This window comes from Pituophis catenifer, unplaced genomic scaffold (assembly GCF_029215685.1).
Source record: "Pituophis catenifer annectens isolate HBS135680 unplaced genomic scaffold, rPitCat1.0.hap2 SCAF_1, whole genome shotgun sequence".
NCBI classification, from domain to species: domain Eukaryota; kingdom Metazoa; phylum Chordata; class Lepidosauria; order Squamata; family Colubridae; genus Pituophis; species Pituophis catenifer.
Genome location: NW_027256881.1, coordinates 292,703,442 through 292,847,620, shown reverse-complemented (window position 1 = coordinate 292,847,620; position 144,179 = coordinate 292,703,442). Strand labels below are relative to the sequence as shown.

Below are 144,179 nucleotides of genomic sequence, written 5' to 3'. Positions count from 1 at the left end.
CTGAAGACTTTTCTATTTCAGCAAGCCAGGCTGGCTTAAAATTTTTAACTGGTCAATTTTATGGGTAAGGGGTTTTAAATTGGGGAAGCCAAATTATTATTATTTTTTTTTTTTAATTTTGATTTATATGCCGCCCTTCTCCGGAGACTCAGGGCGGCTTACAATGTGTTAAGCAATTTAATAATGTTTTAAATTATTTTAATTTTCATATTGTATGTATTTTAATTTTGGCTGTTCACCTCCCTGAGTCCTTCAGGAGAAGGGCGGTATAAAAATTTAATAAATAAATAAATAAATAAATAAATAAATAAATAAATAAATAAATAAATAAATAAATAAATAAATATGTTTTCAATTCAGAGGACAGGAAGGTTGTCTCTTCTGTTGAAAGGGTCAAAATACTTCTATTATCAGTGTGGGAATAACTTCTCATAGGCGAAACACATGATCTATAATCCATACCACACTGGGCTGTGTAAAAAATAAGCCTGGTAGCATCACAGTTTTCTAATGTAGTGTGATGGTTAATATTTTGGAAACTCAAGTACATCTTCAGACTTTGTCTGAAGTCTGTTGGGTGGCTTTGGGTAAATTACTGTCCTTTTTCTGAACTCTCATAGAGAGGTTATGGAGAAAAATCAAACAAGGAAGTACTCCACCTTGAACTTTTGACAGAAATGATGGATAAAATCTAAACAAACAACAGTCTACAAGCGATCTATGCTACAATGGCTTCTTGTTGCACGATTTTAAGAGATTTTAATCATTAAGTTTCAAGAATTATTAATACTTCTAAAATGCCAGCGAGGCACCCCGAGATTAAATGCTGAAATTAAAATATGTCATTTCCATTCTTAAATATATTTATTATATATTTATTCAGGTGCCCTTTTTCATTCAGCCAGTAAATGCTGACATCACACAGCAACATTCCTGTGTGCCTTCATGAGTGGCTTTCACATAGAGAACAGGAGATGCTTTAAAGAATGGAGTTGGCTTGCAGCTTGCTATTTAATGAAGAGGTTTATCATCAACTGGGTGAATTTCAGAAAGCAGAATTTGCTTTGGAATGGCTGAGGTTTTTGGAAAAACTTTTACCAGCAACTAATCAGGTAAAAATGATACAACTAGAACAGAAGATATTTTTGTTTCCTGTGGTCTTCCTTTTCTTCCTAGGAGTGGGTATCATTTAGGGAGCTGACTAGCGACTGGAAATGGAAATTGAATACTATTTTGAGCCAGGCTTCACTTGAATGAGTCTGAACCCAACTGAAAGTGGTTTGAAGCTTTTCAGATAGTTCAGAGTTTGAATGTTAACCATGTATTCTATATTTCCAGGCTGATATAAAAGAAAAACAGAACAAACTTGTTGAGCAACTGATATCTTTATTAACCAATTCACCAGGACCTCCTGCTAGACAACTCATTGCCAAGAACCTCGCTATATTGTATAGCACAGGAGATGTTTTTTCTGTTCACCAAACAATTGACAAATGCAATGAGCTTATTCTCAGTAAAGATGATTCACCAAGCTATCTACCTACTAAACTGTAAGTTTAAAAGTCCACCATGGTCATAATAAAATATTATTTTTTTCCTCATAGAACCTATAGAGTCTTAAATAAAAATAACAAAATTGCATACAATGTGAGTGTGAGTTTTGAAAATTAGAATAGGACTGCATCCAATTTTTTGTTGGCCTGGTAACAGAGCCATAGTTCCCTATGTTTTCCCATGCACTGCCCATTTGCACAACACAAAGGCAATTTCTTTCTTTTTAGCTCCTGTTCTTTTTATTTGTATTCTTGTCCAGGACTGAGTCTATAGTTGGATGATGGGAACAGAATAATCAAAACAATTTAGTTTAGAAAAAGAGACTGTGGTGAAAACACAGCAATTGGAGGAATGCCTAGAAATGTTGGATTGGCATTTATATGTTGAAGTGGATAACCAGACGGGCATTTAAACATAGGCACTCAAGAATTACAGTCAAATAAACAGCTCCAATCTGGCACCAATAATGCTCCATCCTTTCGCAAGTGAGCTACTAGCAGATAGAAGTTCCTAGCATAAAAATATAGCCTTTACATTGGCCTACAATATTCTTGAGATTAAGTTATAGCTAGAGTTTATGAGTATTGCGTAAGATTTTTCAAAGGAATAGGAAGTATACATGACCTAAAAATAGGCTTTAACAGTTGAACAACATTTAACCACAAGTAAATGCAAGTTCCAGGATATAACATCATTGATTCTTCAGTAATGGGTGTTCCTTTTCTGGATACAGATGGAAGAAATGCTTTAATTTTAATAATGTTTATATGTTTGAAACACAATCTCATTCTTTAAAAAGGGCATAAAATTTGTTGTAAACAACAGTTCATATATGGAATTTCTCTTAATATAAACATTTTTGCAAATGCTTTCTTCTAACATATGCCCATTGCATTATCTTTTATAAATTTATACTAAAGAAAATAATTGCTCCCTCATATCAGTTATTTTATGAAAGACTAGTTACATTGGGTGGTTCCTATTTACTTGCTTCAAGTTGAGGAAACAATTCAGATAAGCTGAGAGAGAGGATAATAGATTAAGACATATTGGTTGCTCCTGTTTCATCTTGCAACTTGAGTGTGTCTGTTCATAGCATGTAGCTCCCAGTTGTTGACATGTGGACAATAATAGAAATGCAAGATATCTTTAGATTAGAAATTGTAGCTTCAATAAAATATCATGAATATACTTGGAAAAATTTGAATTTTGCTCGAGCTTGTGGCATACTGTCCAAAATATGGCAGAACTTCATTGAATTATGTGAGTATTATTATGAGTGATAGCCTGATTGGTTCCTCTGTATTATTAAAAAAGCATCATGTGAAGGTTAAATTGGCCAAAGGCATGATAAGGAATGGAAGTTATAAACTCATCTGGTTATGACCATGGCGTATGATAAATTATGACTTTGAATGTAGATGGTGTAGATGGTAATGAGCATGAATGAAAGAATGAAAGAAAAAGCAGATAAACAGAAATGTAATGTCTGATCTTGAATAGATGAGTTGACGAGTACATGGATGTGAAAGTTTCATTATGAATAAGTGAGTTTGATGAAAATAAATGTTGCCTGAAGATGGGTAAAAGGGACTAAACAAGGAGCCTCCAACAGAGTCAATAGAACTTTAAATAAAAATATGAAATACTTTGGAATGTAACTGAAATGGGATATGTATGTATGTATGTATGTATGTTATTTATTTATGCTAGAAACCATATTAGAGACATTTGCATGGGAATGTTGAATATCAAAGAATGGAAGTACTTGTGTCTGACAGTTAGGAGAATGCTATTATTCCTCCTTTATATAAAAGGAAAGATATTCTGTAGGAATTTCTTAGAAGTGCAGAATAGCATGTTGATTTTTAATCAATCTCAGAAAATGACAGAAAAGCAGATTCAAATAAAAACAAAATAAAGGAATCTCTTATCACAGTTCATCAGGTGCAGGATAGTGCCAGCCAAAAATAAATAAATAAAAGATTGTTCAAAAGATTGCACCACAAAACTAGTTGTTCAACCTCCCGTCTGTATACAGATTCATCCCTAACCCTAACAAACTACACTTCTTTGCAAACTGTATAGTCTACTTGGAGGAAATCGTGGCTTACAGTATAGTATCCTGCAATCATTTGACCACGATTTACAATATTGTTGTCAAAAACTAACATTTGCTTCTAGTTTCTAGCAAAAACCACTCATAACAAACAATGGGTTCACTTAGCAACTCTGGTGTTGGCTTAGCAACTATCACAAAAAAATTGTTAAAATGGGTGGGTCACATGATGACCTGCTTTATGACCATCACATAATTACCAGGCTCAATTATGGTTGTAAACCGAGGACTACTTGTAAGTAATAAATTCAGTTGCAAAGGCAAATCCAAGATGTTTCTTTGTACCAGGTTGTGAATCAGTTTAGTTTAGTTTTTTTTTAAAGTGATACTGAAATGTATATCTTAAACCTACCTTATACAGTTGGTTGTGTTTCAGTTTTGTTGTGCAGAATTACCAGTCAACATACTGCTGGAGATGGCAACCTAATACCTAGAAACTATAGGTTAAGAAAATTTTCTTAAATAATTTAATATTTAAAAGCTTTTTATTTATTAATAGCTATTGATTATTAAGAATTTCATCTGTTTATAATAAAATGCAGTATAGCATAATATTAATAACGTTACCTGACTACATTCTTTTCTTTTCTGTTTTAAAAGCGCTGCAGTGGTTTGTTTGGGCTATTTATACAAAAAACTGGGAAGAATTTTGGGCAACAGCTTTGTGAATACTGTGGGAAATATTCTCAAAGCAATGAAGAATGCAGAGGTAAATGAGCAGGTGTTCAAAGTTGAAATAAAATATTGATTTAAAGTCTAGTGAAGAAAACAATTTTAATGAAAGTCTAATGCATATGGGATTTTGACATTTGATGATGATATGCCAGATAGAAATTACATTTCTGCAGAACTTCTTTGAATCATAAATAGGCTAATTGCAAAGTATGATTAGTCTTTGTTAAGACTTTTCTTCTCTTTTTAATCTTTATCGAAACTAACATTAAAAATGAACATTTGATGCCATGATTTAATTTTTTTCTTCCATTCCCTCTGCTTCCTGTTTTTATTCTTACTGATATTTTATATTTTTATTGAGGTGTGTCTATTGGAAATCTTTAGTATTGGTTTGTTTTATTTATAGTAATCATGTTAAAGATGATGGCATAGACTTTTTGGCTGAACAATATGATGAAAATGCTTTAAGTGAAATAATTGGCTTGCCTAAAACTGATGAGTATTGTTAATTTAAGTAGTCACACTTGGACCTTCATCAATGCAGAAGTGGTCTACAAGTGTCTCTTTGTACTCTTTGTAAAATGAACTCAGTTAGGTTTTCAATAACTCAGTAATAAAGAGCTGAAACTTGTTAGAGACAGTCAGCTTCCAGTACTGTGCCATGACTTTTCTGCCATGAATTTAACAGTGGGACCTTTGGCAAAATTTTTGATCTAATTCACCTAACATGATTATGATGTTACTAAAGTTTTGCTTGTTGAAGAGTAGCAAAATAAAAATGCAAAAATAGAAAACAAACCTGGTACCTTTGTCCTACATTAAGATGATTTCTTTTTGGTCTTGTCAGTCTCAAGGACGATACGAGATCATGCTAAGTTTGCAGAACATACTGAAAGGGCTGGGAGCTGTTGCTGTTCCTTGTCACAGAGATATCTACAAAGCTGCTCGTACATGTTTGACAGATAGATCAATGGCAGTTCGTTGTGCTGCTGCAAAGGTAAAATATTATTCTTTTTTTTTTAATTAATCTCCTTGTATACCATTTCATAAGTTACACAAAGAATAAAACAGCATCCATTGCAATCACTGTTTTGTATTACCAGAAAGATTTTGGCATATATAAGTATGGAATATAACATACTTTTGTTAGGATTTTTCCCTCACAGATAAATTCAGTATATTAATTTATGTCTATTAAAATGGTATACATTTTGCCATCTGACCTTATGTCTCTATAAAGATTCACTGACAACAGCAGTATGTATCCTTATTACAGAAAGACAGTTTGATGTAATGATTAAGGGACCAGGCTAGAAACGAGGACACTGAATGCTAGTTTCACTTTAGACACAAAGCCAGATGGATGACCTTGGTTCAGTCAGTCTCTCTAAGACGGGGGTCTCCAACCTTGGCAACTTTAAGACTTGTGGACTTCAACTCTCATAATTGGGAGTTCTGGCAGTTGAAGTCCACAAGTCTTAAAGTTGCCAAGGTTGAAGTCCCCTGCTCTAAGCTGTAGGAAAAAAAGCAGTGGCAAACTACTTCTGAAATCTTGCCAAGAAAATTGCAGGGACTAATTCAGGGAGTCACCAGAAGTCAACAATAACTTGGAGGCACTGCCCCCCCTCAAAAAAAATGGGTTTACAAGTCACATCAACGAACTTTGTTTACCCATATACATTTTTCTTAGGGTATTGAATTTGTGTCATTTGAAGTAAATATTCCCCTATTTGGCAATTAACATTGGCATTTTAGCTCTGTAAGTGTTTTATTTTTTTTGTTCCTAAATGGATCTCATGGTCATTGGGGAATAGTTATTCAGTACAACCAGCAATATATGATCCTTTCTAGAATGACATAAACAAAGTTTGAGCAAGGTACCAGTGTATATTTAAAGCCCCTCCCCCTCCAATGGAAGAATGATTGAAATATTTTATTTCCTTCTTCAAAAGAGCTGAACATTTGTAAAGTTTAATTGTCTTAGGTTTATATGCTTTTCTTTCCTCTTATATCCTTATATCTATAATTAACAACGCATAAATATTTTTGATATTAGTCTAGGTTTGAGATTTTTTGAGATTTTTTTTAATCCTGCCTTCATTATTTTTTTATAAATAATTCAAGGCAGCATATGTGCATAATGCTTCTTTCTCTTCCTATTTTCTCACAATAACCCTGTGAGGTGAATTGTGCTGAGAAAGAGTGAGGCCCAAGAGGTGTGTGTGTATGTGTGTGTACATATATGTGTGTGTGTGTATCTGTAAAAATAAATAAAAAGTCCACTAATGAGTTTTCCCCCCAGATAAATTGATACTATTCAAAGTCCTAATAATAATGTCTACATTCTAGAACAAAGTTTTCCTTTCTTCTTGGTTGATCTTATGTGTTTCTGGGTCAGGTTTAGGAAACCCTGGATCAGAGAAGAGAAGATGAATTTATGTTGTAGATTTTATTTTCCTGCCTGACAAACATTGCTGGATGCAACCCATTTTTTTAGGTATTTTTTAAGCTACACAATATTTGTGCACAGATTATTTCATTTGTTTATTTTGCTTGTCTTCCTTCTCTCCCCGCCCTGCCTTTTTTTTTTAAATATAGTGTCTTCTTGAACTTCAGATTGAAGCAACTTTTATGTGGAGTACAGACATAGATAGTGTAGTAACTCTATGTTTTAAATCCTTTGAAGGATCCAACTATGAAGTGCGAATGGCCGTTTCTAAGCTTTTAGGCTATGTATTGATTAGTGCTGTAACATCAAAACAAGCCACAGGTGAGTTGATTTATTTTTTCATCCTTAATTTGGCTCAGGAAATTTTAAGCACTACCGGTAATAAAGACCCTTCAGAATCTGTCACTGAAGGATTTTAACATATGACAATAGTTAATATATTAATATGTTAACATAACATATCAACTAGCATACATACACACACACACACATATACAAAGACACATATATACACACATGTATATGAATATTTTGCCTAAACTATGTCAGACCATTATTGTATTTAAGAAAATATATGGTCATTAGTGAGTGCTATATCAGAATAAAAATAGTGACCGAAAATATTTCCAATTTCTGTAGTGGTAAAGTGGGGAAAAATTAAAGGGGGAAACAAGTCAACTAAATGGCAATTAAACTTAAAAGTACCCAGATCAAAGGGGAAATAGCATATGAGGAAACACTGTAAATAGTAATTACTTAAATTATCTAGAGGTAGATGTTGAAATGTCCATCCAGTACTTTAGTTGCCTCAATTCAGCTCAATTTGAATCTTAACAATCTGCAGTACAGAAGTGACTCCCAAAGTCTCATTGATGTACCTCTATGGATTATTTGATGTGTCCTATCTCCATTTTGACGACAATGAAAATATTTCATAACGTTGAAAGAATTAGACTTACCAATTTAATTACTATTAATAATAGCAAATTTACTCTAGCCTTTCTTTTTCTCTCTCATAAAGAAAAGGTAGTCTACTTAAATAATTACAGTATTTTCAATTATATTATGTAATTTAATGAGAATAACTCTAACATGGCTTCATTTGGATAACATGATGTAAACTAGTTGTATTAAGTTGCATGCATGGTTACGCTGATATGGCATGGTTATTTTATTAATGATATTTCTGAATTTAGAGTAATATTTGACCATTGCCAAAGCATTGCCCTACATCAATGTTTTGGACTATTGACCCATTTAATTTCCTGTTTCCATGACAGCTTAATCTCTAATGTTGTTTGTCAAACACGTTGTTCTAGACAGTAAACCAGACCTCTCAATTCTTGCCTGTAACCATGACTTGATTTAGCTTAACTAACCAGTATGTAGACTGAGTTCAGACTGTTTTATAGATAAATATGAAGTACAAGAATGGTTGCAAACCAGAATCTCCTTGCAGCAACCTTTCTGTTGCTCATATTTTATTTTCACTTAGTCCAATGTGATTTAGTTTCATATGATAGTTGTCTTTTAAAAAAGAAAAGATAAGGATCTTGCTGGTTATGGAAAGACTTTTCCATAAAATGACATGTAGTTTGGCACAGATTTTAATATTTTATCTATGATTGTTTCTTTAGTTGTTTGCTTGCCATATTTAGAGGCTGTTCAATTGTTCAACAACTCTGGTTGGCTTCACAAACTAAAAGCACAATACAAATCATCCTTGGTTAACAACATTATTTAGCAACCTTTCAGCCCTACAATAGAAGATGAAAGTAAATGAAAGACTATGGTGTGTATATATGGGGGTATGATTATATGTATTTTTTTCTATTGAAAAAGCATCCGCTAGACAACATGCTCACAAAATCTCATTTACGGAAGCTTTGGAACTGCTAGGGACAGGTTTTCTCCGTGGAAGTTCTGGATTTCTACGAACCAGTGGTGATATTTTGAAAGGAACCAGCTCAGTCAGCAGGGATGTCAGAGTTGGAGTTACTCAGGTTTGAGTTATATTATTATATATAATTAAATTATACTTAATTTAATTTAGTTATACTAAATTATGTTAAAAGATAATATAGTATATGTTAAAATATGTTGTGTTTTAACTTTTTAAAAATTTGTATGACTAATTTGTTACTGTACTATATACTAGTTCCTAGATTTCCTCCCCCTATTTTCCTCCCCAAAAACTAAGCTGTGTCTTATACTCTGGTGCGTCTTATACTCCAGAAAATACAGTATATTTATTTTATATATTTAGTAAACAAATTTTTATGGCTGCCCAGATCACACATAGGTGGCTGAGTGGCTTACAAATATGAAAGATCAACATCAAACTACTTGTTTTTAGTACGTAGGACAGTATTTTATAAGCTCACTATACTGAGATTGCTTTTATTGATTGGCATGTAATCTTTCAAGCTGCTCACTGCCTTTATGTTCTGGTTTCCATTGTTGTAAAACCAATTTAGAAAATAGGAGACTATTTCGATAATTTCTAAGAAGTCATTCAAATTTGTAGGGGTAAGAATGGCAGTTTTAACTGAATTGTTCTTGAAATTCAATCTTACCTAAATATAAATTTATATATAAAATTCTACTGATATCATTGTTCTTATTTTTCACTGAAATATTAAGTTTGCAGTTAATCTTAACTTGGTATTTATTGGTATTTTGATTCAGAGAAAGAATTTTTCAGCATTCGGCTTAATTTGATGAAGTTTATTTTTCAAATGACTACTGCCAAATCTTTTCACTCTGATTCACTTAAAGAAGCTATAAGTGTAAATAAATACATTAAATAAATACGTTAAAATGGTTTAATGTTTTTGTAATGTGTGACATATTATTTGTAAGTTGAAATTGATTTTAATATTTTTTTTAATCAATTGTTTTCCAGGCATATGTGGTATTCATTTCCACATTAGGAGGAGAATGGCTTGAAAGAAATTTTTGTGCTTTGCTTTCCCACATTCTCGATCTGGTCTCTCAGTCTCACCCTAAGGCTATTCAGACACAAATGGACAGTATTTGTAGCCGCCGTTGTATTTCATTTATTCTCCGAGCTACAGTAGGAGGCCTTCTCGGGGAAAAAGCTCGAATTGCAACTGCCAAGGAGATTTGTCAAGCCATCTGGAAACTGAACAAAGTTATGGGTATGGGACTAACAAGATTATTTGCTAACCCTCCCTCCGTCACCGTCCGTTCCAGTAATGCTTTAATTATTTCCTAATCTAGTCATACACTAATTTAATCTCCCACACAAACCAAATATCACTGTGGCTTTTTAAAATCATTTTTAAACTTAAAATGTCGTGAATTTTTCTCATGATTCAGGTTTAGATAAATGTGTGGAAAGTAGATATAGTAGCTGACTATAGGCTTGACAGCACAATTTTATATTACACCCCACTAACATGTATATCTGATGATGGAATCACAAGCACAACATTCTCACTAATTGCAAGCTTTCCTGTTCCATTTAGCAAGTCACGCTGAAATAAATGATCCCATTCATCTTACCCAGTTTGAAGGTTTGCTGAAATCTAGATGATGTAACCAGGAAAGTTTGCTGAATCTGAGCAGACTGCGTCTAGGTTTTCTTTAATGTAGCTTATTCAGGCAGCATAAGAAGGTCAAAAAAGATTAATTTATGGAAACTGCTCATTATTGCAGCCAGATTCTAGAATCACGATTTCTGTAGTGGCTATTGTTAGACAGCTATTAGTACCCTGATCATAAAGCTTAGCTTTTTAAAAGTAACTTGTTGCTGTCTTATTTATTATCTTAATCAATTTTGCAGATGGTAGAGGGAAATTACAATTATTATGCAATAATTTATCTAGTCCAAAGTGTAGCTTCATTTTACTTTTAATATGTGTCAGCCCCCCTATCCCTTGCTTTTATTCGTTTCTTTTATTAACATAACATTTTCTGTTGTCAGATGCTGCAGTGAGTAACTGTAATGTCGAAACCCATATTGGTACAACAGAAGTAATAGCAAGCCAGCATATGTTAATATGTGCTCTAGAAGAGCTTGGAAACCTCATACATGGCTTAGGTACTACTGCTGCACCTGTTCTGCAAGATTCTAGTACAGGTAATACTCTCATAGAGTCTTAAGCTATAGGATAAATAACACAAAAATGAGTGGTGGTACCACAAATTGCTTCAGAATGTATTCTACAGAAAGAGAGTGTTCAGAGAGTTCCAGTAGTCTTTCTTTTAATGAATTAAAATATTGTGTATAGATTCTGAATCATCACATATCATTATAGGGAATCTATTGTGAACATGTTGTCAGGATCAGTTCTTAGTTTAGCGATGAGAGGGAAGACTGCATTTTTATATCATTTTGAGATTTCAGAGTGTTTCACAGAGCTATATAAGGACTCTGTCACAATGAGACAGCAGTTAGCCTAACTTGGATAATTTTATTAAAAAGCCAAGAATGTCGCACCCGGTTAGTAATGGGAGACAAGCAAGAAATCCCAGACTAGGTGGATTAAGAAGTTGAATAATCCCCTGAGAGAAAGCTTTAATAAACCATTTTTTTATAATCTTGCCAAGAAAACAATATAAATGTCTCTGGGTAATTACCAAGAAATGGCTCAAATAAAAGGAGGCTTTACAAACAAAGCCACAGTTCTATATGATCCTAATTCATTTACTGCACAATTCTTGGGAACAGTTTTAAAGAGATGTTTGTATAAAATTGCAGTTTTGCTGCTGAAGTGGGATTTATCCTCCTTTTTGCAACACATGCCACAAATACACTCTAAGGCTGATGAGGAGCTAGTCAGGGACAAGAATCTGCCTAGCTTTTCTTGGCAGGCCTGTCACTTGTCACTGTCCCCAAGTGTCCCCACTTGGGACACTTGGGGGCAGTGGTCACCTGGTTTGCACTGAGTAGCTTCTTCTTTTTTTATCAGTCTCCCAGAAAATTCAGAAAATTCTGCAAGTCTTTTTATTTTAGCTTACAGTGGACATATAAGGGCAAAAAAGTGGAAGCTCTGTTGATTTACTGTCCCAGTAAGCATTCTCATATGTGTTTTAATCTTGTAATATGTTCGATTTTCCAGGAGTCCTGGATGCAGTAATCTCCATTATCCTTCATCCCTGCATTTCAGTTCAGCTAGCAGCAGCATGGTGCTTACGATGTATTGCTGTAGCATTACCCTGCTATCTCTCTCCACTTCTGGATAGCTGTATTGAGCGCCTGACAGCAATGAAATCCTCCCCAGAAGCAGTGACTGGGTATAGTTTTGCCATTGCTGCTTTGTTAGGAGCTGTCAGAGAATGTCCTTTAGGAATTCCTCACGGCAAAGGGAAGGTAATTATTAGAACAGTTTGTCTGGTATTGCAGTGTCAAATTCTACAGGGAAAACCTGTCCATGATAAAGGTTCTGTATTCAGAAACGTGTAACATTTCACAGACTGTAGCTCAATAGGTTCAGTTTAACAAATTGTGCTTTACAGCGTGCATCAACCAGTCATAAATACTTTAATAATGAAATTCTTATTGCTGTTTAGTTATTCCATCTGTCTATTAGACATGTGCAAACATTTGCAAGAGGTGATTTGTAGAACGTGTCAGAGTGAAATAACCCTCTCGGGGGCCCCGCACCCATTTTGCCTGGCAGAGTGCTCCAGGAGGCTGTCCAGTCCAAAAACGGGGCATGGGGGGGCTCACACAACCCCCCTTCTCCCGTGCCCTGTTTTGGCTGCCAGAGGCACCGCAGCCCAGTCCTTTGCTATTTCCAGGCCGGCCCCTTGGGCCAGATTTAAGCACTCGAGTTTGACACCCCTGGTCTAGTTCATAAAAAGCTATGCCACGCAACATATTATCATCTTCAGTTTCGTGCTCAAAAGGAATAGCTTATTCCATGTAGTTACATGAGAAAGTTAATTTGTGGGTCATGACATTTTTTTTTTAATTTGATTTATATGCCGCCCTTCTCCGGAGACTCAGGGCGGCTTACAATGCGTTAAGCAATAGCCTTCATACTTTTGTATATTTATACAAAGTCAGCTTATTGTCCCCATAAACTGGGTCCTCAATTTACCCACCTTAGAAAGGATGGAAGGCTGAGTCGACCTTGAGCCTGGTGAGAATTGAACTCGCAGTAATTGCAGGCAGCTGGATGTTAAATGCTGCCTTAGGAGGCATTAGCCTTCTACACCACTCAGGCTCCTCAGGCACATATGGAGAAGTAGTGTATTTGCATCCCTTCATAAGAATTTAATTTTGTATTTCAGCTCTTGAAATAGTGAAGATTTTTTTTTTCATATAGGTTGTCATGATGGTAGCTGAGGATCTTTTGCGTTCGGCTTCTCAGAATAGTCGGATTTCAGTACAAAGAATGCAGTCAGGTTGGCTTTTGATAGCTGCTTTAATGACATTAGGTAAGATTATTCACCTATATATCTTCATTTCTTCATCATAAAAGTTGACCACTTCTGTACTTCTTGTTTGGTGTCACTGTTTCAATATATATATATATATATATATATGAACAAGTTCTAATTGTCTCATAGCTGTAGAAATATAGTTAACTTAAATTATTACTTCCTTGTCATAGGCCATAGGGAATTTTCCAGTATAACAAATACACAAACTATATCAATAACATTTATGTTATATATGAATCATAAGCAAACAACCACACTTTCAAGGGTGAAGCAAACAGTTTTAAAAAGAAATATGAATATGTGGATTAAAGATCATTTTGGTTTTCTCTCCAGCCCCTGCAAAACATTTGTGTAACATGGGGCTGTAAAGTATTGTTTTCCATAATGTCCACTGTATAGCTTATGGGAAGAACATGAGAACAATGCAGAGGAGAATTTTAGTCTTGATTGGGATGTTACGGTAGTTTTCCCGAACTCCAGTGAAAGGGCAATGGAAGAATAACCAATTATCTTTATTTACTTCTTGTATTGCTAACACAGATAGTCTTTATAGCCACTCATTCAGAAACTGTTCAAAGCTATAACAGTGTTGAACGAGGAGGACTTACAACTGGTCCTTAGAGTTCCAGCTGTCCCCATTGTCACATGATTGCAATCCAGGCACTCAGTGCATGGCTTGTGAATATGTGAGCATAATTACATCTTAGCTGCTGGCTTCGTACATGAAAAGTCAATGGTGGATGGGGAAGTCAACAGGATGTCAGAAGTCATTCCCACCATTTTTTGTTATAGCAACAGCCCATGTTGTCCCTACCTCCCTGCAGTATCTGTGCATCTGCCTCGGTACCTTAGCATCTGCCTTTGGCACCCTTACAAACCCCCAGACTTTTGCCTTAACAACTCACAATACTGTCTTAGGGTTACGGTGGCAATCAGGACTGCCAAGATTGCTATCGACAAGCAATGCAGTCACACGATGTTCCGCTTTACGACTGCATTGCTTAGTGATGGAAATTCCGGTCCCAATTGCTGTCATAACCATGGATTGTCTGACTACAATGATTCAGAATAGGTGAAAGCAATGTTGAGTAAAATAAAATATTTTCACACATCCGAACATTTCCACTTCAATTTCTCATACCCATCAAAGTTTGCTTCAAAAGGTCTCTTCCCTTTTCAGAGTATTTTGCAAGGAGCTTCAGGATGAAGGGGGAATAAAATACTTTCATTAAAGAAAATGTTTCAATCAATACTACCTACAAAAAAAACATTTCCAATCTTAAAAATAATAGGTCCAGCCGTGGTCCAGCATCATCTTCCTAGAGTGCTGTTATTATGGAAATGTGCATTTCCGGTATGTCCTAAAGACTTAGAAACCGAGAAGAAACGTGGTGATTCATTTACATGGCAAGTTACACTGGAAAGCCGAGCAGGTGCTCTCTGTGGTGGGTAAAAATCATGGTTCTTTATACTTTTACTTTTTTTGAACTTTCAGTAGCAATAAAAGTAAAGAATGGTCTTCCTTTTTCTCCATTGATTTCCAATTCCAGATCTTTACATAACACTTAAATATCTAGACTATGAGGTAATTGTAGCTTATTTGGTTGCAAGTATAAAATTTTATTTATTGCTATATTACATGCGGACATTTGGTGAATAAGAGAGGTACTAACTACTAATCAATACTAACCTTGCAGATTAATTTTCAATTTAATGCTCTGATATATTAATTAGACCATCAGACTGTTTATTCATTATTCAAGCATTGGAGATAATCTATCTCTTTCACTACTTCTGGCTGAAAAGTAGTGAACATCTGACTACATATTTAAGTATGTAGAATAGCTACCTTTTATATTCCATAGTACAACAGTATTATTTGTTGTTTCATAATTGCATGTATTTATATACCATCCATCTCTCAAGACTGTGTCCCAGATATATTAATTTGGTATAATTTATTATAGCATTCTTATCTTATTATTTTTTCTACTTCTTTCTATAAGAAGATTGTATTATGATTTGTGTATATAGACTGATATGCAATCAATATGCTTTATTCTCAGCTATCAAAAGCTTTATTCTCTATTGTGGAGGACTCCTTACAGATGAAGTGATTCAAAGACTGCTTCCTCCTGTCCCATGTACTGTTGATTTACTGACACAGTAAGTAATAATATTTTTATGTTCATCCTCAATCAACATAAAGTAGCATTCAGTGAGAAAATTACAGCCATCCCATTGTGATAGTATAGTCTACATAATATGATAACTAAGATTTAAGATTTAATCTACTAAAGGAAACTATAAAACCATGATATTATTAAGATTGTAAGATTCATATTATGAAGAGAAGAATGAGTACAATATAGTATAATTTATATAATTTGGTTTTTAATGTATACAGGTAGTTCTTGACTTACGACCACAATTGAGCCTAAAATAAAAGCGAGACATTTATTAAGTGAGTTTTGTCCCATTTTACAACCTTTTTTGCCATCGTTGTTAAGTGAATCACTGCAGTTGATAAGTTAGTAACCTGGTTGTTAAGTGAATCTGGCTTTCCCATTGTCTTTGCTTGTCAGAAGGTCGCAAAAAGTGATCATGTGATCTTGGGACACAGCAATGGTCATAAGTGTGAACCAGTTGCCAAGCATCTGAATTTTGATCACGTGATCATAGGGATGCTTCAAAGGTCGTAACTGTGAAAAACGGTCATAAGTCACTTTTTTCAGTGCTGTTGTAACTGAACGGTCACTGTGTGAACTGTTGAAAGTTGAGGACTACCGGTATTTAGTGCTGAAAAAGGAATCTTGCAACCAGTCCTCAAATTTGCACCTGTCACAGCATCCTCATGGTTATGGCATTGTGATTTTGGCACATATTTATGATGATCACAGTATCCCACAATCACTTGATTGATACTTGTGACATTCACAGCTGGCTTCTGACAGGCAAAATCAGTGGGGATGCCAGCAGAAAGTCACAAGTCATGATCAGGTGACATGATTAGTGCTTAGTAACCTGCAGTGATTCACTTATGACTGCAATAAGAACTGACAAACTGAGGTAAGTCTGGCATAATCACATGATTTTTACTCTACGACTGTATTGTTGAATGATGGAGTTGCCAGTCGCAGTTGTGACTGATAAGTGAGTGCTCTCTGTAATCACTTTAGTTTTAAAGACAGTGGTTATTTGCATGTTTGTTTATCAGGATGAGGCAGTGAACTAGATTGAAAAGGGAAAAAGCACAGTGAATAAAGAAGATGGCCTTGAAGGACTAAGGCAGCTATCAATAAATGAAACTCGATCCCAGCTCAAAAATGTAATTTGAGAAAATGCCCCCTGCAGCCCCCTGCCCTTCTCTGAAAATAAAAGAGGCAGGAAAGGTTGCATGAGCAAGATTCTGTTATTATAACTGTTCTAATAAAAGTATTTTTAGATCTATATCTTAATCATTATAGGACTGATAAAAGGTGATCTAGGGTGTATATGGAGTATACATTATATCTGTTGGCACAGTGGTTAAATGTAAAATGTGTTACTACAGGTTTTGTGGGCATGGCTTGGTGGGGGGTAATGTGACTGGGTGGGCATGGCCAACTTTTTTTTTTTACTTTTAAAACCATTTTTTCTACAACCTCTTCAGCCAAAGAGGTTGTAAAAAAAATGCTTTTAAAAGCCTCTGACGATTTCAGCTGACTTGCCTGATCGTCAGAGACTTTTTTTTCTTTTAAAAACATTTTTTCTACAACCTCTTCGACCGAAAAATTTGTAGAAAAAATGCTTTTAAAAGCCTCTGACGATCCCAGCTGAGCTGTGCAATCGTCAGAGGCTTTTTTTTTTACTTTTAAAAGCATTTTTTTGGCCGAAGATAGAAAAAATGCTTTTAAAAATAAAATAAAAAAAGCCTCTGATGATTACGCGGCTCAGCTGGGCATGGGGGGGGGGGGACAGGGATTTTTGCTACCAGTTCTCCGAACCACCTGCCGCCATCGCTACTGGATCAGGTGATCCGGTCCGAACCAGGAGCATTTCACCCCTGTGTTGGCACCACCTTAAATCATGAGTGTTTTCTTGGATCAGGTGCTAGCTATGGCTGAACAAGCAAAGGAAAGGCTATAATTTCTTTAAGGGAATTGTCTTCCTTGCTCTGAATCACCTTTTTCCCTTTCAGTTCAGATAGCTGTTCATAGATATGAAATCAATAGCATATTTATTCATTTATTTATTATATAGGCTGCCCATTTTACATACATGACTCAATTAATTGAACAGCTTTTGTTGTAACAGTAAGATTTTTTTTTAACCTTTAAAGGCTTCCTTCACTAAATAAAATGTATGGCAGTGCTTTAAAACTATCATCAGTGACATATAGGAAAAGACTTTATGAACTGCTTGCTTTGTTGCCTCCCAAGAGTTATGAAGGTATGTATACTTCTTCCCAAAATATTTCTTGTCTTCTTTTAGTAACAAAAGAAGTAAAGCATTGCAATACAGAATATAATTATATGTAAGAAAAAGCCTTAACACAGAATGATATTTGAAAAACCTGTACCAAATGAATTCCATGCATAATACTAGTAAAAAAGAAATAGAGACCGAGAAAGCATAATTAGAATAAAGGTTAAGCTTTTAAAAAACAGTGTATTGTATTCAAGAACGGATAAAAATGCTGCCTTGGTAGCCTTTATAAATTCAGGCATGACAGCAGAGCATAGAGTACATTGTGTGCATTATGATTCAGAATCTAAATAATCATGTGAACTTTTTGCTCTATGGGTCTTCCTCTGCTTTTTGTTTTCAGTATTTTTACTTGGCACATAGAGACTGTAGATGTATCCCTTTGTGCAGTGAAATTCAGAAATAGAGGCATTGCTGTAACGCTGAGTAACAGACATTAGACCACACAGCAGTTCAACTTTTTAAACCTTAAACTGTCACACAAAATCAATTTAAACCGCAGGGTAAATAATTAAAAATATACAACTATCCTGTCTTACTGTAATGACCGTTTTCTGTTTTTCATAGCTGATTTGTAGTTTTGTCCTAGGGCATGATGTATTATAAGGCATTGTAATGGAAATAGTATATTACAAGCTAACATATTTCTTTTTTGTTTCTATTATAATCCCTTCACTAATAAATGCTACATGTTTAGAAACATGAGCTGTATTTTCCTATTTTAATTTCAGATAGACTACCCAGTCACTGAAAATGAAAAGAAATTCTAGCTATAAAAACACTTCTCTTGATATTTATAATATTGAATCTGGTGCTTCACCAGAGTATCAATTTTTCAATATCAGATTTATTTCAAAAGTTACTTGATGTTTGGTACTGCCAAATCTGTTTTCAAATAATACCTAAAAAAGAAAATACTTCTTCATTAAGTTATATTTGTGTTCAAAAGAATTTTTGCTGCACTGCAATAATTCTGGAGGAAATAAATGCTTCAGTTTTTCTTTCTAACAGTTGATTATGATATATTTACATTCTTGTTTTAGAAAGCCTTTCATTTTTTGGCATAGAATATTTCATATGAGATTGTTCAGGTTTATGACCCACAAATCCACACATTTATCAGAAATCATATTTCTCGTCCTTAAAATACTGTGGCAGTAGTGTATTTGAGTACCAGTTATGCATAAAATAATTTATTTCTTTCACTTCTAAAATTACAGGAAGTTTCTCTGCTGTTCTTAAAGAACTAGTGCAAGACTTGACGCAACTCGATAATCAGGCAGCTGCCTCTGCTGCATATCTTCCGCCCTTTTCCCACCACTGCGAACTTCCCTTATTTGATCCCTTCCTGCAGGAGACAGAACACAGATTTATTGAAGAGCAGGTATCATATTTCAGTGACTATGCACATAAAGGAGAAAAACCATGTCCTGTAATGACAGTTGCATTTCTTCTGTCTTTGCAGTTATTCTTAGTTAACAACACAGCTGTGGGAAGCTTGGAGTTTGACCCATTTGCAATCTATGAGAAGGCTGTGCATGGAGATTCAGTGCCTAAACCTTTGTCTCCAACTTCATCCATTGTCAGTGCAGCAACCCGTCTCTTTGGAGTGATATTTTCACAAGCCACAGAGACCCAAAGGTAAAGAGAGTACAGATGAGACTTCAGTTTCAGATTAGTTACTCATGGGAAATACATTATTTTTCAAAAACATGCATTATATCTAAACATTCTTTTTTGCCTTATGAAGTAAACTATAATAGGAATTGTCTATCTTAATTTATATACTATACATATGTATGTATGTATGTATGTATATGTATGTATACACATATTACAGGGCCAAGGGTTTCCCTCTGATAAGTATAGCAGTGTGTTGAGTGTTAGGTGACAATAATAATGCTACTAAGCAAACTGATTGGACTGTCAGTACTCGAGTTGTATAAAACAATGTCATAAACCTGCACTTTTTATATGAATTGATTTTATCATATTATATTTGCAAAGTTTAGAATATGAATCTGAAAAGCACTGTATTGTGTTTATTGCTAGAACTTCTTAAGAACTCTGAATTTACTTATTATTCTCATATGGTAGATGAAAGTGTTGGAAAAACTTTGTTTATATTCCACATAAATATGATTTGAAATAAATTGTGGATGCAACTTTATCAACGTGTGTGTGTGTGTTTTAAATTAGAAAGTTCTTACATATTTCACGGGTTTTTCTAAGTTTCCTCGAGCCATAAATCCCTGAATTAGGGATATAAGAAACACACTGAAATATACTGTATATATGCCACAGTAGTGGTTTGGATGCTTTTGAGAGGCAGGTATAACCTTGACAAAGATATATAGACAAATATTAAGAGAGAATTTAGAAATTAATATTGAGAAATAAACATCTTGTTGAGCCATATTATGTAGACTTTACAGTGTATGAAACAGGAGTCTCTACAGTATATGAAATGGGAGAAATCCATTTCCTCTTGATTTTGTATGTGTTTAAGGCTGCAAGTGCTGGAACAGTTATTGGCATCCGTAAAACAAACCAAAGGATCACGGCAGCAGATAATACAGCAAAATATTATATCAGCAATTTGCAGTGCCCTAAAGGTAAGAATTGCCCTTCTGTTTATTATGAAAGTCAGTGATATCAATCATAATCATTTAAGGGGAATCTGAAACAAGTTTGCTGTCTTGTTTTCTTTGAAATTACTACTGAATCTTGTCTCTTTTATCTATTATTGAAAAAATAATAATTTAAAAAACAAATAGATGAATTAAACTGCTATTATATCTTTGTTGTGCTTCTAAAGTTGAATTGATTGAATGCCATCTATAGCTAGATGATACCTGTTTCATTTTGCAAAGTATTTACTTCCAACATAACACCAATTGCTTGTTTGCTTTTTAAATAAAAGGTGAACCACCCTGTATGGCTTAGCCTTATAGATGAATTTAGCCTTGGTTTAATATTATAACATGCATAAAACTCATTGTGTGAAGAGTTAATGCATTTTCTTCTTCCCTAAAAACTTCATTATAATTTTAAGGTCATCTGAGAGAAGTTCTAAGTGTTATTTCAACAGACTACTATATATTAAATAACTTGAACTTGCCTTGCTTTGATGTTAAACAAAGTCTTCATAATGTATTGCTTTATAGTAATAAAGTATTATTACTTTTCATTAATGACACAAACCTCTGAAAACCTTTCAACTACAGGAGGGAATCCATGTTCACAGATTCACTCTGGCTCTCTCATGCTCAAGATTTTATGCTGAACAATAATTTAGTATAGCATTCAAACCAGTTGCTGTATATCATCTCTCTTTAATAATTCTTGGCTTGCAGTTCTATTTTCTCTTATTATATAATATACATTATTATTATATATTATATAGTATTAGCAGAATTATGTGGACCTTGGATCCTGAGGATAAAGGGTGATCGTACATTTCAATAAATACAGTAATACTGATGTATTTGTTGAATTATAACGGAAAAAATCTGAGCTAAAAGAGGATATCACTTTGTTTTATGCTTTGGAAAGCCTAAAAAAGGCAACATTCATGTATCTGTAGATATTTTAGATTGAGAACATAATTTTGCATCTAGAATCAACATAATTTGGCATCTAGAATCAAGGGGAAATTATAGCCTGCGTATAATTTTATCTTCCCAGAGATAACTGAGGAATTAATTTCCCTTTAGCCTTAAAATATTTGTGCACCTATTTTTAGTTATTAGGGATCTAATTTAGTAGAGAAGAACAGCAGAATAATAATAAGTAGAGTTTATATTCCTCTAGAGTTCTGTAGAAAACAGTAGTAGTTTTAGATGTTCTTTTAAAATCTTCCCAAGACAGATTTTACTTTGAATCTATTATGTAACTTATACTGATTTGTTTAAAAGGTTATTATGGCTTTTTGTAATGCTTATGCTTTTAAACTTTATGTTGTGAGCTGCTCTAAGAGGATTTGTTCTTGGGCAGGATACAAATATAACAAGTAATATTGATTTTCATTTCCTCTCCTATTTGCATGTCTCTTTAAAGAAGGAAAATAATTACTGTTCAGTAATGTGGTATTATTTATACTCGTCTTTATATCTAGCACTTGGCTAGCCATAAGGGAAATTTAGGTTATGAAGAAATCCAAAGCTGCACCTTGAGCTTGATCCTAAGTGCCTTGGAAAGTAGCAGTCCACTTCTAAGATGTTCTGCTGTTGAAGCCCTAGCCAGACTCGCACAGGTGGTAGCTGATAATTCCTTCACTGCTGGATTGGCACAAATTAGCTTTGACAAGTAAGCAATTTCTCATAATATGGTTTTGTTGCATTGTTTCAAAAAATAGGCATATATTTAGCCCCTTTGGGCCTATGCCTGCCTGCCGTGAACTTGACCAGATTTCAATTCTGAACAGATTTTTTTAATCTATAAAAAGGAAAGTATTTAAGGAGTGGAGGCACAAAAGCAAATACCTTGGCAACTTTGAGATGTGTAGACTTCATCTCCCAGAATTCCCCAGCCAGCATCATTCTTTCACACACCTTGTTCTATCCTGTTGTTTTCCTCTTCTGCCCCTCTATTCATTTCTGCCAGAAATGTTCATTCCATATTTACATAGATTGCCTGTCAACTGAGAATCACTGCTTTTTTCCTTCATTAGCACTTTACACCAAACATTTACAGATGTCAATTTAGTAAATATAAAGTTCTTCAGAATTCATGTCAGAAAACTATACAGCAATCATTTAGCAGTTGAATTTAAATTTGTTTGAAATTTTCTGAAATGAAAAATATATATCACACAATAAAATCCACAAAGTATAATTACAACTACTGTAGTCTATATTAGATATATATTATTTTCACATCACTTTTAAGAAATAAAACATTTCTGGTATATCTCTGAATAATATATTTTCCCCTTTGCTTTCCTGGACAAAAAAAAATGCATCAGGGAATTGTTCAAGCAGCCATTAAAATTGCATCAGAAAGGGTGGTTTGTTTTTCCTGGCAGAAAAATATTATGTCTGCAATAATTCTGAACACATTTATTGGGGATTACTTAGAAGATCTTATAATGGGATTTGCTATTGCTTAACGCATTGTAAGCAGCCCTGAGTCTCCGGAGAAGGGCGGCATAGAAATCAAATTTAAAAAAAAAAAAAATATGAATAAGAGCTCAGTATAATTTTACTCATATACATTTCAGTCATTGAAATTTAACTAATGACATATTCATGACGGGGGTTTACATTTTTTAAAATTGGTAATTTGTGTAGAAACTATACAAAAATATTGAAGTATTATGGAGTTCAGTTCGGATATTGGCAGCCCTGTTAGGTAGACTAGATCAAAAAATTAACTCCACAAGTTGACTAAAACTACTTTCATTGAGATTAACTATAATAACAAAATCTTGCAAATACAATTCTGTTGTACTTTCTGCCCTTCTTATGCTTCAGTAAATTAGGAAGTTTCCATTTGAGCTGCTTATAAATGTTGTTTGTTGTGGGCTTGAAATATTTTTTTACTATTGGACCGTGCATATTTTATCATCCTCACTCTATAGATATCCTGGCTGTATAAACCAAGGCAGTCATAAGAACTCTAGCTGCCAAAATTCAGCTATCCTCTTCTTGAGAACTTCAGTGTTATTACATTTTTATGATTGTCACTGATGGTGATGATGATATAAATATGGTCCCATTGTTCTCCTGTTCTTCTCCCTTTCCTTCTTTAAAGCCTAAAAATTAGTGATTCTGCAACACCTTTCTAAGGCTGGTGTCTTCAGGAATATGTTAGCACTACAGTTCTTAGCATCGTGTTAATCTTCATAATTTTAAGACATTTAAAGGGCATCAGATGTGAGAAAAAGGCTGGTTAATAAGTTTTCTGTAGACTTAATACTAGACTTCATAATTACAATTATTTTACAATTATTTTATTTTAATCCATTTTTCTTACAATTCTTAGGCTAAAATCTGCAAGAGATGTGATATCAAGAACAGGACATTCTTTGGCTCTGGGCTCTCTTTATAAGTACACAGGAGGAATTAGTTCCACTCATCATCTTACTGCATGTGTTGGAATACTTTCTACCTTATCTCAAGATAACACTTCACCTGAAGTACAGGTATGTATTGCAGATGATGACGATAATGATGATGATGATAAATAAGCAAAAAGAAGCCCTACACACATACACAACACACACAAGCTCTATTAATTTCCTGTTTTATGGAATGAAAATTACCATTTATGTTGTCTTATTAAAAAAATACATTTTAAAATATTATTTGAACTTTTAACATATTTTTGTTGTTCTGAAACTTTTTGGTGGCATAAAGCCTAATTATGAGTGATAGCAGAATTGATAGCAGAAAGACTAATCATCTGGCACCTGTTCAAAGTTTCTGGTGAACTATCCTAAAAATGACTGTTTTCCTTCTTTTTATTCACCTCTTCCATAACAGGGAAAGAAGAAATACTACACATGCTAGAAATTTGAATCTCAGATAATTAAGAATTAAACTAATTCCCTTAGTTTATAGTGATACAATTGATACTGTGACAGACACATCCATTCTCTTATCTCCCACATCTATACTGCTGCCAATTTAGGCAGGTGTGAGTACACTGAAGGAAGATGATACATGCAGAGCAGAGCCCCCAAAAGATTGGACAACCATGGTCTAGATTGCTTTATTCTGTATATGTATTTTACACGTTATATTGTACTGTGTTCTTGGCATAGTATTCCTCACCATTTCATTTAAATGCTTTTATTTTACACAGAACTTTGGTTTTTATCATTCTTAGCAAATTATTTCATATTTGTTTTCATGCCCATTACACACGTTTTGTGTCTGTGCCTGTGTGTGACACTACTACATTTTTGGTATTTTACAGACGTGGGCACTACATTCTCTGTCACTGATCATTGATTCTGCTGGTCCTTTGTATCATGTGCATGTGGAACCTACCCTCTCTCTTGTTCTTATGTTGTTGTTGACTGTGCCTCCTGCTTATACTGAAGTCCATCAAAGCCTTGGTCGCTGTTTAAATGCACTTATAGCCACTTTGGGTCCTGAGTTGCAAGGTATGCATACATTCGTGACAAATGATAGTTAGGAGTCAAGATAATAATCATTGAGTTAATTTGCTACCAAAATAAGCATGGAAAACCATGGCAAAAGCTTTAGAGTATTTGTATTTTTACAAAGTCATGCACAATCTTATTTGTCTTCTACTTGAGGTGTGATTTACACACACTTTTATCTGAGATCTTCAAATAATGAAATGCTCTTTTTCTCCCTCTTCATAGAGAAATTTCTAGTAGCCAATACTTATTGACAAATTATAGTTATAAGTGGAGAATAAAAATGATATTTCTCAGGTTAGACAGAGAAGAACTCTGATCAAAGTAATTGTCCTTGTGTTCAAGGCAAAGGTATCTTCTGAGCATGTTTGCATGCACACACATCCATAAAGACTAGATTACTAGATTATTTTGTGTAATTATAACTAAGTTGTCTACAAGAAACACTAGAATTCTCTCACTGCTCATAAAATATTTTTCTACATGTGGAGTCCTTGTTGCTCTCTGAGCTTGGTTGTTTGCCTGCAGGTAACAACATCAGTTTTAGTCAATATGGCGTTTACTCCTTGTTTAAATACAATAGCTTTTGCCCAGCCATGTTGGTGAGGTTATGGGTTTTCTCCTCGGTAGTTCCTTGATTAGGATATTGTTTTTTGCTTCTTTGTCTGATGTTAACCCCTGCTTATCTGGGTGCTGAATGCTGGAGGCATGTGTTCTGGTCTTTTTGTTTCGTTCTTAGCTTTTTTATTGTCTCTTTTGAGTGCTGTGTAAATGTGGTTTATCTTTATGTGCCTAATGATGACTGATTTGTCTGAGTGCCAAGTTTCCAGGAATTCCCTAGCATTTTTGGACCTAGGATGCTCTCAGTATCCCAATTGAAACTATGTTCATTCTGCCAATGTGCTGTGAATTTAAGGAGTTAATGTCACATGTTTTGCCTGCTAATTGGCATTCATGGATGTAATCTGGTTTACTTAAGAGCTATTCACTAGCACTGACGATATTACCTACTTGGGTAATGAAGTGTCTGCAAGCAAACAACCAAGTTCAGGGAGCACTAGGGAGCCCACAGTTCAATCCTTAACTACATATATTCTCTTCTTTTGATATCCTTCTATATAATAGAAGTGCTGTGGAAAGAAATGTATATTTTTAGTAAAGCATGACCTAAGTAGATTTTAAAAACATGTTAATAATTTGAGGAACGTGTTTATTGTAGTTTGGTTTTTATTTGTTTTGAAATGTTATTTGACTAATGAAGAAAGTGATAAAAGGAGCAACATATTTTTTCCCCTTTATTTGCCTTATGTGTAGGCAGCAGTGCTGCGGCCTTAAGGGCATCCTGTCTCCTTGGCTGCGCAGTGATGCAGGATAATCCTGACTGCCTCGTCCAGGCTCAAGCTATCTCTTGCCTTCAGCAGCTTCACATGTTTGCTCCTCATCATGTAAACCTGTCTAGTCTTGTCAAGTGCCTTTGTGTAAGTATATAATCACACAGCTATACGATTATGTAGTTATATAGGTATGTTACAAATCTTTTTTCAGTATTATTTGCAACTTTAGAATTAGTGTTCAAATTAGTGGTTCAAAGAAAAGCAGTTTGTGTACCAAATTCAGCAGAATATTTTGAAATAATACAATCCATTGCTTTCAGAAATGTGAATATAAGCTTTATATTAGCCAAGTCTTATGATTGATTTTAGTACAATATCACAAAATGACCCTCTCCTTTACAGGTGTCTACAGTGTGGTTTGTGTGTGTGTGTGTGTGTGTGTGTGTGTGTGTGTGTGTGTGTGTGTGCACGCGCATGTGCGCGTGCATCAGTGGTGGGTTCCTCCCGGTTCGGCCCGGTTCTCCCGAGCCGGTAGCGGTGACAATATGACATCACCGAACCGGTTCTGCCCCCACGCCCCCCTACCCCCCACTTCCTCCCCCGTGTTATTCTTACCTTTTATTTGGCCCCACTCCCAATCTATTGCTGCCTCCTGAGTCCCGGCTGATGGCTAGAGGGAAAAAAATCTGTTTAAACTCTTGCCACGGGCTTCAAAGGGCCGCCCTACAGCTGATCAGTGTTAAAAGAAAACAAATGAGTAGATCAGTGCCTGCAAAAAATAAATGGGTAGATTGGTACAGCTCTGCAAGCAGTTAAAAGCCTGGTAGACCAGTACCTCTCCTAAATCCTAAATAATTGTCACATGACCATCAAGCCACACCCACAAAATAAGCCACGCCCACAGAACCGGTAGTAAAAAAAATTAGAACCCACCCCTGGTATGCATGTAAAACATAAAGAGTCTTGTTTTCTAGTTTAATGAACCAAATGAGTTCAGAGCATTGAGGAGAAAGGTAGGGGGAGTGTGGAAAGTATTTTGAGAGAGAAGGTATATAATTCCTTATGATATTCCATATGAAAATGACTGTTTCCTGTTTGCCTAAGGACAAGGGTAGGCTTATAACAGGTCAGTTAGTTTTGGTAGGAGTAGAACAAATGGAAGAAAATGTGCCTAGCAGGATTATTTTTCTCTGCTGGTTAAAAAGTGGGAAGTTAATTACTTGATTGATCTGCTAACTGACCATTAACTTCTATGTTGTTTCCTTCTCCTCCTCTCTCTCTCTCTCTCACACACACACATATACACACAAACACACACATACATAAACACACTGCACACATATACAATCATACCAGTGGTGGGTTCCTCCCGGTTCGGTCCGGTTCTCCTGAGCTAGTAGCGGTGACGATATGACGTCACTGAACCTGTTCTGCCCCCCCATGTCCCCAAACCACTCCCGTGCCCACCCACCCACCCCCCATGTTATTCTTACCTTTTATTTGGCCCCACCCCCAATCTATTGCTGTCTCCTGAGTCCCAGCTGATGGCTAGAGGGAAAAAAACTGTTTAAACTCTTGCCGCAGGGCTTCAAAGGGCCGCCCTACAGCTGATCAGTGTTAAAAGAAAACAAATGAGTAGACCAGTGCCTGCAAAAATACATGAGTAGATCAGTGCCTGCAAAAATAAATGGGTAGCCCAGTGCCTGCAAAAAATAAATGGGTAGATCGGTACACTCTGCAAGCAGTTAAAAGCCTGGTAGACCAGTACCTCTGCTAAATCCTAAATAATTGTGATATGACCATCAAGCCATGCCCACAAAATAAGCCACGCCCACAGAACTGGTAGTAAAAAAATTTACTGAATCATACACATATGTATAAGTGCAGTGGGAAGAAGAGAAAGCCACTTTTCAGTGCCTCATTACGAACTCTTTTAAGCAGTTCCTCTCCACCAAGCAGTTTGTGAATTTTCACTTAAGCACCTCTTAAAGTTGGTGAAATGCTTTTTTTTTTTCAGTTCCACTTCTTCAATTAATTTACCAATTGGTGAAGGACATTTTGTATCAGCCTCCTGAATAGAGAGAGAGAATATATATAAAGGGTAGAAGCGACGTTTCGACAGAATCTCATCTGCCATCATCAGGCTTATGTGAAGGGTTACAGCAAAAGACCCTTCATATATATCAAGAATTCTGTCTTTTTCACTGAAGTTCAGATATCTCTAAGAAAATATATTTTCTAAATAGAAATTGCCAGACATGGAATATTTTTATGTTTTAATTTATTATTATTTTTATTTGTATCTTGCCTCCATTATTTTTTACAAATAACTCCAGGAGGTGAACATATCCACACACCTTCCTCCTTCTATTTTCCCCATAACAACCCTGTGAGGTGGGTTGGGCTGAAAGACAGTGACTGGCCCAGAGTCACCCAGCTAGCTTTCATGGCTAAGGCAAGATTTGAAGTCTCTTGCTTTAAAGGCCTGATGCCTTTAACCATTAGACCAAAGCATCTTAATACCTGTTAAATTCAGACTTCTGATTATGATAAAAATTAATTCCGTGAAATTGAGTAGTTATAATTCAGCAAATTCATACAACAGCCTCCCTGTGAAGTTTTTGGGGGAGGTGGCAGGGGTTAGGTATGGTGAAATATAAATTATTAACAGTTTTAAGTCTGGGAGACAAAACATTCACTCATTCATTTCTTTAAAAGGGTGTTTTGATATCTAGTATATGTTTGTTTTTTGTATAAAAATTTGGCCTGTATGCATAGCAGAAGGAAAATGTTATCAAGTGTTAATATATCTGTATAATCCTATGGGGGAATACAAGGGAGTGGATGATCTTCAAAGAGGTTGGAAAATAATACAGGTAGCCCTTGACCTATGACCACAATTGAGCCCAAAATTTCTGTTGCTAAGCAGGACAGCTATTAAGTGAGTTTTGCCCCATTTTATGATCTTTCTTCCACTGTTGTTAAGTGAATCACTGCTGTTAGTAACACAGTTGTTAAGTGAATCTGGTTTTCCCATTGACTTTGCTTGTCAAAAGATTGCAAAAAGAGATCACATTACCTGGGAACGCTGCAACCGTCATAAATATGAGTCATTTGCCAAGTGGGAATGTAGGAATTTTGATCATGTGACTATGGGATGCTGCAAGAGTCATCAGTGTGAAAAATGCTCATAAATCACTTTTTCATTGCTGTTGTAACTTTGAACGGTCACTAAACAAATGGTCATAAGTGGAGGACTACCTGTATTGCCTATGCTAGCATGGAGCCTAATAGTGAATACTTTTGCCATCTTTGCCATTTAAAACATTGATATTTTGAAATTAGTGCTTCTTGAGCTATGAACTAATTCTGAAGTTAAATAATATTAAAGAGAAAAAAAAATCTATTAGTGATTTTAAAATAAGCCTTTGGAAAGGTAATCATCATACTTTTCTACTAAACCTCATGATGACGAGGCTATTTGTTTAGCTCTGGTTTTGATTGTGAAAAGGTATAACAGTCAACATTAAATACTTTTGAATGTATTATCCAATATTACAGATATAAATTACAGTAAATTATTTCCACCTGGCTCAAAATCTGCCACTGCTGATGCGAAATTGGCCCTTTTAGATCTGAGGCCAATGAATTTTCATCATAGGGAGATTTACATTTTTAATATTAAAAAAAAAAGTACATATAGCTACGGTAGTTTCCAGTATGGTTTCAAATTAGTACTTACCATAATATTTGGCTTTGAACAACTATTATAATAACATTCTTAATTTTAAATAAAATATTAAGTAATAAAGCAATAATAAAGAAATATTTTATTACTGCATTATTGTAATAAAGTGATGCAGTAAATTTATTTTGTATTGTCGAAGTAAGGATCACTGGATTCTCATATCTAGCTTTTATCATGACTGGATTATCATTTGTTTTTGTGCAGGAGATCTTGTTGGAAAATTCTGTGTTGGTAGGTCTTTGTGCATTGTTAACACATCAGCAATTTTCAGTCTCTGTGTGTGTGTATATATTTTAATTTCTTCCTTTATTTCTAAAGTTAACCATTAATGAAAAATAAAATATTTTTAGCATGTTGGGTGATGTGTTGTTTGAGCTGAACTAAATTCTCTCTTAACATCTTTTTACTGTAACTGGCATTCAAACTTTGTGTGTAATTTATTTTTGCATTATTTTAGCATTAGCATATTAAGTGCAAAAGGAGTGAGTTTCAATTGTCTGTCTGTGTGTATAATTTGTCTGTATTGCTTGCTTTTTCTGTGTTGTTTTTTTGCTTTTTTTCCTTATCTTTTTAAAATATGAAGAATGAAATAAATTGGAAATGTGCATTTTGCATTGTCTTGCAGTTGAGCTTTATTTGTTCTGGCTTTTTCATGTGAAAGCAGAAGAACCTTTTTAAAAAGCATGCCTAAATCTCAACACAGTGAAACATCAGCTTGAATATATATATATAAAATATTTATCTGTGTATTTAAATTGTTAATGTTGTATATTTCAGTTTTTTAGAAATGTGAGAACATATTTTTGTATCTATTACAATAATTTCTTTAGAGTGCATGTAACAGAATATGGAAAATTAAATCACAATTCATTTGGTTATCAAATTGCAATTCTGCCTTACCTTCTCTTAGGGCCTGCTTTTAATTTCTTTTGCCTCTCTTTCACGCTAATGATTTTTCAATAACTGACACTGGTTATTGCCTATTGTCCAACCTTTGCATGAGACAACTCACCTTAAAGTTACTCTTCATTAGTTGTTTCCTCCATTATCATTTTCAGCACCTAGATTCAATCCTGAAAAGTGGTCATTTGATATTGTTTAGATAGAAAATGGAGTTCCACAAGTGTTCCTGAGGATTTATTACATAATTGTCATAAGGTCCTACCCAGGTAGGGCAGACAAGGGGGCAGTTCTCAGTAGCAGTCCTTGTTATAGAATACACTAACTCTTCCCCCCCCCCCCAAATGGTATACCTGGCCCCTTCTTTTCTGGAATTTCAAAAATAGTTGAAAACTGGTATTACATCAGAGCTCTGGCCCATTATGAGGACTTGTGGGGGAGTCCTCTAATGTTATATATTGTAATGACCTGGTACGCCACTTAGAGCATTTTAAATTCAAGTGATATATAAATGTTATTGAGGAAATAAAGAAAATAAGAATAGCATTAGCACATTTAAATTAATTAAATAAAACAATTCATTTTGATAAATTATTTGTTAAATTAATAAATGTTGAAAGTAATGTTAACACAGCACCATTAGACAACCTATTCGTAGCAGTGTTTTTGTTGTCCTGCGATGTATTTTGATAGGAGCCTGTAGTACAGTGGACTAAAGCACTGTTATTAACATCTGCTGCTTGCAATTACTGCAAGTTCAAATCTCACCAGGCTCAAGGTTCACTCAGCCTTCCATCCTTTCAAAGGTAGGTGAAATGAGGACCCAGATTGTGGGGGCAATAAGCTGACTTTGTATAAATATACAGAAGTATGAAGGCTATTGCTTAACGCATTGTAAGCCACCCTGAGTCTCCGGAGAAGGGCGGCATATAAATTAAAGCAAAACAAAAAACAAAAACATGCTGTATCCTTTGTTAGGGTTTTTTTTATTTTTGACACCAATTATAAATGTAGTAATTTTCATTAACTGCGTATTAAAGTAAAACTTGTTTAACAGAGGGTGTCTATTAAATTTGAACATTCATTAGCTCAAAATTTTACCATATGAGGGCAAAACACACACACTCATACATGAAAAAAGCCAACTTCAATTAATGTTACTTATTTAAGCATTTAGTAGTACATGAGAAAACTAACTACATCGTGCTTAGCTTTATTTTTAGCACATGAGAAACGTATAACATTTATTGGAAGAAAGGAACCTTTTCAATTTTAATTTATTCTTAGAGGCACGTTGCTTCTCTGTGATTATCTCCTAATGAGTGTGTGAATTGGGGTAATGAGATGGAACTTCAAATTCAGAGGAGGAATTAGTAAAAGATAGCATTAAAACAAGCCCTAAAAACCAATAAAGTAACCTAGTTTGATGGTTCTGTCTCCCCAGGTACAAAACTCTTCCTTTTTTGCCAGCCATGGCTTCTGCTGCTCTCTTGCTCTTTATCATCATCTAGATTCTATAGTTGCCTTCAGTCACTCTTGACCACTGCAAGACATCATTTTCTGCTGCTTGCTTTCCATTAGTTTTCTGTATTTGGTAATCACTAATTTCAGATTCAGAATCTTCAGTTCTGCATCCATACAGTAAAGCAGGGGTTTTTTTTCCCTCAACTGTTTGCAAATGTAATGTCAACTTTTTTTCTAAGCTGTAGTTGAAGGTTGATGACTTTAAATACCCTGTTTCCCCGAAAATAAGACATCCCCTGATAATAAGCCCAATTGGGCTTTTGAGCACATGCACTAAAATAAGCCTCCCCCGAAAATAAGCCCTCCTCAAAAATATTTAAACAAACACAGAGCTGGAAATCAGGTAAGACAGCAAGAGGAGCCCCATCTTGCTCCATGCACCCCAAAATAATAAGACCTCCCCAAAAATAAGGCCAAGTGCTTATTTTGGGGTTAAAAAAAATATAAGACAGTCTTATTTTGGGGAAAACACGGTATTAGTTTTTAAGATTTGGGTAGCTTTCATGTGTCCTTGTATAACCTTCATGTGTCTTTATCACTTTCATGCTCTTAACACCACCTTTTCCAAAAATCTCTTCCTATTCATTACTCTGGAATGATTAATTATTTGAGAGCAAAAATATCCAATTTTATTTTTCAGCTGTTGTGCATATTTTTAATGCATAAGTAGGAATGTTATCAAAAAGGCTCTGATGATCACGTGGCTCAGCTGGGCATGGGGGGTGGGGGCAGGGATTTTTGCTACCGGTTCCCCAAACTGCCTGCCACCATCGCTATCTACTCGCCCGAGCCGGTCCAAACAGGGAGCATTTCACCCCTGGTAAAATCCCACCTCTGCCTATCATCTACAGCTGGATGTGGGGCGGGGGGGAACAGGACAAAAGCCACTTTACATTAATACTATTGTTGTTATCTAAACCACCAGCAAGTAAATTGCCTGATCTTTTTATTGGCTGAGTTTACATAGTGTAATTCAGTTCAGACCTTGAATCAGCTGTTGCCATTTCAGGCTATCTATAGCTATTTGTACCTATTAAAAATTACTTCTCAACATAAGGCTTTGCTTGCATGTTATCCATAAACTTTAAGCTGCTCAATCAACTCTGTAAGGACCAACTACATTATGCTAACGCCTCTTACAAGTGTCTGTCTTCTGCTGAAACGCACATCTGGCTTTCATCCATTTTTCTTCTTGGTACGCAATGATCCAAGACCAGCTGATGTGGTTTCTTCTCAGCCAATCCTGTGGACTTCTGTCATAGTTTCTAGGCACAATTAAACTATTTTCCAGAATCCCTTAATCACCTTGGAATGTCTACCCCACCTTGTATTTTGGGTGCTTTTGCCCTTCCTTCCTCTGGGAGGAAGGCAGAATGTATTTTGGACTCTCAGCATAGGACAGACCACCTGAAATCATTTACTTCATTAGAAGATCCATACAAACATATCACACTCTTTGAAGGCAGGAAATAATACCCATGCGCCTTTGGTGTTTAGTCATGCCGGCCACATGACCATGGAGAGGTCTTCGGACAGCATTGGCTCTTCAGCTTTGAAATGGAGATAAGCACTGCCCCCTAGAATCGGGAACGACTAGCACCTATGTGCGAAGGGAACATTTACCTTTACCTTTACCTTAAGAGAAACAAAAGATTCCCGAGGATGAGAAAAAGTGTTCTGAAATGGGAAGGTTCCTGATTTTAAAAAACCATGGAAATACCCCTACTTTCTTATCTTCTTTGTTAAAAATAAATACTTTTGAGTTACTTCTTTAAGACATTGTACTTCTACGCATTGAAGGTTATAGAATATAGGTAGTCTTTGAATTACAACCACAATTGAGTCCCAAATTTTCATTGCTAAGCAAGGCAGTTGTCAAATGAGTTCTGCCCCATTTTACAACCTTTTTTTGCCACAATTGTTAAAAGGATCATTGAAGTTGGTAAGCGAATCATGTAGTTGTTAAGCAAAACTGGCTTTCCCCATTGATTTTGGTTGTCCTGGGTTCATTTGGTTGTACAAATGATCCCAGTACAGCACAACTGTCATAAATGCATTGCCCTAGGCGCTTAAATTTTGATCACATGACTATGGGAATGCTGTAATAGTCATAAGTGCGAAAAGTGGTCATAAGTTATTTTTTTCAGTGGCATTGTAACAGTAGGGCAAACTGTCACTAAATGAATGAAAGTTGAGAGCTACCTATAGCAGGGAATCTTCTATGAAGTCTAACCAAGAGCTAATTCAAAGTTAGAAATCCAAACAGTTATTGTTGAGTGTGCCTCTGAATGCCAATAATAAGGATACCATCTGGTTTATTAAATTTGTTTCTTGTGTATACTTTTCAGGTGAATCTCTCTAGTTCGTATCTATTATTGAGACGTGCAGTTCTAGCTTGTTTGCATCAGCTTGTGCAGAGAGAGGCAGTTGAAGTATCTGAACATGCAGTGGCCCTTGCGAAAGACGGTAGAGAAGACTTTACTCCAGGTAATATTAAGCTCTTTATCTTTAGGATACAATTTTTTTTTTTTCAGATAGGCCATTGCAGTATTTGTATTTTTCACTCCGTATACTGAGGAACACACTTCAGACCTGCTCCAAGCAAACAGTCTATAGCAGTGTTTCTTAATCTCAGCAACTTTAGGTTATATGACTTCATGCTAGCTGGGCAATTCTGGGAGTTTACGTCCACATAGTTTAAAGTTGCTGAGGTTGAAAAACACTGACACATAGAATCGAATCCATTTGTCACACAAGCTGAAATCCACTTGGCAACAATCTTTCTTATTTTCCTTCTCATTTCCACATTTCACTTTCCTACTAGGCTTTCCTTAGGGAATCACTCAACCCGATGGTGAAATCCCTGGTTTGCTACCGGTTCGCTGCTTGTGCATGTGTGCTGCACAGCAAATGCATGCTGTGTATGTGCATGCACAGTGCACGCAAAACACATGCGCATGCATGCACAGTGCGCACAAAACACGTGTGCACGCATGTGCAGTAGGTGTCAAATGCGCATTTTGCATGGAAAAAGGAGGCTTGGGGAGGTAAGTAGAACAGCAAGGGAGGGAAATAGCTGTGCTGCGTGATTTAGATTCACTAGAAAGCAGGATTTCCTGCTTTCTAGCGATTTTAAATCGTGCGGCACAGCTGATCGTTGGAAATATCGGTTCGGTGGAACCAGTAGCTTTTTTATACTACCGCTTCACCCAAACCGGTAGTTTTTATCACTACCGGTTCACTTGAACCGGTGCGAACCAGTAGGATTTCACTGCTGACTCAACCCCAAGAATAAGTTTTGTGGCTTTCTGACGCCCTGCAAAGAAAAAAAAGAGAATTGCCTGTTCCATTGATATAAAAGGTTTCATCAATAGAACCTATTGGGTTTTACCCATAGGTTAAAATATGGGTTTTACCCATCATATAACAAACCTTTAGCACTGCAGGAATGGTGATATGATTTCTGCACAGCATCAGAAACCCTTTCTTAATATATAACAATTATTTTTTTTAACTTACTGCTCCTGTGTATGGTTTGCCAGTTGCACAGTGGCAGATAGAACAGCACTCCAGAGAGTTAACATCATTGCCCAGAGGATCATTGGTTGCTCTCTCCCCTCTTTGGAAGAGCTTTATAGCTCCCGCTGCCTTAAGAAAGTTCAAAACATTCTTAAAGATCCATCTCATCCTGGGCACCCTTTTTTTTTTTTAACTATTACCATCTGGCAGACGGTACAGGATAATAAAAAGAAGGACAAATAGGCTGAAAAACAGATTCTATCCCAGGGCAGTAACTATATTGAATTCTACTGGTTAGTGCCATATTAATGCAATATCGGGTTTTTAATTCAATTGTATAGAATGTGAAGAATGTGTGTTTGTGTTTTATTTTTATAGTTATAATGTACACTGAACATGACATTTAATTTTCGTTGTTAGGGGTTGAAATTTATAATAAAGTAAACTAAACTAAACTAAATATTTCAAGAAGAAATATGTGAATTACTCATTTCCCCTATAACCCTAGTTCCATCATAGATATGATTCTGGGGCATTTTTCTTTACTAGTTTGAAATATAGGGGCTATGTTATATATGAGGAAGTCAAACCTCTAATTTTTATCTATATTTTCAAAAAAAATCAGAAACAAGGTATTACCAATTTGTAAATTTTGCCAATTTAAATTACGGTGTAACAAATGCATAATTTGTGTTTGACTGGAATCTTTCAGTCTGCATGTTTTCCTGCAAAGTATTGACTGATTATGTGATATCATCAATGTCAACCTTTAGCAACCATTCTGGCCCTTCAGATTTTCTAAAGGTGCACCCATCATCGATGTAATCAAGTCCACCACCACTTGCTTATGATCATACTTTTCTCCTTCAGCCCAGTGTGATGAACTTCTCAAGGGAGCTGTATCTTCACAATAGATAGCCATTTATGTGAAGTGGTGTAGGGTAGTCTGCCTAAGCAGGGGGTTGGACTAGAAGACCCAGAGTTGGTCCCTTCCAACTCTATTATTCTATTCTGTTCTGTTCTGTTCTGTTCTGTTCTGTTCTGTTCTGTTCTGTTCAAAATTTGATAATTTGGGTTTGCTTATCTGCAAAGTGTGCTTTGAGTGTCTGCGGGAGATACAGCATGTAAGTAAGAAAATGAATGAGTATTTAAAAGAATGTAAGAGTAATCCCCATATTATATCATCAAACAAAGGAATGACTTGCAGGAATATATTTCTCACTTCAAGCTGCAGCCTGGGCTGAAACTCTCATGATTTGTTGAAACAGCAATTTTATCCATGACTAAATTTCTGCTACAAAATAAATCAAAATAGTGGAGTAACTATAGGAATGGGGAGTTACTGGAAATAAACCACAGTAGCAATAACAAGGATATATGCAACAATGCTTCATTTGGAATATGTCAGCAGTATTAGTGCTGATTTATGGCCTGATGTTTTGGTAAATAGATTTGCATAATCCTATGATTATTTTTCTGAATATGTGCTTTATGTCTGTTGTGATTATCTGTGTATAGATCTCATCTAGATGCTGAAAGAAAGATAATGTATAGAACTGGCACTAATCAAGAAAACACAACCAAATAGCCTCAAACAATTAAATATGTCAATTTAAGACATTGTGGTATTTCTAAACATAGCTGAGCTTTTTTGATGGTACAGAGCCACATTTTTAAAGGATTTTTTTAACAGTACTAGGAAAAATTGGAGTAATACATTAGCCATGTAAGTAGGTAAGGTTCTGCAATTCTTGAGCTGCTTTTTCCAACTGGACTTTCTTGGTTTTTTCCTTTCACTTTTCATCTAAGAAGTTTCTTCAGTTTATCCCAAAGGTGCTTTTTCAAGAGGCAACTGGACTTTCTGGTTTTTTTCTTTGAAAACATTTCGCTTCTCATTTAAGAAGCTTCTTGATGAGAAGCGAAACGTCTTCAAAGAAAAAACCAGAAAGTCCAGTTGCCTCTTGAAAAAGCACCTTTGGGACAACAATGACCTGGATGACTGAGAATCTCCATAGACTTTCTTCAGTTTGAAGAAGCTTCTTGGATGAGAAGAAAAAGGTTTTCAAAGAGGAAAAAAAGATAAAAAGCTCAGTTGCCTTTTGGAAAAAGCACCTTTTGGACAACCCTGAGAATCTTCATAGACATTAAATCAGCAGCTATCTTCTAAAACACTATCAAAATCATTTCATTGCAGTATGTAATTTTGAAAGCTTTCAATTGCAATAATTCATTATTTGATTTGAATTGAAAGGTGCTGATCATGTTCAATTTTTTTTATCTAAAAAACGCAGGTGTTAATATAGGTGAAATAGGCCTTGAAGGAGCTTTGCTGAGCTTGTTGGACAAAGAATTGGACCCAAAACTGTGCCAAGATATCAGAGAAACCCTGACCCATATGCTTATATCGATGACGGTTGGAAAACTCTCTTTTTGGCTGAAACTCTGCAAAGATGTTCTGGCTGCTTCTGCTGGTATGCTAATACCTTCTGCCTAGATAGGCATCACAGTATTTTCATCAGGGAAGAGAATAATGCAACCATAGAAAGATAGAGTTAGCAGAGATCTCAGTAGTCACCTATTCCAATATCCTCCTTGGTGGAGGCTTTCAGACGTCTCTCAACTTATTTTGGATATAATTAAACAATATGATTCATAAAATCACCTAATGTGGAGGATTATGGAAAGGAAGAAAGAAGCCCTAATTTTTTGGCCACTAGACATTTGAAATAATGTCTGGCTTTTGCAGCCTGTATGGATGCCAAGATCATTATCAACCCCCCCACCCCACCCCTTTACACGTTCCTGGTCTTATCACGAAGACAGTCGAATGATTCTTTTTGGTATTGATATCTAAATATTGTTATTTTTTTAATCTTAAGGCTTCCTAGTACTTTTTAGCATCAGAAGAAACAGTTACATTGTAGGATAGCATAGCTGCATAGCTGCATAGCAGCTTAAATATCTTTTCCTTTCCCATTCATTTGCCTCTCCATTTCCTGCTTCCTTCCACATGTGGTTGGTTATTCACTCTGACCTTTCATGGTTATGACTTCATCATCACCTTGCTATTTTAACCATGTTAGCAAGCTCCGCAAACAGTTTGCTTTCCACTTTGTGTCTTAATGCAGATTTTACAAGTGTAGCTTCAGTGGATACAAGCCAAGAAGAAGAGGGTACTCAAATAGATGATGAATTGGCATTCACTTTGGCAAAGAAGGATAAATCACATCCATTCCCACATCCCCGATGGTCTACTAGAGTGTTTGCTGCAGAATGTGTCTGTAAAATTATCACCCAGTGTGAGAATGCGGGCAGTGCTCATTTTGACATAGCTCTAGCACAGGAAATGAAACAAAGGGACTCAAGAGGTATGTGCTGATTTGACTTAAATATCAACTGGAAAATGTCATGGAATTCAAAGCATAGATAAATTTAATTTTGATGAATAACCACTTTCATTATCATTTTTATCACAATTGACAAGAAGTCTGTGTGCTTTTAGACATAAATTACTACTTTTTGACTCAGTGAAACAATTCTGTTAAATGTTAACTGTTGTACCACTTCTAAAGACAAAGGATGGACTGCCCACTTATTTTATTAAAGATTATAATATTTACATTTCATGACACACTGTTTATTATTTGTATGTGTCTCTATCTTTGGATATATATGACAGCTCTGAGCATTAGACAAATGTGAACCATATTCCCCAGAATTTTATTCCACAATAAACTGTTCATCTATACTACGCTGAATGTAATCTTAACATAAAAGTCACAGATGTATATTCTCTACACAAAAGTTTGACAATCTACAGTTGTAATTTTTGATTTACTGGCACAACCAATTCTAACTTTCAGCATAAATGGTAAGAAAATACTTTACATTGCTGGTAAGCCTTTTATACCAATATACAACTATATACTTTCAGAAAATACAAAAATGGAAAATCATCCACTTGCTTTCTAAGTGGTGCTATTTAAAAATACCATTCTTAGGAATGCTAGTCCCTGATCTTCCCACTTAAATATTATCAATTTCCTTTTAGTTTTTAAATATGATTCTATATATTTTTATCATGTCTCCCCTTTCTCCCCTTTGCTCTGAGCTTAAAAATCCCAGACTTTCCTTCTAGGGAACCTGATTAAGACTCCTAATTATTTTGGTTGGCTTGTTTTTGCATTTTTCCCCCAGCTCCACACTAGCTCTTTGTTTTTATCAGAACAATGTGCAGTATACCAAGGAGAATTGCATTATAAATTTTTGTTGGGAGTGTTGCATTTTTATTTCCTTTGAAAATGATTCAAAGCATGTCTCTTCTAGCCTGACCAACACTGCTTCTTACTGCGTTGACCATTGAATCATGTCTCCAAAATCCCTTTTAGCTCAATCCCATTTTAGCTCAAGGCCCATTAATATATAAAGTTGGAATTTTTATGTCAATGTACATCACCATGCCTACTGTGTTTCCCTGAAAATAAGACCCTGTCTTATATTTTTTTGAACCCTGAAATAAATGCTTGGCCTTATTGCCATGTGCTCAAAAGCCCGATTGGGCTTATTATCAGAGGATTTCTTATTTTGGGGGAAACGGTATATTTACAGGAATTGCATACACTTTTTTTGAAGCATTCACCCAGTTATATAGGCATACTTTGTAGCACTTAGGAATCCTATTTTAATTGCATTGAAATACCCTGAACATATTAGTATGATCAATATACTTTATCCATATCTCCAGTTTATAAATTAAAAAAAAATGATCCTATACTAATCTCAAGAAACTTCACCTTGAATATCTCTTCATTTTGAAAATTCTCCATTTAGTCCTACTCTTCTTTTCTTATTATAAGAAAGGAATAGGTAATGGGCATAAATATTTTAAAGTACCAGAGTTTAAGTTCATGTTATCTAAACTGCATTTCCTTTTTATCACATACAGATGATTTCTTGGTATTATATTTAGCTGACTTAATTCGTATGGCTTTTATGGCTGCTACTGATCACAGCAACCAACTTCGTCTTTCCGGACTTCAGATGTTGTTAATTCTTATTCGAAAATTTGCTGCTGTAGTAGAGCCAGAATTCCCAGGTCATGTAATACTAGAGCAATACCAAGCCATTGTAAGTAAATCTTCAGAAGAGTTTGCCAAAAAAATAGAAAGACCAAGTTGCATATTATTGCTTTTTAGTATTTAAGGTCACAGAAAATAACATTTCTAGTGTTTTAGAATTGGCTGTTTGATTATGTGCCATAAAATGCATGACTTTAATAAATCTAAATGTGTTTTCTTTGGATATGTGCTGATAATACTATAACACAACAAATGGATGGATATTTAATCATTGTTATTATTCAACAGTCTCAAATAACTACTTTAAGATTAGCTTCCTTAAACAACAGTTATTCAGATGTTAGACTGTATATCATTTTATCAAATCTTTTTTTTAGGTTGGTGCTGCTCTTAGACCAGCCTTTACCCCAGAAACACCACCTGATGTAACAGCAAAAGCATGTCAGGCAAGTTGCTTTTTTTCTCCTCACAGCTTCTACTGACCCTCCTCCTCCTCCCTCCTCCTGTCCTTAAAATGTAAGTGTCAAACTCTTGGCCAATCACAGATAAAAAATAATAATGGCGATATTATTTGTCCATAAGAACTAGGATCATCACATCAGAGATAGAGGATTGTTTAGGCTACATATTCATATGTTTTTCATTGTACTTATTGCTATTCATTTTTAGAATTATTTCTAAAATAACTCCTTCCGTCAGTTCATTTGTAGAAATTATTAGTTTAATTTTCTTAAAGGAATGATAATTATATTTTTATTTTTAATTATTTATTTATCATATTTAAGAACCGCCCATCTCCGTCATGAAGGGATTATATATTGGAAAACTTTATAGTAAATAAATAAATTGAAATGTCTAAACATAGGATAATTTTATATGCATGCTCTGTAGCATTGCACTAGGAATAACAAGAAGCAATCAGAGCAATCGGATCAGAGCAAATAACCCATCTAATCCAGCATTTTATAGGCATGGTAACCAACTAGACCCCAACAAATAGGACATAAGACAAGAGGATAGCACCACCCATATTTCAGTAACTAATATAAAGGAGTTTATTGCACTAGAGAAAAAGTAACCACATCATTTGATGTTATAGGTTTGCAGTGCTTGGATAGCAAGTGGTGTAGTAAATGATCTTAATGACCTTCAAAGAGTTCATCATTTGCTTGTGACATCCTTGACAAAAGTACAGGCCGGAAAAGAAGCACAAAATCAACTATACAATGAAGGGACATCTACTATGGAAATACTCGCTGTACTAAAAGCCTGGGCAGAGGTATTTTTTAACAAAGATGATTTCATCAGTGCTTTGGAATTAATAGTTATGGAAAAGAACTGTGAGTTTAAAAACTGAAATTAGAGGTTGATTTATTTTCAAACTAGGCCTTTTACAATAACTTTCTTAGCTAGAAATTAATCTTAACATAATAACTTTAGGAATTAAAGAGCTTTTTTCAAGTGAAATATGCTATCTACTATTTGTTCTCAAGTTGAGATAATAAATGCATGCTATTTTTAATAGGGTCAGATGTATATAAATTATCTATTGTGTGCAATGAAATGTTGTTTTGACATTAAACGTATGCAATATAAATTAAAGCCTTTTATTGGAAACACAATTCCCTTGCCTTTTGTCCAATAGTGTACTGTGTACAACAAAAGAAGAAGCATTGTTATTGCTTACAGAAATCCTATTCCTACTAACAGAGAAAACAATATCCTGGATCTTTTCCAACTTGTTTATTCCGGCATTACTTGTATCAGTTTTCATTCTTTAATGATGGGCAAATTCAATCTGTCTCAGAAAAAAAATAAGAAAAATGGCTGGATTTGTTATATTTTGCTTTGTATGTGTGCCTTCAAGTCAGTGTTGACTCCTGACGACTGCCTGGACATTAGTTCCTGCAGTTTTCTTGGCAAGTTTTCAGATGTGGCTCACCATTGCCTGCTTTCTAGAGCTTAGAGAGAGTGACTGGCCCAAAGTCATTCAGCTGGCTCTTTGCTGAATGAAATCAGGACTAGAACTCACAGTCTCTCTTATTTCGAGCCAGCTGCCATTACACAAAACCGGCTTCTTGCTCTCTCTAGCAAGTTCAAAACAATAATTCAGTTCCTGTGAGCATGAATTAATTCTTTTATTTTTATTAATATTAGACATGTATGATAATAGATTTTTGCAGCTGGCTATACTATCAGAATATTACAAACAAATCATGACTTCATGAAAACCAATAAACAGCTTGAAAACAGTAACCTTTCTCTACTGTTGCTGGTAATCTTTTCGGGCACCATAACTAGTTTCAGTTTTTCCTATCCAAATTTTCTATTTGGTAAGAACTTTAAAGTTCCATTTGCTCTCCTTATTTCAAACAGGTTTATATAGTTGCCTTACAAAGACAGAAGAAACAAAATGACATCAATAGTCCACTTTTGGTTAAAAACATTTCAGAGGAAAGTTTCCGGGATCCATCCTCTTCAGTGGATGAACTTCTGGATTTAGTCCAAGTGGATCTAGGGAATCTGAGCAAACTCTGGCTTGCTGCACTTCAGGATTTTGCTCTCTTAACTTTGCCTTCAGAATTTGCTTCTCAACTTCCCTCTGAAGGTAAGAAGTCAGATAAAGCAAATATTTTTATTGAATCCATTTGGTAGGTATAGATTCTGCAGAAATCGAGCTTCATTTCCTAACATGAAGCACTGTTGCTACCAAACAGAACAAAAATAAAATACAAACTTTTAGAGTAATAAAAGATATATCAACAGAAGCTACTAGCAAGCTTGCAGAATGAAAGCAAGGATGTTTACCGAAAGCTTATTTAATAAGTTTTCTTTGTTTTTCGAATGATAGGAATCATGTCTCTGACTCTTCTCATCACTTTGTTACAAACAATAAAAATATGTGGAGGGATTTGAAGCAAATTGAATATGTATTGTTTTATTTGTAGGTGGTGCTTTCTATACTGCAGAAACAATTGAAAATTCAAGACCGCATTATCAAAATGCCTGGGCTCAGATTCTTCATGCTACTGCATTATGGCTTACTAGCACTGGTTTTCTGGTTGGTGATTCAGATGAAGGTCTAACTAATCTTTCACGACCTGTTACTCCAACTAGTATGTGTCAAGATTCAACCTCTAGGGCTACGGTAAAATCACCTGAAGATGTGAATACTGATAGATTTCATCTTGTTCTGGGTTAGTAAGTATGTAAACTTTTCTTTACTGTATTTTTCAAAGACTGTTTTTGCCAGGTTCACTGAAATTTGCTATGAACTGTTACACTTAAATCAAGAATGACTACAGACCACAATGAATAAAACTGCCTTTCTGCATGGAATTAGTTCAGAAGATCCATTCTGCTGAGTCAGACACATGACTTATGAGCACATAGAACACATGTTTGTAATTGAATTTCTGCTATTGTGTCTTATTTTTGTTTATGAAAGTTTGTATACATAGTTAAACATTATTATTTTGACTGAATGAAGTGCAATAAAATGAGGCTAAATCCTGGCAAGATAGAGGGGCAGAATTAGTAATTCTCTGATTTGTGAATTAGGAGCATTAATGTTTCTGAGTTGGGCAGCTTTTAAATGAAATAGATAAATAGCCAGCTTCTTGCAAATGTGCATTTCATCTGACAAATCAGGTGCATAATCTGGGCTCTTCACAACAATTTCTTTAAATAGATTACAATTTTATTTACAATTACTGTAAATAGAATGACTTTTCCTTATATCACAAGTCTTACCATGTTTAAAATCTGGATATCTTACAAAGTACCTTTTTTTTCTTATTCTATCCTCTAAAGTATTAAGAAAGCCACATTGGCTAAGCAGTTTCGGTAGGCCGCATAAGAAAGGCCAATTTAGATACAGGATACAAGATTCAAAATCTTGAATTTCCTGCCAACTAATGTGCCACGCCATTAATTCAACTTCATGCTACCTCTTTTCTATTCATTATTCTGATTGTTCTGACTGCACTGTGGGCATTTTTAGAGACTGTCATTGACAGTGACTTCATTGTAAATTGTTTTAATTAGTGGTATCACCGTTTGCTTTCTCAATTAAAAGTAAAATATAAATTTTATATTTCTAAACTTCATATTTAATTCATCTAATATTCCCTGACGCAATTTTCTTTAGGAATTAGTGTGGAATTTCTCTGTTCTCCCCGGTCAGATGAAGCGATGGAGAACATTACTGCTTGTCTAGATGCCTTGCAGGTCCTGCTTGAAGTTCCCTGGCCAAGATCAAAGATTGGAAGTGATCAGGTAACATTCAAAACTTCTGAGTTAGTTCAGCTGGATATTATGAATGCTTTTGCCAAATGTCTGTAGAAACTATGCCTTCCCTTATGTCTCTCTTACCTTATGATATGGGCATAATGTGACAGCTGTTTGAATAGTCTCTGTGACAAAGTAATTTATGTAGGAATTACTGTATCCCGCATACAGAGTCACTTTCAACTGTATTTTTTCCCTCTGTGATCAGTAGGGGAATCGATAATTTTAAATGTGGGCAGAGTATAATTAATTAATTACTAATGTAATCATTATTATAATTAATAAACTCACCTGGGACATTTACTATTAAGAAGGCACTTATACATGGATCCATGACATCTGTATCAAGAACAGCAGTTTTTATTCATTAGTCATTCAAAGAACACTACACTATTCATTGTTGTTGTTAGTTACAAAGTCATGTCCAACCCATCATGACCCCATGAACAATGTTCCTCCAGGCCTTCCTGTCCTCTACCATCTTCTGGAGTCCATTTAAGCTCACGCCTACTGCTTCAGTGACTAACACTACACTATGCATTTCATTTTGTTATGAAATATATAGTTGCATGGCTTACAATTTTTTTTTTTAATTTTACTACTGTTATAACTTCAACAGATACATATTAAAGTGTTATTGTTCTGTCTTAAAATAATTCTCTGGGACATTGTGAAAAGAGAAGTATAAGTTACTTTTGGACTATGGGAAGAGAAATAAAATATTTCCTATTCAGGAACAGGAAAGCCATTAGCCCAAGTGTGGACAACCTACAGTATTGAGTCCCTTTTATTCTAATGGTTTTTGTCTCTCTCCAATATCATGAAGCTGAAATCTGCAATAAACAATAAAATCAATAATGGCACAGAATCCTGCAACCTTCCTCTTAAAAATTAAAGAAAGAAAAAGCACAGGCTAAAAACTTTGCCTTTGTTTTTCCTTCAGACAGTTCTTCCTTGTATTCCCACTGAATCCACTACAAAGATGAAAATTATTTTTAAAAGCTGTGCCTATGGAAAGGCATGAAAAATCTCTTAACACAACATGTATCCTAGTTATGATATTTTATAGGGTTTGACCCTGAAAATGTGAACTTTTCAGGTTTGAATCGAAACAAGTATTCTGGAGCAATTCTCTTCCACTCATTCTAATCTATCTTAATTGTATTAAATATATGATATTAAAACTTAAGTGAACAGTCTGCTGTATTTCCCATATATAGGAACTGAGTGTGGAGTTGTTGAATGTTTTACATCGACTTCTATTGACCAGAGAGTCCCCAGACATTCAACTAGCTGCTCTAGAAGTTGTCCAGCAGGTTCTTTTCGCAGCACAGGAGCATGTCAAGGAAAAACGGAGAAGTGCAGAAGGTAGAGTCATATAATAGACTTGATCAAACTTCTTACAGCAGTTGCTTCATTTACTCACAGTAGTATATTTTGAATTCTTGATTTTGAATAATTTCTGTATATCTTCTCAGATTAAAATTGAGGGTAGGATGGGGAGGGATAATTTTAGCAAAGAATAGTTTAACAAATTCCATTTTTTACTTTCATAATTGTCTTACCTTTTACGTATAGTAAGGTACCGTATTTTCCGGCGTATAAGACGACCGTTTAACACATGAAAATCTTCTTAAAAGTCGGGTGTCTTATACGCCGGGTATCGTTCTCCTGTAACCAGGCAGACCAGCCCGAAAGGCTCTGACGAGCCTTAAATGGCTCTGGCGATCCAAGCTCTGACGATCCCAGCTGAGTTGCCTGCTAATCAGGCAACGCAGCTGGAATCGCCAGAGCCATGTAAAAGGAAAAAAGTTTTCCCCCTCCAGCTTGCTTACCTTAGCTGCTAGTCGCAACGCTTGCCTTGCTTCGCTTGCCTGAATCCATTCCATCAGGAAGCCACTCCCTGCCTGCAATCAAGCAGGCAAGGAGTTGTGGACTTCAACTCCCAGAATTTCTCAGCCAGCAAAACAAAGCTGGCTGAGGAATTCTGGGAGTTTAAGTCTACAAGTCTTAAAGTTGCCAAGGTTGGAGACCCCTGTTCTATTGGGTAAGTTTTTTTCCTCTTTGGGAGCTTTAAAAAAAATAGTTAATTGGGTTTTTTTTTTAGTTGTTCTTTTTTAGACCTAGCCATTTAAAGTTTAGGAAGTTTTAAATTTAGTTTTCATATAAAAATAAAAATAAAATAAAATAAAATAATATAATATTTGTGCAGCTTTGTGAGATTTAGTGTGTTTCTGTAGTGTTTCACTCTAACTACACAAATACACAAAATCTCACAAAGCTGTATGAGGAATTTTGTGTGTGTAAAGTGTGAAAGTTGTTTTTTGGGGCTTTTTGTGGCTGTGTGAGGTTCCTCCTTGTTGCAGGGGCCATTTTGGGTCTAGCACAGCTGCTTTTACATTGTAGGTGAGCCAGTTGATGTTTTTTAATTTTTATTTGGTGTGCGTTGGAAGAGGGATAGTCTTATACGGCAAGTATAGCCCAAACCCTATATTTTAACAGGAAAAGTCGGGGGTCGTCTTATACGCCCAGTCGTCTTATACGCCAGAAAATACGGTATTCTATTTTATTCTCCAGTCCCAAACAAATAAAATGATGTGGCTTCTCTTATGAGTAACTGTGGACATTGTAATTTTTCAAGGAACTTTAATTTGCTCAACAAAGAATTCTCAGCATCTTTACAAAATTAATTTCTAGCATTCAGGATAGATGAGAATTCACTTCTTTGTAAAACACTATGTACATAAAAGGGGTACTTTAAATAATGACAAATTTTGCATTGTCTTGTAAACGAGATAGAAAAATCTGTCATCCATGCTATCAAATATTTTTCTGCAGCAGATTTCAGCTCTGCAGGTAATCCTCAGTTAACCACTACTCATTCAGCAACTGTTCAAATTTACGTTGGCACTGGACAAGTGGTACCTATGACTGGTCTTTAAAGTTCTGGTTGTGCCAGCACCCCAGCGGTCATGTGCTGATGATCTGGGTGCTTGGTGCACTTATGATTGCAACATCCCATAGTAACATGATCACCATTTCTGACCTCTGCTAATTTCACATAAACAAAGCTGATAGGGAAGGCTACAAGTTGGCCAGTTAAGTCTGTGCCTGGCAGCAGTCACCACAAGACTCAGAGCCCTTATGCCGTATTGGCCCCTTGTGCACCCTCCCCTCCCCCACAGCAGCCATTTATCTGGCTTTCCAAGCTCTTATTAAAATCCTCTGGTAATGGTGCACTCACAACTTCTGGCAGCAAGCAGTTCCACTGATTAATTGTCCTCACTGACAGGAAATTTCTTCTTAGTTCTAGGTTGGATCTCTCTTTGCTAAGCTTTTCCATCCATTATTTCTTGTCTTGCCCTCAGGTGCTTTCAATTGGTTGATCCCATCCTCTCTATGACAGTCCCTCAAATATTGGAAACTGCTATCATGTTACTCCTAGTCCTTCTTTTCATTGGTCTAGACCAGTGATGGCTAACCTTTTTGCCATCGTGTGCCAGGAGGGAGGGGGGTGGGGGAGGGTCGCGCATGCATGTGCCCACACCTATAATTCTATGTGCCCCGCCCTGCGCATGCAGGCGCAACTCCCCCTCTCCCCCCCCCCGCTCCTGTCATGCGATGGCCTGGTAGGCCCATTTTTCTTTCTTACCTGATTCCAGATCGTCTCTATTTATCTGGGAAGGGCGAAAACAGTCTTTCCCACTCCCTCGGAGGCCCTCCAAAGGCCTGAAACAGCCCATTTCTCAACTCCCGGTGGGACAGAAAGTGACGTTTTTTTCTGTCCCCAGCCTCTCTAGGAGTCTCTGGAGGCTGGGGACAGCAAAAAAGTCACTTCCTGTCCCACCAGGAGTTGGGAAATGGGCCGTTTCAGGCCTTCAGAGGGCCTCCGAGGGAGTGAGAAAGACTGTTTTCGCCCTTCCCACATAAATAGAGAGGATCTGGAGCCAGGTAAGAAAGAAAAACGGGCCTTCCCCACCCCCCAGCCCCCAGTTCCTCCGGAGGCAGGAAACAGCCTGTTTACCTACTTTTGGTGGGCCCAGAAGGCCCCAAAATCAGCTGGCCGGCACGCGCATGTGCGCCAGAGCTCAGCTGGCATGCCCACTGATATGGCTACGCATGCCACCTGTGGCACGCGTGCCATAGGCTCGCCATCATGGGTCTAGACATTCCCAGATCCTGCAACAGGATCCTGCAATCCTGTTTTACTCTTCAGTCTCCTAATCATCTCTACACTCTTTCTAGAATCTCAACATCTTTTTTGTATGATGGTGACCAAAACTAGATGCAGTATTCCAAGTTCTTCTGATAGCATAGATTATTTATATAGTAGATCAATGGCTTGTCCATGCCGCATCAGTGGTTATAGGGGATGTATTCTATCCAAAAAATAAGAGCACTTCAAACCGAAGCTATTTAGGAAGCTTCAAAGAGGATTTTTTTGTCAATAAAACATAACATTTACCCTTTATTTCACTATAGTTGATGACGGGGCTGAAGAAAAGGAGACATTACCAGAGTTTGGAGAAGGCAAAGATACTGGAGGACTTATACCTGGAAAGTCTTTAGTCTTTGCAACACTAGAAATGTGTGTGTGTATTCTTGTAAGGCAGCTACCTCAGCTAAACCTGAAGATAACAGGTAGCCCTGGAATTACAGCTGGAAAACCTCAGTTGTTATCAGCAGACGGAAACAGACTGGTAGCAGCAGCTCTGGGAATCCTCTCTGGTGTTCCTGCAGTCTGTTCACCAGAAGGTAGGATGAAATTCCGCTATACATTGCAGAATTTTTATTTATTTTTATTTCTTTTGCCTTAATTTATTTTCCTCATTTTGTGAATTGAAAGTAATTTACTTAAATAGTGCAAGGCAGTAAATTCACATAACTTCAAGCAATTGGTCTGTGCTTTAAAAAAAAAATCAATAAAAGGTTTTCATAAATAAAACATCTTTTGCAATTCTCACTTAGTCATCTCATACAAAAGCATTCTTATGGAAGTCAACTCTTAACATATCAGAATTATTAATTAAAATGCTATTTACAATTCTCTTTTTGTGTGCTTATTAGAATATAACAATTTGAATGAAACATAATATAATAGTTCTATATACTAATAAAGGAGAACATTTGTAGCTCAGGGCTGAAATGGGAAGTCTTTGGTGTTCTCTGAGCTTGGTTGTTTCCTTGCAGACATTTAATTACCCAAACTAGGTTAACATATTAACACTGATGATGCTATCTAGTTTGGGTAATGAAACATCTGCAAGAAAATAACCAAACTCAGAGAGCACCAAGGACCCCTCAGCTCAGCATACTACCGTATCTAGCTGCAGATTCCAGCTCTAGCTGCCATAAGCATTCCATAATAGTGAACATTAGTGAATTTTACAAAACAAATAAAATAATATACTATACTCTCAAGTTTTAAACAAGCAACACACACAAAAGAGACAAAGCAAAATCCTTAAAGTGTGACGTTCCCTTTGGTCTCCTTCACATCAGATGCTGTAGGAGTAACAAAATTATTATTATATCAGGTACACTAAGTGAAATCACAGTTTATGATGATGTGGGTTTACCATTTTTATACAGATTAATTGTAGGAGCTATCTATTGATCTGTTGTCATTATTTTTACGAGTTCCTAATTATTCAGGGCTGATGCAGATGGATGGAGCTGATTACTACATGCTTCTTTCAGTACTATATTTTAATTTACATATTTGAAGGTATTTGTGCAGTGAAGGAGCACCTCTGAATAAATTTAAGCCAGGGTTGTCAAACTCGCGGCCCACGGGCCAGATGTGTCATGCACTGGCCACGCCCTCCCCCAGTTTAGCAAAGGGGGAAAAAGTTGTGATACATCACATGACGACGTGTTATCGCGAGTTTGACAACCCTGGTTTAAGCCAACAATGGGAAGCTGTGCTCTCCAGAAATGGAAATGTATTTTCCACCATCCTTTAGCTTGGGGCCTTGGGCCATTCTGAGTGAAGTAACAGCAGTAACCTAAGGCATACACAGAAAAAATGGTGCTTTGAAAATTATTTTTAAAAAAGAAGAGTCTTTTTTCATCAAATTAGAAGAGAAATATTATTCTTTGCCAGCACGTGACATCTGTGTCAATTTTGTTAATCAATATTAATTCCAAATATTTCATACTGATCAGTGGTTGAATAAATATCAGTAAGGTTTCCCTATGTTATATGTTAGTTGCAGAGTGATTATTTTTCCTAAATTAATCTCATCTCAAATATTTGTGTTAGCATTAAATTGAAGCTTAATTTAGAAGTGACAATTCTTATTAAATATAACACTGAGCTCGAAATAAAGGAGTACTAATAAATGCATGATGGAATTCATGTTTTGTTCGGTACATGCTGCAAGATTTTCAACCATCATATTTATACCATGCATTTGCTATATCCTTCAGGAAGCATTGCTGTTCTTCCTACGATCTTATATCTGATTATTGGAGTCCTCAGGGAAACTGCTGTGAAGTTACCCAGTGGCCACTTACCCATGACTGTTGCTGCATCACTTCAAGCTCTTAAAGGAGTCCTGTCATCACCCATGGCTCGGGCAGAGAAGAGCCAAATGGCTTGGAATGAATTGCTCCGTAGTGCTCTGGTCACCATTCTTAATTTTTGGGATCAAGGTACAGTATAAATGGGAAGAAAAAGGGTTGCTCAGATACATGATATAAGTATCATATATAGAGTATAAGAAATAATTTCACACTCAGACTAGTAATATGCTACTGGGGCACAAAATAATTAAAAACTGCTTAAAAACAACCCTAGTTACTTGGAGGGTGCAAGTTTCCTCTTTTCAGTAAACCTGCTTTTTGCTCCTTTCTATCCTCATAACCTCTGTTTTGTTCCTTTCCTAATGGAGTTCACTTCTTGCAGTCCCCTATAGTATTATTTTTCTGTGAATCTTAGCTTGCACAAACTGTACCACAAATATTTCTTTTCCATTTTCTTTTTCTAACCTTGGCATAATCACTAGTTCTAAATTGCCTACCCTAATTGGGCTAGGTATTCACTTTATTGGGATCTATTATCTCTTGCAATGTTGAGTGTAGCAGGTTCATAACTGTATAGAAAAGCACAGAATTGGAATTGAGAAGTCCACAAATTTGGAGAGATCCTCCCTAAATTTGTGGACTTCTCACCATTCAACATTGCAAGAAATAATAGCCCCCAATAAAGTACAGTAAATAAACATTTCTCAAAGTTAAGATACCCAGCAACCTTTAATCTCTTTCACATACCGAAAATCTTTAGAAGCTTTAAGGTGTGAATCTAGAATTTGTTTACTTATTTATTTATTAGCAGAAAAACGTAGAAAAAATATATTTGTGATTTAAATCTGAGTATCTCAGTAATGCAAATGTTGGTTTTCTTATTACTGTACATGGCATTCTGATTTTGTTGGATAGATTGCATGCACGAAACAATCTGAAGGATTTTAAGCCCATTATTTTGCCAACTGAAGTTGTCTTGATAGAGATGCTACGCTGTTAAGATTGTTGGAATTCCAACAGCAGTAGAAATGGTAAATGTTGGAGGCTGAAATGTGTGAGTGTTTCTGAGAGTAGAAAGCAATTATTTAGGAAAGAGATTTGCTAGAACAGAAAGGAAATTATGTACAGGGAGTAGATCATAATAATAGGTAAAGCCTGGCACCTGGCTAGCCATATCCTACCAGAGAATCAAAGAGTACCTGCTCAGTTTACCAGAGAAAGAAGGTAGAAAGAACTAAGGAGAAATTTCTTTACAGTGAGAACAATCAACCAGTGGAATGCTTGCCTCCAGAAGTTGTGGATATTGTATCATTTTAAAGAAGAGATTGAAGAGCCACTTGTCTGGAATGGTATAGGATTTCCTGCTTGAGCAGGGGGTTGGACTAGAAGACCTCAGAGGTCCCTTCCAACTCTATTACTTTGAACTCTATAGGTCATGGAGATTTGCAATCTATTGGACAAAAGGAACAGGAAGTAAATCTTTAATTCTCCACTTACACGCCACTGCCCCCATGTGGTTAGTATATAGCGTGTTACTGGAATTATACCATTTTAAAATGTTTTTGCAGTTACAGCTTTAATACAAGATTAAAATATAAGCAGTTTATTTAAAAAAAATCTTATTGCCTGATATTAAATATTTCAGTAGTACTTTACCTTTAGTCCTTGCTTAACCCCTATTGGAATAAGCAACTCTGTCACTCAGCAACATGGTAATGAAGCAAGAAATCGCGTGACCACAACTTGCGGTTTTACTGCCAGCTTATCCACTGACTCTGTTTGTCAGAAATTGGATATGAAGCATGCAAATGGTGATCGCATGACTGTGAGATGCTGCAATGGTCAGAAATTCCCACCGGTTGCGAAGCATCCTCAGCTTGAACCGATGACCACAGGGACATTGCAAAAGTCGTAAATGAAACAACTGATCATGAAGTTATTTTTTCAGCATTATGGTAACTTCGAACAGTTGTTAAAACAGAACAATTGTTAAGCAAAGACTACCTGTACAAGTATGTATTAGACATAATAGATACAGGTAGTCATAGTCATTTAGTGACCATTAGAAGTTACAATGACACTGAAAAAAGTGACTTATGACAATTTTTCACACTTATGACAGTTGCAGCATCCCCATGATCACTTGATCAAAATTTGGACACTTGGCAACTGGTACATATTTGTGACAATTGCATTGTCCTAGGATCATGTGATCACTATTTATAACCTTCCCAACTGGCTTCTGACAAGCAAAGTCAATGGGAAAACCAGATTCGTTTAACAACTGCATGATTCACTTAACAGCTGCAGTGATTTGCTGAACAACTATGGCAAACATCCTAAAATGGGGCGTAACTCGCTTAACAGTTGTCTTGCGTAGCAACAGAAATGTTGGGCTCAATTATGGTTGTAAGTCAAGAATTACCTTGAATGCTTAATAATATCTTTTACAGTTTGGTTCAAATCCATATCAGAACTTGACTTTAATATTTTGACATTATAATTAGTCCCATTTCAGATATTTTAAAATGTCTTATTATTGGTAGATGATGCTGGTCAAGAATTGGATGAAAGTAGTCTGCTGACTGCGATCACTGTATTTATTTTGTCTGCAAGTCCAGAAGTTAGCACCATGGAATGTCTTCAAAGACAGTGCATTGAGAAGTTTAAATCAGCTATGGAATCTAAAGATCCCATTGTAAGTACGACTTAAACTCGGTTTGAGACTTGCTACCGTTGCTCTATGTGCTTGTTTAGCCCTAATGGAATAGGGCAGGGGTGTTAAATTGGATTTCTTCGAGGGCCAGAACAACACTGTAGTTCTCCTGGGCGGGCCGCCTGGGCGGGGGAGGGAGAGACAGGACCGATGTCTCCTGCAGCACCCTGCTGGCCAAAACAGGGCATGGGGGGCATGTGTGGCCCCATGCCCCATTTTGGCTGTCAGAGGCACTACAGGCCGGTCCTTTGCTATTTCCAGGCCAGCCCTGTGGGCCAGATTTAAGCACTCTGCGGGCCAGTTTCAGCCACGGGCCTTTAATCTGACACCCGTGGAATAGGGTTTCCTTCCTGAGCAGGGGGTTGAAGACCTCCAAGGTCCCTTCCAATTCTGTTATTCTGTAGCTCTTTTCACTGAATAAACATGTGCCTCCCACCATTGAAAGTGAGATGGGTGACCATAGAGTAAATGATCCTCTATGATTCCATCCTGTTATAAGCCCACAGCTTTGTTAATGAAAACAACCACCTGAATCATCCCATTTAGAATTTGATTCTACTTTATATAGTCAATATGTGCTAAAATTGCATCAATCCTGACAAATTATTTAGGAAATCTGAAATGTCTGATCAAGAGAAGTTGGGATCTTCACAGAAGTTGACATTTTTACTTCAACTTTTTGAATTTTTGGAGTGAAAAGTATGACTTGATTTCTAACATTAGGAAGTTTACAAATGGAAATTTTTCCCAGACTTTTCCCCACCTAGCAACTCCAATTGCTTCATCCCATATTGTTCAGGAATGACTCCCAGGTTTTGGGGAAAATGCAAATGGTTACAAGGCAGGAAGCTTTCCTTATATAAACTTCCTTAAATATGCTTATCTTGGGCTCCAAGGCTATTTATTCTTCCTCTTGCTGTGAAAGCATTTATACAAATCACAACTTTGGTGCTTTTATTGAGGATGTATGGTGTCCTTAAGTAAATAGTCTTTCCTAAATTTACTGAGTTAGGAAAAAAAGTGTTGGGGGGAGATAGATCCTGGTGTTAGCCTATATTGGTACCTGACAATACCACCATTACTTCTTTCATCTGCTGTTTTCTCTATTTTTATATATATATATATATATATCTAAAGGGAGACTGTGCAATTAACTCTCGAAGTTAACTTCAGGATTTTAACATTAGCTAAATTAGCTTTAAAAAAACTTGTAGAAACTTGTAGTACTTAGTACATAAAATAATTATACAAATAACAGTTCACAATGGCAGGTTTAACTTGTTTTTTTACATTTGGATGGACTACCTTTTTAAACAGTTCTTTCTTTTTAGGTACAACTTAAATGCTACCAGCTGCTCCTTTCCATTTTCCAGTGTCCCAATCAAACTCTATCATATCCTTACATTCATTCATTAATATCTTCAGTAGTGGCCAAACTACAAGAAACAGAAAAAATTAAACCAGAGAATTCTGCCGAACTTCAAGTTGTTCAAGAAGGAATAAAGGTAGTGGCTGCTGTTATAGCCCTCGCTGAGGAAGAGCATCGTAAGTGTTCTTTGCATATCCTTTCAATTGTCCTGCCTATAAAACATTGTAACAGTATCTGATGATTTCTAGTTAGTGACATTATTCTAGCCTTTCTGCTATGCCGTTACCATCTACAATCGTGATGGTGAACTTATGGCATGTGTGCCACAGGTGGCACATGAAGCCATATTTGTGGAAACGTGAGTGTTTATTTTATTTATTTTATTTTATTTTTAATTTGTATACCGCCCTTCTCCCTGAGGACTCAGGGCGGTGAACAGCCAAGTAAAAACATCAAGTACAAATATTAAAATACAGTTAAAAATATACATATATAAATTTGGCCCCGTTAATTAAAAACAATAAACAAAACACTTAAAAACACTTAAAAAATTAGGCCAGCCCGGCTTGCTGGAAAAGAAAGGTTTTAAGGGCACGGCGGAAGGCACTGAGGTCTTGGATTCTCCTTATCTCTGGAGGCAGTTGATTCCAGAGGGTAGGTGCCCCCACAGAGAAGGCCCTCCCCCTGGGGGTCACCAGCCTACACTGTTTGGCTGATGGCACCCCGAGGAGGCCCTCTCTGTGGGAGTGCACAGGTCGATGGGAGGTCGTCGGTGGCAGCAGGCAGTCTCGAAGATAGCTAGGCCCTATGCCATGGAGCGCTTTAAAGGTGATAATCAACACCTTGAAGCGCACCCGGAAGACCACTGGGAGCCAGAGTGTTGCCCTAGGTGAGCTCCAGCACACATGCACACGCTGGCCAGCTGATTTTCAGGCCTTCTGGGCCTACCAGAAGTTGGCAAATGGGATGTTTCCTGCCTCTGGGGGGGGTAGGGAAGGCTGTTTTCACCATTCCCAGGCTCCTAGAAAGCCTCTGGAGTCTGGGGAGGGTGAAAAACGGGCCCACCGGGCCATCACATGGGGAGAGCACAGGGGGGGTCATGCATGCATGCGTGGGGGGGCAGGTTGCATAGAATTATGGGTGTGGGCACGCATGTGCGCAATCACCCCACACTCCCCCTGCTTTTGGCATGCAATGGTAAAAAGGTTAGCCATCACTGCTCTAGAAGATCAGCGTTTGAAGGCATTTTAGGAGAAAATAATGAACCTTGCAGGTTGCAGAGGTTTAACAATCTTATGTTAAAACTGCTTTGCCAAGAACCTATGTGTGATTTTGCTGAGGAGTACTGTGACCGAGTGATATGGGGGGCCTCGGGTTTTTTTCCCTTCCTCAGAATTATTATTCTGAGAAGCATAGCTTAATTTTGCCTATGTTTATTGATTTTAAATAGATCGGTTTTATGTCACTGAAACAGTTTGCATCAAACATGAGAGTAAGTGGCTGCAGACTACAGCCAGAATCAAATATTTTTAATGCATCAATTTAGATTTTAAACTGTTTCCATCACTTTTGTGAATTTATCTATACCAGGACTACTAGATTCTATAACAGCTTTGTTCCTAATGCCATCCATCTTGTAAACTCGCAGGGTTTTTTTCCACCATGTATATGTATACGCCAGAACTAGACGGTGATGTTTCTCTGTCTCATATATATGTGTGTAAGTGGGTATATGCATAATGGTTATCTTTTGAGAGCTGAATGCAATGAAATTTCATTTCAGTGTATGATGATTAGTGTACATTAAAAAGTGACAAAGTTTTTATTCTGTTCTAAGTTGGAAAAAAAACATTTTCTTGACATAAAAATACTCTTTGGAAATGTGTGCATGTGTTTGGTCTGTTCATAATATCATGAAGAAATGGTAGTAAGATAGTCAGAATAAGAATACAGACCCGAAGCAGGGATAAATTATGGGTTTTCATCATTGCAAAATCTCTTGCTTGCTTCTTGCTAAGTTTTTGTTTTACAGCTAGAAGACAGAACAGCATAATATCCTAAATAGCAAGTTAAAGCAATGCTAATTATTTACAATTAATTAATTAAACAAGCAAGCATGTTTATTGAAAAGTACATTCTACTGTATCAAATGATACTGAGTTTCCGGTACAAATGTTTTAAGAGTTAAATTTAAAAATGGGTAATTATGGAACTATTTATCATTGCTGAATAAATTGTTCTTTTCAATTTTCACAGGAAGTCAGCTAGTGGCTTGTTTTATTCCCATCCTCATATCTTTTCTTTTGGATGAAAACGCCCTAGGATCAGTTTCAAGTTCAGCAAAATATCTTCATGAGTTTGCTTTGCATTATCTGATGCAGATTGGTCCACAGTATACGTCAGCCTTTAAAAAATCAATGGCTTCTTGCCCATCAATGAAAGCAAGACTTGAGTCAGCAGTGAAAGGAAATCAAGAAAGCATCAAGGATAAGTCAACATCTAAGCCTCCAAAGAATCCTGGGAAAGGCTCAAGTATTCAACTAAAGACTAACTTTCTATGAAAAGGACTTCTAAATCTTAAGCACCCTGGTTATATTGAAAAGTGGGTTTCCCCCCCACCCCCAAGTACTATCATGGAGATTTTTGTTTTCAGTTCTATTATGCATTATTTAATTTTGTATAATGCTCCAGTTCCAGAGAAGTGCATTCATGCACCCATCTATCTTTCAGCTGACTGACTCAGTACCTGCTACGCCTTTTACTGCTAAAGCTACTGAACTAAAGCTATAGTACGAGTTACCATATCTGTTTGCAAATACAATTCCCAATAAGAGGATGGCCATTCAGTTGTTAAAATGTATATTTACACTACTTTTTTAAAAAGTTGCAATTTTCTTAATTTTATTTGCAACATATAACACTCCTGAATCAAATATATTGAAGACTTAAGCAAATGTGTTAACATCTTGATACACTTATATTAATAAAGCTACATTTATTTCAGCCTTGAATCTTGGCACAAACGCCAGCCTAGGGAAGCTCCTATGCATTGCTATACAGGTATTCCTCGATTAAAAACCACAATTGGGACTGGAATTTTCATCGCTAAGTGATGATGATGTTAAATGAATCACACCTAATTTTACAACATTTTTGCTTTGGTCATTAAGTAAATCATCACAGTTGTTAAGCAAACCTGGGCCCCCCCGCCGCCCCCCCCCTCCCCCGGGTTGATTTTGCTTGTTGGAAGTCCCTGGGAAGGTCATAAATGGAAATCATATGAGCCAAAAATGCAACCACTGTAAATGCATGCCCATTGTCAAGCACCCAATTTTTGATCACTGGGGACGCTGTGATGGTCGTACGTGGGACGATCAGTCATAAATCACTTTCAGCACTGTTGTAACTTTGAATGGTTACTAAACAATAGCAATAGCACTTAGACTTATATACCGCTGCATAGTGCTTTACAGCCTCTCTAAGTTGTTTACAGAGTCAGCATATTGCCCCCAACAATCTGAGTCCTCATTTTACCGACCTCGGAAAGATGGAAGGCAGAGTCAACCTTGAGCCAGTCAGGACTGAACTCCTTGCGGTAAGCTGTCAGCCTCCAATACTGCATTCTAACCACTGCGCCACCACGATTTACAGCTTTAAGTCAAGGACTAACTGTAATGATTTTTTTGTGTGTTGTAATTTGCTAGTATGAAATTTTAAACAAAAACCCAAAGGAACTACTTAGTGTATATTCACTTTTGGCTCCATGAAGTGCATTGCCTGTACATTTTAGATGATAAGTAGGGAAAATTACCTCTAATGCTAGAATTAATGACACAAAGTACATGGCTAGCTCTTTTAAACTGACTAGTTTGTTAAAAATTGTTAAATTGTTAATTTTTCTGTCCCATTTTAATTGTAAATTTAATCCCAAAATTCTTTACAGTTCTATACAATAATGTTATGCTAATTTAGTCACGACCTAATTAAGTAAAAAGACTATTCTTGAAACCTACAGAAACATAAAATTAGTGTTGAATAACGAAAATCCACTTTTTAATATTGATAGCTTTACCAATGAATTGTGGAGCAATTACACATTTTATGATACGAATTCACTCATAAATTCTGTAGTTTTGAATATTTTTATATCCAAAGTTAAGCACATCTGGTTATGATTATATCAATGGGGCTTTTTACTACCAATACATTTTATTTGATTTTAATTGTATCCTGCCAAGCAGATCATTGAGGCTTACATATCTTTTTAGAGTATGAAAATGATTTGAGGCAGTACCATCATATATGAGGCATTACATTATTTATTGTAATCATTTTATAGTCTTGAAACATTGATGTACAATCATGCATTTAAATATCAAAGACTCCAATGGGAATGGATTACTTTTTCAAAAGTGAGTTTTATCTGAACTGAACTGCAGTTTGAATTATAAGAATAAAAATCTGTTAACAAAATATTTGCAAGCAACAACCAAGTTCAAAGAGCATCAAGGATTTCATTTATAAGCAATCACAATTACCCAACAATGGAACCTATTTTATATAGAAATCTGCAACCATTATAGTATTTTTTTAAATTATGCTGGCAACTATTGTCCTTTAATTCAATATTAAGTGAAGTAAAGCAAATGTTCAGATGAGTATGGTATTCCCATTTATTAATTTGTGGAAAATAAAAACATCTGTAAAATCAATACTCAGGAAGTGATTGTATTTTATTATACATTTTGTACATAAAATTGTAAATTGTACAGATCTAACCACTTGACCAAACTCATGTCATTTTTCTAATTTACATAAAAGCTAATATTCTTCAATTAAATCTGTGTCTTTTCTTGTTAAATGATTCTGCATATGTAATGTATATTGTATATCATATCGTGTATGACTTTTATAACTTTTCTCCAGTATTATGAAATGGGATTCTGGGCAATTTACAAATAAAAGTATAAAAACACAATACATACCAAGTTCAGTAAAATAGAAGGCAAGTTAAAAAAAAAAAGATTAAAAAAAGCTAAAAATAAAGGCAGCAGGAGTGTCTTCAAGATGCTAAACCATGCCTAGGATTGCCCCACGTGAGTTGGGACAATCAGGTCTTCATGCTTTTCCTAAAGGCCAGGAGAGTGGGGGCCCATCTTGCCTCTCAGGGAAAGATGTTCCATACGGTGAAGGCAACGGCAGAGAAGGTTTCCTTCCTGGACCCACCAGTCAAAATTCTTTAACTGACAAGGTCTCTTAACATCCCTTCCCTGCCTGCCTGGATGGGATGGATTAAGGTGAGGAGGGTAGGATGGTTCCTCAGATAACTTGACCCCATGTCATGTAGGGCTTTAATGGTAATAATCAACATCTTCAGTTGGACCCAGAAGCAAATCGGCACTCAATGCAGCTCACATAGCAAACGTGTTATATGCCCCATCCTTGAAGAGCCCAAAATTGCCCAGATGGCCACATTCTACACCAGCTATTGGTTCAAGGACAGCCCCATGTACAGCACATTACAACAGTTCAGATGGGAGATGAACAAGGCATGAGTGACCAAGACAAGGCTTCACAATCTAGGAAGGAGCATAACTGAAGCACAGCAAAGAGTTGAGCAAAGGTCTGCCTAGCCACAAGTGCCACCTGCTCCTTAAGCAGAGGCTGGGTGCAGGATGACTGCACTCTCATCCTGGACTCCATTGTGCACTGTGTCTGTCCAGTGCAACCCCATCTAAGACCAAATATGATAAAGCTCTGGATACAGAGAACCCCCCCCCCACCCATAGCCACTCCATCTTACCAGGGTTCAGCTGAAACCTATCCCATCCAGACCCCCACAACCTCCAGGCAGGTTGCCACAATGATTTTAAGTACAAGGACCAAGTCACTGAATAGCAGAAAAGATATTAGTCATCCCTGAAGAAGATGGGACAAATGTTTCATGTGAGCAACATTTTTAAAAAATGTATGGAATTCTATTCCTATTCCTGATTGGCTGGGATCAAAAACTGAGTCTTCCTCATTACTCTGCTCTGAGCTGTGCACACAAGCCAGATATTTCAGCAGAGTATTCACTTCCTGTCTGATGGACTTACGGGACTGAAGAAGCCACATACATATGTAGTTCATTTGGTTCATTTGTAGATCCTACATAAGGCAAAGCAAGCTGACTAAATCCTACTAACTGTTTATAAAGCTAAATGTGGAACAATAAAAGCCCACAAATTCCTATTTCAATGTCATTTAAAGAGAACTGACTAAGTTATAGCAATTGATATAATGGCTTTACTATCCACAGTCATAACATTCTTTCAATATTCAAAGTATTTTTAAAAATATATATATAGTATACTTTCATACTTGCCCTACACAAAAATCCTAAAATACAATCCCACAGCAACATGACTAAGCAAAACATTGAAAGAAGGTGGTAAGCAACCTTTAGCATGTTCCTTGTTGCAGCACATTGCACAACCCGATGAATAGTAAACATAAGCTATATTTTACAGATGACGTGGAGTTGTACTTGTGACTGCCAGGATCCAAGATTATACTCAGCAACACAAAGTGGAAGCCAAGAAGTTGAATCTTATGTTTATATCCCAAGGGTCATACTACCCAAACTGAAAGACAAATGTTATAATGTAAATATGCAGCTAAATCAGAAACATTTTTCATAAAACAAAATTAAAATATTTGGGGGTTCTTTGCTGGGAAATTTTTGAAAGAAGACATCTGAAAAGTCGGATAACCAGCTAATCCTTTATAACTTTATCCACGAGCAAACCAATTAAGTATCTAATCTTGACTGTCCCATTAACTGTAACTAGAGAATAATCTTAAACAGAAAACAAGGCAGGGAAAATATGCAGAGCATGGCTGTAGAATTCTTTCCATCCCTTGAATAGCAGTTTCACTCAACAGGGAGAGGGGCTTAAGAATGGAGGAGTCAACAGCATTCCAAGCCACTACCCAGCCATTTTTTCTGGTTCTACTCCCACCACCCCCAGCAGACCCTACCAGAAGAGATCCATTTTCAAATTCAATTTTTGGGAGGGGGATGGACTTCTCCCATCACATCTGGAGAGATAACCTCTTAATAGATAAGTGAACAAAATCTCATGTTATACAATTTATTTTCAATATTCTGTTGGGTTAGCAAGCATAAAAAATAAGCACATAATACAGACTGAAATGTCAGTTGGGCTATTAATATTTTCTGCATTCTGCACAAGTTGGAAAATACAGTTATATGGAATATTATTATTAAGTGCTATTTTGACTTCAGGTATTGTATAGGTTTTGCTCTACTTGTATCTAAAAAGCAATGTCATTCCATATAATTAAAATAAAGGAATCATTCAGAATCATACTTGGATTTTGATACTCTAAAGTGGTACATATTCAAAGTAAAATTGTTTTGCAATAAAACTAGATGTAGTGATTAAGGCACTAAGCTAGAAACCAGGAGACTGTGAGTTCTATGTCTGCCTTAGGCACAAAACCAACTGATTGATTTTAGGCCACTCATTCCCTAGCTGTCCTAGGAATAAGCCACTCATCCAAAACCTTGCCAAGAAAATCGGAAACAGTTGCCAAGACTGACTTGAAGGCACCAAAAAAAAGCCTTTTCAAACCCCTAATTTTATACTTTCATCTATTATAACCAAACACTATTTTTATAAATTGGAAAAAGCCTATCTTAATTGAATGATAATTTTTTTTTTAGACTAGAGGGTCAGGAAGATTACAAAACAAACATAAATCTACTTTATGTATCACATTAATATATTTAAATCACAAATGATTCAAGACATCAAGACAAATTCATTGCCTCGCACAACACTGCCCAGAAGTAATTTCATCAATAAATAACAGCCATGAATATCTAGATTCTAAATTTAAACTCAGCTATTGAATCAGTTATAATTGATTGGGTTTGCGCACAAATCCACAATCCAGTTTTGTGTGGTATGTGAATCTGGCCTTAATATCAATACTTTCCAGATTTGTCCTCTATAACAGGGGTCCCCAATCCCTGCAGCCCACTACTGGGCCCTGAGCCCTTCAGAACTGGACCACAGAAGTGGCAGGTGTGTGCGTCTGCAACTTGCTTGAGCAGCAGGCAAGTGTGAGTGCACGTGCTCCATTTGCATGAGCAGAGGTTATGCATGCCCACTTCTTACACAAATGGAGCTGCGCATGTATGCTTGCCCACCACTCATGCAGAACATTCCCCTCCACCCCCAAGCTGGTCTGCAAAGCTGGAAAGGTTGGGAAACTCTGCCCTATAAATATGTAAAATACTGGTGCTGGATTCAGGCAAGATGTTTAAATGCTTCAGTGAGCATTCTTACTCCTTAAAATCAACAATCTAAAAAATCTTTTTGATTCAACTAGCTGTTTTATAGTTCCTTAATACAAATTGTTCAAATCAATATCCCTTGATTGACAATATAAAATACTCTCAAAGTATCTTCTTCAAGCATTGTAACACTAATATACAAGTCTTACAAATTAGCTCCATCTGTGGACATATAGCTCAGAGGTTTACCTAAAGCAAACTGTAATTAGAAGTCAGAGGAATCACCATCCTTAGTTGTAATAATAAAAATTGGAAAGAAAGGTTTACTAATTGGAGATGGAGTAACTAAACCAATATTTGTCTTTATTAGAAGCACAGGACTCTAATAAAACTTAAGTTTCAGAGCAAAAAATATCAAACATGAAAAACAGATTGAATTTACAGACTATAATGTGTGGGTTAAAAAGAGCATTTGAGCTCACCTAGAGGAGCTCTTTGCCCAGAGAGCCACTTATTTTAGTTTATTATAAGTTGAAAAGTTTGTGTAAAACAGAGAAAATTGATTCTGAAGAATATGCAACAAACAATGTATGTGTAATATTTGCTTGTACCATGAAGTAACAAGCAATACTTTGCCTTTTTAACCATTAGCTGACAAAGCCTGAAGAGTGTTAGAAATATGACAATGATCATATTAGAATTCTCTAAATCAGAGGTGTCAAACTCGTGGCGTCACGTTGTTGCCACATGACATATCACAATTTTTCCCTTCACTAAACTAGGGGTGGGAAAGGCCAGCGCATGACGCATCTGGCCCGCGGGTCACAAGTTTGACACCCCTGCTCTAAATAATAAGAACTTTTATTATCTGACTGCAAATTTCCATTCAATGATTAAAATATGATTAAAAGATAGTATATAATTATTGTAAATTTACATTAATACAGTATTACATCACATGAAGCCAGAGTAACTTTCCCTAGTGTCTTTCTAGTGTCTTCCAGTCAATGACGTGTGACGGGCTATCTTTGTGTGAAGATCATATTTATGTCTTCTGTATACATCCAATTTTCTAGGGCCCAACAAAAAGATCTCCCAAGTAACCACCCATAATGTTTAAATATACTATAATTTTAAAATAATTGTCATTAGTTCTTTGTGACTAAGAAATGCATTTACCAAAATGTCACTCAGCTCCACTAATTATGGGATAACTATGGTTGTCAAAACATGGAGATATTGATTCTCAACTTTTAACTCATGGCAAAATTGCAGAGAATTACATATAGAATGAGTAAATAGTTCATACTTAATGACACATCAGAGAACTATATATTATAGTTTTATTATAAAAGCTACTTACAATATTGAGCTTTATATAAGAGCTCTATATTTTTAGTTCTTTACAGCTTTAGTTCTTAGTTCTTTACAGCTGAGATAAATCCCATAGTGGAATATGACTGTTCCACTATGCCCTAAACATAGTACTTGCAGAGAATGTCTCACTAATTTTATTTTACCTATTTTTCACATAATACATGTTCAGAATTTCAACATGAAGGTCCCACCATTAGGAACATAGAAGTGGGGGGGGGTGTTTAACAAAAAAATGAGGGCCGAAAGCATAATATAAATTCTTCATACCAAATAAAGTTATAATTGCAAAATCCAATGTCTAGAAATTGCAACAATTTCTTTGGAAAGGAGGCATATTGTATATACATATTAGTAAGTGACTGTCTCTTAACTGGAATTAAAAGGGCTATGATAGCTCCAATTGTGCAGAAAAGCTAGTTACTATATGGAAGCACAAAAAACCAATCACTCAAAAGTTGCAATAGGCTTACTTCATTTCAGTACTAAGACTGTGGTGACATCAAGTAACTTTCTGCTGATTATGCATTAAAGCACTAAATGAAGATCATACATCCTATTAAAAACCTGTCCCATATTCAAAATATAGACATCTAAGCTCTATAAAACCTGGGGCGTACAAGATACACATTTCCACAACTTGCTCCAATATGTTTGGTAGGAATTACTATCGCTATTCCAAGTTCTGATGGGAAAACACCCCTGAAGGTCTCTTGATCCATCCATGGATAACTGAGAATCCTTCAGACACCTGTGAGAAGGCTAACCCCGATAGGCAGTAAACCAACGTCAGTAAATATGTATTTTAACCAACCCTTTCAATACCTGTCCCCTACAAAGTTGTAATGAAAGCTCCATTGTTCGTTCTCAAACCTAAGAATAACAAGAGTTGGAAGGGACCTTGTTAGTCATCTAGTCCACCCCCACCTCAAGTAGGAGACCCCCCCACACACACACCATTTCTGACAGATGGCAGTCCAGTTCTCTTCTTGAAAGCTTCCATTGATGAAAGTCCCCCAGACAGAGCACAGCCCAATGTATTTATTTATTTTTAAAAAAGATTTTTTTTTTTTTAAAGATCGCCTAGGTGGGTGGTGAGTTCGAATGACATCTCTATTCTTCCTCAAAGAACCAACGCCAAAACCAGCGAACCGGGAAAAAGGTTCGCCCCATCCGAGGACCGAGTGAGGTCACGTAACCTCCGGCTTCGAGTTATAATGGGCAGAAAGAGGAAGCCCGGAATCACTCGTGACGCGAGAAGGGAAGGAGAAAAAAGGCCGGAACGGCGTTCTCGCAGCGCCTCCTCCGGCCGCGTTGTGTCGTTCGGCTCCGGAGTCCGCTTCGGCCTGACTGTGGAGCCCGACGGACTCCTCCTCCTCCTCCTCTCGTGTGAGTGTGAGTGTGTCTGTGTGTGGCGCTCCGTCTTAATCCTCCCCCCCCCCACCCCCTCAGCTTCTGCCGGGAGGATCAAGATGGACGGGGTGCGACGCTGTCTGGCGGCCGACTGAGGAAAGGCCTCCGAAAACTGAGGAGGAGACGACGACGGCGACGACGACGACGGCCGCGGGGGAAACCCGGGCGCCGAGGTGAGCGAGTCTCTGGGTCGGCGGAAGAGAGGAGCCCCGCGCTGACGGCCTGACGGCGGTGTTTCCTGAACCACCTGGCCGCGATGCCCTGCGAGGCCTTGCGGCTGGCGGAGAACGCGAGTGCCGCGGCGTGACGGTGTAAGGGAGCTCCGGGGGGGGGGGGGGGGGAAGAATTTGGGTTTTTGTGGGACGGCGTGGCTCGATGAGGGAGATGGTTGTAGTAGGGATTCCGCAGAGCCTCAGCTATAGGCGGTGGTTGGTAGGCCCGGAAAAAAAACTGAGCTTGGTCTTTACGGAAGGGAAGGGAAGGGACCGAGTTGACTTGCTGGGCCCAGAACGAGGAGGTCCTGTCCCTAAAGAAAGGGGGTTGTTGGGCCTGCTCTTGTCCGGGCTTTCTCGGGTCGGTGGGGAAGAGTCACAGGGGCTTCTCGGCCCTCTGCTTTGGGACTTTAAGGGGTGAGAAACAGTTTCCCCTTAAGACCTGGAGAGGGGTCCCGGACGCTGCTTCCGGCTCGTCTTCTTTTATATATGGGCGGGGGGGGGGGCGGGGGGGGCAAACAAATATCTATAGGTTAGCCTATGTATTTGTTGGACCGCCACACTCTTGTTGTAAGAAGGTTTGTATAAATGGGTTCTGTGAACGTATGAAAAACTTCCTCCTGGGTGTGTGAAGTCATCAGTCAGTGCATGTAGTTATCCTCCGGCAATGGTGTCTTTGGGAAATTTTGGGGTTATTTTCAGACTTGGGTTTTCTTTTCCTTTTTTTTTTTTCCTTATTAAGCTAGAGGTCGAACCTAACCGCTTCGGTACTTACAGGTAGTCCTCGACTTAACGACCCACAATGGAGCCTAACATTTTTGTTGCTTACGTGAGTTGTGTGCCCCCATTTTACGCCTTTTCTTGCTTGCCACGTTTGTGAGGTGAATCCCCGCACTTGTTAAATTGGTAACCCCCGAGTTGGTAAGTGAATCTGGCTTCCCTGTTTTACTTTGCATGTCAGAAGGTTGTTAAAGGTGATCACATGATCCTGGGACACTGCAACCGTCATATATGAGTCAGTTTTTTTTTTTAAAAAAAAATTGATTTATATGCTGCCCTTCTCCGGAGACTCAGGGCGGCTTACAATGCGTTAAGCAATAGCCTTCATACTTTTGTATATTTATACAAAGTCAGCTTATTGCTCCCACAAACTGGGTCCTCATTTTACCTACCTTAGAAAGGATGGAAGGCTGAGTCAACCTTGAGCCTGGTGAGATTCAAACTTACAGTAATTGCAGACAGCTGGTGTTAATCACAGTGCTTTTAGTCTGCTGAGCCACCAGGCCCGTTGCCAAGCATCTGGATTTTGATCATGTGCCCATGGGGATGCTGTGAAGGTTGTAAGTGTGAAAAATGGTCATAAGTCACTTTTTCAGTGATGATGTAACTTTGGTCATTAAACAAACTGTTGTTAAGTCGAGGACTATCTGTATGTAAAGCATATGGCTTACCATACTATCGTTGCCCATTCTTCCATCCAGTGAGTTTGTGAAGTTTATTTCTCGATTTTTGCATTGAGATGCAGGTGTATTGGGAAGTCGGTCATCTCAAAAAGTATATACAGATAGTCCTCAATTTATGACCACGATTGAGCCCAAAATGTATGTTAAGTGGGAAATTTGTTAAGTGAGTTTTGCCCCCTTTTATGACTTTTCTTACCATGTTTGTTAAGTGAATCGCTGCACTTGTTAAATTGGTAACATGGTTGGTAAGTGAATCTGACATCTTCATTTTACTTTGCTTGTCAGAAGGTTGCAAAAGATCACATGACCCTGGGACACTGCAACTGTCATAAATATAAACCATCTGTTAAGCATACAGATGTAAATCACATGACCACAGGGATGCTGCTACTGTCATAAGTGTGAAAAATGGTCACAAGTCACTTTTCAGTGCTGTTGTAACTTTTGAATGGTCACTAAATGAACTGTTGTAAGTTGAGGACTACCTGTACTTTCCTCAACAGAAATTGTGTACTATTAGTATCAATTTTTCCTATTAATGTATGTGTTAGATTTAGTTTTGTTAGTCATACTTCATACAAACAATAAGTGTACAGGTAGTCCTCGACTTACAATCACAATTGAGCCCAAAATTTCTGTTAAGTGAAACATTTGTTAAGTGAGTTTTGCCCCATTTTACCACTTTTTTGCCTTAGTTGTTAAATGAATTACTGAAGTTGATAAGTTAGTAACTTGGTTGTTAAGTGAATTTGGCTTCCCAATTGACTTTTCTTGTCAGAAGGTCACAAGTGATCACATGACCTTGGGACACAGTCACAGACATAATTATGAACCAGTTGCCAAGCATCTGAATTTTGCTGCTGGGGATGCTGCAAAGGTCGTAACTGTGAAAAACGGTCATAAGTCACTTTTTTCAGTGCCGTTGTAACTTTGAACAGTCACTAAATGAACTGTTGTAAATCAAGGACTAACTGTACAAATATAATTGAAACTTTTTCTAAGCGTCACTTGTTTATATCTAGATATTTATACTCTTAGAAGCCAAAATAGCTTTATTCACCACATGCTGCACAATCCTATATATATATTTAGAAATAAGCCCTCTTGAATTCAATAAACTTCCCGACTTTACTGCTACAACATGTTTAAGTCCCACTGATATTTAATTATATATATTTTTAACATGATCCTAATTAAGATAACACAGACTGAACCTTAAAGCATTTATTGAAATAAAACTTGGAAAGATTACATCACAGCTTTTATTCTAGAAACTGAATTCTGATTACAAAAAATAACCAAGAAGTTAACTTTATAAAGTGTTACAGACACTACAACTGTGGCAAAGAAACACTGCAGTTCGTGGCATAAAGCAACCTGTTATTGGGCAAAAGACTTGGGTGTATTTGGGTTCTGTTAGTGATGTTGAAAGGCAACTTAGTAACAGCATGAAAAGAACCAACTCCCTTCCCTCAAAGCACAGAATGTATTAGATTTCATGATATAAAACTATTCTAAGGAAAATTGGAATTAAAATTGAAGTGTGCATTATCTTATTTTTTCATTTTTAAACTATATAATTTCAAAAAGACCTCAAGGTAATATAGAAAAAAATTTAAAATTATATCATGAAATTAATATAAATTAATATAAATCAAAATTAAAAAAAATATCAAAACAACAGAACACCTGATTGGGAAAAATTATAATGTATTTTATTTGTAGGTTCACAAGTCACTCCTGCTGTTAAGCAAACTCCAATATATTTTAAGATGATGTTTTTTAACCCTTGAAATGCTATTTACTATTTTTTTTCCTCCATCAATAACCTATAATAGAATAATAATGGTATAAATACCAAAGATTTAATACACTATTGTAATATTTCAATATATATTGCTGGTATTGTTCTAGATATCTGAAATAGCTAAATTTGATGCTGCTCTTCTGTCACAATTTTAGAATTTTGTATTATAACAGTAACACTTTTTCAGCTATCTGGCTCCCATTTTGAAATTTGTAGGTACCATTAGCATAATAGCTAGACCAAAATATAGTACCAGACTCTCAGCTTCTTACATTCCTAATGAATATTTCTAAAAATATATAAATGTTAGCAGAGCCTTTGCTGCTCAAATACTGTTCATTTATAATATTTCAAATGCACCTTTTCCTTTCTGAAGCATTGTAGAGTTAGTTTATTGGAGTGCAGAATATATCATACAAGTATCACACATACTTATTGTGATAAAATTAAGGAGCACTAACAGAGAAAATAACTACAAATCTTTTTTTTTTTTTTTTTTTTAGGTGAAGATTGCAAAGCCATTGGATTTCTTCAGAGTAGAAGATTAATTAGGCCAGAGCTATTTGACTGGATTTAAAAAAAAATTGGTTTCTTTTTAATTTAAGAACAGACTACTTTAAAATCATGGCAGATGTGGACCCAGATACATTGCTTGAATGGCTGCAGATGGGTCAGGGTGATGAAAGAGACATGCAGCTAATAGCACTGGAGCAGTTATGTATGCTACTGCTGATGTCAGACAATGTGGATCGGTGCTTTGAAACGTAAGTAAAGTTTTGTTTTGGTTTTACGCTTGTTTATGTCAGATACTCAGTTTGATTTTTATTGTGCTGAAATGTTACTGGGAATGTGTGACAAACATTCTTCAGATTGTACTGATACAGAAATCTCTGTATTAATGTTGACAATCCTTTGAAAGCAGTGGTGTTAGGAAATATCAGTAAGACCAGCTATAATGTGCTGTTTTCATTATAAAGTAGCTTGTGCTCATATCAAAGATAATAGAGGTTCAAAAAGAACAGATAAATGCCCATATTAGGACCTGCCTTTTGATGATAAGAGTGATGAAGTGTGCTTATTTCTATGTTCTTATTGTATCTTCCAGATGTTGGCTAGTGGCCCAGTTCAGATTGACCTAATCCCTCATTCTGAGTTGGGCTTGTCTGATGAAATTGTCTAAGGCATTATCTTGTGATATTATCTGGGAGGTGTTTGAAGCTGTTAGTCTTGAGAAAGTAGCTAAGGTTCTTGTTGCTGTGGATGTAACCACTTGTGTTTTAGATCCATGCTCTTTCTGGTTGGTTAATGCATCCTGGAAGAAGGTATGTAAGTGGAGCCGTGCAATGGTAAATGCTTCTTTGAGAGATGGGATGGTCCCACTGGCTCTGAAAGAGGTGGTAATCTACTTCCTCTTTGTGAAAATATCACAAGAGGCCATAGATCCAGACAATTCCTTCCCAAAATTTCTTTCTGAGGAAGGTTATTGAGAAAACAGATAATCTGTAGTTTCCTCCTGGTGGAAGCAGACTATGTGAAACTCCATCAGTCAGGTTTCAGACCAGGATATAAAATTGAGATAGCTTTGGTTGCTTTTGTCAATGAACTCTGGCAAACACATCATGGAGATAAGTGGTTCTAACCTAGCTTTTCTTGATCTCTCAGCTGTCTATGACACTGTTCAGATAGTTTTATGAGTGGAGGCATCAGTTTAAGGTGTTGTAGGCACTGTTTTTTCCTTCCTCTGGAAGTTCCAGTCACCGTTAGGTGACAGCAATCTAGTCCAAGAACTGTGCTTGACAAAGTGCCTCACTGCTCCCCCCTCCTCAAATTCAATGGGCATCATCATTAACATAGGGTGTAGTATCATCAGTATGCTGATAGCACAGTGGCAGTAGTTTTGGGTCATTGGACCCTAGAATCAAATAAAACTTAAGAGATTTCTTCCTTGAATTTGGGACAGGGTGCCCAGTCGTCTTTGGATTTAGTGTACAGTTTGGGGGCCCTCTTTGATTCAAATCTCCTATTTCTAGGGCAGGTGACAGTTGTGTCTGGGGAAAGAAATTGCTTTGTTTCATATTATGCACCTCTTCATGAGGCCCTGATCATGATCACTCATACCTTGATTGGCTCTCAATAGAGTATTGCAACACACTAGATGGGGCCATTCTGAACACCAATTAGAAAGTTCATGTGACACATAATGCAATGGCGGACGATGTTATGGGTGTTCTTGTTTATGCTCATGTAATACCTCTACTCCACAAACTGCACAGGATCACCATAGGTTTCTGGGGGCAATTCAAGGTGTTGGGCTGATTGAGCCTTACATGACATAGAACTAGGTTATTTGTGGGATCATCTCCTTCCAAGGACACCTGCCTTTAAGACTCTGGAATGTGATCATAAGGGACCCATGAGGTGTGGCTTCTTGCTAGTATGCCCAGCCCTTTAGAATGATCTTCTCATGTCATTTGGCCCCGACCCTGCAGTCCTTTAGAAAGAAACTAAAGACTATATGTTTTGGGGTCAGAATGAGTAGAGCCCCCAATTGAATTAGTAAAGATTTCACTTCTTATAGCCATTTTATCATTTTATTAAGTTTTAATAATATACATTGCTTTATATTATGTTTTTTTTTCTTGTTATATGCTGCCCAGCATAGCAAGGTCTCTGTTGAGCAACTATATATTTCAGCTGGAGACAAAGTAATTTACTTATTGGGAAGTACCAGTGTGTAATAGGACTTCAAATGAAATCATTGGGAATCCTTTTATTCTGGAGAGTTTGCTTTGCTAGTATGTGTTCACATCAGATATAGCAAAAAATAATCTTGTTGTACAGCTTTTCTGTACTATATATGAACCAATAGAGGAGGAAAAAGTGAATTCCATTCCAGACATCGTGGGAGGATAAAAATCAAATGATAAAAAATATTTTTGCTTTCAGTCTGTTTTTACTGCCATCTACCCTGCTCTCAAATGCTTAAAATCTTGGTTTCTTAAAGTTGCTGTTACAGGTAATATTAATTTAGAAGAATTTTACATGCTGATATCACAGCTGCTTCTTGGTTAAGGAATTGTCAAATGGCATAGTTAACAGAATTATGGTTTAGTTGCTCAACTTGGAAATGATGAGTTATTGTGGGCAGACCTCTGCAGTATGTTTTAAATCATATCTACTACGTCTCGAAATTTAACCATCTTAATTTTTATGCCGCTTACTTACAATTATTGAAACTGCTGATTCATTAAGAAGATCTTGAAGATTTAACATATACTTTCTGCTTGAGAATAAGAACTTTTTAAATTTTGCAGGTAGTAAAATGTATTTGTATTTCAGCATCATTGTTAGGAGGTTTTTTTTAGTGATGATAGTTCCTATTTTTATTAACTGCATCTAATAGGAAGTAAATTTTGTGAAAAAAGATTTTAGGAAGTGACCAAAGGAAAAGTTCAACATGAATTCCTTGTCTTTTTAAAATATATTTTACAGTATTTTACAATATTTTATTTAATTTCTGGCCTCAATATTACATTTTATTTATTTATTAAACAGCCAGATACATCAAAATCAATGGAAACAATAGATAGTTGAAAGAAAGTAACATAATTAGCTGAGTTTTGTAGCTATTTTTTTTTATTGGAGCTCAAATATTGTGTGAATAGAGTCTAATATAGACTGGTAGTGGCTGATAAACTCCCATATAGAAATTCAAAGTAGAAACCAAGGCAAAATAGTGTGCATTTGTGTGTTTGTGTAGAATATAAATCAACAGTAAATAACAAAAACTAGTATATCAGTGATAGTTTTCACTTAATGTAAGGGCAAAAACCTACTGCAAAGGGGTTGCTTTGGTGTTTTTTAAATATAAAATGACATTTTATTTAATATCTTTGTTGTTAAAACTATGTTGACAGAAATACCACAAACTAAACAAAAATATATATTATATTCTGAAATTCAGTTGGAAATTTGCCTGAATCCATGTTGTTTGATTTATAAATTACTGTTTCGTAGAACTGCTGACTTTCATAATAATGCTGAAGTTCATTTGAGTAATTCTGACCTGTTAAAATTAGTGTTAGTCATCTTTCAGCAGTGATTCAGAGAGACTGATTCATTGTCATTATAGATTTCTCTCATAGTATCATTTGAATATTTTAGCTATAATGTGACCCAGTTATAATTATTAGGCTAAAAAGTAATTGCTTCTTTTTTTTAAAAAAAAAAAAATTATCCATGTTATTATTACTGGCTCTTTTTATCCCTAATTATTTTTTTTTATCACTGGGGTGGTAGTAAGTGCTTTGGACAATAGAGTTGGGAACGCTTTTTAGTAGAAGGAAATATTCCAATGAACAAAACTGATTTATAGAAAATCCATACAGGTTGGATATACTGTAGGCCAGTGATGGCTAACCTTTTTGCCATCGCGTGCCAGGAGAGGCGGGATGGGGGAGGGACGTGTGCGCACGTGCCCATGTGCATGCGCGCGCAACCCCTCCCCCCCCGCTCCTGGCACATGATGGTCTGGTAGGCCCGTTTTTCTTTCTTACCTGGTTCCAGATCCTCTCTGGGAAGGGCGAAAACAGCCTTTCCCACTCCCTTGGAGGCCCTATGGAGGCTGAAAGGGCCCATTTCCCGACTCCCGGTGGGAGAGGAAGTGACATTTTTTGCTGTCCCCAGTCTCCAGAACCTCTCTAGGAGTCTCTAGGAGCCTCTCTAGGAGCCTCTCTAGGAGTCTCTGGAGGCTGGGGCAGCAAAAAATGTAACTTCCTGTCCCACCGGGAGTCAGGAAATGGGCCCTTTCAGCCTCCATAGGGCCTCCAAGGGAGTGGGAAAGGCTGTTTTCGCCCTTCCCAGATAAATAGAGAGGATTTGGAACCAGGTAAGAAAGAAAAACGGGCCTTCCCCACCCCCCCAGGCCCTCCAGAGACAGGAAACAGCCTGTTTCCCTACTTCTGGTGGGCCCAGAAGGCCCGAAAATCAGCTGGCCAGTGTGCGCATGCACCCCAGAGCTGAGCTGGCATGCCCACTAATATGGCTCCGCGTGCCACCTGTGGCACGCGTGCCATAGGTTCGCCATCACGGCTGTAGGCCATTCAAAAGCATTTAATAATCATGTAACATTGTTATGTAGGACAACAGCATATGTGTGGAACATCCTTTTTTTCCACGATGAGAGATAACCAATGAATATTTTGTGGCATCTGCTTCAGGTATCCAATAATGTGTACCGGTGTTTTCCCAAAAATAAGGCCCTGTCTTATATTTTTTTTGAACCCTGAAATAAGTGCTTGGCCTTATTGCCATGCGCTCAAAAGCCCGATTGGTCTTATTATCAGGGGATGTCTTATTTGGGGGGAAACAGGGTAAGTTTTTGAGTTCTTTAAAGTTGTTAAGGTAGTACTGTAAATTTAAAATGTAGGAGAAAAAGGGAAGTCAATGTTCAGACCATGAACCTGCATTCATTGAATGCTAAGAGTGGGCTACGTATTTTCAAATTAAAGTACACAGTGTAGAAGAGATTGTTGATTGGTTTAGCTTCCCCACACAATGCTTCAATAGGGGCAAAAAGGAAAAGTTGGAAATGGAGGAACATATAAGTCAAATAATTATTTTGAAAGGATATTGCATGTTTTAAAATTTCAAATTTAGTAATATGTTTGTTTAGAGAGCTAAAAGAGAACAATTAAATTTCTGTAAACATTTATTTAATGAAGTTTATACCCCATGCACTGCAGCAGTAGCTTTTATCTATCAGCAAGCGAGGCATCACATTGGCACCAGTTAAACGTTTTCAAGCACAGGTATTCCTTGACTTACAACCATTCATTCAGTGACCATTTAACATTATGGTGACTCTGAATGAACCTATCCAAAAATTACAATTGTGGCAGCTCCCCCTGATTACATGAACAAAATTAAGATCTTGGCAGCTTGCCTCCATTTATAACTGCAGGGGTGCTTCAATACTCCTCATTTGCCTATCTCCCCCATCTATGCTCTTTTGACCCCCTGCGCACTGTGGTTCCTGCCATCCCAGCCAACCTTCACTATTTTCCTTCTCCCACAGCTGACCAAGGATGCCTGTCCTGGTCTTTCACAAATAGCTGCTAGCTTCACAAGGCTTTATCCCCCAGGTCACACAAAATTTCTTGGGGAAGGTTTGTTTATTTATTTATTGTATTTATTGCTTCTCATCTTTCGGTTTAATGTGATGCTAGGGGCTTAAGATGGCCTCACATCGCCACCAGCTGCTGTGCAAAGGGTCAGGCATGCCTTGTAAGCATTGTGAGGAAGAAGGTGGTGAAGATCAGGTGGGGTGGTTGGGCCTAGGCTGAGGCAACTGTGGTTTCCTGGGGCAGGAAGAAGCCCCTGGGCTGGGGTTCGATTTGAGGCCTCCATGCTTAAACTCAGGGGTTCTTGCAGTGTGAAGCTCAGCCCCAGTCTGGCCCCAACAGCATGGTGCAAAGGGGTTCTTGGCACATCGTAGTTCTGAATCTGAAAGAATCCCTGAACCGCAATGTGAAGCCCTTCACAGTAAGAAGCCTAGCCTGGCCCAGCAGCATGGCAGAAAGAAGCTTCTTGGTGTGCTGTGGTTCTGAGGCAGAAACCCTTTTGTTCAATGCTGTTGGGCTGGGCTGTCCTGGGCTATTGGGCTGTCCTGGGCTTCCCAGGGTAGCTGCAACTCGGGGCTTCTTGCAGCACCATAGCCACAATATGCCAAGAAATGCCACATTCTTTTCCTGGCTTCTGCCACTTGCACACATGTACCCGCGTTCTCTTACCTCCATCTTCCTGAGCTCACACCACACTGCAGCATTGCTTCAACTTTCACCTCACGTACACCACCCCTCCCACTGCCAACTCCTTGCAGCACTCCCACTCTCTTTACCAGGGACCTCCTCTGTTCTCCAGCTTGCTGCTTGGAGAATTCAAATGTTGGGTTGTTCCTCAGCTTGATTGCCAGACTGGGTGAATGTTTCTTTAAGAAATGTCCTTGGCCACTCCTCCTTCGCTCGGCTGAGCTCCAGTTTATTCACTCAGTCGAGCGAGAGACTGGTCTTTTCCTTGGCTCTGGCATTCCTGGCTGAAGAATTTGCCCTTATTTGGATTTTCCAAGCAATCTCTACTGTTTTTTTTTTTCCCTCAAATTTTCTTCGAGTGGTGTACATATTGTTTTTTCAAGTGAAATCAGCTGTTCGTTGGACGACTTGTTTATTACTTGAACTGCTGGCGGTGGGTGAGTTGGTCCTGGGCTTCCAGGTGGGCTCCCCGCCGTCACTTATTAATTGACAGTTTCCTCAGAGCAATACCTTTTGAGGCATCTCTGAGTGATTGCATTTGCCGCCGGCGGGTGCGTTGGTCTCCGGATCGCCGGCAGAACCTCCTCCGCCATCCGCACCGCTCCTACGGTCCTTTTCGGCGGCCAGGGGTCCCTGCCTATTATTCAAGGCAAACTCCTACATTACAAGTTTCGCTGCGCCGATTGAGCGGTTATCGCCAGGTGCGACTTTTCCTTTGGCTCCCTCACACTGCAAGGGCGCTGGGTGGCAAAATACGAGCCGCGCGCCATTTTCTTTTAACCCAAGGGTTGATCGCGGCAGCAGGGAGCGCATTTGGACATCGCCGGTCATTTACTTACCTGGGATTGATGTGTTGGTGAGGAGCCTTTGCGAAGCGGCTTGTTAGGGTGTTCTGACACCTATTTTGCCACTGTTTCTCTTTCATCGTTTGCTGTTTGTTATACTTGCCTTACTTGCCTTCAAAGGCTCATCTGACTGACAGGCCCTATTGGTTTCCTGCCTCCTTTAGTCGTGACTGTCTCCTGAATTTTTTTTTTTAAAAAAATTAAAATTAAAAATATTAATCAATTAATTATTACTATTCAATTTCATCAACTTACCTCTGATTAACTTGTCCAGATGGCGGAGTCAGATCTGTCCTCCGACCTTGAATAATCCTATAGTCCACCTGAGGCCAAGAAATGCTCCAAGGCTCCTGCCAAGGCCTCCAAACATCGAGCTGTTTGGGCACGTTCTGCCAGTCCTCATCCTACCACGCGCATGGCAGCAGCTGACAAGGCTGAGGAGAAAAGACGCAAAGCCTTTGAGAAACAATATCTTCTTGCTCAGCAGACGGCCCAGTCTTCTAACCACCAGATGTCTCCTGACAAGCCTTCTCCAGCGTCTCAGGACCCTCCTGCTGCCACCCAATGTCCAACTGAAGTCCGCTTTTCCACCTGCTTCCTCAGAGCCCAGTGCTCATGCTACTCATCATCGGGGTCGTTCCGTTCCGGAGGCTACTTTCACCCCGACCGCCGCTGGTCTCCGTCCAGCTGAAGGCCTTCAACCAGCGCTCTCTCGAGATATCCAGGACCTAGTGTCTCAGACAATCTCTAGGATCTTGACTTCAGCTCCTCACCAGGGACTCCAAGGTCTTTCCATGCCAGCTTTGCATCCACCATTGTCTCAGGCGTATGGCGATCCGTGTCATGGCTATTCATATCAAGCAGAATCTCTTCTTGCTGACGATTCCATCTGGGATGAGGAGGAACTCGAAGAGATAGAGTTGTCTGAGGACGAGGACCTTGCTCCTGAGAGACCTTCCTTCACGGGCCTCTTCCGCCCTTTCTATGTTCAAATCCTTGCTCCACAAGGCTAAGCTTACCACAGATATGGGACTGTCGAGCACACAGCCATCTCAACAGGCAGATCCTCATCCCCATGATGACTTGTTTCAGCTGCACAAGCCAGAACAGGACTTTATTCCGTGTCCTGAACTGTTCATGGACGTGGTCCAAAAAGCATGGTCCCAACCGGCTTACATCTCGGCCCCAAATGGATTAGATAAAAAATTGTATTGTTCGGACCCTTCTTTACAAAATCTGATCCAGCTGCCTTCTGTAGATGCCCCGGTGGCTCAATTGACGTCTTCTTCCGTCATTTCTAATGATGTGCTTGACGGTCTCAGGACCGAGGACAGGAAGGCTGAACTGTCTTTCCGTAAGACACATCAGGCGGCAGCCTGGGCCATCAGGGCGGCAACATCTACGTCCTTCTTTGCTTGCGCATTACTTATTTGGTTGCGCCAACTGCAGGAGCCCTTACCACCTGATGACAGCAGGCTCCACCAGGACATTAATAAAATAGTGGCAGCCACTGAATATTCGGCAGACGCATCCTTGAATGCGGCCAAGTTTGCTTCAAGAGCCCTTGTTTCTACCGTCACTTCTCAGCGCCTCCTTTGACTCCATCATTGGAGGGCCGATCTCAAATCAAAGTGGAAACTTGCATCTGCTCCCTACAAGGGTTCCTTTCTCTTTGGAGAGGCTTTGGACCCTATACAAGTGGAGGATAAGGATAAACGTAAAATTATGCCATCCTCCTTCAGACGACAGGAGATTTGCTCCTTATAACCAGAGACAGCCCTTTTGGACTGAGTCTGGACCCAGCGGGTCCTATTTTCCTAGCAATACTCCCAGGGCGTCGATCGGTCCTCTGACAGGCCTGCCTACCGGGATCGGGGCAGAGGTCAGCCCAATGCCAGGCGACAGTTCCGTGGAGCCGCCAGCCGATCATTCAGAAGGGGCAAGTGACTACCACGCAGATCTACCCATTGGTGATCGTCTCCTACACTTCTTGCCCCAGTGGGTTTCTTCCACGACAGATGCCTGGGTCCTCCAAACAGTGAGGTTCGGCCCCACCTTGGACTTCCTCTCCAGCCCTCCAAACTGCTTCATTCCCTGCCCGGTATCAGGCAATCCTGAGAAGAGAGAATTGATGGACACAGAGGTTCAACATCTGCTCGACATCTGCGCTATTGAACCTGTACCGGTGGAACAACGGGGATCCGGGTTCTACTCGTGCCTTTTTCTCGTGCCAAAGTCTTCCGGGGGCTGGAGGGGGATCTTAGACCTAAAGGACCTGAACAAATTCGTCAGGTATCACCACTTCAAAATGCAGTTGCTCAAGTCAATTCTGCAGGGCATCCGACGGGGGGATTTTATCACGTTAATCGACCTCAAGGAGGCTTATCTGCATATCCCGATTTGTCCTTCCCATTGACGCTTCCTTCGGTTTGCCTACTCAAACCGACACATATCGGGCCATGCCGTTTGGCCTCTTATCCGTCCCTCAGACCTTTACAAAGCTGCTAGCAACAGTGGCTGCCTCCCTACGGCAGATCTCAATCAGAGTTATGTGCTATCTGGACGACATCATCATTCTGTCTGCCACACGGGATCAAGCTGTGGTCGATCTAAGGACAGTGTCTCGTCTCTTGCGACAGCACAGGTTTTCCCTGAACCTAGACAAGAGTCAGCTCCTGCCCACCACTCGCATTCTCCACCTTGGAGCTGTCATAGACTCAGTCAGCGGCCATGTGTTCCTGTCTCCCGACAGGATTCGAAGCATAAGATCTTCGGTGACTCAGGTATTATCGCTCAGAGCCATTCCCCTGATCACATTGTCCCAGTTGCTCGGCAAACTAATATCTTGCATTGCAATAGTCCCGTGGGCCCGTCTCCACAGTCGACCACTTCAGTGGTACCTTCTGCCTTATCAGAGGTCTCGCCGGGCAAGCTCGAACACCAAGGTTGTCCTCCCGGCGGTGGTCCGCTTGTCTCTGAGGTGGTGGATCTCCCCGCCATACGGAACGGCTGTTATTTCCAGGAACCCATCCGGATTACCATCACGACGGATGCGAGCAAGTTCGGCTGGGGCACGCATCTGCGGTCGTCAGTCGCTCAGGGCCGCTGGTCCATGCGGGACTTACAACACGACATAAACTGGTTAGAGCTGCGGGCAGTCCACCTTGCCCTGCGCCATTTCCAATCCTCCGTGATGGGGCGTCACGTGCTGGTCCTTATGGACAATACAACAACGAAAGCCCACGTGAACAGGGAAGGCGGAACTCGTTCCAAGCTCCTGCTGGACGAGGTGATGAGGATGCTGAATTGGGCGGAGAAGCATGTTCTGTCACTGACGGCGGAGCACATATCCGGCACAGATACCATCCAGGCAGACTGGCTCAGCCGGACCCAAATAGATCAAGCGGAGTGGTGCCTCCATCTGTCATTGTTCCGGGACCTGTCGAGGAGGTTCGGTCTCCCAACTGTCGACCTCTTTGCTCACCCACTGAATGCTCAGCTGCCCCGCTTCTTTTCTCGATTCCCCTGTCCCGGAGCAGAAGGTTGCGATGCACTTTGAAGCGTGTGGCCCCCAGGGCTACTCTACGCTTTTCCCCCTCTGCCGCTCATCCCACAAGTGATTCACAAGATGTTGGCAGAGAAGGCGGATCTCATCCTAGTCGCTCCCAATTGGCCACGTCGGCCCTGGTACGCAGACCTCTTGAACCTGTCGGTGGAGCGCCCCTGGCACATCCCCAACGACAAGATATCTCTCAGCCAGGGGGTCATACTGCACCCAGACCCGCAATGGTTGCAGTTGACTGTCTGGCGTTTGAGAGGATTCGTCTAAGGAAGGACAACATCCCGGCAGGCGTGATCCACACTATGCAATCCGCCAGACGCCTTTCCACAAATCGTATCTATGACGCCACCTGGCGCTCGTTTTGTTCCTGGTGTTCCAAGACTCATCGGGACCCTACGACTGCATCTGCCTCTGATGTTCTTGTATTTTTGCAGGACGGCTTGGACCGGGGACTTGCTCCTAACACTCTGAGGCATCAAGTGGCAGCCTTAAGCACTGTCTTGACTGTGGTCAACGATCGACCTTTGACTCATCATCCCCGTATATGGACCTTCTTGAGAGGGGCATCCAATCTCCGGCCTGCTACTATCCACCGGTATCCAACGTGGGACCTTGCATTGGTCCTTAACACTCTAATGTCGCCTCCATTTGAACCTCTGGCGTCGATTTCCCTTCGGTTTCTGACACTCAAAGTCGCCTTTCTTGTCGCGATTACCTCGGCAAGAAGGGTCTCTGAACTAGCAGCGTTGTCAGTGCAGGCCGACCTTTGCATCTTTCACCTTAACAAGGTAGTGCTCTGGACGGATCCCTCCTTTCTGCCCAAGATATACTCTCCATACCACCGGACCCAGGAACTGATTCTACCTGACTTTTGTCTGGACCCTAGCCACCATCTCGAACAACAATGGCATACCTTGGACGTTAGGAGGGCCCTGCGTCGGTATATTAAGCGGACATCATCCTTCCATAGGTCTGAAGCCTTATTTCTGTCCTTCAATCCATCTACGTTGGGCAAGAAGGTCTCATCATCCACGATTGGTCGTTGGATTAACGCCTGCATCGCGACGGCGTATCGCACCCAGAAGAAACCTCTGCCGGGGAGAATCTTACCACATTCCACCCGAAGTGCAGCCACTTCGGCTGCTTGGGCTACCCAGGCATCCATCATAGACATCTGTAGGGCTGCAACGTGGACTTCTTTGACACCTTTTGTTAGACACTACAAAATAGACTCCTTTGCCTCAGCTGAGGCATCCTTTGGTCGGCGTGTGCTGCAGTTGGTTCTGGCTTTCCCCACCCGGGATGACGCAGCCGCCCTCCCGTCATCTGACTAGCTTGGGTATATCCCAACATTTGGATTCTCCAAGCTGTTGTCTTACCTGAACATCGCTTCTCGGCGCGCTGCTGGAGAATCCAACCCACCCCTTCGACTGTGCTCTGTGGTGCCGGGTGGTTTGTTTCTCTTCTTTGTTTGTTTTGGCAGCACCGTCCTCTATTTGTCTTCGTGAATAAACTGGAGCTCAGCCGAGCAAAAGAGGAGTGGCCAAGGACATTTCTTAAGGAAACATTCACCCAGTCTGGCAATCAAGCTGAGGAACAACCCAACATTTGGATTCTCCAGCAGCACGCCGAGAAGGGACGTTCAGGTAAGACAACGTCCGCTTCCTGCTTAAACTTGCATCTGAAGTTACGTCAGCAACTGGGACTGCCAGTATCACTAAGCAAGATATCTGCCATTGTGCTTTATAACTACATTGCTCAGCAATATTCCTGCCTCAATTGTGGTTGTAAGTCGAGGACCACCTGTAATGCTATAAATAGTCCTAAATAAAGCGTATTGTAGTGATTATTGTAGTAGACTAACCTGGAAGTTTAAAAAAGTGATGTAATTGGCACTATATTCTCTAACTCTTAAGAAAGTCACAACTCATATACCAGCCCCTGTTGGTCAAAAACCACCTTGTCACTGACTCTACCTGTTGTGCAGTAGTTCTGAGTTCAGGAGAACCTACAATTTATATACCCATTTCTTTAGGGGGAATGTTAACCCATCTTGCTCTAGATTGAATAAGGGAATCAGAAACTCTATGGGTTTCTGGACAAGTTGTAGTTGGGATTCAGCTTTGGAATCCATCCAGATCCTTATAGGATAACCAGCAGACGAGAACACTGCATCTTGTGCAATATAGGTAGAATATAAAGGTAGAAAATAATATTTTAATATTCCTTGTTGATACCTCTCCCATACTGATTGTGGTATCAGCTGGTAGGTAGGAACTTTCTATAGATGTCCAATTACCATATTTTTCAGACTATAAGATGGACTTCTCTCCCCCCCCCCAAAATGGATGGAAATGTCTGTGTGTCTTATACAGCGGATATTGTGGTGGCAGAAAGGGGATTGGTGCGGCGCCAATCAGCTTTTCTAGGCACCATGGCGGGGATCGCCATTACTGCTTATTGCCGCTGGCACAGCCCGTTTGTGGCAATTGGCAGCGAACGGGTGGCAGTGAATGCACCATGGTGACAAATGGGCCTCCACCATGGCAAACAGGCAGCAGAGGCAGATTTTTTTCCCTTGTTTTCCTCCTCTAAAGCTAATGTGTGTCTTATAGTCCAAAAAATACAGTACATGGGGGAGGGGATGAGAATTCCATGCTGGAATGAACAGGGGCAAACAGTTCTTCCACACTAATAGTGATTAGAACTACCACTTGGTAAGGAATTAAAACCATTGCACAAATATTTCCAACTCTTAACTCTTTGTAGGCAACCCAGAAGGGTACATAATTTGGGGATCAACCAAGAGAGGCAGTTTCCTCCATCCAGATGCTATTGGATAGGATCTACAAGAATGATCATATGTTTTTGCTCTTCAACTTTGAACCTCAACTGTAAAGTATCCAGAGTCCTCCAGGAACTTTCGTAGCTATACTATAGTCCAACTACTTTTTTTTTGCAAAACTTTCCCTTGAAAGGAAAGGATGGAGAGCAAATACAATTATCTCACACTGTTAGATTGTAAAATATTATCTTTAAGCAAGGAAGAATCACTGGTATCTATCTACAAGGCAGCTGGCACTATATTTTCCCTCAAAAGTATTGATCATCTTCCAATCCAACTCTCATCCCATGTGTCACTAATCAGAAAATCCAGGATGGCAAGGATCCAGTCTGCAGATGACTCCATAGAGGACCCTGCCCACATGATCAGAGATATCATTTAGTTAACATGTGGCAAGTAATTGTTAGATATCTTACTGAAATCTAAACTGGTCTGTCGCCACTCTAACTTACGACAATGATTTCCACTGCACAGAATGAATAAGTACTGTCCTTAATTCTGTCATAAATCAGTTTTACTGGATAATACTGCCTTTTAACATAATACTAGGGAATTATCTTCTTTCCACATGATTTAGTGCTTTATAGGTTATTAAGTACTCTTTTATCTTGTTTTGTTTATTTTTCTGATCTGGAATTGAGAAACTTTTTCAATGTTGCATAGGGAGCTTTCTGTTGCCACCTGCAAAGTTATTTATTCTGAATTTGGTAGCTCCTTCATAATAGATCTGGAAGAACAGGAACTTATTACTGCTTAATTGTATGAATATAGAGAATTCTGTGTCAGCAGAATCCTATTATTGGATTTCATCTGTTATGTGGGAAAGCCATGGCAGCTGCATTGTGCAAAACAGCTTTTACAATAGTAATATGTTTTGTTGGATAATTTCATCTTTCTCAAATGAAGTTTTCCTTATTTTCTTTCCGTTTTTGAGTTATATAAGTATTTGAAATTGTATATGAAATTGTTACAATACAATCTGCCTATTTTGCTCCAATGTTGTTGCTAAATTTAAAGCATTTGTCTCCTTAAATAAAACAATTTAGGTTTTAAGAAACATTCCCTTTAAAAAGAAGGCTTTCGAGTGGGGAAAAAAGCCAGTCTTTGTTAAAGTAGCCAAATAAACAGTTCATTTGAATAAGTCACAATTGGAAGACATCTTCTATATATATAAAAGCGAAATACCACTCATGCATCATCACAAAATCTCCATAACCGTAAAGCCTACAAACTTGAAATTCGCCACGTATGTTCCTCTTGGCTTCTAAGTGCTCACTAAGAAAGGCTTTTTCACAATGACCATCAGAGCATTAGTATTTCCTATATTATTATTAACACGCTATGATGCTAAGGAGTTCTACTCCCCTTCCCCACCTGAAAAGAAATCTGTTCCAAATGCGAAACACAAGCAGAGGAGAGGAGTTTCAGTTTTACTTTCATAGCAGCAAGCAGAGGATAGGATAGGGGAGCCTTCTGTGGGGCATGGCTGAGGGAGAGAGGGGAACAGGATAGGGGAGGCTTCTATGGGACAAGGCTGAGGGATAGAAGGGGATAGGATAGGATAGGCTTCTGTGGGGCAAGGCTGAGGGAGAGAAGGGGAGAGGAGAGGCTGATCATAACTACTCATTAATTTTCAAGCTGTGTCAATTTATCAAGCCTGATCACATAGTTTCGTAGTGGAGTATGAGTATTCAGCTAATATTATTATATAGTGAATAAAAAGAATAGCAGAGAAGCATGTTGGAATTACATGTATGTAATAGAACAAGGTTCTATTTCATATAAAAAGGAAACTAGGAAAATAAGTTTTTGTTTAGTTGTAAACTTTATCTTCACCTCCCAATATAGGCTACATAAATTGATATAACAAATGCATACAAATATTTTTATAGAGTCAGATTAATATTGTCTCAATACTGTTTATAGTGAATGTTTCAGTTCTCCAGGGTTTTAAACAGAAGTCCTTTCTATCTTTTTTTTTTTTATTTGCAGAACATAGTATAGTAGTATCCAGCAATTTCATCTTGAGTTCATTACTGTATAGTATACATTTTAGATAAAGATTGTTTCCAAATTTGTTTTCTTGCCAATGAAAAGAACTCCTATTGGGAGATTAAATTCTGTGTGGCCTATTTCTCTGTGTATTATTCCCAGATCCACAGAGATTTGGAACATCTGCCTTACTGCTTTCTGGTATACTATCCAATAATTTCTGCTGTATGATACTGATGTAGAATTATTATTTTTTTCTTCAAGGCAAGTCATTTGAAGAAGTTAAACTATTAAATTCACAGTGAGATATTAATTTGCAGGTGTCTATTATTTTGTCTTGTGGGTATCTGTTGTGTAGAACACAACTGTAAACTATATTATGGTTTGGAAAAACTAAGAACTATAGCTTTATATCTGCAATTATAAATATTGGCTTAAAATTATTTGTGCAACTGAAAAATATTTCCACTTATGGTTAAGGCTTCTCAATTTTTGTGATCCTCTATGTGCCACAATCCTTTCTGACACATATTGCTTTCCAAAGCACTTAATGAATATCCAGAATAGGGTTTTGTTGTTGTTGTTGTTGTTGTTGTTGTTTTGCTTTTCTCTTTGCATAGGAATGCAAACGAATGCAGGTTTAATAGCAAGTTATCCTCTTGCAACCCATACAACCAAAATATTGTAAAGATTTGTGATATCAGTTCATCTTTAAAAATATATAACACTGCATTTAGTCTTATGTTTCGCCCATGCTTTTGGAGATTAGCCCTCGTACAAACGATTCAAAATATTTAGGAGTCAGGCAATATATAGATTTAATAAATCATTATAATACACAAAGAATGATGTAACTGTCTAATAGAAATTGTACTAATTTGATTTAGAGAAAGTAGATGGATCATTGGGAAAGTGTCTCATCAGCATAATAGAAATTTGAATATATATATATATTGTGTTGCCCTATATTATTTTGTTAAAATATTTTATATTTTAACCTTCAAAATAAAGCTTTCTCAGAAAAGTCTACAGTTTAAATTAATTTTAAAATTAAAATGTCAGCTAGAAAAGAACATGCAGATATTAATTGTACTCATTTAGTCTCAATATTAGTCTTGTAAATACCGGTAGGATAAATTTGAACAATGGAGAATGAATTTGCCATTGATAGATTGTATTTTTCTTCTTTCAGATGCCCCCCTCGTACTTTTTTGCCAGCACTATGTAAAATTTTTCTTGATGAAAGTGCTCCTGACAATGTATTGGAGGTAACAGCTCGTGCCATAACTTATTATTTGGATGTATCAGCAGAATGCACTCGACGGATCGTGGGAGTAGATGGTGCTATCAAAGCACTTTGTAATCGTTTAGTAGTTGTGGAACTTAACAACAGAACTAGTAGAGACTTAGCCGAGCAATGTGTAAAGGTAGGTTTGTATTTTTCATTTGTCACCAAGAAAAGTTATAAAGCATGTTTTCAGTAATATGTATGTAGACAAGAATTTAGTTGCTTTAAATTGAGAGTTTGGCTAAATAGATACAGCATTTGCAAAAGCATATACTCATCACAGCCTGCAATTAAAGCCTTTGTGTACAAACTATGCTCCTGTATAGATTTATGCATCAGTATAGAGAAAACACACATAATATAGTATTGAAAACTCCTGCGTGTGCAGAATACCCATATGATATGCACATACAGATGTACACATACATAGTATTGTTTATTCTGTTTGGATTATATAATTATATGGCATTGTTGTTCATTCCAATTATACTACAGAAAGTAAAGATCTCCAAGTTTTTGGCATCAAAATTACATATCAAGAACATTAATTAATCAGCTTTGCATGAAGGCATTGCCTAATTTCAACTAAAGTATTTTCAAATCACGATAGAAAACAATATTGTATTTTGCCAGCATTAAATGCAGATTTTGAGAAAATGCTTCAGATCTTGTCAGGGGGAAAGATGGCCCCTTTCTGCAGTAGATCCTACTCTATGGAATATCACTGCTCAGATATTAAAATGACCCCAACCCTGTTGACTTTTCATAAAGCTTTAAGAACTTGGCTGTGTTCCTGTGGGGGTGGGGGCTGAATGTGTTAAGACATCAATCTCTTGGCTTTATTGTTAAATTGGCTATCTGTCTTGGCTGCTGCGTATATTTATTTTGGATGCTTTTGTTTAAAAAATGTTTTTTTATTGTTTTAATTGTTTTTATAGCGTTGGAATTGTAAGCTGCACAGAATTATTGATGCGATAGGTGGCTATGAAAATTGAATGAATGAATGAATAAATAAATAGAAAAAGGCATTCTTTGATTCATTACTCCAAATATATTCTTTGCTTTTCTATATAAGTCTTTGTTATTGTTTGGACTTCAGTCCTGCCTGATACCTTACATGTAGTCCTTGATTTATGACCACAATTGAGTCCAAAATTTCCATTGCTAAGCAAGGCAGTTGTTAAGTGAGTTTTGCCCCATTTTATGACTTTTTTGCCACAGCTGTTAAGTGAATCACTGCAGTTAAGTGAATTATGTGGTCATTAACAGAATCTGGCTTCCCTCGTAGACTTTGCTTGTTGGAAGCTATCTGGGAAGGTTACAGATTTTAGGAGTGTAAAATCCCTGCTTATTCAACCTTGCACTTCTTGTCTGTTTTCCACTGTATTTTTTTTCTATCACTTTTCCCCTGGCTTAACACTTTATTTTTATTTTTCTCTATCAGAAGGAAAAGTTACCCCAACCTTGTCTAGTCCTTTTCAGTCTACCTGTCATTCTTCTGACCTCCTGTACCCCCTTCCCCAATCCTGCCTATATTCTTCCCTAACTGCTAAAACAAATGGCTTCTTTCCAAAGGGGAAAAAGTGCCAAGATGTTTTGCTTTTTGTAGGGTTGACAATACCTGAGAACATTTTAATCAGATTGGCATATAGAAATATTGTTACCTTCTTGTTTCCTGTTCACAACTGTCATTGACTGTCTTATATAAGAAACTACATAGCTTGATCTTCAGATATTTAATTGAAAAACTGAATAGTTTAAATACGTATTACAAATCTAGAAAGCTTTTAAACACTTGTTCATATCAATTTATATTAAAATCTATACTCTGATGTGAATTAAGTTCCAGAAAAAACAATTTGCATTGATCCAAACAAATAGTAATATAGTAGTTGTTTCTGGATTTCCTCCTATTACTCACACATACTCTATCATAAAACCTGAACAATTTTCTGACATGGATTTATGGAGGTTTGTTTTTGGAAGTTGCTTTTTTATATTGTTATAAATAAGTATCCTTTCCTCTAGTTAGTTAATGTATTATTTTCTCTATTTTATTATGACATTTCTATAATGTGCTGATGTTTTCTGTTTAGAGCCTTATTGTCATTTCTTTTCCCATCTTTTCCATATGAACACAAGTAATTTTGGTTGCTGTGCTGTTTAATAGCATGACTTGTTCTTTCAACATAAAGAAAGCTGTTGATTGATAAAGACCTGTTCATTTAAAAAATATTGATTCAGTAAGATAAGAGAACTTTAGGAGCATGGGATATTTTTGCCATGAGTTGATGCCAAATTCCATTTGCATTTAGGTGTTGGAACTTATCTGTACCCGTGAATCTGGTGCTGTGTTTGAAGCTGGAGGGTTGAACTGTGTGCTGACATTTATTCGTGATAGTGGGCATCTTGTTCATAAAGATACTTTACATTCTGCTATGGCTGTGGTATCCAGACTTTGTGGAAAAATGGAACCACAGGATTCTTCTTTAGAGATCTGTGTTGAATCGCTCTCAAGTCTATTAAAACATGAAGACCATCAGGTAAATAGTTAATCTTGATGACCTATGTAATTCCATAATTATGTGCATCTTGCTACATGCTTGGAAATCAGTAAAAGAATTACAAAAAGTTGAATAATTGTATCATATTTCTCTTTTAACCAGGTGTAAATTAACTTATTAACTTGGAAGCATTAGGTAAAGGTAAAGGTTCCCCCACACATGTGTGCTAGTCGTTTCCAGTTCTAGGGCGGTGCTCATCTCCATTTCTAAGCCGAGGAGCCAGCACTGTCTGAAGACGTCTCCGTGGTCATGTGGCCAGCATGACTAAACGCTGAAGGCGCACAGAGCGCTGTTACCTTCCGACCAAAGTGGTCCTTATTTTTCTACTTGCATTTTTTATGTGCTTTCGAACTGCTAGGTTGGCAGAAGCTGGGACAAGTAACGGGAGCTCACTCTGTTACACAGCACTAGGGATTCGAACTGCTGAACTGCCGACCTTCTGATCCACAAGCTCAGTGACTTAGCCACTGAGCCACCGCGTCCCCTATTGGAAGCATTACTGAATATTTATTAAGATAATATTTATAACATATATTACTGTACTTTCGTTGAAAGCAGTGTACATGGTTTTTTCATCTCCACATATTAACCCCACAATAATTCCGAGCTAGAAAGAATTAAGGTATCATTCTCAGCTTTATGCTTATTTGGAGATTTATATGTGTCCTAACTGAAATTATTGCTGTTTAAATCCTATTGGTTCTACATTGAGAAATGCAACACTGTCTTTTTTTTTCCTTTTGTCATTAGAGAAAAGACAATGCACATAAAAAGGTAGCTATTTGGGAAGAATTGAAATAAGGTCATGTTCTTGTTGGGCAGAACAAAGATAGAGGGCAAACTTGGGAAAAATACTTTTGTCTCTCTTGCTTGGTGAATTGTTGGAATAGGGCACAAGAAAAATAATAGGAATAAGCAAGGATTCTGTAATTGAATAAAATTGTGAATCTACAAGCTAGTAGCTTTAATGTTCTGTCCCCAACCACACGCACACACACCAACAGACGTTCAAGAGTTAAAGACCAAACCAGCCGACAAAATCCTTTTCCTTATGATAATGGAACTTGGCAACAACCTAGGGGCTGCCTGCCAAGAGTTTATTATTTACGAAGAGGAGAGATAACTTCTCCCCACTTCTGATACATCAAAAGAAACAGCTCAATAATTATGGAGTCAATCAAGTCCAGAGATAATCCAGCAAAGTCTATAGCCAAAAGTCCAGCAATGCAGAATGGCGTGGAAGCTTTCAGCTTTGTTCGTCACAAGGTTTGACTGGCCACCACGCTCCCTTTTATATCCTGTGGGGTGTGGTCCAGTGACTCAGCCTAATCTCGGGCACGCCTTTTCTTCTGTTGCGCGCGCTTATCTCTGCAACGCTGGCGTGGATCCAGCCAAGGCTCATTACCCTCATCACTGTCCATCTGTGGCTGCGTGGACGTGCTTGGCCCCGGCCCTATCTCTTGCCCTTCGGCGGACACCGAAGGCATTGCCAGAGAGGAGGGTCCTGGAGAGGGAGGCCTTGCCAACTCCTTTCCTTCACTCTCGGAGTCCTCTCCTGCCGATGACACAGGCTCAGATGACGGAGCCACAACATTTAAGGACATAGTCTGCAGCAACAGTAGAATATCTAAAAAAATGTTTGAGTGTAGTCTTGAGTAAGTATAGCTTGCTATACTAAATAAGAATCCTGAAAGAACTTGTCTCATGGTTCTTTGAGAATAATAACAACTCTTTGAGAATAATCATATATGTATCTATTTCCTTCAGGTTTCTGATGGTGCACTGAGATGTTTTGCTTCACTAGCTGATAGATTCACTCGCCGTGGAGTTGATCCAGCACCATTAGCCAAACACGGACTAACTGAAGAGCTGTTATCTCGTATGGCTGCAGCAGGTGGTACTGCTTCCGGACCATCTTCAGCATGTAAACCTGGCCGGAGTAGCACAGGGGCACCAACTGCAACAGCAGACTCTAAATTAAGTAATCAAGTGTCAACTATAGTAAGCCTGTTATCAACTCTTTGCAGAGGTTCTCCCGTAGTAACACACGTAAGCATTCTTGGAATACTGTTAACTAATAGTTTAAAAATAGTATTTGATGACATATATGATCACATTTGTGCATTCTAAAACTATAGTTGAGAAACAATGATTTTCATATTGTTATTGTAATTGTACATTGTAAATTCTCAATATGTTAATTTAAAAAGTTAACCAATTGCAGTTGATTTATATATATCTCAGCTTTTTTTTTTTGGAGGGAGGGTGACGATATCCCTTTCTCACTGTATCTTCTGAAGTTATATTTCAATTATTTCTAGGATCTCCTAAGATCTGAGCTTCCAGATTCTATAGAAAGTGCCTTGCAGGGCGATGAAAGATGTGTACTTGATACGATGCGTTTGGTAGATCTTCTTTTGGTATTACTGTTTGAAGGACGGAAAGCATTGCCAAAATCAAGTGCTGGGTCCACAGGAAGAATCCCAGGACTTCGTAGATTGGATAGTACTGGGGAACGTTCCCATCGGCAATTGATAGATTGCATTCGTAGTAAAGATACCGATGCTCTCATAGATGCTATTGACACAGGAGGTAAGCAAACTGTTCTTGTTCAGTATAATTTTTAGTTGACCATGACTTTTAATAGGACTGACTATACAGTGATACCTTGGTGCTTGTCGTTAATTGGTGCTTGGAGGCCCGACTACTACTACTAAAAAGGAGTAACAAAGAAACCATGTCATCCTTAGTTTCAACCGGGAAAGACCTCCCATCTGTCCTTTTTCCTATGTCAACAACCTTCCTTCCCAGCATGGCTGACCTCCTGTCTGCCATCTGTGGCTGTCTGCCACATCCTTTTGCAGTGTCCTTCCTGTCATGGCCTACTTCCCGTCCATTCCCATGGCCATCAGCCTCTTCCTATCACAGTGCATTGAGTACCGGGACAACATTTTCATATCAAAAAGTACCGGGGTACCACTGTATATCTTAATTTTTAAAGAGTTTATAGGTTTGTGTGATGTGCAAGATACTTGCTGAAAATTATTGTTTGTTGTATTAGCTTCATTAAATAGAGCAAGGTTTTTTTTCCTTTTCTACAGCTTTTGAAGTAAATTTTATGGATGACGTAGGACAGACCCTCTTAAACTGGGCCTCAGCTTTTGGAACTCAAGAAATGGTAAACATGGAATAAAATAATGGGGTTAACATTTTTTTCATAGGGCGAATGTATAAATAAACCTAACCTGTTCTTCTTATACAAAACAGGTTGAATTTCTCTGTGAACGGGGTGCTGATGTGAATAGGGGTCAAAGGTCATCATCTTTACATTATGCAGCATGTTTTGGAAGACCACAAGTAGCAAAGGTGAATTTTATAGTAACCATAAAAAACCATCTGCTTTTTTAAATAATGCAACAGTAGAAATAAATTAACCTAACAATGTTCCTTTCTAAAGTGAACCTAAATTTGATTTAAGTATATCAAATACTTCCTGTGATGTACAATTTGAAAGAATTGTTTGTTTTATTGATTGCTCACTCATGAAGCACCTGTTCATTCAGGCTTCTAGTTTTGTTCATTGATAGGTTCCTTACCAGCGGTCACAATTACAGTAATATAAATTCATTTTCATATATCACCTGAAATATTTCCAAATGTATAGAAACTTTTTTCTCCTTGCCATTTTTTATACATTCTGCTGTTATTTCATTTAGTCCCAAGGGCTTTTCTGGATACCACCTTATTAGCAGGGTCGAAAATTTTATGAAATTTTAGGTATGAATTTTCTGGAATTTAGTATGTTTCTAAAATATTCACTCCATATGGATAGAATAAAACTTCTATACAATTAAAGAGAATTAATAATTAGTATAATTTGTTCACAACAATTCTCTTACCAAAGCATTATTTTATTTTGTTGCTGATATTTCACATAAGAAACTGATAATTCCTCAGATTTTCTCCCTGTTCTAATAATAATTCCATATCCAAAGCATATATACTTGATCCAATTACAGCTTAGTAGATCTCAAAGCATGATATGGTTCTTGAATCTGTTTCATGGCATATATCTTGAGTGCTTTTGTTCAGATTTTTTTATTTATTTATTTATTTTTCAGATTTCTATACCGCCCTTCTCCTTTCGGACTCAGGGCAGTAAACAGCCAAAGTAAAACACTTTATACACAAAAGTTAAAATAGATTTAAAATAATTAAATAATTTGACCCATAATTTAAAACATTTCAATTTAAAACCAATTTCAAATTTTAAAAACCCATCATAAAATCAGGACAGCCCGGCTAACTGAAAGAAGTAGGTTTTAAGGGCCCGACGAAAAGTCCGGAGGTCTGGGGTCACTCGTATCTCTGGGAGTAGATTGTTCCAGAAGGTAGGTGTCACCACAGAGAAGGCTCTCCCCCTGGGGGTCGCCAGCCGACATGGTCTGGTCGACGGCACCCTAAGGAGGCCCTCTCTGTGGGAGCGAACTGGCCAGTGGGAGGCAATTGGTGGCAGAAGACGGTCCCGTAAGTACCCCGGCCCTAAGCCATGGAGCGCTATAAAGGTGATCACCAACACCTTGAAGCGCACCCGGAAGTCCACCGGAAGCCAATGCAGCTCGCGCAAGAGAGGAGTCACATGGGAGCGCCCCGTCGCTCCCATAATCCCCCGCGCAGCCGCATTCTGCACCAGTTGGAGCCTCCGAGTGCACCGCAAGGGGAGCCCCATGTAGAGAGCATTACAATAGTCCAGACGAGAAGTGACGAGTGCTTGAGTGACTGTGCATAGGGAGTCCCGATCCAGAAAAGGGCGCAACTGGCGTATCAGGTGAACCTGATAGCCCCCCTGGCCACGGCCATCATATGCTTTTCTAAAGACAGCTGTGCGTCCAGACTGGATGTGATTGTGATTCATGTATCTTCATTTCCAAGAAGCACAGTGTATTACCTTGTCATGAAAGAAAGCTTCTATCTCCATGTTGCCAACTCTTATTTGTTTGAGAAAAAAACCTGTCTATATCTTTTGTTGTTCCACAAAGTATGAAAATACCATTGCCCACTAATTAGGATGGTTTTGTGTAAAGTCAATGCTTCGGTTGCATGATTAGAAATTAAATATGAACCAATGTTACATTTTTCAAATAAAAGTTTAGTAATAAACATTTGATCCCTTGTAGACTCTTTTGAGACATGGTGCCAATCCAGATTTGAGAGATGAAGATGGAAAGACTCCTTTGGACAAAGCTCGTGAAAGAGGGCATAGTGAAGTAGTTGCCATTCTTCAGTCTCCAGGTTAGTGTGAAAAGTTACTAGTCTGTTTTTCTTAAAATTCAGCTTCAATATGCGAATATAAAAATGCATTCGGTGCAAAATGCATTTTACAACATAATTACACTGATTTGGTTATTATTTATAGTTTGAAATAGTGACTGTCCCAATCAGTGTTATCTACCATTGCCTTGGCAGTTATAAAACAATATAGGAATTATGAATCTTTATCTGGTATTGATCGTTGTGTGATTTGAACTATGAGGGGGAAAATAATATGTACAGCATAATTATAGGAGGAAAATGTTAGTTCAGTTTGACATTTCTGAAACTGCAATTCAGATATAGTAATATAATTACTAGCCAATAGCAAGATGATTAAAATAATATGATTGCCTTTTTACGGTACCAATTGTCAAATACGTAAACTGGCTAATATGTATTTTTTCTAATTATTTGTTTATTTTTTAATTTATTAAATTTTATAATCGCTATATTAGAGCATCTCTTTGCAGTCTACATATTACAAAGTATTTAAACATATAGTACCCATAATATAAAAACATAACTATTACAAAAAATAAATATAGTAACTTAGAGCAATGTAAACATATATATGGAATTCCCTCAAAATACTATATTTAAAATGGCCTCAGAAAAGTTCTATTTTAACTTGCTTCTATAAAGAAAATAATGTTTTTAATATTCATATTGTAAAACACTCAGTCAGAACTGTGAGTTGAATGGCATATAAATCATCATCATTATTATTAGAGCTGGTCTAACTTCCTGGGAGAGGTTGTTCCACAGTGTAGAATTACCATTATGGAGAAATGTCTCCTTCTGGTCTCAGTTTTTCTAACTTCACTGAAGTAAAGAAATACAAGTAATTTTTCCTGAGATGTTCATATTGGAACATCTCAGAATCAAAAGAATCAGTTCTAGTCAAATATAACATGGTCTTGAAGGTAGCTCAATACCAAGTCCTAGAGAGCCTTATAAGTTAGAACCATTCTTTTGAACTGTACCCAGAAACAATTGGATCCATAACACAGATCCCATAATGCAGAGACAATGTGCTGTGCCAATTAACACAGAGACACTGCATTTTATATCAAATACCGTTTCTGAGTCATCTTTAAAGACAGTCCTATTCAGATCACTTTACAATAGTCTAATTGACTGGAACTATCTACTGAAGAAGCACTGGAACTACTGGAATACTGTTTCCTCAACTCTTAACAGCTGTTCCAGAAAAATAGTATGGTTGATGGAATAAAAAACTACTGAAAATAGAACCAGAAGGTCCAGACAAATATAAGCAACTGGTATAAGCAGGGGTGTTTCTGCCTCATACCCAAGTCTGAATCCTTCAGAAAATGATTTAAAGTTTATTCAGTTCAGAATATCTAAGTACAACTAATCAAAATGCTTTGTAAAAACCTTTGATAGAAGTTTCGTTAAACAAATTGTAGGTGACTGGATGTGTCCAGTTAACAAAGGAGATGAAAAGAAAAAGAAAGATGCCAATAAAGATGAAGAAGAATCAAATGAACCCAAAGGTGATCCAGAAATGGCACCAATATATTTGAAAAGACTGCTACCTGTGTTTGCGCAAACATTTCAGCAAACTATGCTGCCATCAATAAGGTAAAAAAGAAGAAAAAGGCTCTTTTCATGGATGTGAATTGAAATAAGAATCAGATTTATATTATTCTGACTAAAAAAAAACCCTTCTAGCTTGCTGATTCTTTCTCAAATTACCATATTATTTATGCTTATTGTTACCCTAATACTCAAGGTTGATATCAATATATATATATATATATATATATATATATATATATATATATATATATATATGTTTTCTCAGGTTTTCGCGGGTGTTTGTATGTAGGTCTTTGGTTATTCGGGTCTTCTCCCACGTAAAATTGGAAGTGTCTTGGCGACGTTTCGACGAAGTCTCATTCGTCATCTTCAGGCTGGTGTTCTCGGCTTCGTGCTTCCAGGAGCAAAGATCACCAGCCTGAAGATGACGAATGAGACTTCGTCGAAACGTCGCCAAGACACTTCCAATTTTACGTGGGAGAAGACCCGAATAACCAGACCTACATATATATATATATATATATATATATATATATATATATATATATATATATATATATATATATATATATATAAAAACCTTATATTCCAGTGTTATTCTATAAAGGCATATTCAGGTAAGCATGTGTGAGAAGAGAAAATAGCAATGGAATGGAGCAATGGTGTGACTTTGAATAGCTCTTAAGTGGCTCTGATTTCAAGTGACAATAATTTGACAAGTAATTTTTTTTTTTTTAATTTTGATTTATATGCCGCCCTTCTCCGGAGACTCAGGGCGGCTTACAATGCGCTAAGCAATAGCCTTCATTCTTTTGTATATTTATACAAAGTCAGCTTATTGCCCCCACAACTGGGTCCTCAATTTACCTACCTTAGAAAGGATGGAAGGCTGATTCAACCTTGAGCCTTGGCGAGATTCGAACCTGCAGTAATTGCAGGCAGCTGGTCTTAATAACCAGCTTAATAACAGGGTGCCTTAGATCACTGTACTACCAATTTGGCTTTAAATTCAAAACTTAGTATGTAATTCCCAAAAGTATTTTTCCTTTTAATTTAAAAAAATGCTATTTTCTCTTGTATAGAAAAGCAAGTCTTGCTCTCATCAGAAAAATGATTCACTTTTGTTCTGAAGCTCTTCTCAAAGAAGTTTGTGACTCAGATGTTGGACATAATTTACCTACAGTATTGGTAGAGATCACTGCTACTGTTCTAGATCAAGAGGTACTTCATTTTTATACATTTTATTTTCTTCTAGCAATATGCAAATCAGTATCAACCAGAAAGTGTTGTGAGTTTGAAAAAGGCAGTTTCAATTATTTTGGAAGTATTTTAAGTTTCTCAAATGGTCAAATAGTGTTAATATGAAACAGCTGTTTTATGCACAAAATTAAATTCAAATTCAAAATGTTTTGCACCTCATTTTTGAATGTCTATTATTCTGTGCTTTAAAAGTATATAGATTCTATAGAATAGAATGGCATGGCATGGCATGGCATGGAATTCTTTATTGGCCAAGTGTGATTGGACACACAAGGAATTTGTCTTGATGCATACGCTCTCAGTGTACATAAAAGAAAAGATACATTCATCAAGAATCACAAGGTGCAACACTTAATGATAGTCATAGGGAACAAATAAGCATTAAAATCATATTAGGAAACAGTCAATATAAATCGTAAGGATACCAGCAACAAGGTTACAGTCATACAGTCACACGTGGGAGGAGATGGGTGATAGGAATGATGAAAAGATTAATAGTAATGCAGACTTAATAACTAGTTTGACAGTGTTGAGGGAATTATTGTTTAGCAGAGGGAATTATTTGTTTCCTGCTTGGGAAAAAACTGTTCTTGTGTCTAGTTATTCTGGTGTGCAGTGCTCTATAGCGTCGTTTTGAAGGTAGGAGTTGAAACAGTTGTATGTCCAGGATGCGAGGGGTCTGTAAATATTTTCATAGCCCTCTTTTTGACTCGTGCAATATAAGGTCCTCAATGGAAGGCAGGTTGGTAGTAATTGTTTTTTCTGCAGTTCTGATTATCCTCTGAAGTCTGTGTCTGTCTTGTTGGCTTGCAGAACCAAACCAGGCAGTTCTAGAGATGCAGATGACAGATTCAATAATTCCTCTGTAGAACTGTATCAGCAGCTCCTTGAGCAGTTTGAATTTTCTGAGTTGTGCTTTTTTGATGATGTTTTTCATGTTAGCTGTCCATTTTAGGTCTTGAGATACGGTAGAACTTAGAAATTTGAAGGTCTCTACTGTTGATCCTGTGTTGTCTAGTATTGTAAGAGGTGGTAGTATGGGAGTATGGTAATATAGAAATTATATAATAAAATTTCAGTCATTGCCAATCAAATAAGAATATCTCAATGAATTAATTTGGATGAATCCCATCTGAGGTATCACTTGAACGAAATTTTGAGCAACTTACAGGTAACCCTCATTTAGTGACTGTCTTGGGCATTGACTATTTGAAGTTATGACCAGGATGAAAACATATGACCTTTGCAGCATCTCTCTGTTACATGTTCACCAATATAGTACATTCTTTCCTCCCTTGCAGACAAAAGCTCCCTTGAGCTTTTTTTCTCTGTATTTCGGTGCTTCCTCAAAACATGCTAACCCCAAGATAATGACCTCAGTTCTTGGCTTTAATTAGCCGGCTCCCTACTGCTACTGACAAGATTTTAATCATTTTCACACTTTCTGGTTTTGTTTATCTCCTAAGCAGTCCAAAGCTGGCAGGCAAATAATCACTGCTATCATATTTCTTTCAATAGGTATTCCCCACTGTGTGTCCATTTACTCTCTTGTAATCCCTTTCTCTCCAATGAATGTAAATTCAAGCAATCCCCCTCTTACTAATCATTACAGCACCTGGGCAAACATTCCAAAGAGTAAGGAAATGGTGCAAAAGGAAATCTGAAGCAAAATCATCAGCAAAGTTGTGGTCATGTGATTTTCCACTTAGTGAGTACATCACTTAGTGACCAAGTTACTGGTCCCAACTGTGGTTGCTAAACAAGGGCTAGCTATACTTTGCATATATCATACAAGAACCATATAAAAATACAAGGCTTGCCTCCGGAAGTTGTGGGTCCACTTGATGTTTTAAGAAGAGATTGAACAACCTTTGTCTGGAATGGTAGGCTCTCCTCCTAGAGCAGGCGGTTGGACTAGAAACCTCAAAGGTTCCTTCCAACTCCATTATTCTGTTTTATTTGTGCAATTGGTATTGCTGTTACTTTTATACTACTTATATGATAGATGAAACAACTAGTTTTATTTTAGTTTGTTTTGCAAAGAAGCCCAAAGCGTTTTGATTTGTGTGCCCCTCTGTACCAAAATATTCCTAGCATTCAGGTTGTTAGAATAATCATTACTACCAGCATGTTTAAGAATTTCTGTTTGTCAGTTTCATGTAGTCAGTGTTAATTTTTGTAGTAATTTTAATTGTATATCAAATCATGAAGAAATTGCTAAGGGTTTTTTTTCATTCTATTACTTTTGCAGGATGACGATGATGGCCATTTATTAGCTTTGCAGATCATAAGAGATTTAGTGGATAAAGGAGGTGACCTTTTCTTGGATCAACTTGCTAGACTTGGTGTAATAAGTAAAGTATCGACTTTGGCTGGACCGTCTTCAGATGATGAGAATGAAGAAGAGTCTAAACCAGAGAAAGTAAGAATTTAATCCAACTAAGCTGTTTTAATTGTCATATTTAGAGGGAGCTCCATTGGGAAAGAAAATAATTCAGTTACTGCAGTTATCTGCCTCAGGGTTAAACTATAGAACGCTAGTCCTAACTTTTAGTAATGAAATACAAATGTGATTTGAAATAGAATTCTTGGAATTAGTCGTAAAGTCTGCTAGAGAAGCAGTTTAGTGTACACGGCTTGTAAGTAGAGCAAGCAATTTAATGGAACCATTCATAATTAAATTCTTAATTTTTCTAATTTCATTTAACATGTGCTGATTGGTAAATGATACAGGTCGGGTCCAAAAGCTACCCTGTTAAGGGAGACTTAATACTCTTTTCTACATGAACCCTAAAACTATATTAGCTGCTTACAATTCAAAAAGGAAGCTTTACAAAATGCATTGGTTTGTATTTTATAAATGTTTATGCTTCTCAATCTATACTTGGAAGAAAGTATATGAAAGATAGAATTGATGTATATCCATAATGTGCTTTTTAGATGTAGTTTCTTAAATATATCACAGTGCTTCTTCAAATTATGGTTGCTCATTGAAATTCAGAGAAGAAAGAAAGTTGCTTATAGATAATATTGCTGTATTTTACCATTTATAACTGATTACATAGAATTCTATAGTAAAATATATCATGGAATATAACTTTATGAATATGCTAATATAAATGGATTGATTTGGTACTTTCCTTTTTTCATTCAGTTTCTTATATTTACCAGTGAAAATTTTCCCTTTTTCATCAATTGGTATTTTTTATAAATTATGTGAACATTTATGCTAATCTTTTATCTCGTCTTTTTTCTAGTACTTTTTTTTTATTTACAGACTATTATAAAACTGGTAAAACTGCAAAATTGTATTTGTAACTTTCAGAAAGTGCATTAAAATTGGTGGGGTGTTTTTTAAATGTATGTACATTCAAGTAGCTTAATAATCTTGTTTTATAGGAAGATGAACCTCAAGAAGATGCCAAAGAATTGCAGCAGGGTAAACCCTATCACTGGAGAGATTGGTCAATTATTAGAGGAAGGGACTGCCTGTATATTTGGAGTGATGCTGCAGCCTTGGAACTTTCAAATGGAAGCAATGGATGGTTCAGATTTATTTTGGATGGGAAGCTAGCTACAATGTATTCCAGTGGCAGTCCTGAAGGAGGATCTGACAGTTCAGGTACAATCTTGTGATCGAGTAATATTTTAAAGAGTTAATTACAAATTATTTTTTATATGTTTGATTTTGAGATGTTCTGTTTTACAGGAATTGCCTCCCTAAATAGTAAAGGATGTAAACAGGTGGAAGGTGGTCAGTGATGCTTTTGTCAAATTGGCATGTAACAGTAACTTCTAGTAACTCTGTTCAGTGAACATCGTAGCTTCATGTTTTCATTTTTTTCCATGCATACTAATATTAAACAATCATTAAAGGGTAATGCGTAAGAATGATAAACTGCATTCCAGGTACAGAAATTGGAATGATGTGGCTTGCATCTGGCTAGCAGAATGAAATGCATGTATGTGTGACAAGTAGTAGAAACTTCGTCAGCCAACCTGAAATTGTGACAGACATTCAGCAGAAATGTTTCACATTGAATTTTACTAAGCTGTCTGCAGTTTTTAAACTTAATAGATATTGCCTGCTGTCTCCTTTTAGTAGTTTTTTATAATTGCAACAACTAATTTTTAAATATTAGGAAGTAATAGTAAAAATAGCGTGCAATGGAACTATAGGATTGCTGTACTATAACTTAAGATTCAAATTCTCAGGAAATGTCTTTTCCCATGATGTGAAGCTAAAAGAATATTGTGAGTATTTATTCTGAATAAGTTTGTGATTGATAACTGAATTCAGTTTCAGAAATATTAGGAAATATTTTAATTCCCAAGGTGGTGCTGGAGTGTGAGTGTGTATGAACAGCCATCTAGCTTCAAGGCTAGTCATATACTCACCTAGTGCAGAAGACAATCTCTACTGGACTGGCTGGATCAGGGAATTGCTATGTCTGAATAGAATAGTTGTCTAATTTGGCACAATTTTTCTAGTCCTGAGAAGTATTTTCATTGCATTTTTGCATACTTCCAAATATGTTTTCAATTCCTTTCGGGTGGGGTTATGTCTTTGTTCATTTGTTAGATTAAGCTGGGTCCTTTATCCCTTAGTCCTATGTATGAATCTTGTCAAAATGGGCATCTCTCAGTGTTTCTCTGAAAGAGAAAATAGATCACCAAAAACAGAGTAAATTACAAATCCTTCAAAGGTTCCCTAGAAATAAAAAAACCCATGTAGTTAAAATAACAATAACAACAACAACAACCAACAATAGTCCAGCAACTTCCAGAGTGGAAAACATTGGTGGAAGATCTTCCCAACAAGTAGATCACATTGGAAGCCATTTATCTTTCTTGGGGTGGAGGTATTCAGTATAAAGATTTTACCTTTATGCTGGAAGTGTACCTGTGTAGTTTCACATGTCTACATTGTGCTACTGATTCCTGGAATAATGGTGTGGGCTTGGGTAGGAGTCATTGCGATTAAACATAAGTACTTGGGGCATGATTAAACAGCCGTACTTAGTTGGATTAAATTTTTTAATGGATGTTGAATGAACATGGATAATGCGGTCTTTTGTAGAATATATTTTATGGGAGAGAGAAAGGTAGTTTTTAAGATTTATGCTGTAGTGAAAATATAAGTACAAAACAAATTTTATGCAATTATGCATAAAATTGATATAGTTTGCTATTGTTGCAGATTAAACAATTCTAAATGCTTCTCACAATAAGATGACACTTGTGAAATATCTTAGATTTTCTCTTTTAATTTTTTGTCCAATCCAATCCTTTCTTCTTTCAGAATTTAAATGCTTCCTTTTAAAATCAAGCAGAAAAATGGTGGAATTTCTGTTAGTAAAAATAAGATTTCAACTGCCTAATTTGGTTTCTTTGTTTTAAACATGATTGCATTTAATTTTTTTCAGTACATTATCCAAAGCATATTAATGTTATATTGCCCCTCTTAAGTTTCATTATTGTAAACTGCTTTATTATCTGATCAGTGTTTAAACAGTCCTGAGAACTTGAATCCAAAATCTAAATTTGCACTTGTTTCATGAGATACATTCTTTCATGGAAACTAAATTAAGTATTAAATATAAATTATTTTTTTATTCTTTTTAAATAGAAAGCCGAAGTGAATTTTTAGAGAAGTTACAGCGGGCGCGGAGCCAGGTAAAGCCATCCACAACCAGCCAACCAATTTTATCAGCTCCAGGACCTTCTAAACTTACAGTAGGAAATTGGTCTCTTACCTGTCTAAAGGAAGGAGAAATTGCTATTCATAATTCAGATGGTCAGCAAGCTACAATCTTAAAAGAAGATCTACCAGGTTTTGTTTTTGAGTCCAATAGAGGAACTAAACACTCATTTACAGCTGAAACTTCTTTAGGTGAGTACAGTTTTATATAATGAAGAGAAAGATATATATGTTTCTGGTTCAGCAGCTGGATTCCAATTCTCTGGGAAACATATCTGGTTTGTAGAGAATATTTTTAAGCCAGGTAATGTAACAGTGGATTAACAAATCCAGAATTATGTACCTTAAGGGGACAATTCTTGATTATGCAAACTTCATCTGAACAGGAGTCTGACTTAACTGTATTATATTGGGGTTCAGTGGTAACCTGCGTTGTTTTTCAGGATCAGAATTTGTGACTGGTTGGACTGGAAAACGAGGCAGAAAACTAAAATCCAAGTTGGAAAAAACAAAACAAAAGGTTAGGATAATTTCTGCCAATTTTAAATAGTTTAAATGTCTTCATTTTTAACTGCTCCTTATATATGCTGTTTGTTAGTCAGATATACTTCAAATGGTAAGCCTGCCTATATTTTAAAAGAAATTTAATAGTAACTTCAGCTATGAAAGAGAAGAAACCTTACTGACTTTTTTTTTAATGGATACAATAACTCAGGAGTAAAGAATAGGGCTAAACTGAAATACTGTCTGTTACCACTTCACATATAACATATCTATATTGGTGGGGGACGTATATATCAGCTAGAAGCACAATATTATCTGTTCCAAAGTCATACTTCATCTGCAGATGCCTGACAAGAACCATCAGAAACAGCAGAGCTTTCATACATCCATCAGAGTAGTGCTATAATCATTTTGGAGATGATTAGTTAGAGACAGAGATCAGGGTCTGGTTCTGTTCAACAAAAGAGATCTGGAAAAAATGTCATTGACTTGATTGAGATAATATATTAACACCTGTAGAACTCAGCATTTTCAATTTGCAGAAAGGTTATGTACATTTTTATAATTTTATGTTACATATTCACAATTACACATAGTTTCTTTGTATGGTTTTATTTTCCAACCAGCTTTCTATCTGAGTTCAAGATGACTTTTGTAAAAATTTAAGTGTAGAATTTTTTTAAAAAAATCAATTTAAAATTGCTAAAGCAAAAGATAAAATCAAAAAGTAAAGATCTTTCAACAGCTTTGATATTTTTTTAAGTATAAAATATTTTTAACAAGCAATCTCAGACCTCTCTGGAAGAGGCATTCCACAGATGTTGATGACTTGACCAGCCTAGAAAAAGTGCTGTTTTGAACCTTTTTAAAGATTAATCCATATTAGAATTCATAGCTTATGACTCTTTGGTATCTAAAATTGGAATTCCTGGCTTATCATTCTCTGGAATCTAAATCTAACTGGTAGCCCTCCAATATTGTTAGGTGATTGGCAATTAGGAGTTTTAATTCAGACATAGCATGGTCTTTTTCTAATTGATTAATGTATCTTCTAATGAGAGGAGCTAAGCAAGAACAATTGCACAATGTATATTAATATACTGATTATGTATAATCAGATTTCACTGACAGTTTGCTAATTAATAATTTTCTTATGTACTGCTTTTGTAAACAAAAAATATCCAGAAATCTCAGGAAATTATTAATGTATATGTGAGTGTGTGTATATATCTATATATATCTATATATATCACTTATTTTTGTGTCTCTAAATAATCAGGTACGAACTATGGCCAGAGACTTATATGATGACCATTTTAAAGCAGTTGAAAGTATGCCTAGAGGTGTAGTTGTAACGCTCAGGAATATAGCAACTCAATTAGAGTCTTCATGGGAACTTCATACGAACAGACAGGCAAGTTTCATTAGTGAAATGAAATATTGACATAGTTGTTTTTCTGTTGATATTCACTTGATTCAAACTTAATTCTCTTCTCAATCACTAACCACTTATTGCATGGATTGGATATCCTAGAAATATCCCCAAGTTAATTTTAATTTGAGAGAGAAAATGTTATTCCTGTTTTAAGAAATCACCATTCAACCCAGATATACTGGACAATTAGTGATCTATTTCCAATGTCCACTTTTTAGGGGAGGGTTGCTAAGGAAGTAATTGGACTGTTATTGCAAAAATAGAAACATTTCAGCCTGGGTTTAGCATGAAGAGGGCATTAACCACAGTGCCAATCTCTGGAAGGACTGGGTAAAAGTAGTTTCAATCATGTTATTCTTCTGAGCTGTCTAAAAGTGTTAGGAGTGGGAGAAATTATATTATAATTGTTCTCCTTGAAGTAAGGGTTCTTTGGGGGAGGATTGAGCCCTAGCTCATTAATTGGGGGTGTTGAAGACCTCAATTATACCCAATTGTATATCTTGGCCCCTGGCTGAATAAGCAATGCTGGTAAAATACTTTCCAGATCTAGATGGGAAAGAACTGAGTGACATTTAGCACAGCAAGACAGGTTTCTACGCCTGCTCTTTCTAGCAAAATTACACAAGTTTGAACAGTGTTTATTTGTTTATTACATTTCTATGTTGCCTGAGTCACAATTACACTGGGTTTAAAGTTTGGGAACTCTTGCTGACTCACAGTTCATGCACGAGGAGCAAACAGCAGCTGTGGCCAAGACAGCCTTTATATAGCTTCATATTGTGTGCATGTTGTCACCTTTCCTGGAATGGCAGGCATTACTTAAAGTCACTCATGTCTTAGTCATCTCTCTATTGGACTGTTGTAACATGTTCTACATGGGGCTGCCATTAAGAACATTTATGAACTATATATACCTCATCCAACAACTTAAAGTGATGGGTACACCCAGAAATACTTGTTTATATTGTAAGAGGTGCTGGGATAACTACTTCACAGGCCTTCTTACTTGCTGTTCCAATTTTTCTGGAATAGTATCCCCCTCAGTGTACAGATGCCACCCTTTCTCTTGATTTTTAGAAAACTGGTGCAAACCTTGTTCCATCAAGCCAGGAGGGTTGAATTGTTGTAAACTCTTGGATCAGAGTTTTTTCCCCCAATTAATACTGTTTATGTTTTATTCATAATTCCTGGTTCCATAGAATATCATGAAGGACTCTTAATTATATATTTGATTATATGATTTTAATGCCAATATATTGGACAGATACAATATAACATTTTTCTGACCTCTTAATACTTAGTTATTAACTAAGTTATATTTAGGTGGCACAAAATATTCCACATATTACAAATATGAAAACTGTTCTTGTAAAATTCTTACGTGTGTAATTTGACCATCTGTGTAGAATAATATGTCATTAATGGGAGAATTATTATTTCATTCTCTTTTAGTTTATTGAGGGAGAAAACACTTGGCGAGATTTAATGAAGACTGCCCTGGAAAATTTAATTGTCCTGCTAAAGGATGAAACTACAATTTCACCATATGAAATGTGCAGCAGTGGCTTGGTGCAGGCTCTCCTTACTGTACTGAATAATGTAAGTTTATTGCGGGACTAGTATAGTAGTGGATTAGGAAGAGCGGAATCCAAATTTTCACTCAGCTATATAATATACTGTTGACCTTTATCATTTATCTTCCTACCAACTTGTTGGAAGAATGCAGAAATGATAACTGCCAACACCTTTTTTAAAAAGTTGAAATATAAATCTATAAGAGCCATGGTGGCGCAGTGGTTAGAATGTAATCTACTTCTGCTGACTACGGCTGCCTGCAACTTGGCAGTTTGAATCCCACCAGGCTCAAGGTTGACTCAGCCTTCCATCCTTCCGAGGTGGGTAAAATGAGGACCCAGATTGTTGGGGGCAATATGGCGACTCTGTAAACCGCTTAGAGAGGGCTGCAAAACACTGTGAAGCGGTATATAAGTCTAAGTGCTATTGCTATTAAATAAAAATATAACTTTATTTAGGAATAGAAGATTTGTTTAATTTTTTAAAAAAATTGGGCCAGATTTATCCATCAACCATTATATGTGGCCAACATAAATTTCTAAGTATCCTAGGCAGTACATAAAGTATTTATAACTGTGCTATAGAAAAGACCAGAAACGGGAAGATATTTTCCCTTGCTTCTTTTCCTTGGTAAAATGTCCCAATGATTTCTAAAATGTTCTGTATTAATCTATATGGAATGTTCAGTCCAAATACATACAGGTAGTTCTCGACTTACAACCATTCATTTAGTGACCATTTGAAGCTTGGCAACTGGCATGTATTTATGATGGTTGCAGTGTCCCAGGGTCATCTGATTGTCTTTTGCAACATTTTGACAAGCAAAGTCAACGGGGAAGCAGATTCACTTAACAACTGTGTTACTACCTTAATAAATGCAATGATTCACTTAACAACTGTGGCAAGAAAGGCTGTAAAATGGGGAATAATTCACTTAATAACTATCTTGTTTAGCAACAGAAATTTTAGGCTCAATTGTGGTCACATCGAGGACTGTTTGTATGTACTTTAATTTTTTGTCTTTTTTTTAGCCCTGCAAAAGGCTTTCTGCTTTAGATAATATAATGGCAATTGGCTTAGATGTATGTGAATGTTATAAAAACTGTGGAACTGTTGTCAAATAAGTTAAATCTATTGTAGGACATACTTTTGGTATTTTCACAAATATGGACATTGTGGGTCTATTATTGGAGGTTTCTCTGAACTCAAATTTTGGCCAGAAATGTCTCAATTTGATCAATAGATTTAAGATAGCATAAGAGATTGTTCATTCTTGACATGGCTTTTGGGACCCTTTCAATGCTAAGGAATTGTGAGATGAAAAGTCTTTCAATATGATTACTCCCAAATTTTCTCTCTCAAGTTGTCAAGCTAAATAAGCTCCCCTATACTCAACTTTGAGTGAATGTGCATGAAACACTGTTACATTCCTAGTTAGTGCTTTGCATATTGTGCCATAATATGGGCGAATAAAAGAATTATATTGAGAAATTGGGGAAATGATATTATTCCAGATGTTAAGAAATGGCTTTTGGAAATGTGTGGCCTGTTGTGAAAAAGACAATACAGGTAATCCTCAACTTTTATGCCCAAAAATTTATGTTGCTAACTGAGAAATTTGTTAAGTGAGTTTTGCCACATTTTATGACTTTTCTTGCCATGTTTATTAAGTGAATCACTACAATTCTTAAATTAGTAACATGGTTGTTAAGTGAATCTGGCTTCCCCGTTGACTAGGCTTGTCAGAAGGTTATAAAAAGGGATCACATGACCCCAGGACACTGCAACCGTCGCAAATATCAGTCAGTTGTCAAGCATCTTAATTTTGATCACGTGACTTTGGGGATTCTGCAGTGGTTGTAAGTGTGAAAAACTGTTGTAAGTCACTTTAAACACCGTTGTAACTGAATGGTCACAAATCAAACGGTTATAAGTCGAGGACTGTACTCTGTACTTTCTACTAATCAAAGAATGAAGCAATATGTACTAAAGGCAGGGATTTTGTGATATTTTACAATATTTTGTAGTGACTGGTTTTCAGTATTTTATGATATTACTAAATAGTAATTAGTGATAATTTTAATATATAAAGTAGATTATTTTCTTGTTTAGTTTTTTTATCACTTTCAGTTTATATTATTTTTTCTTGGAAGTTAAATGACTTCATTTAATTGTTTCCTTGAGTATATTTAGTATTTTCTCAAGATTTTGCAGTTTGAAAAGGCATTGTGCAAAGCATGTGAAATATTTATAAATGCTTGGGTTAACATAATAACATAATAAGGCAAAAAAACCCTCTGGATTTTAATAGTATAATAACCCATTGGCTCTAACCAATACAGATATATGTTCTATTTGATTAAGATTCATTCATACTTAGTGTGTGGCTTGTTATTTTTCGCTAGCATTAAATAGTGTCTTCTTATTTTAGAATATGGATTACGATTTGAAACAAGACTGTAGTCAATTAGTGGAAAGAATAAATGTGTTCAAAACAGCTTTCAGTGAAAATGAAGATGATGAAAGGTAACTTAAAGTCACTGAACATATTACAAATGTATTATGATATGATAAACATTTTATAAAGTTTCCAACAGTAAAAAGAAACACATATTGTATTATATCACCCAAAAAATTTTTGTTAGCCAATAATTGATTGAATTTGCCCATTTCTTAGAGCAGTGCTTTTTTCCTTCCCAGTATACATGAATTATTGCTACAGTTTCACACACACTTGGCAGAGAAGTGCCATTTTTTAAAAAACATTATTTTTGATTCCCCATATTTAGCTATGCAAATAATATTTTCTAATAAATGGAGTTTGATATTTTGGTACATTGTACACTGTGTCTAATTTGAACTCATTTTTTAAATAATATATTCTCCAAACATTTTATAGTGCTTATTTTCTCTTTGTTCATAGTCGTCCAGCAGTTGCATTAATTCGGAAATTGATAGCAGTACTGGAATCTATTGAACGGCTTCCATTACATTTGTATGATTCACCAGGATCATCATATAATCTCCAGGTAATTTTGCAGTACTATGGAAATCTGCTGTGTTATGTTTTAGAGGAAGTTATTGTTAACAGCTATATGATTTTTTAAAAAAATATACAAATTCAAAGACAAGCATTAAAATAAGTGCAGCTGTTTAACAATTAAAAACAAGGGATTTGATTCTGAAGAAAAGAGTGGGGAGGTGCAATTCCTGCACAAGTGCATTCCATAACTTGGGAATTATATAGGGCCTCATTCTTAACTGACACTCTTTAAGAAAAACTGATTTGGATGCTATGGCTGATAAAGTTCCAGATAATATAAATTTGACCTTTTTTTTACTTAGAGTTGATATTTTTCCATTTATATAGCCTGGAGATGAGGCTAGGATTCTTGTCCTTACCCTTTCTTTTTTCATAAAAGCAGATGAACAAGATTAGCCAGATCAGTAGACACATTGATGAATTCATACTTACAATCAGCTGAGTTGCAAGAGAGAGTTGAAATTTATTGTTGAGTTCCCTTTAAAAAAAAATCTCTCTAAATTATGTGTTTTGGCTAATTTTCAGCTAATCACCAATGTATACTATTGGAGCATATGATAGAATCTCCTTGGCAGATGTGTTTGGAAGAGATATATTATGTTAGATCAAACAACATTTGTTGTTACAGTTCTTTGGTTAGAATAGAACAGTGATGGTGAACCTTTTTAGCACCGAGTGCTCAAACTGGAACGTGTGTACTGGAGCGCCGGAAACCCGAAGACCAGCTGGCTGGTGCGCATGCACACGCTGGCCAGCTGGTCTTTAGGTTTCCGGTGCATGCATGCGCACCGGCCAGCTGGTCTTCATGCGTACCGGAGCGCCAGAAACCTGAATCAGTTGGCCAGCGTGCGCATGTGCACTGGCCAGCTGGTCTTTCGGTTTCCGGTGCTCTAGCATGCAAAGATAAACTGGCCAGAAAAGCAGCTGGCGACGGCACATGTGCCCAGAGAGAGGGCTCTGCATGCTACCTCTGGCACATGTGCCATAGGTTCGCCATCACGGGTATAGAAGAACTGGTTTGAAGGACGATGTTCAGCTGCATGTGATGTGGTCCAGTTTCTTGTGATCTGTCGAGTTAACTTTTTGCAGCATGGCTGATATTGTTCTTTTGTTCTAAGCTATAAACAGACACATTGACATCAACCCAATCTACCAACCACTTAGAACGAAAGAACAACATCAGCCACAATCCCGAAGGCAGCATTTAAAGACCAACAAACAGCCACGCTGCAAACAGTTATAACTTGACAAATCACAAGAAATCAGACCATATGACACGCAGCCGATCAAATCAACCTGAAACCAGACCTTGACATCCTCTAATGGGGATGAAACGTTTGCAACCAAATCGCTAAGCTCAGAGCTCAAACCAACAACAGATTTCTTCATTATTTCAGAAAAGGGCATTACATCCAAACTATCATTTTGATACAGGAGTGTACTGAAATTGGTTCTCAATTTCCCAATTATAGGAATATTTGCTTTAATTTAAAATTGTAAGTTTCACAATTCATTAAATTAAAGTAAAACTTTGTTACATTTTCTATAGATATTAACAAGACGGCTACGATTTCGTTTGGAACGTGCTTCTGGGGAAACAGCTTTGATAGATAGAACGGGTCGAATGTTGAAAATGGAGCCTTTGGCAACAGTAGAATCTTTAGAACAATATCTTCTTAAAATGGTGAGCAAAATCCTTTTCGCTCGTTTTGCAAATGTCAGGTATTCCGTGATCCTTTAGTAACCATCATATTTTTTTAGGTGGCAAAGCAGTGGTATGATTTTGATAGAGCTTCGTTTGTTTTTGTACGAAAACTGCGGGAAGGCCAGACATTTATTTTCAGACATCAGCATGATTTTGATGAAAATGGAATTATTTACTGGATTGGAACAAATGCCAAGTAAGACTTCAGGAATTTAATTAATTTAAACATATCTTAAATAGTTTTTATAAAAACAGTCAGGATCTATTTCATTGTTCATGTGATTTCAGTTTAATCTTCTAAAGTTAGGAAATGTAGAAGATTAAAGTGATTAAATATATTAATATTTATGTTAGCTGTTTGGATTTAATTCTTTCATCAGTAACTGTGTTTAGTTTCTCAGTTTGAAATGTATAATATGGAAATATAAACTTCATGTTCGCATGAATTATAGAAAATATGACTTAATTTGTTCTGCTTTAAACTTACATGTATTGTGATTCATGAATATTAATGTTGTTTTTGTTGTAGAACAGCATATGAGTGGGTGAATCCAGCTGCCTATGGGCTAGTTGTAGTTACATCTTCAGAAGGAAGAAATCTGCCATATGGTCGTTTAGAAGACATCTTAAGCCATGAGAGTTCAGCTTTAAACTGTCATACTAATGATGATAAAAATGCATGGTTTGCAATAGATCTTGGTCTTTGGGTGATACCATCAGCTTACACCCTGCGCCATGCTCGTGGTTATGGACGATCAGCTCTCAGAAATTGGGTTTTTCAAGTTTCTAAGGACGGACAGAACTGGACTACTTTATACACTCACGTTGATGACTGCAGTCTAAATGAACCTGGGTATGTTTTTCTTCTGTTACATTTGAATCTGTGATAATAATATACATTTAGGCCAATAATATTGTGAAACATTCTGAACCAATTAAATATACAAAGAATCATCTCTGGTACTAATGAGTTCAGGAGTGTTTCTTGCATTCTTGAACTTCTTTGTGATTTATGGAAGTATTGTTATGCCATTATTTTGCTTCCAGATCTTAGTGAGCATTTTTTTAAAGGCTGTATAGCAGTGATGGCGAACCTATGGCATGCCATGCCAGACGTGGCACGCAGAGCCATCTCTCCAGGCACGCAACCCTTCACTCATTGCTCTTCCGGGTTCTGGCGCACCGGCCAGCTGGTCTTCATGTGTGTGGGAGTGCTGGAAACTGGAAGATGATCTTCCTGTTTCCGGCCACCTGGTTTCCCATTTTCCGATGCTCCCGCACATGTGAAGACCAGCTGGCCGGTGTGCTGGAACCCAGAAGAGCAACAGGCGACAGCTCACATGCCCAAAGACGCGGAGAGGCAGTTGCTTCCTAGGAGAGCAGACCTGTCGACCAGGACGGGCGGGCTGGTGCTTCCCTCCATCCCTGCCCGAGAGGGCTTCTTGCGTGGCTCCAGCCCACAGCACCAACACACGTCCACAGTCCAGAGCGCCTGGCCAGCTTCAGCACACAGGACAGCGGAATAGTGTTTGCTGGCTGGGAGGGCGGCAGTCCCACCTGCTCCTGCCTCCGCCGGGGCTAGGGTGGTGGCGGTTCTCGCACTGCTGCTTCTGGCCAGGATGCTGAAGCAGCGAGGAGGAGGAAGAGTCACTGTCGGGAAGGTGAGCTGCCCCAGGAGGACTGGAGGAGAACACAGGTCCTCATGTATGGAGACGCCACTGAGGGCCTGGCTCGCCAGCGGGGGAGCAGCTGCAAGGACTGGATGGTTGCTCCTGACCCTCGCCCTGTGGCTGCTGCTCTTCTGGGGCAGGGGGGCTGCGCAGGAGTTGAGTCCGTGCAGGAGGAATGTCTGTCCCGCGCCAGGGTAAGAGGCGCGCAGGCCGGGAAGCGGTTGCATTCCCTTGACAGAAGTGGCGGGAGGGGGGGCTGCACTGGCTTGTTCTCGGTGGCGGGTTGGGGGGGCACTTCATCCCGGCCAGAGTTGGGGTGACGCTCTCCCGCCTGATGGCCCCCCAACCTCAGCCCCAGGAATGCCAACACCTCTTCCCTCCAAGGCCGGGAAGGGACTCTAGCTTTCCAGAGCAATTTTCTCTCCCTGTCCGGGGCTGCAGAACCGGTCGGTGGGGATGTCCTGTCATCCCGATGACCGAGGGGATGGGCAAGGACCCCTGAAAGGCCAGGCGGAGCTGGCAAAGGGTCCGTTCACACGGGGCTCATCCCTCCCCCATTCCATCTCCCACCTCCAGTGCCACCTCTGGTGCCCCCCCCACCCTTTCCCCCTGTGGCCCGGGCCAATTTTGATATTCAAATTTTGACATTCTTCAAGTTTCTGGTGTATGTATGTGCACCGGCCAGGTGTTCTTTGCACAGGCATGCACACCAGAAACCAGAAGAGCAGATGGTGCCGGTTTCCGGCGCACATAGTGCTCCCGTTTAGGCACTTGGTGCCAAAATGGTTCACCAACACTGCTTTATAGTATGCACTGTGTTATATTGTGAAGTAGAGTGGAGCACTGATTCCTTATTTTTAAGGTACCTGGCTTTTTAAAATATTTAATGCTTTATACCCCAAAACGTGATTTTGTGAGTGTGTTTTTGCTCATTTAAGTCTATTTTTTTAAAAAAAATAAATCTGTAATTTTTGGTGCAATTTTCCCAAATGTAAAGTTCAACGGCAACCTGGCCACTAGACTCACCGAAGGATGAAAAACAAGGTTGGAGACATATAAGAATTAAACAGATGGGAAAGAATGCCAGTGGGCAGACACACTATCTCTCCCTGTCGGGATTTGAACTTTATGGCACTGTGAATGGTGTATGCGAAGATCAGTTAGGTAAGCAATGTAAAGTAACTGATTTTTCATTATGATTATTATTATTACCACCACCACCACCACTACTACTATTACTACTACAGTAATTTGGGCCCTAAATTGTGTATTTTCCCAATATTTGTTGATGGCCATAAAGATAATTTAATGTGACATAATCAGCTTGGGGTGCATTCATTGCATTTCAGCTACTTTGAGCCAGATTAGAATGTCTGATGATGTATAGATTGAGTCTAAATAGGGTTTATAATCCAAATTTCACATCTGTTTAGGAAAAGCAGCTAAAGAAGCAGAGGCTAATCTGCGAAGGCAGAGAAGACTGGTTCGTTCTCAGGTTCTGAAATACATGGTTCCAGGTGCTCGTGTCATCAGAGGAATTGACTGGAAATGGAGAGATCAAGATGGCAGCCCCCAAGGGGAAGGCACTGTTACAGGTGAATTACATAATGGTAAGCAGATATTTAAATAACTTCCTCTTCTCAAATGACTATTAAAATAGTCTTTTATTCTTGAATATTTAACCTATGTGAGTGGGAAAATGTTTATTCAGAAATCATTGCGAAAACAATAATTGGTACATTTGGCTGATAATTTGATAGTCATTTCGCTATTCCCTTTTAAGGTAAGCAACATTATATGGAGTAAGAAAAGGAGTAAAAAATAGAAAGCCAAAAAATAATAAAACTTAACAAAAACTAATTTACTCCAACATTCCATATATACATTCCTTTCTATTCTTAAAAAAACAGCCTTGCTTTCACCCAGTTCATATACTGGTTCATACATTACCTTTTGTTCCTTCTCACTTTTATAAATCTCATCAACTCCATCCAACTTTCTCACTCCCTTTTTGTGATATGAATATCCTTTCCTCATATACAGGATTTGCTTTGCAGCTATATTCTCATTCCTTCTCTCTGTGTAGCTATACTACTTCAGTATATTCCTTCTCACTAGTCACACACTTTTGCTTTCAATCAATATTAATTCATATATCCATGAATCTTTATACTCTATCCCACATACTTCTCAAGAACACTTTTCCTATTGAAATCAACTTATTTTTGCTTCTCCTGTCATATCCAGCTCTTATTTCCACATAATAAAATGGACGATAACATGTTTTATAGAGACATTTTACTTCTTTTGATAAGTAAAAGACCACCCACTGCTTCTTTTTAACCAATATTTGCGAATTTTAAAATATCCATCCATTTTTACACTATTAATTAACATTCTACCAAGGTATACATACTCATCTACTTGTTTTAGTCTTTTTACCATTTATTTGAAACTTGCAAACCTTCATTCTATTTTCCTTGTCAGCCTTGGTGTTTGATAATGTAATCTGCAGATTTGTATTCCTCGTTATAAAACAGTGTCATCTATACAAATATATGCAAGTTTATGTCCCTAATCAATATACTTCTAATATTAGCACAAGTATTTCTTATACATTTATTCATAAATACATTAAACAGTCAAGGGGGTATTAACATATCCTTTCTCAGTACTGATCCATTTGTAAGGATTCCATTCATAATGCTTTACTTCCATCATATGTCACTCTTTATTACCCAAAGCAAATTTCAGCAATTAATATCTCTGGAAAACTTTCTCAAAACCAAGAAAAATTAGCAATAGCACTTAGACTTATATACTGATTTACAGCCCTCTCTAAGCAGTTTACAGAGTCAGCATACTAGCCCCAACAATCTGGATCTTCATTTTACCGACTTCGGAAAAATGGAAGGCTGAGTCAACCTTAGGCCCTTCAGGACCTAACTTCAGGCTGTGGGCAGAGTTAGTCTGCAATTACAGTTCTCTACTCTGATGACACCTGTTTGGCTATGTTAAATAAAAAGGGCAGTTGCTGAAATTAACCTCATCTATGCTTTCTAAAATATAAATAATTACACAGTGCTAACCACAATTGTTTTGAAATAAGTTTGATTACCAATACTTGAAACTTAACAGATTTATTTCCAAAGGAAAAGCAAACAAGGACAATTGAGACCTATACTAGGCGATGTTCCTTTGAAAAATAATGAAATCTGCCATTCTCTTAAAAATAACAATAATAGGTGACTAAATAGTACAGACTCTTGACCTAACCAAAAGAGATGACATCCGTAGATATTTTCAAATCTAATCTACCTGTACGCAGGAAGTTTTTTATGTATAGTTCTATAAATGTGTTTCAATAAAACTAGTTAATTAATAAAGAACACTTTGTTGCACTAGACCAAAAGTCTTGTCTTCATATGATGTGAGTGTAACATGCTTTTCACATATAGTAATGAAATCATAAACAAAACATATCAAATACTAATTGTATAGGTTGTACAGTTTAACTATAACCATTGTACCCTTATTTTTGATGTGCTTCATACTGTATGAATGATCAATTATTCAAGAAAAACTAAAGCCCTCTCTCTATATATAATATAAAAACAGCTTGCTATGGTCTTCTGGCTTAACATTTTGCAACTTGCCTTTTTTTTCTTTGGCTTTTATCAAGTTTACTATGCATTTTCATACCTTGTTCGCTTCATTGGGATCTACCGTGTTTTCCCGAAAATAAGACCTTGTCTTATATATTTTTTTTGCCACCAAAAAAGGCACCAGGTCTTATTTTCGGGGGAGAATGTCATCCTCTGACTCACCTCACTTGCGTGTGTCACCCTCAGCCTCCTTTTCGCTATCAGAGGCCTTCAGGAACTTCTTCAGCTGGAAAGGCTTTCCTGAAGCCGATAACAGAGCTCCAGATCGATCCAAAGCTCTGTTATCGGCTACAGAGGCCTTCAGGAAAGCCTTGCCGGCTGCAGAAGAAATGGGATGAGGTGTGAGAAGCCTGGCTGCAACTGTCCAAAAATAAGCAGTAAGGCAGCTCCACACATCCCCATCCCCACCCTAGCTTAATTTTTACCCGTGCATCCTGGAGTGGGCAGGGTCTTAATTAGGGCTTATTTTGGGGGGAGGGCTTATATTGGGTACACATGTAAAAATCAAACTGGGACTTACTTTCAGAGTAGGTCGTATTTTCGGGGAAACACGGTAACTGCTTTTTTACCATTGTATATAATGAAATTAAATTGGATAATGCTAAGGAGAATTTTTAGTTCTAGATTTTTAACTATAAGTTTAGAATTTATTTATTTATTTATTTAAATTAATTAACTGCCCAATTCTGGTAGACCCTGGGTGGTGTACAAAAACTAAAAGAAACATTAAATTAGCAGACAGCCCACATTAAAATACTCTGCTAACAAAACCCACAAAATAGTATAGGGGCCAATAAATAGTGACAAACATCAAACTAAAGACAGGGACTAAAGCTAGGTTTCACAGCTGTCCGGAGCCCTAAGAGAATGAGTGTGCCATCTTTATCGTTCCAGACTCTCTCTGCTTTTCTGTATATATGATTTTCACATTTTACAGAAAGTCACATTAAAACAAATACTGAATTTAGTAATAAGTCAGGCATTATCTGAAATAAAGATATTTTTATCTTTAAACAAAGATCAAATAGGAAAAGATGACACCCAAACATTTCCAGTAATTTAAGATTTTAAAATATAGAGGTATGAAGAATAAATGGCCATACCCTTTAAACATCCATATATTTCTTTCATGTAGGTCAATTTTTATTTTTAAGGGAATTTTTTTTTTTAAAGTTGACATCAAATTCTGTTTCCAGAATTTGGATGGGTTCTCAAATCTGTAGAATTACAGTGAACAACCAGATAGCATCTACAACAACCATGCTGTTTGAGTTTTACATTTTTATTTTACTTCAAATTCCCTGAAGTATTTTTATAGCTCAGAATAATGGCCCGATGGGAAGCTGATCCCATGTTGTGGAGCTACTGTCTGACACGCTCCTGTCTGCTTTCTGCTGGGTCTCACAAACTCCTGTCCCTTTCTAGGCTGGATTGATGTCACCTGGGATGCTGGTGGCTCTAACTCTTACCGTATGGGCGCAGAAGGAAAATTTGACCTCAAGCTTGCCCCAGGGTACGACCCTGATTCAGCGGCATCACCCAAACCTGTTTCATCCACTGTTTCAGGCACAACGCAGTCATGGAGCAGCTTGGTGAAAAACAACTGTCCAGACAAGATGACTGCTGCTGCAGGCTCCTCAAGTAGAAAAGGAAGTAGCAGTTCTGTGTGTAGCGTGGCCAGTAGCAGCGACATCAGCTTGGGTTCGACCAAAATGGAACGGAGATCTGAAAATGTAATGGAACAAAATATAGTTTCGGGCACTGACGTCCATGAGCCAATAGTTGTCCTTTCTACTGCTGATGGTGTGCCCCAAACTGAAGTAGGTTCAGCATCCAGTGCAAGTACCAGCACCTTAACAGCAGATGTGGGCAACGAAAATGTTGAAAGAAAGCTAGGACCTGACAACTCAATCCGTGCGACTGGGGAATCCAATGCCATATCCATGGGAATTGTTAGTGTGAGTTCTCCAGATGTTAGTTCAGTATCTGAGCTAACTAATAAAGAAGCTGCTTCCCAAAGACCCCTTAGTTCTTCAGCAAGTAACAGACTGTCAGTGAGTTCACTGCTGGCTGCTGGAGCTCCAATGAGTTCCAGTGCAAGTGTGCCTAATTTATCTTCGCGGGAAACCTCTAGTTTGGAGTCCTTTGTCCGGAGAGTGGCAAATATAGCTCGCACCAATGCTACTAACAACATGAATTTAAGTCGAAGTAGCAGTGATAACAGCACTAATACTTTGGGAAGAAATGTCATGAGCACTGCAAGTAAGTAAAAAGTGTTTTGATAAACTGATGCAATTTCTGTAGAAAAGAAAGTGTTCTTTTGAAATAACTTTGGGAAGGGCAATTGAATACTTAACATTAGCCATATTGCCTCATATTGTTATATGTTGTTGGATTTAGTGTGGCTAATAACAGTCACACTGTAGAATGTTCCTTGCCCTTTTTAAAAGGGTTTGGTTTTGAGTAAAATAACTGGGTTTCATATTTTGTTCATTAAAATGTCAAACATAATCTACCCATTGCCATGCTATTTGCTTTTGATTTTGATTTTATCTAATTGTATTAACTGTACCTTTAATTCTAGCTAATAGCTGAAGTCCCAAGGAATGCATCCATGTATTAACTGATATCTGCTCAGAACATTACATTTATATTTTACCTAATTTAGAAATATGTAATCTTTATATTGTGACTTTGCCTGCATTCATTTTTTCTTATGTAGTGGTCTTATTGAATAGTGGATTTTGATTATTTTCAGTAGAGAAATACTGCTTTTTTTTATAACACAACCACCAGAAGATATATAGTGCCACTTTGAAAACAATTATATTTTACTCAGTTTCTTACTAAAGAACTGGTAAAAAAAAACAGGAATAAATCCTATTTTGAGAATTTGAAGGCCTACTTCTAAGTGTGTTATACCTGAATGAATACAATGTCGTGTAATTATTTAGTTTTTGTGTCAGATGTTGCTTTTACTTAGCAGAGCCATTTAAAAAAATGGCATGAGCACTGTTACACGCAGTGAAGAAATAGTGAAGTTATTTTTCATAGAAAAGAACTTGAAGTCATTAGAATCTGAAATGGAGCTTAAATACCATAAACCATTTGAGGGGCTACTATGCAGTTTTCATTTTGCTTTGGAATGTTATTGCTTGTACTTGGGAAACTTAAAATAAATCAGGGTATATAATTGAGGACATTTTTATGGAATCTTATGTAAATCAATGTATGTTGTATTACATGTTTCAACTTTAAACATTTAATTTTAAGTGATGAAATCAGTTAAATAGCCAAGTAGCCTCTATGATGTATTTTGCAGTTCTATAAACATTTTATTGAATCTAATTTTTCCATCCTAGAGCTTATTAAGAAAGGATCACTAAAATATAATGATTGATAGCAGGTAGTGAAAGTTGTGTTCATGCCAGACTGTAGTTTGTTATGATGCACTGCTGAACAAACCATGGTGTACAAATGGACAGCAAATCATGAACTGAAGTGGGGAAGATCTAATGATTTTCAAGGAGAAGAACTACTGCACATCCTGAACATACAAATAAAAGCATGCTCATTTTAAAACAGTAGAATTGTTGCCTGTAAGATCATAATTTACTTTGGGTTAGATGGGCGGCCGAATAAATTTGATAAAATAACTAAAATAACTCTTTATGGTGGCTGTTCAGTCTACACAAATCAGAAAAAAGAAATAGAGTCTTGCAGAATTTTCTAAATATGTTTCTGCTTAGAAAGTGAAATAGAAATAGTAACTCCTACTTTCTTTTGATTCTCTGGTCCTGTCCTACTAAGAATAGCTGATTGGATGCAGTGGTGCTATGAATGTGTAAAGTAACAAACATTGTTGAACTCTCAGTTTCCTTGAACAGGGAATAGCCCACATACATCATCAACTCTTTATAATCACAAACTTTTTATAATATGGATTACGCATCATATAATTATTACAACTAGATATGTGGGCTACGTCATAAGAATCACAGTTGCTTCTATACTTATTTTGATGTTTTGTTTTATTTAACAGTCTATTTTTTTCTTGGCCTGCAGTTCTGCGTTAATTACCATAAGCTTAGTGACTTCTGTTTTTTTTTTCTTTTTTAATATTGGTTTATTTTTAATACACAACACTCATTAATGCAAATTGTACTACTTTGGATTATTTATTTTATCTTACCATATCTTTATAGCTTCTCCTCTAATGGGTGCCCAAAGTTTTCCTAATCTGACTACAACTGGTACCACCTCAACAGTGACCATGTCTACATCCAGTGTTACTAGCAGCAACAATGTAGCCACAGCAACTACAGTTTTATCTGTTGGTCAGTCACTTAGTAACACTCTAACTACTAGCCTAACATCAACATCTAGTGAGAGCGATACAGGTCAGGAAGCAGAATATTCTTTATATGGTAAGTTTTATTTTTAAATGAACATAAGCAGATTTCCCATTCATGGTTTATTTTTGTCACAGGTTTTGTGCTTAGTAATTTCATTTACTAAAGCATATCAAATGATTGTTTGCCCCTTTATTAGCTACATAAAGGCCTCTTCACAAAGGATCTCAACTACTGTCAATATTTCCATATACTTCAGCTCTACACACTTCTCTTACATGGTTGTCACTTAAGGTACTTCTTTATTGATATTTCAGTAGTGGTGTTTTGACATACAGGACATGAAATTTGAATGCCGTAGTAAATGAAATAATCATCTGTATACATGTATTGCACGGATTAATGGATAGTCTTCCTCATGCTTTGCTACAGTCATTCATTTGAAGAATAGTTTGCAACAACTACCATGGCATAGTTATAACAATATAGATAGAAATTTGCTTCTAAAAATGACTACTTCTCATTATTTTTCTTCATAACTGTTCTCTTTCCTCCTCTGTAAGTTGGTGAATAGTTTGGGATATTTCATGAAATTAGCACTTTGGGATGTGAATAGATTCAGGGACATTGTCAAAAATGTTGAAAAGCATTTGCAGTTAGTAATTAGCATTTCCATAGTGTTTTTAATATTTAATGTTTGTTCAAATTCAAAACCTCAGTTCCAAATAATTGTTGGCAGTTGGTTTATACATTGTGTTTGGAAGCAGCACCAGTGTTAGTTTGTTCTTTTAGATATCTGCAGCAAATTATAATTATACAAGATACAGAGCAGAGAAATGTGATTCTATTTATATGGCCAAATAGAGGCTTATTAATGTTTTCAGTATAAATATGGTTACTTATTTTAAAAATATACTAACACATTTTCATTTGTTTAATATCCTTACAGTCGTGTTGCTTCAGAACTAGTTGAAATTACTTCCATTTTCAATCTTCAATACAGTAAATTGATTCATATCTAATGCTGAGCTAGGAATTTTAATTATGATTCCTTGAACCAAATATAGTGGTCTGCCTTATACAAAAGTGTAAGAATTAATGAATTGGTTTATATGTCACATTGAAGCAGGAGCAAACAACCTTGCTATGGCTTGGCATAAGATGTGAACTGACTCTTGTAGAAACCCATAAAATAATACTGAAAAACAACTGAAGTGTTAACATTACATATTTGGCAGTACAAAACCTTAAATATTTAGAATATTCTTGCTATAGGAAACAGCAGGAAGTCAACATGAATCTTGCTTCTTATAATACTGATCAGCTAATGTGCAGAAACTTTTAAAGTTTTTTTTTTTGTCATTTAAAAAAAAAAAAAACCAACAGACAAAATCCTATGCAGTTCTTATTGAAATGTCTGTTGTTATTCTGAGGTACTATACCCAACACTTAAATCAAAGCATTGATTATCTTTTCCCATTTTTTAGGTTGCAATAGGAGTTTCCTTAATGTTCAGGAAAGGTTCCAAACAAGGAGACCTCAAGCCCAATTGGATTTCCATTGTTATAATACGTGGCTTCCTTACATGTTTGCAGATGCTGCCTATGTAACTGAGCTTGCTGTAGTATAGTCTTAATTACCTAAAAAGGGTTAACTAAAACAACAGCCAAAAAAAAAAAAAAAAACACGTTCCCCAATTATTATTATTTCAAACATTGCCAACAATACCATCATTTAAATATATGCATACACTGGCTAAAATAGAAGAGACCATGCTTTAAATACAAACCAGTAGCCAAACATCCATGTGTCATCTCTGATTTCTGAAGTGTGCTTTGAAGTACATATGAAAAGAGCATATACTTCATATAAAATCTCTGTATAAAGCCTATTCTCTGGCTCCATTAATTACCACTCAAGTTACCGTGCTCTTAAGCTAAAATATAAAATATAAAAACCAATAGATGTGAATTAAATTGGGAAGAAAGTCAACCTAATCTGTGTTTATGAGGTCCAAGAGCAAAATCAGGTGCAGAATGGTTCCTCAGTGAGTTCTGTGCACCATTGCTATTCTTGTTCCCCAGACAATAGTTTCCCCAAATTGTTCCATCAAGGCCTCAGCCAATAATAGCTCTGGCCCTAATGGGGCTCTAGGTTGAGTCAGCCTTCTATCCTTCCAAGGTCAGCAAAATGAGGATCCAAATTGTTGGGGGCAATATGCTGACACTGTAAACAGCTCAGAGAGCGCTGCAAAATACTAGTATAACACTTAAAATGCTACTGTATTGCTACCGTCCAAGGTAGACTTTAAACATGATAAAATGCAATGCATAGTCCTTGCACAGTACAGAATATTTAAGACTTTCTGCTAAAATGGCAACATGAGAAGCCGAGTGTTGTAATAGCTCCTCTGAGCCTTGCAATAACTCTGCCAAGTTGTTATTTTCATGTCAGAGAAAAGAATTAAGGACATTTCAGAACATTCAAAAGATTGATTCTTGAAAACAATTGTATTTTACTCAAATACATGAAACAAACTCTGGGAATATTTGTGCTTTGATTTAGATCTGTGGACATCTTCATTGTTCCTCCCAGGAAATTCTGATTTATTTATATATTTACTTTTTAAAAAATATTATTGTGGTGTCCAAAACTATTTCAGCATGAAATACTGATCTACAATCACCTATTATAATAATAGAGTAATGGGCTGTTTACACCCATTGTTAATCAAGTGCTAAACCCAGGACACTGTTCTGAAATGCTTTCTCTCTCCAAAGAAAGCAGTTAACATCAGTATTATTATCCAATAATACAGCAACCCTGGAAATGGCACTGGATAAATTAAGTGAGGGTCTGAGAGGGAACTAATATAATAGGATGAGAATATATAGTCCACAGTTGTTAGGTAAACAGATTGGGAAAACAAATGGTGATATTTTGAACGGAGAACGATGACATTTTTCATCATGTCTTCTGACTACTAGTTGGTGCTCAAGGATGTGCTCTGCTAGTCTTCCGATTTTTTGTCCTACGTAGTGGCTGTTTCAGTCCTTAACTGTATGTTCTACATGACTCCTGTTTTTTCTTCTCGGGCTGCTAGGATGTTTTGGAAGGCTTTAGTTGGTTTGTGTGCACATTGATGTCATGTGGATCTAATCTGTTGCCGGTTTCTGAAATGTTTTTGATGTATGGCAGTGTTACCCTGTTTACAGTTTGTACTGGTTGTGCTATATTGGGTTGACTGGTCAGGCACTTTTTGATGAAGTTGTGTGGATATCTACTTTGTTGGAAGATGTTACATAGATGAACTGTTTCTGTTTTCTGAAGGAAAACGTTCAGGGCAGCTGCACTGTGTTTGTGCTCATGAAAATGTAGGTAATGCTCGACTTACAGCCACAATTGAGTTTGTTGAGTCCTCTATTGCTTAGCAAAATAGTTATTATCTTGCAGCAATTGTATGGGAAATGAGATCAGGCATAGAAAGTTAATGCGTTGCTGTTTTATATAGGCAATAATTTTGAGTAGAGTATATTGTTCAAATTGCTAGGGTAAGGTAACAATTGTTTGTTAGAATTGAAGTTCTAAAAATAATTACAAAGATGATTCTTCAGGGTTTTATCACACTTTCTGAAGGCAAGAAGTGGAAATATATCTTTTGTTAATCGTTTTATCGCTATTGTGAAGTTTTCAAAAGTGTATGGAGGGAAATAATGGGTATAAAATCTCATTCTTATCATACAGGAAAAAACCAGCATATTTCTATTTCTTCATTTAACATTAAGATTAAAATTTAGATTGGTTTGGGTTTTTTATTAATTACAAATAGTTTTCCATTCTTTTTCAGGTTATTTTCTGAAATCCTTTTTCCTTTTTCAGCTTAATGTTGCCCTAATTTGTCATAATTTCTTAAAATAGGTTTCAGTCCTGTTTTCTTGAACATCATTCTAAGTGAACTTCTTTTTCCTGTTCCTGCTTTGAATTTATCAAATCAGTTCATCTATCACCTTTGCTATCTTTCTTTTTAGAGACTACCTTATGATTGTCTATGTTTTTCTGTGTAGATTTCCTTGATAGTTGTCGGGCTAGCACTCTGTTGGCTGAATTAGATGATGATGAAGATCTACCAGAGCCAGATGAGGAGGATGATGAAAATGAAGATGACAATCAGGAAGATCAGGAATATGAAGAAGTAATGGTACAGTGTATATGTTTTAACAGTTCTATTCTCTCTCCATTTATTCCAGGTCTTGAATTTAAGAGAGATTTATAATTGTAGCAAAATTTGAGCAGCTTATACAAACCTAATACTGTACATGTTTGCTTTTTTTTTTTAGCGTGTTAATGAATCGCAAAGTACAAGTGATTTATTTGTTGAAATTGGGCTTAAATCTAACTGATAAAAGTTTTTTCCATTTTCCCCATAGTTTTTGTGTTTATGTATGCTTTAAATCAAACGGATATTTTCAATTAGTCCTACATATTTTCAGTTATTTCCATATCATAATGTTTTGAACAGGAAGAAGAAGAGTATGAAACAAAAGGAGGACGTAGAAGAACATGGGATGATGACTATGTGTTAAAGCGCCAATTTTCTGCTCTAGTACCTACCTTTGATCCAAGACCTGGCCGTACTAATGTGCAGCAAACAACTGATTTAGAAATTCCTCCCCCAGGTACACATGAGACCAGTTTTAAAAATGTGGGAAATTCACATTGTGTGAATAAAGCATCAGAGGAGGAAAACATCTGGTTTGCGGGAGGGGGGAGGAGGATTGCTGAGCCACAACAATGGAATTGTTTGGTTTGGGTTTAGTGGAATGTTTGAACCAACTTCTATGGTTTATGTCACAACATTATTAGACATGTAATTACTAGGTTAGTTCAGATATTAGAAAATACATTAAGCTGATAGATATAGATATAAATATAAAATATTATATATAAAATCTTTGTCCCTGAAGCCAATGATTGGATTGGGAGAGAAAAAACAGTGTTATACCAACAAATCTCCCATGCTACCTTCCTGTTGGGATAAAACTGTAGGCGTACACACCTTTTTCAGTGGAAGGAATTGAAAACCACAGATATTGAGTAGAGGCTAATTGTGGGACTTAAAGGAATAGAATTTGAAGGAATGGGATAAATACTTTTACTATTTAAAAAATTTACTTGTACTTTAATGAATTTATAGGTTCTTCTCTTTTTTCCATTTTAAAAGTAATTATTTAAGACAGTGTCTATACTGCTTATCCCATCTTGTATTTGTTAGCATTGTTGAATTAATTGTCCAAGCAAAGTTATCTCTTCACAGAAAAAACAGGCTGCCGTGTTTCTGAATAATTTATGCTGGTTTATGGCAGCAATAAATATTTGATTTTGATTTGATATGATTTTTGAGCAGCAGACAATTTTGTGCAAAAGTTAATTTTAGTTTTGAAAAATATTCTCCAAAGGGTAATTTCCTTGAACAGTTAGAAAATTAAAATATACTACAGAAGTAACTCTAGTTTAAAAAAGCAGCAGAACTGCATAAGAGTGGCTCTTTATTGTTGTTTTTTTTTTACTGTTCCTCCTGTTTTTTGACAATTTATTTGAAAATGGTGTAAATCTTGAAATTTGCAAGATTTTAAAAACGCTGGGTAACTGAGAAGTAAAGATGATTTTTTTAAAAAAGTTTAAGTTTATTTATATACACTATAGTTGACAATAAAGTTATGCAAGATGCAATATAACAAAAATATGTGATAGATTGTAAGCAATGCAGAAAGACACTAAGTAAAACTTTGTACTGCTACTCCCTAGATCCCACAAAAACACTGTACCTGAGGCAAACGGAACTAGAAGGAAATACTGAACTCTTCAAATAATCTTGTGATACTCCTTGAGCATTTTTCTTCACTAAGTTGGAGATTTTTTTACAGACACTATGTTTCTATATCTACACACCATGCAAATTGCTAATGGCATTTTAAGAAGATTGTAGTGTGTAACTATAATGGCCCCAGTGTGCCTTTACCAATCTTTAGAACTTACTGCTCATGTTTACTGTTGTCCCTCTCCCAGTATTTGCTTTCTGAAAGGCCTCTACAATTGTAAGGCTGTGAGTTCATTCCTTAAATTCAGCCCCATTGCCTTTATTGCACATTTAACTTCGTTGTACACAAAGATTGCAGCAATTCAAATTTACTTGAGTTTTCAGGTGCCTCAGAAAATAGTAAATTATTACTAATTTTTCATCAATTCATTGGTTACAGGAACACCTCATTCGGAACTCCTAGAAGAAGTTGAATGTATGCCATCACCACGTTTAGCACTTATCTTGAAAGTTACAGGACTCGGTACAACTCGTGAAGTTGAATTACCCTTAACAAATTTCCGGTCAACTATATTTTACTATGTACAGAAATTGCTACAGCTTTCCTGCAATGGCAATGTGAAATCAGATAAACTTAGACGAATATGGGAACCAACATATACGTAAGAATTCAAGAATATGTTCATAATTGTAAAATAATCTAAAATTGTAAATTTATATCTGCTTCTCTGATAGTAAACTACAACAAACACATATATTTCTGAATAAATATATGTAGGAATATTCTATTAAACAATTGTTAATACATGTCAGAAACAATGTCTTGAAATATTTCAATATTAAGAATACTGTGTCAGTCTTTGGGGCCATTATTTCTTTACTGTTTTCATAGCTTTTATCTTTACTGTGATAAATAGATGTGGATTGAAGAATTACATAAAATATTTTTAACTGCATGAAAACTAACCCAATCTTTTTAAATTGTTTTTATTTTTTTATAATTTAAAGATAAGTTTCAAGAGCAATTCATTTGTGGAATGAAGAATTATATTGGTTGCTCTGACATTCTGTGCTGGATAAAATTTTCAGAAATAGAAATGTTTCAAAACAATTCAAATTTGACCCATTTCGTATTTGAGTACAGTTGTTTTGAGTACAGAACTCTTCATTTTGAATGCGAAAGAGCTCTTTTGAGCCTGTGATGCCCTTTCTTGATTTTTGGGGTAGTATCTTAAGTTCAAAACAACCTGCTTTGCTTTTGAAACAGCTGCTATGCAATCAGGTGCTTCAAATTCTTGGTTAAATTTGTGATAGCCTGAATTTGAAACATTTTGAAAACTCGTCGTCTGAAGATTATTTAACATTATATTATTATGAAAAAGGAAATGAAAGAAATGCACTTCTCTCTTCACTTTTTCTACAGTGTGTATAAATTTATATGCATATATGGTGCTCTCCTCTGCTTTTTTTCTAAACTAAAAGTTTCCAAACATAACTTCATAAAAATTGTTTTATTTCTTTGATCATTCTAATAGTCCTTTTCTATCACACTTAATGATGCTTCAGTATCCATGATTACGTACAATGACAAGCAGTTTAGAATTATTCACATATTTTGAATTATATCATTCATAGTTTCTAGCCATACTGTCCAGGGTTTATCTTGAAGTCCAAAATATCTGGAGAGCTTCAGTCCTGTTGTACAGTTTATAATTTAGAAATAAGTTCTTTGGCAAAGAAAAACTATCAAAACTATATAAATAACTCTGATCTTTTCTATGTTTAGAATTGTATACAAAGAAATGAAGGATTCTGATAAAGAAAAAGACAGTGGGAAAATGGTGAGAACAATCTTAACCTTTAGATGTTTGCAGTTTTTGCACCTAAACAGCTTGAAAGCTATGCTAAATTAATTTTTTTACATAAATTGTGAGATTATTTCATAAATGCATGTTCCTAGTGAAGCATAAATTTAAATCTTTCAAGCTTACAATCAGGAAAGACCAACATTAGGTGATTCCTGTTGTAGGGTTGCTGGTCAATAGAGCATGTGGAGCAGTACCTTGGCACTGATGACTTACCAAAGAATGATTTGATAACCTACCTGCAGAAGAATGCGGATTCAGCCTTTCTGCGTCACTGGAAATTAACTGGCACTAATAAAAGCATTAGGAAAAACAGAAATTGTTCCCAACTCATAGCTGCTTACAAGGTATATATCTGCATCTAAAAGTATTAATTTGGAAATGTATGGTTTTGGTCTTGTGAGATAGATTTGATATAAAGACTAACATTGTTTCTTGATTAAGTGTCATTATGTGCTGTTGTCACAGTTAGCTTTTACAAGCTGCAGTTTTTTTGTATACTTCTGAATTGGTGCAGTAATGATATCCTTAACATAATGCCTAACAATAGTCTAAGCTCCAGCTTGAATTACCCATCTTTTTTCTTTTAAAAACTTTTTATTTATTTTTATTTATCAAATTTAGAAACTGCCCATCTTCTTTACAGAGGAACTATGGATGGAGTTCAGATAAAATACTGCCTTACCTCTGGGAGGGAAAATGTTTCCCAAAAAAGGGGGGAGGGGGCAACGGCAGAGAAAACTCCCTTCCTGGATCCCAGCATTTGAAATTCTATAACTGATAGGGTCCATAAACACCTTCCCCGCTTGATTAAGTAGCATGGGCTGTTGTAACGGGTCAAGTTCTATTATAAACTCAATTTGTATTTATTTTCCTTCTGGTAATTCATGCAGGATTTTTGTGAGCATGGATCAAAATCTAATTTGAATCAGGGAGCTATTTCCACACTTCAAAATTCAGACATTCTTAGTTCAATTAAAGAACAGCCTCAAGCCAAAGCTGGTAATGGACAGAATTCCTGTGGAGTAGAGGATGTTCTGCAGTTACTCCGTATTCTCTACATTGTTGCAAGTGACCCTTTTTCTCCTCGAACTTTACAAGAAGGTGAGTTGGAAATGTCTGCTAAAGATTTCTCTCCTAAAATTCTTTATTAAGAAAACGTGAAATAAAAAATTCTGTTATTATTTCAGAAGGAGATGAACAGCTCCAGTTTAATTTTCCACCAGATGAATTCACTAGCAAAAAAATTACCACAAAAATTCTTCAACAGATTGAGGTGATGTATTATTGAAAAATTATTTTAAGATTTTCAGTTGTATAATCTTTTAGATGGTTTGGAAATTTAAAATATGATTTTGTTGAAAAATTAATTCTATGAATATGCCCTTTATATATGATCTATTCATTTCACAAATCAAAATGTAAAGAGAGGCTATCTATCTGGGGGCCAAGGAGATATCCAACATCAAATAAAACTAATGTAACCAGTTACACAATTCAGTCGACATACTCTCACACTTGAGTGGTAAGCTTATTTGGATGGAAATTACTGAGATATCTATTATAAAAGTTTAGAAGATTAAATTTGCATTTAAATAGTAAACTTTCTTTTTTTTTGACATTAAATTAGTGGAAGAACCTATCTGAGACAGTAGCGAGTAAGTGCTATTACTCTGAAATTTGGTAGAAGGGGATCTTCTAGTTCACGGGCGTCAAACTCATCGTGTCATGTGACATATCATGACTTTTTTGCCTTCGTGGAGCGGGTGGGTGTGGCTGTTCTAATTGGACCAACCCTGTTCTAGTTCAAAGCAATCAGAAATTTTTGATCTCAGATACCATTTCTCAGACCACCAGGAAATCTCTGTTGCCTGTATGTCATTGTGGTGGGATTGTGATCAAGGTAAAGAGAAATAGACTGCACAGATAGAGAGGTGGGATGATTGTTTCAGCGTGTTAGAAGAAACCTGCAAAATCCAGAACTCTCCAGGCTACATTCCCAAATGTTGCTGATCTATCCAAGAATTGTAACTAAGCCCAGTTTTAGATTTTGTTAAACAACCCCATCTCCTAAACCAGAGAAGTGAAAAATACTTAACATGCCTCTGCTCCAGATTTCTGTTTGCCAAGAATTTCGTTTTCTTGGAGGTTGCCATGCTTGAAGATAAGATTGCTATGTAAGAAAATTAATTTTTATAAAACTTTTCTGTTAATTTATGAGAGCTCTACTAACATTGTGTTTGAAGCTGAGTGTGGAAAGGACAAGCCAGACATTTACAAATAGCTTTATATCTCTGCATTTTACCTGTCTGACTTACCTGTTTTCACATCTTAATTATTAAATCGCAGGAACCATTAGCATTAGCAAGTGGAGCTTTACCAGACTGGTGTGAACAGATAACTAGCAAGTGTCCTTTCTTAATCCCATTTGAAACTAGACAACTATATTTCACATGCACAGCATTTGGAGCATCAAGGTGAGAACTTTGCTCAAAATTATTTAATTTCTTAGTTATTCATTCTAGTGTATAACAGGTTTTTTTTAACATGAACATCATAAGCATTGGTTTGTTATGTTAGGGGCGAACAATCTTAACGTTCATAATATCAAGAATCTTCAATATTTTACAGAAAGTGATGAAAGAGATGCTTATCATTTTAAACTAAACGAATGCATTTATTTTTCTTACCAGAGCAATTGTGTGGCTACAGAATCGACGTGAGGCAACTGTTGAGCGAACACGAACTACAAGTACTGTACGAAGAGATGATCCAGGAGAATTCAGAGTTGGGCGCCTTAAACATGAAAGAGTCAAAGTTCCACGTGGTGAATCCTTGATGGAATGGGCAGAAAATGTTATGCAGATTCATGCAGATAGAAAGTCAGTTTTGGAGGTAAAATATATCCTTCCTCTCAAAAAGCAGTAAAATAAAAATTAACAAGACAATCAATCTGTGTATCCACAGGTCTCCCTTTCTGGAGTAAAGGGAAAAGAAGTTTTACTTTTCAGCCTCCTATATACTCTATGCATATTGCATAGAAAACAAAAGTTAAATTGTTGGGGGAAATATGCTGACTCTGTAAACCGCTTAGAGAGGGCTGAAAAGTGGTATATAAGTCGAAGTCCTGTTGCTGTTCAGTCTTCCATTTTCATTCACTGAACGTCTCTATTGATTCTCTGTCTCTTCTGTAAGTGAAACAAAGGTTATCTATAGAAGGGCAAATCTGAATGCATCCCCACACTGTTCTTTCATCTTCACTGCTGTGTGTTGTAAGATAGGTAACATTTCCCTTGGAGCTACTTAGAGCTCTTGTTTTATTGATTTTCAGGTGGAGTTTTTAGGGGAGGAAGGAACAGGATTAGGGCCTACGTTGGAGTTTTATGCATTGGTAGCAGCAGAATTCCAGAGAACAGAATTGGGAGCGTGGCTCTGTGATGATGATTTTCCAGATGATGAATCACGACAGGTATATTTTCTTTTCAGAATAAATACAAATAAAAGATGTGGTACTATGTAACTTCAGTAACATTTTTCTCCTTTGCCTTTTTTTTTTATAAAAAGGTTGATATCGGCGGTGGATTGAAACCTCCAGGATACTATGTACAGCGATCTTGTGGGCTCTTCACAGCACCTTTCCCACAGGATAGTGATGAACTTGAAAGAATCACTAAACTGTTTCATTTTCTTGGGATTTTCTTAGCTAAATGTATCCAGGACAATAGACTTGTAGACCTGCCAATTTCTAAGCCTTTTTTTAAACTCATGTGCATGGGTGATATTAAAAGCAATATGAGTAAACTGATTTATGAATCACGGGGTGACAGAGACTTGCACTGCACTGAAAGTCAATCAGAAGCCTCTACAGAGGAGGGACATGATTCCCTGTCAGTAGGAAGTTTTGAAGAGGATTCTAAATCTGAATTTATTCTTGACCCACCAAAACCTAAGCCTCCAGCATGGTTTAATGGAATCCTAACATGGGAAGATTTTGAACTGGTAAACCCTCACAGAGCAAGATTTCTAAAGGAAATTAAGGATCTTGCAATTAAGAGACGTCAAATATTAAGCAACAAAGGCCTTTCAGAAGATGAAAAAAATACTAAACTTCAAGAACTTATGATGAAGAATCCATCAGGTTCTGGACCTCCACTTAGCATAGAAGATTTAGGGTAAGGAGATTTTTCTTCTCAACTTGTTTTTTTAAATGTTGGTTAAAAAAATTGGCATATCTACTTTAAAAATTGTGTAAGCTACATGTTTTCTAAACAAAATCACATAAATATAATTGATATTATTTGCAGCATTACCTTACAATTTGATTATATTGAGGTATTTTGTAGATTTTTTTATTTAAACAAACTTTTCTGTTCATGTATATATTATTTTTCATTTGATATTAACATTTGACAATATAATGAAGTTATTATGAATAGATCATGCTAGATAAATTTTGCATAACTAGAAAAAGTTGATAGATTTTCCTTTCCTCTAGTCTTGGTATTATTCAATCAAAGTAACATGAGGTTCAGGATAAACAAAAAGTGCAAATTTCTTCAACTCAATTAGTTGATTAAAACCAACTGCCAAAAGACATGGATTTTTTAGAGAGTTCTCTACTTTAAAATCTTATAAAGAACTGTTAGTCATAATGAGCAGGTGTATTTTCCAGTTCAAAACTTCTGGGTCCCTATATTGATCTCAGAAGAAATAATGAGAGACAATGAATTTTTCAGTCTTCCTTGGAATTTCTTGAAGATACTGGCTGAGAATCAGAATATTGGATCGGATAGATTTTTAGTCTCTTTCATCAGAGATAAACTTTTACTCTTACAATTGGACATAAGAATGAATGTGATATTATTTGTGAATCCATATTGCTGTGACTCTTATCATGGAAATACTGTGATGCTTCCTGATCTATACAAAAATAAGTTATAATATACTAATGTTTTTGTTTTATAGACTTAATTTCCAGTTTTGCCCTTCATCCAGAGTTTATGGCTTTACAGCAGTGGATCTCAAGCCTGGTGGAGAAGATGAGGTAGTAAATAATTCTAATATGGGAATTTAGTAGTGTGCAAAAATTTTTTGAATTAATTATGTATTAAATTAAATGAACCCATTTCAAGTGTAAAATAGCCCTTTTTGAATACAAGTGGTTTCTAGCATGAAACAAGCCACTTAAACAGAAACTTGGTATCAGAAGAGGATATTTCATAGCAAAGACCTGTTTGAAACTTGAGACACTTCCACCATGTTTAGAGTATCCCATCTGAGAGTATTCTGGAAAGATGAGCATAATAATATCCAAATACGTGACTGAAGATTCTATACAATGCTGAACCTGCAACATTGTTCAATTTACTTTGGGCTAGATGTCAGTTATACAAAGTCCATTGTCCATATTATAATATATCTTTATAATATGCAATTCTTTGGAACTTGTGAAATCTGAGGGAGTAGAAGGGGTTTTAATGCTGGGGTGTTAATGTGTAGAACAGCATTATCTGTAATCTTGATCCAAACTCTTCCTGTCTCGTTTTAGCGGCAAATAGGGTGTAAGCACTAGACAGAGGAAAAAATTTCCTATGAGGAAATTTAGGGTTTTCCTTTTGAGGAAAAACTTAATGCTGTAACGTTGAAGCCTTGGGAGATTCAAGAGGAAAAAGTATCTGGAACCTTTTCCAGGATGATTTAGGCCTGATCATGAGATACAGGTGGCCTCCTTCAGGTCTTGGGGCACAGTGGATGAGATTCCTCTGATTATATTTTCTGATGTGTTGTTTGGATTGCAAGGAGAAATTACTATGTAATTATGTTGTAGTTATTTTGAAACATATTGGTTTAATTTATTATACTCATTTATGTTCTCTGTTTCATGAGGTGCCCAGAGTTGGGCAATATCAACATTGATAAATAAATTAAAATCAATAAATCCGCTATCTCTTCCTATTATCTAGAGCAGAGGTGTCAAAATCACGGTGTCACGGCGATGTCACGTGACATCAGGACTTTTTTCCCCTTCACTAAATGGGGTGAGGGTGGCACATGACCCGTCTGGCCCATGGGCCAGGAGTTTGACAGCCCTGATCTAGAGAGTCAACACTTTGAGCATCCCCCAGCCCCGAAGGTATATGGGATATAGATGAAATAACAGGCCTTCTCTATAGTATCTCTTACTCTGTGGAAATCTCTCCCTGTGTAGTTCAAATTCTTTTGTATTTTTGAAAGCTAGTTTAAAACAAGACAATTTCATGTCTTTGCCCTGTGTTCGGGGAGGCACCACTATAGCACAATATAGGAAGTGGTTGGCTATATAATATGACATTTAAATTTTTTGAAGTTTTCAGGGCCTTGAAATTAGAATTTTATTAAATATATTTTAAAAATCTGTACTTGGAACAGCTATTTATAAAAACTACAAATATTTCACAAACATTGGCATGTTTCTTTAAAAATCTTCTGTAATGTAACAAGTTCCTTTTGTCCATTGACAATCTCTTTATAGTTGGTAACTATGGATAATGCAGAAGAATATGTGGATTTGATGTTTGACTTCTGCATGCACACTGGCATACAGAAACAAATGGATGCCTTCAGAGGTATGTAATTGTTTATTACAAATAAGAACATAAATCTCTTATTTAAAAGAGAGATGGGGATCTTGGAATTTCTAAATAAACTAGTGAGAGGATTTTCTTTTCAGTTAAAATTAGTGGGTACCAGATGACTTTGGACTCATGTAATTGTAGAATGACCAATGACTAAGGATATTTGGAGTCTTCAACATATGGAGAGTCAAATCCTAAGCTAAGTTAACTGTAATGAAATGATAATATTTATTTTTGTAGCTTCTGTGCCATTCATCTCAGATAAGCTCTCATAAGGAAGCTTATCTTAGTGTACTATGAAAAACAACTTTTAAAAACATTCCTAGGTCTTCTAAAGTTTTGCTGAATTGATTTCTATACTGGTTTTTAAAAGAGAGAGAGAGAGAGAATTTCAGTTGATTTGCCAACATACTTGTACAAGCAGAGTATTACAATAAAAAAAAAAACAAGACTATGTTTTCTGATATACATCTTCAAGCATGCTCACTCTTGCCTTGGTTTTTTTTCCCCCTATAAAGATGGCTTCAACCGAGTCTTTCCAATGGAAAAGCTAAGTTCCTTTAGCCATGAGGAAGTTCAAATGATTCTTTGTGGTAATCAGTCACCATCCTGGGCAGCTGAAGATATAATCAACTACACAGAACCTAAACTTGGCTACACTCGAGACAGGTACTTTTACTTCATCAAATAATAGCGTATTTCTATTGATTTTAAGATTTGGTCATAAAGGATAATGGTTTGGAGGAAGAAAAGAAGAAAGGAATCAATCCAGAACCATTACAACTGTGAAATTTTACTTGTTAACACTTTCATATTTTTACCTTACAAGGAATTTCCCATCACAGACCATCTAAATTTTCATAAGTAGTAGATTTATAGAAATTATATGTAAACTATATTTTAAGCAGTGCATGTTATCTCATGTGATTGAAGGTTTTTTTACAATTTCATTGTAAGCTTGCCTTCTATAAACAGAGCCCTAAGAAGCTTTTCTTTACCTAATGCATCCTATTTATCAAAGGTTTAATCTCTGACTTTTAATTTGATTTGGTATGTGAAATGATCTTGGAGAATTTTAAGAATATACAGATTTCGTCCCAAATACTTTCAAATCCCAAAAGTAATTGAAGAAATTAGGTACATTATGTAAAATTATTACTAATTACTGCTTAATTACCGATAAAGGAGAATATTTGTAGCTCAGGATTGAAATGAGGGTCCTTGATGCTCTCTGAGCTTGGTTGTTTTCATGCAACCGTTACCCAAGCTAGGTAATATCATCAGTGCTAGTAAGGAATGGGGTTTACTGTTAGTTTGTTTGGCAGTTCCTTGATTGGGGTATTGTAAACAGTAAACAGCCCAAGCAAACTACTGCCAAGACCACTCCCACCAATGCTGACAGGGCAAGCCAGTAGAATATAAATTGAAAGCAAGCCCCTATTCCTTACTAGCACTGATAATGTTACCTAGTTAGGATAATGAAACTTCTGCAAAAAAACCCCTATGTTCAGAGAGCACCAACGACCTCTCACTGCTTTAATTCTTGATTGGGAGCTAAAACAAATGACCCCCAAAATAGAAAACCAGCTAGGTAAAGAAATGAGTTGAAAATAATACTGACACAGTACAAATATTTTTAGGTAGGAAGAAAAAAAAAGTGTACCCTAAAATGGGGAATATAGCAGTAAAAGAAATGTTGTGAATCCTATAATCCATAATGTTATAGTATTATGATCTGTAGATATATGATCTGTAGTAAATTCAGAGCTTTGTTAATAAATTAATGCTGGTTAAACAGCATCCAAAACAGTGTATTTGTCTTGTTCAAATTAAACCTTAAATACTGTGTCTAGTTCTAGATACAAAACCATAAGAGAGATTCAGACAAACTGTAACAGGTGCAAGGAACAGTACCAAGGATTATTCAGAGGCTGGAAATTGAGTCTTAGGAAAGACTGAGGAAAGTAGGTATATTTAGCTTTGAGAAAAGATAAGCGAGCTATAGTAACACCCTTTTAAGTACCTAAAACGGTATGAATTCTTCGCATTCCAGACTGCAAGATACAGAAACAATGGCCTTAGGTTTTTAGAAAGGCAGATTCTGACAAAATATTAGGAAAAATACATCCCAGTGATAAAGAGAGATAGATGTGAAACTGCTCACAGAAGTTGACCTCCCCTTGTAGGATATCTTTGGATTTGACAATCCAAATTTTTTTATTTATTTATTTATATGCCGCCCTTTTCCGGAGACTCAGGGCGGCTTACAATGCGTTAAGCAATAGCCTTCATACTTTTGTATATTTATACAAAGTCAGCTTATTGCCCCCACAAACTGGGTCCTCATTTAACCTACCTTAGAAAGGATGGAAGGCTGAGTCAACCTTGAGCCTGGTAAGATTCGAACCTGCAGAAATTGCAGGCAGCTGTGTTAATAACAGGGTGCATTAAACCACTGTACTACCAAGGCTCCAAATAACCCTCTTCTGCATTGTAGATATCAAAGAAAGTGTTACCAGTGATGCTTCAGCGCAGTTGTCTCTTGCTTTCTAAATTGATTAGAAACCTGACCTCCTGAGTTCCAGGTCTTTCATTGCTAGTGAGAACAATAGCAGGACAGTGGGAGTGATAATAACACTCCAGGAAAAAATGGTGGTGTCCAGGACTCAGGACTCTGAGGTAGTGCAATGTTGGTATATGGTATAGGGACCAGTTAAGGATCCTGTTCATATTCCACTCAACTTGCCATATGACTGAGTTTCTTCCAGAAAAATCTGGTCTTATTGTCAGTCTGGCTTGGAATCCTGCCTGATGTTGATGCTTGGAGATTCCATCCTCTATGCCCTAATGGGAAAGAATTCATGTCAGTTGTAGGCTTGCTCAGAGTCTTTTGGGGTTAGTGACTACAACAAATTTGAATAAATCATCAATAACATCATCTCCGTCCTAATACAAATCCTATATTAGATCTGGTCTTTTCTCTCAAAGCCGTTGGTATATGATCTGTAGTTGTACAACATAGTAATGAGTCTTTTGCTACAGTCAGACCAGTCTCTGCTCTGAATGTGGCTTATTGTAAAGAACCTCTGCACGCTGGGAAGACTGATTAAAGTGGTTTGCCTCAGGCATCATGGATCCAGATGAATTCTGGTATGTGTTTTGGGATTTTCCCAGCAGTGTGGTAGACAGTTGTATAAAGCTAATGGAACACGGAGACAGCCAAAGCATTTGACAGGATTTACCTGATCCTTTCCCCTATTTGCCAATCCCAGGGAGCTCCTTAATTTATCTAGGAAATCAAGTGCCAGAAAAGATGCCTGGAGTGCCAGTGAAGGAAGATCGGAACTTGACTTGAACACTTAAGAGCTCCCATCTGAATTTATGTTATGGCAATAAAGGTGGCACAGCATTCATATTACTCCATTGTTACATTGACAGAGGCTGCATTGCCCTTTTGAGAGGTCTCCCTGTGGGCTGCTGCAAGTTGCCTTGCAATATTTTGCTGCAAGTTGTTGAAATTCGATTATGTCTTGCCTATATAGATGAAATTTGATGAGGTGACTGGTGTAAAGTTTTATTTATTTATTTTGCAATATTATTTCGAATATATTTCAGCTTGTTAGTTCCCCTCAAAATAGATGGGAAGCTATTACTCATGGTTTCTTTCATGCCCACCTGGCTGCTTTAGGAAGCTGTATAGGCATCTCCTTTGGTAGATATGCATCTAACTTTGTGGTTCTTGATCTCTCAGTGGCTTGTGACACAATGTGAAGGCAGTAAATATATTTTTATAGGTCTGTTTACTTTACATTGCCAACATTGTTGGCAATGTTGTAGGTTTTTTTATCATAGGTTGTTTTACATTGGAAATCTTCCAATGTTGTTGAAATCTAATAGTCTGTAAGAACAATTAAATAAAACCTTTCAATTCTAAATACAATACTATCTTCCCAGTGGATAACCGAAGCAGGCTTGCATAATTTAGTTTTCTATGTTAGACTGAGTATTAATACTATGAGATTCTGGAAATTATTGTAGATCAGAGAGACAGTTGGATGTGGTAGTTAAGATATTGCTAGAAATTGGAAGACCTTTCCATAGGCATAAAAACCAACAATGTGGCTTTGGATCAATAATTCATTCTCAGCCCAACATACTTCCAGATGGGGAGGAAACATGGCAACTCCGTTCTTTCAATACCAAGTGTAGTTATTTGGACCACTCGGATCTGGGATATTCCATCTTTGATCTTGGAGGAGTAGCACTTCTCCCTTCAAGGTTGGTGCAAATTTGGGAGACTCCCTGGACTTTCAGCTCCTGCTTGAAAACCAGGTGTCAACTGTTGCCAGCAAGACCTTTGTACCTGATGCACCATTTGCACCCTTACCTAAATCAGACCACCGTTCATGTTCTAGTCTTCTTGTGACTTTACTAAAACAATATGCTCTACATGGTGCTGGACTTAAAGATCAACCAGAAGCTTCAACTGGTCTAGCATTCAGCGGTGCAATCAATGATGGGCATGTTCAAATACTTCTTGGTTAGCCACCACTCATTCTACAACCATTTGAAGTTACAATGGTGCTGAATGAGTGGTACTTACAACCCATCCTTGAAGTCAGGCTGTTAGCTGTCAGCAAGCATGCAATCACATGAGGGCCCTTATTTAATGACCTGTGTTCCTTGCTTAACAAAGGAAACTGGGATTGCTGTTACTAAGTGATGTGGTCATATGACATTGTGCTTTACAACTACATTGCTTAGAGATGAAGATTCCAGTCTTAATTACTGTTATTAACGAAAGGCTACCTGTAATGCCTTTGCTTTGCAAGCTGCACTGGTTGCCAATTTGCTTTCAGTGTAGCTCAAGGAGCTGGTTGTTCCTAAAAACAGTATGTAAGTATCTAATTACTTGAGGGATCATAGCATCTGCCCGACAGTCTTGCAGGGTTGACACACTCCAGTTTCCTTCAATTAAATATCTATGGAGATTCTCAGTCGTCCAGTTCATAGCTGTCCCAAAGGTGCTTTTTCAAGAGGCAACTGGACTTTCTTGTTTTTCTTTGAAGACGTTTCGCTTCTCATCCAAGAAGCTTCTTCAGTTCAGAGTCCAGTTGTCTCTTGAAAAAGCACCTTTGGGACTTCAATTAAATAGTGTCATCTATCAAGACCCCAGAATCATGTATTCTTTGTAGCATCCCCTCACCTCTGGAACAAGGTCCTCCCTCTCCCCAAGTACTGGATGTCCCCCACTATGCTGTTGTTCAGAAGAGTGGTGAAGATTCGGGTTTTCATTCAGGCCTTTATCATGAGAAAGTGATATGTGTGTAACACTTGCTGTCTTTTGTTGATTTTGTTGTAAATACTTTGATTGTTGAGACCCACTCAGTCATTGGAAGTCAGGTGACATACAAGTTTAATATATTATTAAATAAAAAGGAGATACAATTTTAATAATAATATAATTTGGAAGCAGCCTGTACAATACGGGATATGCCACCTTTGTAACACTAGTTATGTGAACTGTATTGGCTCTCAGTGACTTTGGATATAATTTAAGGTGCTGCTTGTCATCTTTAAAATTGGCACGAGGCCAGGTTACTTACAGGATTCAGCTGTGGTTTTTAGGTCCTTGATCCTTCTTTTTAATGGATATGTATAGTGGGTTTTTAAATTTAGTATTTACCTATTAGCTTTGATGATGTGTTTTATTTTAGCCCTGGGTTCCTGAGATTTGTAAGAGTTTTATGTGGCATGTCTTCAGACGAAAGAAAAGCATTCCTCCAATTTACAACTGGTTGTTCAACACTTCCCCCAGGTGGATTGGCTAACCTACATCCTCGTCTCACTGTTGTACGCAAGGTAGGAACAACTTACAACTTGTCTGTACGTTCTGTGTCTAGTTGTATTATTATAAAAGTTGTCTTTGAATTAATTCATTCAAAAATCTGCTTCTGTCTAGCTTGTGCCAGATACCTTTTCATAGTGATTTGGCCATTATGCATGGGAAATAATGATGATGATGATGATGATGATGATGATGATGCCACCATTAAATAAAACTATTAGAATCTAAAGGAAGCTTGTCCAAGTGGATGCCTTCCAAATGTGGGGCTATAATCCCCAAATTTCTGAAATGCTGACTAGGGATCTGATGCTTACCAAGTTGGTAAATGTTTAAACTGAAGTGGAAGTGTACGGTATAGTCTCTGTTCTCTTTTTAAATTACATTATGGATATTTATTCACAGGTTGATGCTACAGATGCAAGTTACCCATCTGTGAATACCTGTGTGCATTATCTTAAATTGCCTGAGTATTCCTCTGAAGAGATTATGCGAGAACGCCTCCTAGCTGCTACCATGGAGAAAGGCTTTCATCTCAACTGAACTGATATTCTGAAATGGGATATCTCAAACTGGTTTTGCATTCATACCTAGTGAAGCCTCCTGTGTTGTTGTGCAGAAAATACAATCTCCATGCTGTACTCAAAGAGACTTGCCTTTTTCCCCTATCCATGAGGCTTTGGAAAAACATGGAATAATTTTGTTAGCTGCTAATGTCAAAACAAATCCCAATGAATTACACAGCCAGCAAGAAAAAGGCAAGAACAGTGTGTGATGCTTCCAAGGGCTTGTGCAACCAGAAGCTGAAGCAAATGTTTGACTGTTCCAAAGAGCAGACCTGCAGATTTCCAGTGTTTACTGATTCAAGATTTATAACAGTGCATTTGTGTAAAGTCTACCGTTTAATACCCTGTACACTACAGTTCCATCATTGATCCTTGTTTTTCCTGGCTTTAAGCTAAATGGTCAGAAACTTGCTTCCTTAACTTAGTCAATGGGCATCTCAAGCTTTCTTTCCTTTCTTTAATGGTGCCTGCACTGTTGGAGTATTCTAGTGTTGGGGTAGGGTATTTGCATATAATCATGCACAACCGTTTATTATTATTTCAAGTGGGAATATATTTTGATTTCTAAATACCCCGCTATAAAGATCCAAATCCTCAAATATGTGTTCATGTGTGTATGTGTGTGTGTGTGCGCGTGTAACTCAACAATAAAGCTTTTAAAAGACACTGGTTACTGGTGCAAGGCACATTTAAAGCAAGTTTTACTTTATGTTGTATTTCCTTTGTATATTAAAAACATTTATTTAACTTGTTGCAGTTTGAAGTTTAAAAAGAAGATTTTCATTGTGTATGCTCAACAATAATCATTAAAATGTTTGCAGCGTACAAAAGTCTTCGGTTAGTATTTTACTAGTTCCCCCAATACATTCAAAACTTAATGGAATAACAGAATAATAAAGTTGGAAGGAACCTTCCACTTCAACCCCCTGCTCAAACCTTATACCATTTCAGACAAATGGTTGTCCAACCTCTTCTTATAAACCTCCAGTGTCAGAGCACCCACAACTTCTGGAGGCAAGTCGTATCACTGATTAATTGTTCTGTCAGTTAATTTCTTCTTAGTTCTAGTTTCTTCCCTTGATTAGTTTCCATCCTTCTTGTTCTGCCTTCAGGTGCTTTGGAGAATAGATTGACTCCCTCTTCTTTGTGGCAGCCTCTTAGATACTGGAACACTGCTGCCATGTCACTTCTTTCATTAAACTAGACATAGCCAATTCCTGCAACCATTCTTCATATGTTTTAGCCTCCAGTCCTCTAATCATATTTGTTGCTCTTCTGCACTCTTTCTAGAGTCTCAATATCTTTTTTATATCGTGGTGACCAAAACTGGGTGCAATAATCCAAGCGTGTTCTTGCCAAGATTATAAAGTGGTACTAACAACAGGAGCCCTGTGGTTAGAATGCA

General features: G+C 37.1%; 2 protein-coding genes across 8 annotated transcripts; both read left to right on the top strand.

The window, feature by feature from the left end:
• The first annotated feature begins 986 nt into the window (after positions 1 to 986).
• HEATR5A (HEAT repeat containing 5A) lies at positions 987 to 58,809 on the top strand. Of its 2 annotated transcripts, XM_070940364.1 has the most exons (36): positions 987 to 1,112; positions 1,339 to 1,550; positions 4,274 to 4,382; positions 5,196 to 5,345; positions 6,947 to 7,118; positions 8,640 to 8,800; positions 9,703 to 9,958; positions 10,747 to 10,902; positions 11,885 to 12,135; positions 13,097 to 13,208; positions 14,507 to 14,659; positions 15,281 to 15,380; positions 17,536 to 17,645; positions 18,902 to 19,065; positions 19,147 to 19,322; positions 20,191 to 20,296; positions 21,799 to 21,989; positions 23,667 to 23,826; positions 24,603 to 24,792; positions 26,107 to 26,270; positions 30,079 to 30,105; positions 34,647 to 34,785; positions 38,109 to 38,288; positions 38,946 to 39,185; positions 40,763 to 40,944; positions 41,273 to 41,341; positions 41,995 to 42,174; positions 43,272 to 43,503; positions 43,844 to 44,092; positions 45,046 to 45,173; positions 46,406 to 46,553; positions 49,668 to 49,940; positions 51,618 to 51,842; positions 54,260 to 54,411; positions 55,761 to 55,974; positions 58,055 to 58,809. In XM_070940364.1, the coding sequence occupies exons 1-36, from the start codon at positions 987 to 989 to the stop codon at positions 58,357 to 58,359; spliced, it is 6,162 nt and encodes a 2,053-aa protein (XP_070796465.1). In that variant the 3' UTR covers positions 58,360 to 58,809. The 2 variants fall into 2 exon arrangements, with proteins under 2 accessions (XP_070796465.1, XP_070796474.1); XM_070940373.1 differs by lacking the exon at positions 30,079 to 30,105.
• Positions 58,810 to 66,953: 8,144 nt separating this feature from the next.
• HECTD1 (HECT domain E3 ubiquitin protein ligase 1) lies at positions 66,954 to 143,604 on the top strand. 6 transcript variants are annotated; one of them, XM_070940324.1, is made up of 43 exons: positions 66,954 to 67,066; positions 70,879 to 71,139; positions 87,621 to 87,855; positions 90,032 to 90,259; positions 92,048 to 92,329; positions 92,602 to 92,872; positions 93,382 to 93,458; positions 93,548 to 93,646; positions 95,458 to 95,572; positions 97,024 to 97,198; positions 98,239 to 98,377; positions 100,668 to 100,838; positions 101,816 to 102,038; positions 102,126 to 102,170; positions 104,046 to 104,309; positions 104,561 to 104,637; positions 105,901 to 106,035; positions 107,509 to 107,655; positions 110,063 to 110,157; positions 110,555 to 110,660; positions 112,224 to 112,358; positions 112,436 to 112,575; positions 112,909 to 113,232; positions 115,047 to 115,213; positions 115,483 to 115,659; positions 119,281 to 119,976; positions 121,920 to 122,141; positions 126,131 to 126,264; positions 126,586 to 126,742; positions 128,324 to 128,546; positions 129,671 to 129,725; positions 129,914 to 130,096; positions 130,643 to 130,853; positions 130,940 to 131,025; positions 132,099 to 132,226; positions 132,443 to 132,644; positions 133,081 to 133,218; positions 133,314 to 133,921; positions 134,715 to 134,793; positions 136,261 to 136,354; positions 136,882 to 137,032; positions 142,081 to 142,225; positions 142,614 to 143,604. In XM_070940324.1, exons 2-43 carry the CDS (start codon positions 71,000 to 71,002, stop codon positions 142,749 to 142,751), a joined length of 7,617 nt encoding a protein of 2,538 aa, XP_070796425.1. In that variant the 5' UTR covers positions 66,954 to 67,066; positions 70,879 to 70,999; the 3' UTR covers positions 142,752 to 143,604. The 6 variants fall into 6 exon arrangements, with proteins under 6 accessions (XP_070796425.1, XP_070796411.1, XP_070796443.1 ...); XM_070940310.1 differs by having other exon boundaries at positions 119,140 to 119,976; XM_070940342.1 differs by lacking the exon at positions 102,126 to 102,170.
• Positions 143,605 to 144,179: the final 575 nt, after the last annotated feature.

Coding starts and splice junctions, on each gene's coding strand:
- HEATR5A (XM_070940364.1), top strand. CDS start 987: ATGGAGTTGGCTTGCAGCTTGCTATTTAATGAAGAGGTTTATCATCAA. Junction 38,289..38,945: donor TGTTCTGGCTGCTTCTGCTG/GTATGCTAATAC, acceptor GTCTTAATGCAG/ATTTTACAAGTGTAGCTTCA. Junction 46,554..49,667: donor AAAACGGAGAAGTGCAGAAG/GTAGAGTCATAT, acceptor ATTTCACTATAG/TTGATGACGGGGCTGAAGAA.
- HECTD1 (XM_070940310.1), top strand. CDS start 71,000: ATGGCAGATGTGGACCCAGATACATTGCTTGAATGGCTGCAGATGGGT. Junction 126,743..128,323: donor TTTAGAAATTCCTCCCCCAG/GTACACATGAGA, acceptor CATTGGTTACAG/GAACACCTCATTCGGAACTC. Junction 142,226..142,613: donor GTCTCACTGTTGTACGCAAG/GTAGGAACAACT, acceptor ATTTATTCACAG/GTTGATGCTACAGATGCAAG.